Source organism: Schistocerca piceifrons, chromosome 5 (assembly GCF_021461385.2).
Source record: "Schistocerca piceifrons isolate TAMUIC-IGC-003096 chromosome 5, iqSchPice1.1, whole genome shotgun sequence".
Taxonomy (NCBI): domain Eukaryota; kingdom Metazoa; phylum Arthropoda; class Insecta; order Orthoptera; family Acrididae; genus Schistocerca; species Schistocerca piceifrons.
In genome coordinates this window covers 351238122-351382300 of record NC_060142.1, presented here as the reverse complement: position 1 = coordinate 351382300, position 144179 = coordinate 351238122, and positions in this window count along the sequence as shown.

Sequence of the window (144179 nt, the reverse complement as noted above, 5' to 3'; positions counted from 1 at the left end):
AGTCTTCCCTGCAATTCTGCCTGAAACGCTGCAGGAGGGTCAGCATTGTGTCCCTGATCAAATAACTGGCAAGGAAAAAGTTTTTACTGCTGGAGTCACTCCGCAGAGTCTCCACCGACAAAGTAAGACTGGGGCAAACACGTTTCCTAGTACACTTTGAACCAATATCTAGTCACAGTCAGTTGATTTCGGTAATTGTGAAGATTGGCGTGCAAGTTTGCTGCCATGTTACTTGCAAAATGTGATGGAATTCACTAACTTAAAGTCACATTTTCAGGAAACTCACAGCTGGTCGTATCTTAAGATGTGCAGTACTTCGGAGATCGTTGTAACAATACGCCCTCACGTCCAGTTCTGCAAGTCGATCGATGCTTCTGTCGTAAGCAGAGCACTCATGAGCTCGCGCCCTCGTTGTCGCTCTTATGGCTCAGCAACAGATTATTTGTTTCCTTCCGATTAGATTACTTTCTCGATACATCCAGTAAATTTTCCGTATCGGCTGGAACGAACTCCCATTGTCATTTTCTTATGTGTTTTTCTGAAGAATAGCTTCTTTGAGCCAGTAGTAGTCCAGCATAGTGGATTCATGGCCACTCTCATGTTTTAAAGGTTGCTATACTATTTTCAGCGTGTTTGAGATTAATATGCTGACTTTGAATACAGTTGCAGTACATCTGTTATTCTTCAGTAGCCTTCCACCTGTGCCTATGAAACACAAACAACCGAGTTTAAATGAAAGTTTGGCCATTTGGCAGTACTGATTGTTTATTGCATTGTACAATCACGTTTTTGGCCAATTCCAAGTACTACAATGTTAAGCACGATCAGACTTCTGTAAACGAAGTCATCATCGAAATATAGTAAACTTGGTTATGTAATGCAGATTTCGCAGCATACGAATCAAAACGCATTCACAAATTGTATGGCTTACGTTTGCAGGCACCATTTTCTAAAGCAGTTGAAACACCTGCTGCAAACTGCGAGCTCCATACTGAACTGCCAAAGTGCAGTTTTTTTTATTTTTTCTTATTTACTTTTTAGGTAGGCCAACTTGACTGAAAGAATGGAGGAAGGAGTGACAAGTTGCAGCTAACCTCGCAATCATGATAGAAATCAATTATCACATTCCCATTCTATTGGAAGTTATCCTATTTAATAATCGTACGGACCTTTTATTTTGTTAATATCGTCACGAGTGGTGATCCAGCAACACAATGAATTTCTCCAGCGTTTCAGCCAGCCAGTGTGGCCGAGCGGTTCTAGGTGCTTCAGTCTGGAACCGCGCGACCGCTACGGTCGCAGGTTCGAATCCTGCCTCGGGCATGGATGTGTGTGATGTCCTTAGGTTAGTTAGGTTTAAGTAGTTCTAAGTTCTAGGGGACTGATGACCTCAGATGTTAAGTCCCATAGTGATTAGAGCCATTTGAACCATTTTTGAACCAGTTCGTAAGATAATGGAAAAAGAAAAGATTTCTTGGAAGTATCACGATCAGATACTTGTGCAGAAACTGCTTGCTGCTTGCTAGCTTTTGTAAAAGAATAATATCCTCTTCCCCTAAAACTGAAGCGGGAAGGCTTCCTGACTTTGCTTACTTTGAGTATATTATCTCATATAATTTCATATTTTGGCCACAGGGAGCAGTCAGGAAGAATATTCTCAGCCCAAAAAAGGGCGGTCAGGAGGATCTACGGTGTCAGTTGGCGAACTTCGTGTAGGTCGTTGTTTAGGTGACTCTGAAATCTGACTGTGGCATCCCTGCACATATACTCCATTATGGATTTGTTCTTGGGAATACTGACGCATTCAGACGAAACTCACTTTGACACCCTAAGATACAAGGGATATGTGCCTACTGTAAATAGCATAATATTGTTTTCCTTCCGCATTCCAATGACTCCATCCTCCCCTCTGCTGCTCTTTTTTTGGTCTGTTCATCATACCCAGCAATTATTTTGTCCATATAGCACAGTAGGCTATGCCAGTACTCACTTGCGTACCATTTTTGGTCTGTACATTCTGATGCTTTCAATATTTGAACAGAAAACAATGTAAGATTTATTTGTTCATAGCTTGCTTGCGTTCTTCATTACGCTTGTATTTATGTATAAATATATAGTTATAAAAGGTCATAGGTCTCTGGAAAAACAGTCTTTGTACAGCTATAAACAGTCTATTTAGTCCTGAGTTGTCTTATGTTGGCCTAGAAAGCAGGAAGCCGGCTCAAAAGGAACGATAAAGTAATTACAGTCTAAAACAATGGCGCACCACGAGGGAATTATCCAAATGGGATAGAAATCGGTAGATATCTGGGGCGTATACAGACACGTTTTCGCTGGTGATCGGGGTGCAGGTCGAAGCAGCACTCATCGCTGAAGACAGTCAATGAGATTCCAGGCCGAAGAAATGTCTGGGGACGCCCCAAACAGCGATGGGATACCAACCTTATTGTCGCCCGCCTTAAGGCCCGACGAACACGACTGATGGTCTGGGGTGCCATTTCATTTCACAGTAGGACCCTGTGGTAGCCAGGGTCATACCGCTATGACAGCGTTACAGCACAGCGGTATGTCGATGATATTTTACATCCCATTATGTTGTCCTTAGTGGCAAGCCATCCTGGGCCTACGTTTCACGATGATAATACGCGCTCGCACACGGAAAGAATTTCTACTGCTTGTCTTCATGCTTCCCAACCACTACCTTGGCCAGAAAGATCGCCGAATATCTCCCCAACTGAGAACGTTTGGAACATTCTGGAGAGGTTCCTCCAACCAGCTCGGTTTTTGACGATCTAACGCGCCAATTAGACAGAATTTGGCACTGTATCACTCTGGAGGACAACCAATGACCCTGTCAAACAATGCGAAGCCAAATGTCAGCTTGCTTAAGGACCAGAGGTAGACCAACGCTTTATCGACTGACTCAGTTTGTGGAACTCTTTCACTTGAATGGATCATTCAATTTTCCTGAATTTGTAATCATTTGTTTATCTGTACCTGTATATCACTCCACCCAACTGCCGTTCCATTCAAATAATTCCTTCGTGGTGCACCATTTCCTATTGTTTTATATTTTTATTTCGTAGAGAGGATTAGAGTGCAACATTAATAATGTGGGTTTCAGTTTTTCATATTTCTATGTCCAGCAAGTACCGACGGAATATTTCATGAATGTTAGTGAAACTTACTTGTTGTTCGCGAAAAAGAACAGTATACGTTCACTACATTGTACGAGAGATCCTAGTAGCGGGGGGGTGGTTACGCTATAACTTGACGTTCGTATAGTCTCGCGATGATATTTGTGGGGCAGCTAATGGCTGACTCACGTAGTGTGATATCTGTTTTCACCCCCAGAAGTTAACTGGAAATAGTGAGGGAAATGTTAGAGTACGTTTTACGACAAACAGTTACAGTAAGAGACCGGTCCGCGTCCTTGGCAGCCGCCGCCTTTCCGCGTTAGCGCGCACGAGTCGACTCGCGCAGAAATCCCGGCTGCGGCGTGAGAACTGAGTGGGGCTGCTGCAGCTGCAGCGAGCGCGCGCGGTCGGCCGCCGCTTGGGAAACGGCACGACTGGCGGCGGATTAATCACCGCGGCGCGTCGGCGTGTGCAGGTCGCGTTCCGGCAAGGAAAACGAACGAAATCGCACGAAAATTCACCGTAAAGCACTTGGAGTGCGGCGCGGCGGCGGCCGCGGCATTTAAGATGCGCATCGGCTCGGAAACGGGCAGGCGCTATCTGGGCGCGCCGTGCCGCCGCCCCTGGCCGGCCCAGACCGGCGTGTTCTTTAACTCTGCTGCGTAATCGCAATAGGATCTGGTACAGAGCGAGCCGCGCAGTTCATCCGAGGGCCGCGTCCAAATGAGGCGTGCTGAAAGTGTATTTGTTCTCCGCGAGGCGCGATCGCCGGCGCGATAGCCGCGCTATTAACTAAAACGGTGTAAATAAAATACCGATCTGAAGCGTTGGCGTCGGCGGCGGCGGCGGCACTCGGCGCGGCCCGCCTCCCTTTGCCGCCCGTTCCCCCTCCCATGCCCCCCCCCCCCTCCCGTCCGTCCTCCAACCTCCTCGCACCCTGCAGACCGACTCGCCTCTCCGCGCTGCGTTCGCCGGAGTCGTTTTTTGGTTCGGTATCGCGCTGAACCCATAAACAGAATCGGCGCGACTAATCTGATGGCCGACGCTGTAGAATCCAAGCAGAACTAACCGAAAGCCAACGTGAGGAGGTTCCGGTACAGTCTCTGCGGCGAGCGGCAGGCCTGCGGCGCCGTCCTTACCGCCAGCCGGCCGCCTGATCGGAGGTCGCCTGCGGTGGTGACTTCTGGCGCTCCGGTATGTCATTCGCAAGTGCTCCCCCACATCTCCTAAGCTTCTGAAAAACCTAAATTTTGGAATCGTGATGCATCTCAACATTCGCAATTTTCTACAAATAATAAGTTGCATCGAGATTGCAAATTTATTTTGTCTCTAATGGTGGTGACCGGTTTCGGTCATTGTATCTACATACACAGTTACATGACGTCTCTGCACTTCACTCTCACAGAATCACTTTCACTGTAATCCCCTCCACCATCGAATGGCACGTGGAAAAACGTGCGAGCTCTGATTTCTCTTATATTATCATGTCGGTCGTTTGTCGATATGTAGGTGGGTGTCAACAAAGTATTTTCACATTCTAAGGAGAAAGTTGGAGACGAAATGTCTTGAAATTATCTGGCCTCAATCGGAAAACGCCTTTGTCTTAATGATTGCCACCCCAACTTGTCTCGCGATAATGCAAAGCGAACTTATTTGAACTTTTTCAGTTTCCTTCTCATTCGTATCTGTTACTGAAACCGTTACTGGGTAGAAATACTCCAGAAGAAACGAACAAGTATGACGTAGGCAATCGCTTTAGCTGATTTGTTGCATTTTCTGAGTGTTCTACATACGGTGCGTGGCGGAGGGTACCTCGTACCACAACTAGCATCTTCTCTCCCTGTTCCACTCCCAAACAGAACGAGGGAAAAATGACTGCCTATATGCCTCTGTACGAGCCCTAATCTCTCTTATCTTATCTTTGTGGTCTTTCCGAGAAATGAAAGTTGGCGGCAGTAAAATTGTACTGCAGTCAGCCTCAAATGCTGGTTCTCTAAATTTCCTCAGTAGTGATTCACGAAAAGAACGCCTCCTTTCCTCTAGAGACTCCCACCCGAAGCATTTCCGGAACACTCGCGTGATGATCAGACCTACCACTAACAAATCTAGCAGCCCGCCTCTGAATTGCTTCTATGTCCTCCCTCAATCGAACCTGATAGGGATCCCAAACGCTCGAGCAGTACTCAAGAATAGGTCGTATTTATTTCTCCTAGCCCTGTTAAACGTGTCCAGATAACTTCACAATCACACTCTACTTCGACCTCAGTAGACACTATTTTTTTGTCAACTGCAATGAAGACACCACTCCTACGGTGTCTAATCTGTCTTTCCGATACACATTTCAACCCTCACTAAATATTTCAGAACTTCCTATCTCAGGATTCAGCCAGGTCTCAGTCCCGAGAATAATTTGCGCGCCACACGCTTCATGGAGGGCAGTAAATTCAGGAACTTTATTCCGAACACTCTGAAAATTTACTGCTAATATCTTGATAGCTGAAGTGTCTTTACACTGAGCGCGTCCTGATTTCCCTGCCAGCACGTCGATTCGTGAGTCTTGATACGCAGTCTTTGGTTCGCTTTCCCCGCAACATTTCTTCGCGACGGTTCCAGTTTAAGATGCTTATAATTGTAATTCATAGTTATTTAATTGAATCGACATTCTTTAGCTTTTTGCTGTTTATCCTGTATCCCAAATTTAACGTATATTTATTTTTATTTCTCATGTGAAGAACCTCATGCATTTTATTATTCCAGGTCAGTTGCCACTTTTCGCATACTACAGATGACTTGTCTAAATCATTTTATAATTCCATTTGATCTTCTGACGAGTTTACTAGATAATATACGGCAGCAGCATCTGCAAAGAATCTGAGAGGGCTACTCATATCATCCTCTAAATCTTTTATATAAACTGAGAACTCGAGTGGACACACAACATTTCCTTGGAAAACATCAGATATCATTTCTGTTGCACCCCATGACTTCCCATAAGTTATAGTCATCCTTAGATCAAGGCTCTGAAGTAGATAATATTAGAATGGGTCATATACTTAGCAAAATTTAACCTGTAACAGGATTAGTATCTTTATCGACCCATTGTTTGTGTGTGAATGACACGATTCCCTGGAGCCATTAATATATTTTCTTGTAACATGCTAAATATTTTTAGGCAGTTTGAATGAAGCAGGCAGTCTGTGACAGCACGTGGACTGGTTGTGGCTTGACGACGCAACATCAGAACGTCGCATGCTCTGGGCGGGGTACGTGGCTGCACTGGTCATCTACAACAGCACGGGTTGACTTGCGTCTCCTGGCGACCGGCGTCCCGGCTAACACAGTCGTTAGTTATCAGGAAGGAACTTCTGTTCTAGTTGCCATGCAACTACGGAACAACAGAATGTTTCGGTTAAGATGCACGACAGACGACAGTATTTCAATAGGCTGGCAATTGCTTTCGGCCCTTTTTGAATCGTTTTTTAAATGCAGATACAAAAACAGTACACTTTGAGTACCATTTTGTTAGGCTTACGTAAACAATTAGAGGTTTTTATTTTTACACACAAATAATGCAAAAGCTATTTGTGATTTTAATCATACTATTAAGGATCACGTGAGAAACGGTGGGAGGAGATTCATTTTTATGACTCCTTGCCTTTGTAAGCTAGTTACCAGTCTGTGACACCTTTTGGTATCACGCAGCGGCACTAGACACTGCTCCCTCTCGTCACTTGGGTAAGCCATCGATTTATATCTTAACTAACGTTTCTTGTATGTTAAAATTTAAGGTTGCTAAGTGTATATTATACATAACGCACTGTCATATATTTCAGACGATGGTCTGAAGATGGTGGTAATGAGCGAAGCCGATTACCAAAACTAGATAGAAAATAAATTTACGATCGTAGCTATTTCTTTTGTTTCTAAATAATTCCTTATTTTCAACCGGTTTCGATCTTCACATCATCTTCAGATATCTTAAAATTATTCGGAACAGTTAACACAGCAGTATTAAAACTGCAGAGTCAGAAGTCATCCTGTGTCACTGCCAGTATATGGAGTGACCCCAAACGAAATGGTGGACACCGATTGTAATAGTAGATGAGGATTAACAGTATTGCTACGTTTTGCCATTGAGTACATAATATATTTTACTGTTGACTGCATTGACGCGGGACGATCTTTCTGTTACTTGACCCCGGGATTTTAATATCGACGCGTAAACTGTTCGAAATAATCGTAGGATGCGTGAAGATAGGGATTGGTTGTAAATAAAGTGTCGTTTATCAGCAACTCTTAGCGGTTGGAATGCGACTTTTTCCTGACTCCGTTGTGAGGTGTTCTCCATTGCTACGTTACCCTGAGTAATAATCCATAGACTGAAAATGGACAAGGACCTGAGCAGACTTGTTTATAGTGGTCGAGAACAAAAATTTAGTCAGCGCATTCCCCCAATCACATCTCAGTTATGCTACCGTACTTTGGAGTATTCAACAAAGCTTCCTTTACGTCTTCACCGGTAGTGTGGCTGCAGTTCGTGCTGAGATGTGCCCAATTCAAGTAACACCAACGTACATAGTTACAGATAACAAAAGGCATTCTTAATAGTAAATAACATTCTCCAGTGTAAGATGGAATAGGATTTTCGTAAATGAGATCATAACGAGGATAAATTATGCAGTCATGTGAGTAATTAGGAGTACCTACAGCAACCAAGTAGGAGTAATTAAAATAAAGATAGAAATTGCCATGGTAAGAAGGTTTCAGTGCAAGGTACCACTTCGTTGCTACTACTGTTAAAGTTATAGTTCGATGAACCATTTCCGACACTGAGAACAACATTCTAATACACTATAATCAAAGACGAACAGAGGTACAACGAAAACTATAGGTGAATAGATATCATTGAAAAGATTCGCTTAACTTCTGTTACCTATGTTTGTAAGCTAAGAGTAACTTTCTAATCGAAGAGTCTTTGTACCACACATCTTGGGTATGTTTGAAAGGGGAGGGAATTGTAGGCGCAAACAAAGATTAGAATTTTTGAAGCAGGTAAAGGTGGATGTGCTGCGTAATAGGTCTGCTAAAGTGAAAAGAACAGTGCGCGATCATGTATCAGAGCTGGAATATTTAAAAGTAGCAGTAGTGAAACAATTCCCCTGTGAAGGAAGAAAATTATAAAATATAGTCGAAGTAAGAATGACATCAAAAGCAAACCGGAACAGCAAGGAAAGCTTTGTTCAACGACAGAGTTGTACGTATCCGGATCCCGCTCCAGCTACTGCCGGGTCCGGGTGCTGACGAGTCCTCTCCATTTAGCTCGGTCATACCACCACTTTTCTTCCTCGACTTGCTGCTAGGTCATACCTCTCCTTTCCACAGATATTCTCACTACCGTTTTCCACCGTGTTCTTGGGCGCCCTCTAAGTCTTTTTCCATCCATCTTTAGTTCTTCCATAATTTTGGGAAGTCTCTGCCCACGCATCCTCTTAACATGACCATACCATCTTAATCTCTTATTTTCGATTTCTTCTTCCATACTTTCTTGTTTAAGGTCCTTTCTAATGTCCCAGGGTTACGGGTGAACACCTTAACGGCAGCGACAGCGGAGAAGAAAGACTTTGGAACGGTGAAGCTGGTAGAGAAGGCAACGCTTCTTTCTGGGGATTAAATGAGAAGGAAACCATTGCCATGTGGTGGAGGAGAAATTCCAAAGGCTAAGGGAGACAACCCCAACAGAAAATTCTTTCTTGCGTTAGGCCTAGCAAGCCAGTAGGAAAGTCTTCATATGTCGCTTTCAAAACACAGACGAGCCGCGGAACGAAAGAGCTGTGATAGAATAAAATAATTAAGGAAAATGTAGTAGGCAATTTCACAAAATTGTGAGTCTGGAGCACAGCATTGCGCTGAATGAAGAGTGCACTGTATGAAAATAACGGGAGAAGAAAGGGAAGTATTTAAAATCTACGAATGCAGAAATGTGTTAAATATTTACTGGATGGATAAAGAACGAAAGTAATGTTCACTGTTAAAAACATGCGAGGAAAGAAGACGTGTGGCCCACCATGCTAAAGAGGGGCAGTTCTGGACAATCCATACTAAAGTATCCAGGAGAAGTTATTTTCTCGGTGGACAGAGAGCTATTGGGGGACGGAGGGGGAGGGAATTGTAGACACTTGGAGTGCGACCAGAAGAGACAAGATGAATTCAAAAAAATTCTGACTTTGACATGTCACTTGTGACGTTCTCAAATTATGTGCCCTGCTATTGAATTCTCACGAATATAAGTAAACTGCAAGTGAGCCTCTTACCTACTGACCGGAGAATCGCAGCATGTAGGACTATGGTAGCCTATAGAAACTGCATTGTTTTCTTTCATTCTGGGTTTTACCGGGTGGCAAGTCGCAGCATCCCTGCTTTCAGTGCTAGTTAGCATTGGTCCCTGGCACATTGCAGATTAATAGCGAAACAAAATGACTTGAAGAGATGTTTAACTGCTGAGTACATGTCAGTGAATGAAATCATGGCCGCATATATTCAGAACTCGTTTACTCAGCGAACTTACTAAACACGGGCAATTCATCAATGTAGATCGTTACAAAACAAGCATTCACCACCAAAACACATTGTTCTAGATCTGTTATGTTGAATATGACGCTAAAAACGTCCTGCAGCTCCCTGCGCTTTACAAGCATTTCGGTTTTATGCCCGTTCGATGACTTGCATGTTGATTTCATTGCTTATTTATTCAACTATCTTCTGCTTCTCCACACGAGACTGAGTACGGAATCTGCTTGCAAAATTTTTGTTTGTGAGTATATGTTTTGTTTTACAAGGTTTTCCTGCTTCATTATAATATAACAATGAGTTCCTTTACGTACCTCAGTCCTACTGACATTCGTAGCTGTCGCTACTTCTTGCCATAGGAGAAACATGCTGCAGGACGCTGTGTCTTTTGCTGATGATCGATCGTGAGGGCGGCGATTTTACTTGTATTTCTCTTGAGACTGGCGCTACAGATGTCCCAAAAGATACGAGAAAGTGACTCAGGTTCAACTTGGTCAAGGTTATAAACATGAATCAACCTCTGTTTGACCGCAGAACTTAACATTATCCTCGCCGGCCGTTGTGGCCGAGCGGTTCTAGACGCTTCAGTCCGGAACCGCGTTGCTGCTACGGTGGCAGGTTCGAATCCTGCCTCGGGCATGGATGTGTGTGCTGTGCTTAGGTTAGTTAGGCTTAAGTAGTTCTAAGTCTAGGGGACTGCTGACCTGAGATGTTAAGTCCCAGAGTGGTCAGAGCCATTTGAACGATAACATTATCCTCGCCAGAGAGGCGTCATTATTTTCTAAAACTGCAGTTCCGTGTTTGGTCAATAAGATACAATACACACCATACCTGGACGTCATCGTTATCATATGCTACGTACTCTCCTTTTCTTGTTTTTTACATTCAATATGGATTTATTCCTCGTGGCTGACTGGGTAAAAAACAGACTGCAAATTCAAAGGTTCGGGGTTCAAACTTTAGTTCTTCTGAGAATTTTTGTTACTCGTCGCTTAAGCCATCAACACAAATGTATCGAGAAAGACCAACAACAAGCTGTTACATGATAAGCGTGCTGCGTAGGCAAGCCTGGGTGCGTCAGCACTTGGGATCTGGATAGTCACAACTACCATGAGCATTTCTGCTGATGTCTCTCTTTGCTCGAGAACTCTGAGAATAATGGTCAAATGAGCACCGAACTGTCAATACCAATTTCTGCCTTAATGAGATTTTCACTTCGCTGCTGAGTGAAAACCTCATTCGGGAACATTCCCCAGGCTGTCGCCAAGCCATGTTTCCGCAATATCTTTCTTTCCAGAGTGCTAGAGCACTTGCCCGTGAAAGGCAAAGGTCCCGGGTTCGAGTCTCGGTCCGGCACACAGTTTTAATCTGCCAGGAAGTTTCAATTTCTGCCTTTATTATGAAGCGTTGTTGTTCGGTGATTTATGTTAAATTCAAGCTTTAAACAGAAAATGAAATTTCTTAAGGGTATGTAATAAAATTCTTGCTGTGTGTCTGATCGTGATTTACACTGAAAATTTTGCAAGATCGCTACTATCGCAGGCATTCAAGTAGTTCACCTTTATGCGGACTATATGCAGCAGTAACCGAAATATAGGTTTTCACAATACATCTCGACTTGGCACACACGCAAAATTTACTGAATATGTTTCCAACGAAAAGTCTAGCGGCTATACTGCAGCATACAGTTTCTGAGATCGTTCATATGAGCGTTCGGTGAAGTAATTAGTTATATGCGAATTTAGACTTTCTCGGTGAATCTCGATGATGAAGTCTTCTCGGATTATCAGCCGAGTCAAGGCGTCGTTCTGTGTGAAGCGTTTCAACAAGTTTCCTACTTGTCATCATCGCCTGAAGATGATAAGTAGGAAACTTGTTGAAACGCTGCCACCGGACGACACCTTGACTCGGCTGATAACCCGAGAAGATTTCTCATCATCAAGTAATTAGTTAATTTACATTTCATTTCGGAAAATGATTTTACTTGCGTTTGTTTCCGACGACAGACAACCGCGCATTGAGACGTAATACTAGCTCAGCGAGGGAAGACTTGGCTTTTAGCGGATTTAACGCCGTACGCATAAGACTTCGTGGATTAGGGGCTCACTTTTCCAAACTTAATCTTTCACTCTGAAACCGTGTGGCGCCGTTTTGAACCTTCGTACGATATTCAAACTGTAAGTCAGACCTGGAATCGAACTCGGAACATCGTCTTCCACGGGCACTTCTCTTAACGACTAGGCACGCTTTCCTTTTCCTATATATATTGCACTAGGTATCTGATGGGTTGGTTTTTCCGTTATACGCGTTTAGTCGGTTGCCAAGGAGATTCATAATACTCAATGCTGTGGCTAACACTGTTAGGCAACACACAAGTGTAGCATCGCAAAGAATGAAGCCGGATCCGCTGATAAACTTTTATTTGATAACCAGTAGCGCAAGATGTCGCGTAATTTAACTCGCACTTCTCAGTAGGAGCACGTGCATTACGACGTCAGACATAGCACGTACGAAATCAAGAAACTTTTAAATATGTCCATAAAATATTCTTGCTGTATTCGTGTTTTGAGAATATCACCAAGTTTCTTGAAGCTACAGATCTGCAAAAAGACGTAACAGTTTATTTGAAGAATCATTGAAGAGGGTGTTAATCTTTGCCCATCCCTCGAAATCAGTTTTCGATCATTTCAAGTGCGAAATTTTTCGAATGGTTAATGGGAACTAATGAAAATAAGCTGATGGAACCAAAATGAACAACAGTGACTCACGTTGTGAGGTCTTGCTTATTTCAGACACATTCACATTCTGTCATAGAACCATAACCAATTTCAGCCTACAAGGGCTATCTTCAGATGCTATTGGTCATGGACGACATTCGTTGAGCAAAATGTTCGTTCATGCATGGTCAAACTCACATTGTCTGTGGCTCATGAGCCGATAAAACCAAAATGAACTACAGTGAATCACGTTGTCACTGCCTGATGTGCTGATCAAATTTGAATGAAGAATGGTGCTTGGTTCGACAAGAAAAAAATCAGGTAGCTCGGCCTTGTGGCGCCACCGGTTTCATTATCCGACCACTTAAAAAAAAATTTAAAAAAAATTTTAAAAAATGTTCAAATGTGTGTGAAATCTTATGGGACTTAACTGCTAAGGTCATCAGTCCCTAAGCTTACACATTACTTAACCTAAATTATTCTAAGGACAAACACACACACCCATGCCCGAGGGAGGACTCGAACCTCTAGCCGCACAGTCCATGACTGCAGCGCCCAAGACCGCTCGGCGAATCCCGCGAGCCCGACCACTCATCAGAAATCGTAACCACAAATCGCTTCATATTTTACGAGAGCTGCCTGTACAACAAGTTGAAGGAAAGCAGAGATGAGAAAAGAAAATGTAGGAACGAAGATTTTTAATCGAATACTCGACGATTCACTCTTCATGTGAAGTAGAATTGTACGAGAGTAACTCTGTGAGAACGTATCCCTAGTTTCTGTTACGCGCAACGAGGTACTGCGATAGACTTATGTTCACTGGAGAAATATCGGAATGTCTTAAATATTTGAAAACCTGCAGTTCTGGATCACTGCACGGAGCCTCTGTTGATATTGAGCAAGTTATATCCAAGGTCCACGAAAGAAAAGTTTATGATGCGGCAATACAGAATTATGTTGCTGTGATGAGAGATATTTTCAAGCTTTAATCATTGCTCTTGCGTTGTTGTTGACTGGCTAACAGATAACTGAGAAAATTTATTTTCTAACTGCAATCAACATGGAAGTTTTGACACAACAAAATGAGGAGTCGGCTAAAGTAGATTCTACAGCACCGATAATTTACCGTTAAGGTGCTAAATCCTGTACGTAGGTCACTTGTTTAAACTGAACCAGGTCAGGTAATTTCTTTCTGAAATAAGAATTTGCTCATTATCTTGTACCAGGGTGCCAGACTTTGCCCATACTCCATATCATCTAGTTAGCGGACCTTCCTCTCTTTTTCTTCGTTGCATCTGTGTAAGTTTTTACTTGTATGTGGTTATTACTTTATTTCTCGCCTTTTCCTTGTGATTTTGTTTTGGTCAAGCGAAATACTTGCTTTGTTTAATAGTTCCAAGCACCACTGTCTTTCTCATAGCAACAGAGAATCATCTGTAAATAGAACGTTTACAAATTCTTCGTTTCCGCTGTTACATATGTTCTGAACGACTGAGTTCTTCAGTAATCCGTCAAAATATAGAACAGACTTTGGAGGCGATAAAAAAATACCCTTGCCTTACACTTTTCTATTACCTACATTTCTCTACATACATTTCCGCAACTTTTCTTAGTAGGCCAAACATCTCGTTTCATTTTTCATTGTGCTATGAAAGTATCCCATGTTTTTCTAATTCTTCGGTTTATTAATAAGGATAATGTAGAATTTCTTCACAGATTAAATCTAAACCTTTTTTAAAGCCATATGGTTTGTAATAGTCAGATTTTATTATTAATACAGTTGTTCGTGCTAATTGCATTTGTCAGATGGAAAGATGTCGATGTAAAGGTTCAAGTTTCTAATGTAGTCCGTGTTATTTCCACTCTGTGAAATTTTGCCGGCAGTATTGATCGATATGGTCAGAAGCTGGTATGCTCCCGTCATTGCTAGATATATATCAGTAGCAGAGTTACGTAACTGCGAACGGGGACTGCCTTCCCAAGCAGAAAATTGTTCGTCCGTCTTTTGGTAACGTTAAGCTCCTTGTGATCCGGTAGATGATTGAATAACATCCAAAGGCAGTTTATTTTCAAGCCTTTTCTATCTATTTACAAATAACTTCGTGGATTTCATAGTCTCTTTGACCAACTGAGCGTATTAATTTTCAGCTATAACGAGGGCTTGCGTGTTATTTAAGTTAATCAACTGTTTAGACACCCCCTGACCTTAACGCTGTTAATGAGTGTTCAGTATTGGAAAATTTCATAGAGGATTCCTGTCTGTACAGCCTTTTCTGCTAATTTTGTTTGGTCCAGTCGAGGTGGAGCAGGAATTCATTCATGCCTTTTTGTCGGCTTTCCTACCGGTGATCTGCTGCAACGAGTTCAGACAGGTGCAGGTAATGGACCAACGTAACCGCGCAATCGCAGTATAACTACATCTACATGGATACTCTGCAAATCACATTTAAGTGCCTAGCAGAGGGTTCATCGGAAACCTTCACAATAATTCTCTATTATTCCAATCTCGTACAGCACGCAGAAAAAAGAACATCTATATCTTTACGTGCGAGCTTTGATTTCCCTTATTCTATTATGATCATCATTTCTTCCTGTGTAGGTCAGCCTCGACAAAATATTTACGCATTTGGAGGAGAAAATTGATGATTGGAATATCGTGAGAAAATTCTGCCGCAACGAAAAACGCCTTCGTTTTAATGATGTTCACCCCAAAACCTGTATCATTTCTGTGACACTCCTATTTCGCTATAATACAAAACGTCCTGCCCTTCTTCGAACTTTCTCGATGTACTCCATCAATCTTATCTGGTAAGGATCCCACACCGCGCAGCAGTATTCTAAAAGAGGACGGGCAAACGCAGTGCACGCAGTCTCTTTAGTAGATCTATTAAGTTTTGTTTTAGACCAAGATGCCCCATTTATATTCAACCAGGTGCCCCTCAAAAACTTTGGTAATACGAAAAAGGAGAAATTATGATGACAGCCACATAAAGGAATAATATTATTAATATCCACATTGAAGACTGAATAACAGTAATAATAATAATAATAATAATGAACTATCACGATTGTTAAGATGTGCTTAGATTGTAGTCTGCAGCAGAAATCCACAAAAATACAAGAGATGAGGGAAGAAAGAAATGTTGTAAAATGGGCTTATTGCCTCGAAAGATAAGGCAAAAGGGAAAAAAGAGGGGTTACTAATCCTTGCAACAGTGAAGAAAATATTGAATTATTCTGTGTAATGATACCAGGAAGTGCCTCGCTCTTTCTTAAATGTTTCGTGGTACTGAATCAAACGTAAATCTGCGGATGGCAGATTCAAAGGCGGGTAGCAGCAATGACGAGGGGGTTCAATGAACGTTTCTGTTTCCTGGAGCCGGCCGAAGTGGCCGAGCTGTTCTAGGCGCTTCAGTCTGGAACCGCGCGACCGCTACGCTCGCAGGTTCGAATCCTGACTCGGGCATGGATGTGTGTGATGTTCTTAGGTTAGTTAGGTTTAAGTAGTTTTAAGTTCTAGGGGATTGATAACCTCAGATGTTAAGTCCCATAGTGCTTAGAGCCATTTTTTTTGTTTCCTGGACAATTGTGACGAACGTACCTGGTATATTGCATATTGTGTTACATTTATGATGAAACTGCAAGTATTTCATTTATGTGACGAGATACTGAGGGCGTTGCAAGATGAGGAACTGTTTGAGGAAGAGCCCATTGATTGTCTACACATATTCGGCCTCCAGTCCCCGTCCTTATCCCTCTCCTCCTTTTCTTTCCTTCTACAATTAAGCTTGTGTTCCTTCTCTCATGGCCTCGACGTCGCCAAGATGCCTATGTCTAGCCTTCATTCCTTCTAAACTTGTTTGCTGTTCCTTATAACCTCCAGTTTATCAAAATATGGAAAGAAAAGAGATTGGAGTTGAGCATCCCGCTGCCGTCGAGGTCTTGAGAAATAGACTAATAGTTTGATGGACAACGCAGTGGTATAGGCGCAGTGGTCTAGGTTGTGCTGTTTACAGCGTTTGTAAATTATCGAGTGGGTAACATTTTAAGCTCCGTCAGGGCGATTCGCGGGACTCTGGTCTCGTCTGTAGGAGGAAGTCTTTCACAGAACCGAGCATGGTCTGGCAGTCGACTTGAGTCGTCAATAAGCGTAATAACTTGCGCATAATCTGCTTCGAATAGTGTTGGTTAACACCATTGGTGGTACATCACTGTAATTTGTAACAATTTTATAATGGCTAGGAGTAACCTCCGTGCCGACGTACTCATAGACCAGAGCATCACATAAAAGCAGCTGCCAAGAAAGCGATGACAGGCTGAGATACGTTGGAAAAATCCTCAGGAAATGTGATTCAGTCACGAAGGAAATTGCTTGTGAAACATTCACTCTACCGATTCCCGAGTACTGGTCGTCGTTCTGGGACCATTACAAGATAGGATTAAAATAGAAGGCGAGAAACTCCAATGAACGACGTCTCGTTTCGCCAAGAGTTCCGCTTAGTAAGCGCGGGAGCATTACGGAGATGCTCATCAAAGTCCAGAAACTGCAGCTACAAGACACTATGGAGAAGTTGCCTGTTAAAATTTCAGATGCGTGCGTTCCAGGAAGAGTGAGCTAACAAACGTCTCGCGACGAGGAAATCAGAATCATACGGACACTTGGTCACAGTCGTCCTTCCCAAACAACACCAACTAAGGGAACGGTGTACCATTACCGCTGAGTGTAATCAGATTCAACTGGTAACCTCCCCCCACCCACCACCCCTTCCCTACACTTCTTGTACGCCAACTCCGACCATCAAAATTAATTATTAATCTTTATAATGGAAAACTCTTTTCTTTGAACACTTTAATTTTTATATTCACGGAAGATTTATTTACAATGTGATGACACAATTCTCAGTGCATCATGAGTGTTACCTAAAAGAAAGCTTCTCACACTGACTTTGCCGACTTGTAACTAATCACCATTTCTCTCTCTACCAACAATTGTTTCATCCACACTTTGCGCTCCATTTAAAACCAAACAACTTAAAATATCTGTACAATAACTATGTCACGTATCTGTACACCATTTGATCGTGGAACTCCTTAAGCAGAAGGCATTTTGATGAGATATCTAAGCATTTATAGGTCTCAATTTCACTGTTATAGGTGCACGGTACAAAGTATGTGCGTAGAGAATGTATTATGTGAGAAGATGATGTCCACACATTTGTCAAAGTGCAGCCCCACTGCATTATATCACATGTTACAGTTAGTAGTATTTAACTTTTATAATCAGCATTACAGTCTTCTGAAGTAGCGATAATAGTAATGAGCTATTAAAAATAATTTAGTTTCATGACTGAAATAAAGTTGAACCCTTTTGTTTTTACCCCTGAGAAAATTACGTTTTTCCCCTAAGGAGGTAAACACTCCCACGTTGGGAACAGCTGTTCTACCCACACCGTAAAGTGGCTTCTGGAGCATGGATGTAGATGTAAGTGGAGGGGGAAGAGAATCGGCAGCCGACTTTTTCAAGCATGGTCCCAATATTTATTGAAGCCACACAGGAAACTAAGGGAGACGAAAAGCAGAATGACCGGACTGGTGACTGAACCCTGTTCCTCTCGAAGAGCGATGTCTTTGAACACTTTAACGCCTAGCTAAATTTATTGGTACACATGCGGCAGAACGCTGCACCTAAAAACGGGATTTTCCTGCTGCTCAAAATTGGGTTCTGTTAGCAATAGAAAGGTAAGATTAAGTGTTTTGGATAGCGTTTCCGCTAGGGATCATCTGTATACCAATCGGAAGGGCCATCTTACTGTAACTATCCTACAGTACAACTCAAAGTTTGAATATTTCACTCTTCCTCCAGCTTAGGCAAATGGGTTGGTTCTTTTTGCATTAGATGTAATATTCGGTGTGCCTTAAGCTTCTTATGGAGGCACCATTTAACTCAAGGGTGTTCCTATGAAAATCCGAAAAACATCGTTTTTAGGAACCAAATCCTAGCCACGTATTCCAAGACGGATACGCACTGAAAATGGCTGTAATTTTTACGATATATTCACAAGATTGCGATCAAGGGCAATCTTGAAAATCTTCTTGATATCTTTATCCTTTACCGAGATATAGTGGTTCAAAATTGTACTCGTAAAATACGCACTTAAAAACCGGTGCAAAGCGAAAACGTAGTTTCTAAAGTGACGTATCAGAGAGAGATGTGCTGTAAAATGTCACCGTTATCATCAGAAGGGTTCTGGGAGCCCCATTTGTAATTCTGCAGCACATGCAAAATTTTTGTGCAGTTACATTCCGGTCTGAGGAGTAAAATTACTTTTGCGTGTTCCAGTTTCACGTAGCTAAACTATCAAAATTACAATGACCCATGAAGTTCTTTTCATATGAGTGACATGCACTGCGATATCAGGGAAAAGAAGGGAACCAGTGGAAAAACGCTCCTATCAGAGTACGATAAGGGCTTAAGTGCTACTGTGTCAAAAGACTCTGACTGAAAAATTGGGAATCAGCTCCCTCATTCTGTCTTCCTCTGTACCTTTAAAACTTTTCCCAAATATTCTCATATTCACCTTTTTGATGGTGTGAGAGAAGGAGACAGTGTCAGTGAGAAAGAGACAGAAAAGTAATAAATACTGCAACATTGTACACAGTGGGTGTGTTATAGAAAGAGCAAAGAGACAATGGTACTGTGTGAGTGAAAGAGAGGGACACAGTGGCTGCGGAACTTTGTTGACAGTAACAGAACAGTGCCAGGAAAAGAGTGATGGAGACTGTGCTTGTGGGAGATGAATAAAGACAAAGAAAGATGGAAATGGTGAGAGTTGTTGTAATGAGAGACAGAGTCTATTACAATGACAACGAGGAAGACAGAGCTAGTGTCAGTGAGAAGACACTTCAGCAGTGGAAAGGAATAATGAGATAGTAGCAATAAGTGAGAGCAAGAGGGAGACAGGGACCTTGAGAGGAAATAGTAGTAGTGGTAGTAGTTGTAGTAGGACAGGAGACTGTGGTTGTGAGACAGGAGAAGCTGGGAGAGCGACACGAAAATATAATGAGAATGAGTTGGGCTGAATGAGTGAGTGACAACGGGCAAACGTAAGTGGTGGATACGAACGACTTACAGCGATGTACTAGTGGGCGTGACTGAGTTACAGTTAGGTGAGCTTGTGTGAGTGAATTGTGAGTTGCATGTTAAACAGAGCGCGAATGTGTTCGCACGCCAAAATTTTTGGGAAAATTTTTTAAAGTCGCTGAGGAAGAGTAGAATAATGCAGGTACCCTACTTTCAGAGTCTTTTAAACAGGACCATATTAGCCTCTATTGTGCTCCGATAATAGCATTTTTTCACTGGCGTACACTACGTGAGAAAAAGTGAAGCACCAAGAAGGAGAGGAGAAAATGCACATGAAACTTCACTTGTAATGTTATTTGAGTGGTTTCAACATCGATTCAGGTTTAGGAAGAACTTGGCAATATGATCCCGTTTATCAGTACGGCCTAGATGCATACACTGATACATTTGGGAAGCGTGTCACAAGGCCATTGTATACGCTCCTGAGATAAGTTGGCCCATATTTTTCGTAACTGGTTCTTGATGTCCTGCATACTGGCAGTGGGATGCAGTTGAAGTCCGAGCTAGTCTCAGCACATGCTCTGTTGGGAACAGGTCTGTGGGTCTTGCTGGCCACGGGATTACCTCAGTATCACGCAGACACTTACTATAGACATGTGCGATGTTTTGACGATTGTTGTCCTGCTGAAAAATGCCACCACGATACTATGGCATGGGAGTTAACGCATGAGGACGCAACATGTCAGTGATTTGCCGTTGTGCCATTAGAGTTCCCTCAGTCACTACCAGCGGTGACTTGAAATCGTACCCGATGGCTCCCCGGTAGTAACACCGATATACCTCTCCAAACACTGGAAGAATGGAACCTTTCGACAGGTCGCCACTATATTCGATGACGCTGTTTATACGGGGTACTGCAGGACATGATTTATCATTGAATACAATATGGTGCGATTCAACATCAGCCCATGCTTCCCGGTCAAGGCGCGACTCCAAATCCAACCATTTGTGTTGTGGTGTTAACCTCAGCCTGCGCATGGGACGGCAATTCCCTAGCGCAGCTCCTGTTAGTCTCCAACCAATGCTGTGCGATGACACAGAATGTTGCAGTAACTCCATTATTTGGTCTCGGATGGCAGGAGCAGGTGTGGAGGAGTTACGATGTGCTTGATTCACAATATGAGGTTGTAAGATGTGGTGTACCAGAGACTTGGCGACGTGAATGCTCGCTCCCACGTCCCGATGCAGTCCGACACCAGACTTCTGACGGATCCGTTTGTTCCACAAATTTGGGAATTGTACGAATAGACCAGCCAGCCGAATGGAGGTCCATAATGAGGACTCTTGAAAAGTGTATCAGGTACTGATATTGCTGTCTCACACGAATATGCAGCAACTGAATATCCTACACAGCGATGACTCATCATACGACACTGTACACGCCACTTACAAATGGTGATCAGCTGCCCCTACTTATGAGTTTTATGCAGCTCTCATCACCTTCAAATACCACGTGCAAAATTTTCATGTTCTCTCGCTCGGTACAGGCGAACTATTAGTCCTACAGAATTTCTGTAGGAAATTTAATGTAGTTGAATTTTGTACTGGGATATGTTTCCGCCAGAGGCCATAGTTTTTGAAGTATTCAAATACATATTCAAGAAATATTCAACAGATTCAAAAATGGCCTTCAAACACGCTTTTATTGAATAACTCAAAAACCATGTTCTCCAGCAAAAACGTATCCCAGTACAAAATTTAACTAAATTTAATTTCTCGCAAAGAGCTCGTGTTCGTTTTCTTCTGTAGAGCCAATAGTTTGTGCATAGCGAGCAAGAGAAAACGAAAATATCGTACGTGGTTTTGAAGGTGTTGCAGGTTGCATAAAACCTGTAAACACTTCCATGCTTGGTAATAACGCTGAACACTAGCAACAATAATCGACTCTACCTGTGACAGAGAATTGCAGCTCTTATCATTTACATACCCGCCAGTGGTGTGTAAGTGCAGAAAGTTACCTTAGTATCAGATCATGTCTTCTGCGTGCTTCACTTACTTGCCAGACAGTGTACATGTTACGAACCAACGGGGTGACCGATGTGAAGCGACGAGTAGAGAGGTGAGGGAGGAGAGAGCAGAGTGAGTGCTGCCAGCGGCTGGTGGTCCTCTGGATGAGGAGCGGCGCGCTGACCGTGGTGCGCTGGCGCCAGCACGTCCGCCGCCTTGGCGCCGCCAGGAAATGAAGGCCGGGCTATCAGCAGGCCGGCTGCGCTGCTCGCATGCCGATGAGACGGTAACGAGTGCCGGCTGCCGCCTGCCGCCGGCCCGTGGACACCGCATTAACGATCTGCCGTCGCGGCGAAGGATGGCCGTATGCTGGTGCGGCCGCAGCAGCATTTGCAGACGTCGTGCGCTGGACAGGGTGTCTACGAACATCTCTTCACTCAGTTGCACAAAAGTTCACGATAGTCACGCACATGCGCAGATCGAAGATGCTACGGGGCAAGGCATGCGCCACAAGCTGGCTTGCAGAGTAAAGATGCAGGTGTGAGGTTTAGCGTGTTCCATTACATAGATTACATCTTGCAAACAGTAGGTTCAAGTGAACAGCTAGATACCGTTCTCTTCGTTTTCTGAAAGACTTTCGAGAATACATCAAGTCGAGAGCACTAAGATACAACCATACAGAATGTCTTCTTGAATATGTGTTTGCCTCGAGGAATATTTGTCTAAGGAACCAAGTATCACTACAAGCTCAAGAAAAGTTGACGCCTCAACGAAGCATAATAGAACACTAATATTTTGATATGGAAAAATGGTTTCTCAGATAGCGTCAGCAGCACGATAAGATTGATCTCTGTCGATGCTACTGGGTACAGTAAAGTATAGTCCTTCGATGATCGTAAGGAACTGCGGGAAGACTAGGACAAGACTTCAACTTGGTAGATGCTCTCTTTGAATGTGGATAAATATCAGCCAATGCCTATAACAAACAGGAAAAGCAGTATATTATCTGAGTAAAAGATTAATGGTGAACATCTTGAATTCAGCAAGTCGTGTGAATATAAGGGAGAGTAAAAAATGAGATAGATGTTAGAATGTAAGTAAACTTTTCATTTCTAAAGTAATCTCCATAACTTTTAATACATTTACCCCTACGTGACACAAGTCAGTCAACGCCTTCAAGGAAAACTGTTTACATTGCCAACGGAACCATGACTGTACCCCAGCGTGCACCTCTTCATCTGAAGCAAATCGGCGGCCACGAATGTCTTTCTTCAGGTCCCCAAAAATGTGGAACTGTCGTGGGAGAGGTCAGGACGGTATGGATGATGTGAAACGGCTTCCCCGCGAAACTTCTGGAGCGTAGCCGCGTGGGGGGTAGCCGCACGGTATAAGGACACCTTGCCACGATTCGCGTGGCTTCCCCCGTCGGAGATTCGAGTCCTCCCTCTGGCATGGGTGTGTGTGTTGTCCTTAGCGTAAGTTAGTTTAAGTTAGATTAAGTAGTGTGTAAGCCTAGGGACCGATGACCTCAGAAGTTTTGTCCCATAGGAACTGACCACGAATTTCAAAATTTCTGCAGCGTAGTCGAAACGACAGGCACGTAAAGTGTTGATGAACCTTTTTCTTTGACTGGAAGGGACCGCTGCTCATTGAGCATCTGAAACGCGGCGTGACAATTAACGCACAGGGGACGAGGTTGTTTACAAAAATTTAATAGCACCATCAAGTCAGGAATGTTGATGGACGGCATCATTCTGTTGCAGGGTAATAATGCCCGTCCACATATTGACAAGGTGGCTTCGAATAATCTGTAGAAGTTTCGCTGGGATGCCCTTACACATTCTTCATACCGTTCCGATCGTCCCTAAACGGTTTCCATATTTTTGAAGGTCTAAAGAAAGACATTTGTGGGTGTCGCTTTGGAGGTGCCGGCCTGGGTACAGTCATGGTTCCGTAGCCATTCGCGAACATTTTTCCATGAAGGCACTGACCATCTTTCACAATGGGATAAATGTAGTAACAGTTATGGTGATTACTTTTGAAACAATAAACAGTTCACTTACTTTTTTTTCATGTATCGTTTTCAGTTGACTGTCCCTTATATTCAGGTGTAATACTAAGAAGCGGTATGAAGTGAGACGATAACGTAAAATCAGTCTTAGGGAAGGGTAATGAAAGGCTTAATGTGCTGGAAGGATTCTGGTGAAATGCAGTGCACCTGTGAATTAAATCGGATTCTGTGGTACTGTTCCAGCGCTTTAAGTTGTTATTAGATGGACACGTGAAACGGCGTCGAAAGTCTGATCGCGTAGCTACCGAAGCGCCCTGCACTGTACAATATCTTTCCGGATATGTAAATGCAGATGACCTCAGACACTTACCGGACAACCCTGGTTCAGATTTTCAGAGGCTTCCTTAGATTCGTGGGCTATTCGGATAGTAACGTCCGATCGGTCGCGAAAAGGAAACCATAGAGAAAATAAAAAATGTTTTACTTGCTACGGTTAGCTACCCCTTAAAGCTACTTGTCCACATAGTCGCCGCTCTGACTGAGACATTTGCCATAGCATCGTACCAGCTTTCCAACACCCTCGTCATAGAAGGCTTTCAACCAATTTTCTACACTGATCTGCAGCTTGTTGTCTGTGCCAGAATGTTGTCTTCATAGCCAGCTTTTCATGTGAACAGACTTGACAATCAGAGGGAGCCAAGTTTGACCTACTGTAGGGCGGGCGATCAAACACTTCCCGTCGAAAATGCTACAGGATCGTCGTCATTTCCCCTACAATGTGCGGCCGAGCACGGTCAAGAAAATGAAAATGCGTGACAGTTACGTTGCGTGGGCTGCATGAAATCGGGCGAAATCTCTCACAGGCGCTCATACTTGGCAGGAAACACTATTGTTTGAGGCAGCTTTACATGCTCACTGTGCTCTGAGAAACGAAAAGAGCGACGTGACGGCATCGACGGGAAAACTGTCCAACACATCTATGCAAACTTTCATAGGATTTTCACTGTTGTTCTCATTTAGTGACCGAGCCGATTTTGCCGACCGAATAGCCCTCGTAATTTTTTACTAATGAACATACGGTTTATTGGAAATGCGGAAGACAACCGTGTCAACACGTCCACCCGTCTTCCAGGTAAAGGAGTTCCGGTATCCATAGTATTTAACTGACCAGCTCATCTTGCAGAGAAGACTTCTCACAGCACACGACAGTGTGTGGCCAAAGGCAGCCAATCTGGCCAATTTATCTGCGTGGGTATCGCCAGAGGATCGGAGAGCTCGGCGTTCCAGCGGACGCCACGTCGCCGTCCCTGGCGTGAGTCAGTGGCGAGACGGCACATGAGCTCACGCGGGCACGTTTCGCGTGAATCATATCTGCGCGCGCCTGCGAGGACAAAAGGCAAGTCGAGTCAGCGATAAGATCTGCGGCAGACATGCGGCGAGCGCAGGCGGCGGCGGCGGCGGCGGCGGCGGCGGCCGGCGGGCCACACCGCGAGCAGAGGCGAGGTGCGCAGCGCAGCGCAGCGCCGCCCCGATCGCCCGCCGGCCACGCGCTCCTCTCCCTCCGCTAGCGCCCTCCTCTGCCTCGTCTTGCCCGTGCAGTTCCGAGTGCTCACGGTCCACCCACTATCGCATATATTCTGCCTGCCGCACACTGCGTGTGACCTGAAGCTTCTGGAACGAAGCAGGCAAGAAAAACGAAAATTATTACAAACAGAGCACGGAATAAATTAATAAGGCCGAAGGAAGTGGCTGTGGTCTGTTTGTGTAATTATCTCAGCTCTCCACTGCAGCGAAATTGCCGAGCAGAGTGATTTGGATCCTGCTGATCCAGAATAAGAGTTCCCTCTCTTTCGAAAGCATTCGTGATCCAATCGAAAAAGAGTGCCGCAGACACAGCTACGTAGTGTCTGTAGTGAAACCGAAATATGTATACGGTTCCCCACACTTTTGAGCAGCCCTCTTAGACAATATGCAGATAATACTGTCATTTACGGTCCAGTAAAGTCAACAGAAGGTCACAACGAATACCAAAAATTATGCATAAAAAATATCTGCTTGGTGCAAATAGTCGTAACTGGCACTAAGGAATAGAAACACGAGGTCCATCAGAAAAATTTAAAAGTTGTTGATTCAGTTACATACCTGGGGGGAGGTGAGGGGGACAACTGCTTTAAGCGAGTGATCCGTCGGTTCCTGATAAAATATTTCATGTATTATATATGAGAAAACACATGACATTGGTTTAATATTCCACATTTTTAGAATGGAAAAACACACGACGCTGTTATAGATATAACAGTTACGGACAACTTAAACTGGGAACGCCATACAGAAAATGTTATAAGAAAGGCAAATTAGAGACGGCTTTTTCTGTCGGAACACTTTGAGCATACAATAGATCTATTGGCTGGCCCATTACACATGACCGTCTTCCTCTGAAGTACTGACGCGCAGTAATTGATTCTTAGCAAGTAGGACTGACAGAGGACTGCGAGAAAGTTCAAGGGGCAGCTCGTTTTGTGTTGAAGTCAGATACGGGAGAGAGTTCCACGGATATGTTAAGCGAGTCGGGGTGGCAACGATTAAAACAAAGGCGTTTTTCGTTTCTGCGCGATATCTTCACGAAATTTCAGTCACCAGTTTCTCCTTCCAGTGTTAAAAATTTTGTTGATTTCCAGCTTCAGAGGGAGAAATAAAGTATGGGAAATCACAGCAGCACGGAAAGATTTAGATATTTATATTTCCCACGTGGTATTCGAGAGTAGAACGGGCGAGAAATAGCCTGAAATTGGTTCTACAAACTCTCGGCTAAATAATTAAGCGTGAATTGCACACTAGTCATGTACATGCAGATGTTGTCGCAATACGCCGGCAGATCTGAGTAAACACTCTTGACGGAAGTCGTGGCCTTTCGCCTTGGTTAATTATCGCTCCAGTGAAATAAGGGTTTCCTTGGAATTTTAGCTTCCTTAAATATACACAGGCCAAGTATTTACCACACCGTAACGAAATCGAAAGATGGTCGAATGTCTGTAACCAAAATTTGTTAAATTGTAGTATCAAAATAACATAAAAAATCCTTTCCGCAAATCCAGTCTTCTGCAGCCAACATTGAAGAACCGAATCGGTATCCAATCCTAACCAAGACTATTCTCGGCGATGTTCGCAAATTTGGTTTCCGTTGCAGAGCAGCTGCATGTAAGACAAACATCTCATCGACACACGCTCGATTTAATATTACGTTGGTACGACTCGATGCTATTAGACCACAAAAATCGTAAGACGTTCCGTATTCCGTAAATCACGGAGTACCATTCAATATTTCATGAGAAAAGCACGCGTTGACAAAAAATAGCGACCTGCTCCTGCTGTTCCTTGATAAAATTAGCAGGTTGAGGACACAGTGCTTTTATTCTCGTTGAGTGGACCGGAGACCATTGTTGCCAGCTGATGATGCCTCGGCTTGTGGTTACCAGAACATGCACACAGATTTCCTGCTGGCTTCTAAGAACATAGTGCTTGTCTCGATGGAAGAGCACTCGTTCGTCTACTCCGAACACGTAAAGTGTGCGTAATTCGATGAGACATCAGTGTCAAGTGTTGTGCGTCAGAAGAAAAGAGCTAGAGAGAACAGACACTCGGCGGAAGAGAAATATTAAAAACAAACTTTGATATTTATTTTAATTCTCCTCACTAGGATAAAAAATAATAAGACGCCCTGAGTGAGATGCATCGCAAATAGTTCCAAAATTATACGTTCTTTTACCAGAATCTCACTGCACTTGATCGGACTACTTCGCACATTTTTCAGCTGAGAACTTGTACAACAACAAATATATCGATTATAGGTTTTCATTGTCGGAACACAGACATAGCTTCGACTAAACGCTAAGTCTACACCAGGTTACAAACAGCCACGGTGATACATTCACTCAACGAAGGTCTGTGTGAAGACTGCTCTGCCATCCTATGCGGTAATGTCCCTCACTCGATCCATAATAAGCTTACGGGACTGGAGACCGTCATAAACGAATAGTACGGAATACACTGGTATTATCGCTACTGTGCATGCGCTACTGTACAGGCCCACACTGTGCGAAATTGGACCTCAAATCGTACACGACAGGCTATATTCGGAGACGGATGAGGGTAGCGTTGTCCTCTTGGAGTAACTATAAGTAGGTATGCCACTGTTGGTTTCACCACACAAAGCTTATTTTCCATCGCTTCTAACCGGTCTTCTTCCCGTGGATGCAGGACCTAACTCAAAAGTGAGATGCCGGCCGCTGTGGCCGTGCGGTTCTAGGCGCTTCAGTCTGGAACCGCGTGACCGCTACGGTCGCAGGTTCGAATCCTGTCTTGGGCATCGATGTGTGTGATGTCCTTAGCTTAGTTAGGTTTAAGTAGTTCTAAGTTCTAGGGGACTGATGACCACAGATGTTAAGTCCCATAGTGGTCAGAGCCATTTGAACCATTTTTTTTTTTTTTTTTTCAAAAGTGAGATGGGCTTCAGTATAGGGGCAGCACATATTTTCATCTGTTGGAATATTATGTTATAGAATATACACAACTACGTAACTTAAGTTTTATTCTGAAAATTGCCCCTATACTATTTTCTACCATACTCTTTCCCAAAAGAAACCTGCTAGTCCAAAAAAGGAGCACACAAGACAGGAAACTTAGGGTGAAGGTAGTGTCACTTTAAGGTCTTCATCTGTGCACAGATAACTCAGTTAGCAGATTTATTTTATTTTTAACATCGGCAGCCTTCTGACTTGTTTGCCACTGGCCGCCACGATTTGGTCTCGTAAGACTCTCTCTTCAGCTGAGCTGTACTCACGATCAGCATCCTCACTTATTTGTTGGTTGTATTCCAATCTCTTCTGCCCCTACAGGTTTTTCTTTATACAGCTCTCTCTAGTAACGTGTAAGATATTCCCTTTTGTCCTAACATATAAAATCTGGTCTAAAGTATCCGGGCACCTATTAGTGACATTTACACGAAGTGTGTCCATCCTTAGTCTTGCACTCTGCTGGGAACTCTTTCAGTAAGGCGTGTGTACGTCTGTGGGGAATGGCAACCCACTCTTCCTCAGGAGGTGAAACCAGAGAAAGTAGTGATGTTGGATGCTGAGATCTGGACAAAAGTACATCTTATAACTCATCCCTAAGACGTTCCATTGTGTTAAGGTCGGGACTCTAGGCAAACAGTTCTTTTCAGGAATGTAACTGTCCATAAACAATTGCGTCGCAGGTGCTGCTTTGTGATGGGATGCTTTGTCATGCTGACACAAACCATCATCGACTACTGTACGCAGTACACAATGTTGTGTGAGTTCGTACCCTTTCGATTTAGCGTTTTATTAAGTGCAGTAAGGGGACCAGACTATACCAACAAAAACACTTCCATCCTCCGTACTTCACTTTGGCACTACACATGATAACAATTTTAAGTTCGCCAAGCAATCTCCAAACCCAAACCGTTCCATCGGATTTTGACGTGGTACAACGTAACTCGTCACTCGAAATCACTTGTTTCTGGTCATCCAGTGTCCAGCGACGTCACTCTTTACACGATCTCAAACGAAGGTTAGCGTAACTTCAAAAGAATGTGGCTTATGAGGAGCTGCCCGATTATTGTATCTCTTTTTTTTTTAAACTTCCTAAGCACAGTCATTGTTCTAGATCGACTGTTAGCAACAATTCACTCTGATTTCATGCAATTTTTTAAATCACCTTCCGCAATGGCCGGTGGTAAAACAAAAAAATACGTATGCCTAATTACTTTGAGTTGCACAAAAAAATGGTTCAAATGGCTCTGAGCACTATGGGACTTAACATCTATGGTCATCAGCCCCCTAGAACTTAGAACTACTTAAACCTAACTAACCTTAGGACATCACACAACACCCAGTCATCACGAGGCAGAGAAAATCCCTGACCCCGCCGGGAGTCGATGAGTTGCACAGTCTGTGACGAAAAGAAAGAACAGAATTCCGCTGAGCATGGGAGTCATCAGGCGCCACGGCTTTGCTACGCACAGAGGGTTCGCCTGATACTGCAGCGTGATTTTCTGCGGCGCCAGTGACCTCAGTGGCCCACGGATCCGGCGTCTGGAAGCAGAGGCCCATCCTTCACGCAGACGGCCGCAAGGCACGCCTCCTGTCTAACACTGCCTGGTTAGAAGTGCGCTCTTGTTCCACCGATGACCCTTTCTTCGGCGGTCGGCTTCAGGTAATCTCCAGCGCTGGCTCCTGCCACGTTACCAACTCAATTGGTCTTGTACGCACGCTTCTGATACAAGAACTACAGAAGGATTTATCTGTGTTAAATTTTTAGTTAAGGTCTATTTTGCACAAGGCCTGTCACTGACATTATCTTGTGTAAAGTTTGCATATTCTTAACGCAATCACTTCTATGACGCAAACCAGTTTCGGCCCACAATGGACATCTTTAGATGCATGGGCGGCACTTGGCGAACAAATGCTCACGAGCTGTGAAACATCCATTATATCTGTCTTCTTTGCCGAGTTCAGGCATCGCTCTCACTTCCTGACCGAAGAAGCGGCCATGGTACAAAAGTCATCCGATACGGGAGTAAGAGCTACGTTCGCATAATGTGCGTCATGCTGTTCCTTTCTTACCTCCCTCTGTCGCGTCATGGGTACAGTAGTTAGTTATTACTAATTTAAAAGTTGCTATTGAGCTGCAGTCATTAATCGTTGTGATACAGGCGGTGGTTGAGCTTGTAGTGGAGCCCCGCTCTTTTCCTCGTAATGGGGACGGGTGCTGGCCCCCTCGGGGCTTCCTAAGTGGAGGATTCTTAAGTCTTACTAGAAAATATTACATACAAGCTTCTTCTTCTTCTTCTTCTATTGGCACTTCATTCCGGGGTGGGACTTGGCCTCCTCGATAATTTTCTGCCATTCCTCTTTGTACTTTGCCGTGGACTCGGGCAGCGTCCTCTCCAACCTCGTCGCTCCATCTCAACCTAGGTCGTCCTCTTGCTCTTTTTCCTCCAGGTTCACTGCAGCAGGCTTTCCTTGCGGGATCTGTCTCATCGAGTCGCATTACAAGTCCAGCCCATCACCGTCTACCCAGTTTTATGAACTTGACCATTTCATCCTTCTTATAGCAGTCATAAAATTCATCACTCCTTCGCCTTCTCCAGGTCCCATTTTCATATACAGGTCCAAAAATCCTCCTCAATATACTTCTTTCATGTGATCTCAGTTTGTTTTCACCCTGCTTTGTAATGGTCCATGTTTCTGAGCCATAAGTAAGTACTGGGGTGTATTAGTGTTTTGTACAGTCGGTACTTAGTCCCTCGTGATAGAAGCTTGGAATTAAAATGTCGTAACATTCCAAAGTAGAATCGGTTAGAAGCACTAATGTGAGTCATAATATCAGTAAAGGTGGTGCCACTTGCTTCTATTTTTGAGCCCAGATAGGTTAAACATTCCACTCGCTCAAATGTCATTTCATCAAGGGTTATTGTGGGCTGTAAGGGTTGGTTAGTGCCATTATACATATACTTCGTCTTTTCCTTCATTAATTCTCAGGCCCATCTTCTCTGCACTCAGTTTCAGAGCTGAAAATGCATTTTGTAGATCTCTAAGTGTTCTGCTCATTAAATCAAAGTCATCTGCATATCCCAGCAACTGTACAGACTTATAGTAGATAGCACCTCTTGTCTGAATACCCGATTTGCATACCACTTTTTCAATTGGCAGGTTGAAAAGTAGGCAGGAAAGCTCATCTCCTTGCCTTGGCCCAGTTCCAGTGGGAAAGTCAGGCGATAGCCTACACTGCACTCGTACGGTACTCCGTGGGTACTTAAGGGTGACCTCTATTAAACGCACCAATTTTCCAGGCACTCGAAATTCCCGCATATCCTCATAAAGTTTGGCCCGGTTTATTGTGTCATATTCAGATTTTAAGTCAATGAATTCACTATTCTTTTCTACTATTCGTCGGAGAATAAATATCTCGTTCACAGTTGACTTTCCTGGACATACAAGCTAATCAACGTATACAAATTTGTTTCATAATTATAACAGCTGGTTAATGTTAGTGGTCTGTTTTTATATTCTAGTTAACATACCAGTAGGTAACTGTAGATGAATAAAAACAAGATGATGTAACGTCACTGGCTGTTTTCAAAAATAAGTTAAAAATATATAACATTGCGTCGTTATGACATGTCCAGCTGTGTTGCGACGAATCAAAATATCCACATCACTATAGAGGTACAATGTAGCTCTGGGAATGTAACGATATAAACTGCCGAAAGAACTGAAATGACCTCAAGGTCAAGGTCGTCTTATTGACAAGCGACGTGACAGGTAGTGCGTCGCTGTTAGAGTATACGATAACAGATTCAGACCGAATGAAAGACACATGTCACAGTAAAGGGTGCCCAAACAGTCGCGTCAGTACACAGTGCAACCCCGTCGGGCCTGTATTCCCGCATCCAAACAATCGTTAAGGTTCCTGATGAAATTCTGCGATAGAATGGCGATAAATAGTCCCAAGTATCTTGCCTTTTATTGCAATTCAGCAGAGGTTCTTGCAGAACAGAAAAAAGTTCCCGCGTTTTTCACCATAAACGGCAAGTTGCGTCGCAGCAGCCGTGTGTTGACGTGCGTTGTCCTGCTGGAAAAGAACACCACCTTCCAATCGAAAAAATGGCAGCAACACGGAGATAATATTCTGTGCAATATAGTGGGCATTGTTTACTTTACCATGAAGAAACTTCAGATGTCATCGCGATTTGTAACTGATGCCCCCCCCCCCCCCCCATATCATGAAGTCTGCATTAGGACCTGTGTGTCTTTGGCGAATGCACTCTGGAATAGGCAGCTCACCAGGTCTACGCCATGCACGTGTACGTCCGTCAGTCACATATAGACAGAACTCACTCTTAAAATAGCTTCAGATCCATTAGGCCGTCTCATTAAGCAACCGTATGTAGAATACCTGAATAAAAAACTGTCTTGGGTGCAATTTATCTTTTAATTAACAACGCGTTTCGCCTTCGTGGTGCATAATCTAAGGATGCCGCACGAAGGCGAAACGCGTTATTAATAAAAGAATAAATTGCAGCCAATACTGTTTTAATTCAAAAGGAACTCACCGTCATCATTGAAGACAATAGACAGTCATTTAACTTTCCAGTTAACTCTTTCACGACACCAGAGTACCCGTGCTTGGCGGTGTCGTGCTGTCAGTGGTAGCCTGGCCAGACGATGCCAACGGCCCGTCCTGAAACGGCAGGTGCAACGCGTGCCCAGCCGTCGTCCCGCGACGATCTTCGGTCGGCCACCGATGCTCGCACGATGCGTCGATCTTGACGTGCGTCTATACTTCGCAGACGTCCAGAATCTGGTCGACTTTGTACGAATGTTCCACAGCCCACTGTTGAATCCAGCGACTCATCGCCGATACACTGTGCTCAACATGTGCAGCACTCCGTCGATGCGTCCATCCAGATTCCCACAGGGACCCAGTGTGATCCCATTCAAATGGCTGAAGTTGTTCAACAGGAATATGCATTCGTTGGTCGAGTATGCCTGTACCCTAGAATGAATGTTCGAAACATCGTTCACCTGTAAACTCGGCACATTCACTGGCTGCAGAGTAGACACAGAGGGTGGACATCTGATGGCCGGTAGCCGTGACAAATAAATCACTGACGCTACAGCCCCTCATTGTATACCATGATACCACTTAACATAGTCATTGAGGGCTTTCATCGTTTTCCGGTAGTGTACGTTCGAGTCCCGATCCATCGTGGTTTCCTTCAACACGCGCGGCTGCAGAGTGGCATCTGTCGCCGCACGTGAAGAGCCCGGAGACGGCGGCGGCGCGGATCGCCGGTGGCGGGTGGTGCCCGTGACGGCGGCCGACCGGCCCCTCCCTGCCCCGCACGCCCCCACGCCCCCGCGCACGGCCCACCTGACGGGACAATCGTGCAGGCGGCAGCGGCAGCGGCAGTAGTTTATGGGCCGGCTACTTGCGTATCGCGCGCATCACTCACTCCATCTGGGCGCACCGTAGGAAGCGATAAATTGCGCCGCCGCTCTGCGCCGCGCTGCGCTGCGGATCGACGACGATTAGCTCCGAAATTTATTCCGCGATAAATCACGCCGCTTCACTTGGCATCGAAACACATTTCACTAAAAGTGACAGCGGGGCGACTTCTGTCGCTCGCGCTCTCAGTGGCCGTCCTGGCTCGCAGATGGCGGCGATAAATTTATGAAGCAGTGAATCAGCGGGACGAATAAACAAGAATGGCTGCCGCTCGCTAGCCGGACAAAGCGCGCGGCCCGCGAACCGGAGCCTGTTGCTGCCCCGGCCTGCGCTGCCTGCTCTGCTAGCGCCGCACCTCCCTGCCGAACCCCAGAGACGACACTCGGAGTTACCACTAGTTAGCTCTTTGTCCACAAAGGGAAACACGCCGAGTGACGTGGTACAGTGACATCGTATCTGGTAATTTAACACCATTTGCAGTTCCTCACTGTCATAGAAGGAGCTTCACCCGTAAGGACAAGGCGGATTGCCATCATTGTCCGCAGGTAGATAGATGGTACCATACATACGAAATTTTTACTCTTTCAGCCTTGAAGAACGAACATCTACCGCGCTACATAGTCACAAAACGTACTTGGTAGTATGGTGCCGGCCGGAGTGGCCGTGCGGTTCTAAGCGCTGCAGTCTCGAGCCGGCCGACCGCTTCGGTCGCAGGTTCGAATCCTGCCTCGGGCATGGATGTGTGTGTGATGTCCTTAGGTTAGTTAGGTTTCATTAGTTCCAAGTTCCCGGTGGATGATGACCTCAGAATTTAAGTCGCATAGCGCTCATAGCCATTTGAACCATTTTTGGTAGTATGGTGTCAGACCCCAATGACAATGAATACAAGGGACCAGACGCCGCGGCATGGAGTTGTACAGGTCTCGGATTTAGTGCTGTGATACTTCATCCTATGACGGTTGCACCTAAGCAGGCAGATCCCACAGACTGGTGGGTGGAAGCCGAGTATGGATGCCACGCTCCAAGGCAACCCACAATTTGAGACCGGGCGATGCGTCTGGCCGTGGCAGAGTATTCACAGCTGCAACACTAACTCTGGAGGTAGCAGCGGTATGAAGACGAAAGTCCTGTAGTATAGGGCACGGACGTGGGCGTTCACGATCAGTAGAGCTACCAGTCGGAGAACCTCATCCATGTACCGTGCGTGCGGCTGTCACGGATCCCTTTAGAAACACTAACGGTGTAACGCTCTCACACCATCACACGAGGCTGAGGGGACGCGTGGTGGAGACTACAAAATTGCTCTTCGTGGCGCACGCCAGTGCGTCTCCAGACACAGACCCGGTGATCGTCACCCTTAAGGCAGAAGCGGTACTCGTTACAAAAGACGACAAGTTGCCAGTTTGCTGGGCCCCGTGTCCGTCGTTGCACCAGACTCCAGGCGAGTGGGCAGTGGAGCTGTGTGGATCTGAGTGGTAGGCGTCGTAACGCCCGGCGTGCGGCGAGTCTTGCGTCACTCAACCGCCTGTCAATGGTACCAACACTTACAGCACGCTGCATAGGACAGCGCACTGAATGGCCCCTATCTTTGCCGCTGGGCCTGCTCGCCCGTAACGGACAATCCGTCTCTGCTGCCCCCTGCGTTGCATGTCGGCCATCCAGATCCTACATGTTGTGCATGCGTGCCTTCCTGCATCCAGTACCACTGACAGTGGCCAATGGCCGTGTCCTTACGACCGGCGTGGCGCGCAGTATAACGGTAGGACCATTCACTCCCTCGTAGCCCCACGATGCGACCCCTTCTGAACTAGTCGAGTTGGCCAGCTTGCTGTCTAACATGTCGCCTCGGCATAGTGTACGTTCAGGTGACGATCGAGGGCGCTCTCCGCTGTCGCACTGGTCCGTATGGCTGTTTGTGGCCCTCTTGTGTCAACCGATGGGCATAACGTCAAGTCCCGACCCACGCTCCCCAAGTGCGCGGCCGAACGTGCAAAAGTAATTACAGACAATTTGCAGTGAATTGGTCGGTTTCTTCTGGGTACAGCACTCTTTATGATAATGACTATAGTAGGAGAGCGTGGACTACAGAAGAAGAATGAAAGGGGCACAATTTAATCATTGCTAACACCTGGTTTAAAAATCCCGAAAGAAGGTTTTATTACACATGAAAGACCTCGAGACGCTGGAAGGGTTCAGATAGACTACGTAATGGTAACATAGAGATTCCGAAACTAGATTATAAACTGCAGAACGTTTCCAGGGGTAGATGTGGACTCCGACCATCACTTATTGTTTGATGAATTGCATTGTAAACTGAGCAAAGTCCATAAAGGTAGCAAACGAAGGAGATGGGATCTGGATAAGTTGAAAAACAAGTGGTTGTTGAGAGTTTTAAGGTACACAGTAGAGGAAGAATGGGTAGCTACGAGAGAAGAAGTAGTGCAGGCAGCAGAGGATCAAGTGGACAGAAAGACAAGATCCAGCATAAATCCTTGGATAACGAACGAGATTTTTCTTCTAAAAGGAAATGAAGTAGACAAAATGGAATAAAAAAAGAGTAAAAATGAGATTAACAGGAAGTACAAACTGTCAAAGCAGGTATAGCTAGATAAGAAATGGAGGGCTGTAGAAGCTTGTTAGACTACGATAATGATCGAAGCAGCGCATACAAATATTGAAGACGTGTTTGGAGAAAAGAGATGCAGGTGTACGCATATTAAGAGCTTAGATGACAGGTCTGAGCAGGAGTCTGTCGATAGTTGAAATCTGAGTCATTCTGTGTGTTCTTGCAAATGACAGAGACCCGTGGCTCGAATCTCGGTCTCGCATTTTTAACTTGTCACATAAATCTGACGCAGGATATGCTAAGAACAGAGTACAAAATTAGTTCTCACTTTATTGTATCTTGAGACGTAATGCCAAATGAAGTACAGGCAGCGATAATCCTACAATTAATACTTCATTACACATACGTAGACCAAATCTCACCAATACAATATATTAATGGAGGCGACTAGTTAAATTCGAAATATGTCACAGCATGCATGTGTATGTCGGTACAATTTAGACTGTTAATTAATAATCTTTCAGTCCTGTGGGTACGCTGTGCCCCGCACTTTCGCTTTACGAAGACAACCAGCACATCACCTGGACAAGTATAAATTGACACTCACCCCGTTCTCTTCTCTAATTCTGCTAAATTATTTTGATTTAAGCTTCTCGTTTTATGGCAGCTAAAGCATTTATCGTCTCTAGTCATCTTCCTTGGACGACTGCATTCAAGGCTATCTAAATGGCTGGTTGCATTGTGTCGGCTACTGTCGCCTGTCTACTGCACATGCGTTGTTCTCAGAACCAGAACTGTTGTCATTGAGATTAATTTTTTTGTGAAAAAACAGGAAATGCAACTTTAGTGAAGATGAGACAGTGGTGTTTCAGTCTGTCAGGAAATCACTGCTGCTCAGTTCACATTTTCTATGACTGCACGGACGCCTGTGGGGCTTTCGGCCTTCGCTGTCTTTCTTTTTCGTTGGGTGTCTGTCGCAAATGCGCTGTACTATCATTTTGTTTAGAGGCTAGAAGATTTCGTGAGAAAGCTCAAACGTTTTCTCACAGAGAGGAGACAAGGCTGTCAGCAGTGCGAAAATTGGCACTGAACAATTTGACAGATGCTGTCCACAAATGAAAAGAATGCCACGATCGATAGGCAAAACCAGTACAGCTCTAAGTTTATTACAAATATCACTCACAAATTCACACCGCGTTTTCAGGTTAAATTTTACCAGAGAAAAGTGGATCCAGAGCACTCTTCTTTAAACATTTAATCCATTAAAAGCAGAATGGTAGTACGTGAGCCTGTGTAACCGAAAGTGACAGGATCATTTTCTTCTGCCTGATTAAGTCTTTACTATTTCGTACTACTATAAAAATAATTACTTCGATTAACACAAGCCAGTACAGCGTTAAAACGTAAAAAAGGAGTTCGCGAACATGTGCCTAGTGTTGAAAAATACTGTACTCTATCTATAGTGCGCGTCTCTATTACTCAGCAACCTAAAATTGAATTCCAAAAAGGCAGTATTTTCCCACTGCGTTCACAGTGCAGAGGTCAATTTGGTCAATTTGGTATTAGTCTACGGCTAATCTTTGGTCGACTCGTTTCTAAAAGATCTTCTCCATTCCAGATTGTCACCGGCTAACAGTCAGCCTACGTTATAGCGCTAACGGCATAGGCTATCATTATTATTGTTAACCACTAGGGAAAATTTAGAATTATTGACTTTGTGTCATATTTCAACGGACCACCGCTAGTATGCGCGCTGATGCCAGAGAAGGATGAATCAGGTGTACTTTAGTACTATTATAGATTCTACTCGTCTCTGAAATGCGAGAAAAACATAAATTTAAACTTATTAAAAGATATCTACTATACACCATGAGCTGCACTGGAAATGTTTTATTTGCCAAAACCGGTTTTGGGGTTTATAACCCATCATCAGTGGCGTCTAATACAGAGGAACAAACAATGCATGTGCATCATTTCTACAAAATAACTGTACATTTATATCAGTAATATAAAGGTACTTACATTATGTACTTCTATAGCAATAATATACTTGTCGGTTAATAAGACAGCATCTTAAATATATCCTATAACATAGTTTGTTATGTATATTATTGCTGTCAAATTTCAGGCAGCGACAATTTTGATAATGTTTTACATAACTATCATGTAGAGTAAACATGGAACTGACAGGTCAAGAAGTCTAATTCACCTGTCTTCTGTTATTTCTAAGAACATATTTATATATATCTAACACACGCATTCATATAAATACGTAATTTACAATTTTTGACAGTTGGAATGTGAAGGTAGAATAAACAAAACGAATACGATTGCAAAGTAATCCAACATAGCACGTCAAATTAGACAATTTTTACGCACATGACGTAGACTCCGAAGTAAAATTATTCACTTAAAACACTGTTGAAATTTTGTATAGAAGTACATCATATTCTGTAGCTCTGCTTGTTCATAAAATTATAAATTTAAACTGTTCTAAATTAAAATAATGTATGTAATATCTCTTGAACCCACATGGTGACTCAAAACAACTAAATTTCCACATGACCATCGAGGTGTAATGAAGAGAAACAAAGTTTTGAAGGAGTTTTATGGCTGTGAAACTGCAATACAGTTAGTAACGACAGGCGTGGCTGATGGATACGTATGAAACTTACATTAATTTATACAAGTATGTTTCGCGCTTCTGTAGAAATCATCTGCAGTATTCGTATTTTAACTTTGTATTTACTACCTCAAAACCGAAGATGTCTTGAAAGACAACCGTTAGCCTTTTTTGGGTCAAATAGTTAACTACAGAAAATTTGTAAAAGCGCAGAAGGAGAATTAAATAAAAAACCACTGGTCAGTGTGAACGTTCATCATCACTCGTAAGCACTTCAACTTTTGTGAACGAGACTGTAGCCTGTCTGCTCTGTTTACAAGATACTTACATGCCAGTAAGTACTTTCTGGTACAAAAGACTAATCCTACTAGTTTATCGTCTCCATCTGCAATTTCATGACCGTCAGTTAATTTCAACAGAAGTAAGTTTTATTCAAGTTGTATTGGAAGTATGTGAAAATCAACAAAGTGAAAAATTATATTGTGCGTGATTTCAAAATTTTTTATTGTCTCAAATAATGATAATTTTACATTTATGTAGTGGTATATTGCAGTGAATCCTAACATACTACACAGTAAATAAAAGAAGGGGAAACAGAGAGAATGAAGATTCCGCTACTGGATGAAATGTTCAGGCGCAGTAGCAATGATAAGTTAACTTTTAAAATAAAATTTATTGTGAAGTATTTACGTTCAATGTTATTAAACACGTGCAATTATTTCACGTGCTAAAGTATGGAGAAATGAATCAGCTTTGGCCTCTCATAGGAATCATCCAACCATTCGCCTTGAATAGTTTACACGATAGTTAATCCAGAACGGTGGAACTTTCACTTGCGACCCAGTCCTGCGGAAAGTGAATCCCGTGTTTTAAACTCGCGCTCGGTATATCTTCTCAGATACGCAAGACTTTCTGGTAGTTAAAACTAGCACCTGAAACGAGAACATAAATTCAATGGTGGGTGCTTGGGCGTTCAGGCGACACCGTAAATGTGAAGCAGATTCAGTTGGGTAATTTACGTTGTAAATAGTGATACTCTTTAAGTGAAGGAGAGTCAAGAGCGCCACCAACTTGAAACTCGGCATGCCATCCGAATTTACGATCTGATGTGTGGCTGACAGTTTGCAACAGTATCCCGTGCCAGGAAGTTCTCTCAGGCTACAGCCGTTGACTGCTTGCGTGCATTCTGTAGTGAAAGTAAAATTTATATTGCCATAATACACATCCTAGCACTAAGCCACAAACATTTAGCTCACTGGCAAAAATTTATGGCTGTGATCAACGATAACTTTTCCTGCAGTTTACAACTTTCTGCCTCAATATTCGCAAGGATTACGAGATGAAATACAGTGCACGCATCACCCAGTTTCGGCTTCCTTACAGCTGTCGTATTTCTCCTGTAATACTGCGTAACTTTTTGTGAGTTCATATGAGCGGGAAAGAAGATACCACATATTGACTGAGGTCCGCACAGAAGAACCGCTTCATATATGGGAAACAATAACTTCTTGTCCACTGGTGGCTACCAACTGACTAACGACGCCCGACCTCTGGGACGTCTTTTTGATCGGCTCACCCATGGTAATCCAGTCACATTTCTCTGTGACTTCTTTTAGCTCTTCTGTGGTTTCGCTTCTGTTTTAATCCCACGTATAGCACCTTTCACGCTTCTCCGTTGTATTAAGGCCTGTGAGATGTGATTGTGTGGATCAAAGCGAGTAAAGTTGGAGTGGGTGAATGAGTGTCATTTCATAGGTTTCCTCCTCACTGTGTGATAACAGTTTTAGTAATTTTATCCACACACACACACACACACACACACACACACACACACACACACACACACACACACACACACCTGGAACGCCTTTATGCACTGATCAGCCAGAACATTATGCCCGCCTACCTAATAGCCGACAAGTCCACGTTTGGCAGGGATAACACCGGCGACGCGCCATAGGATGAAAGCAGTGAGGCCTTGGCATGTCGCTGGAGGGAGGTGGAACCACCTCTGCACACACAAGCCACCTAATTCCCGTAAACTTCCGGGAGAAGGACGGCGAGCTCTGACGCGACGATCAATCTCATTCCAGATGTGCTCGATCGGGTTCAGATCTGGCGAGTTGAGGGCCAGTACGTCAGTTGGAACTCGGCACTGTGTTCCTCGATCCTCTCCATCACACTGCTGACATTGTGACATGGCTCATTATCACGTTGAAAAAATCCACTTACTTCGGAAAACATGACCGTCAAGAAGGGTGTACGTGGTCTGCAACCAGTGTACGATACGCTTTGGTCGTCATGGTGCCTTGCATGTGCTCCACTGAACCCACTGATACCCATGTGAACGTTCCCCATAGCATAGCGGAGCCGCCGCCAGCTTGTACCCGACCTGTAGTACAGGTGTCAAGCAGCTGTTCCCCTTGAAGACGACGTATGATGAAGAAGGTACTGGGATTCATCAGATCATGCAACGCTCTGGCACTGAGCCAACGTTCGGTGGCGATGGTCACGTGCCCACTTCAGTCGTAGCTGCTGATGTCGTGCTTTTAACATTGGCACATGCATGGGTCGTCGGCTGCAGAGACCCATCGTTAGGAGTGTTCGGAGCATTGTGTATTCAGACACACTTGCACTCAGCCCAGCATTAAAATCTGATGTTAGTTTCGCCACAGTTCGCCACCTGTCCTGTTTTACCAGTCTGCCCAGCCTACGACGTCTGACATCTGTAATGAGCGGTGTCCGCCAAACCTCACGACACCTGGACGCGGTTTCACCACGTGTTGAAGACACTCGAACACCCGACAAGTCACGCAGTTTCCGAATTGCTCCTGCCGAACTCCCGGGCCATCACAACCTGCCCTCGGTAAAACTCAGATAGATCGCGCGCCTTCCCCATTCTGCACACGGACAGCATGCTTACTGACAGTGCTACATGTACCGTGCGTGTGTCCGACTAGCAATCATTCCTCGCCAGGTGACGCTGCTATCGCTATATCGATTGTAAGTCGGCTGCCATAATCTTTTGGCAGATCAGTGTATATGCCACCACTTGAAAAGATATGTAACAGCCACATCCGATAAAAAAATTAGTCACCGCCATGGAATATGGCTCTCGAGCTTTGACAATGCGGTGCCGGCCGCCGTCCGTTCGGTCGCACTTTCAAATCCCTGCGCCGCCATTTACGACGCCGCGTGTCCTACAGCCGCCACCGCCGCACGAGAGCACTGCCACGAACGATTACGCCTCTACCAATAGCATGCAACAAGCATCATCTCTCCGGAGCACCAGCGGCGAGTGTATTTAAGTTGTCACATTCAAGCACTCGCCCATTTTGTGGGCGCACCAGTTGAATAACATTTACAGACTTTCGTAGTGGCCGAGGCTCGACATCCACTGAGTAGATAATGTATTGAAGAGTGACAGATTTATAAATCTTTTCTATCTGTACATATTTCTACATTCAAATCTACTATTAGCAACTGACGCTACTACTTCAGCAAGACAGATATGTATTATTTTTATTATTTGATATAGATGTAGAATAAATTAAGGTCTGAATTTCCTGTCCATAAACGGCATCTGTTCCTCGCTCCTGTATACACTAAAGAACCACATAGCGTGAGAACGTCAGGTATCACATAACCAGACGAAGCCACTCACTGGACTAGATACACTATGTGATCTAAAGTATCCGGACACCTGGCTGAAAATGACTTACAAGTTCATGGCGCTCTCCATCGGTAATTCTGGGATTCAGTATGGTGTTGGCCCACCCTTAGCCTTGATGACAGCTCCAACTCTCGTAGGCATACGTACAGTCAGGTGCGGGAAGGTTTCTTGGGGAATGGCAGTCCATTCTTCATGGAGTGCTGCAATGAGGAGAGGTATCGATGTCGGTCGGTGAGGCCTGAAACAAATTCGGCGTTCCAAAACATCCTAAAGGTGTTCTATAGGGTTCAGGTCAGGACTTTGTGCAGACCAGTCCCTTACAGGGATGTTACTGTCGTGTAATCACTACGCCACAGGCCGTGCGCTGTGAACAGGTGCTCGATCGTGTTGAAAGATGCAACCGCCATCCCCGAATCGCTCTTCAACAGTGGGAAGCAAGAACCTGCTTAAAACATCAATGTAGGCCTGTGCTGTGATAATGCCACGCTAAACAACAAGGTGTGCAAGCCCCTCCATGAAAAACACGACCACACCATAACACAACCGCCTTCGAATTTTACTGTTGGTACTACACATGCTGGCAGACGACGTTCACTAGCCATTCGCCATACCCACACCCTGCCATCGGATAGCCACATTGTGTACCGTGATTCATCACTCCACACAATGTTTTTTCACTGCTCAGTAGTCCAATGTTTACGCTTCTTACACCAACCGAAGCGTCGTTTGTCATTTACCGGCCTGATGTGTGGCTTACGAGCAGCCGCTCGAGCATGAAATCCAAGTTTTCTCACCTCCAGCCCAACTGTCATAGTACTTGCAATGGAATCTGATGCAGTCTGGATAGATGTCTGCCTATTACACATTAAGACCCTCTCCAACGTCGGCTATCTCTCTCAGCCAACAGACGAGGTCGGCCTGTACGCTTTTGTGCTGTACGTGTCCCTTCACGTTCCCACTTCACTATCGCATCGGGAACATTGAACCTAGAGATGTTTATGACTGTGGAAATCTCGCGCACAGACGTGCGACACAAGCGACACCCAATCACCTGATCACGTTCGAAGTCCGTGAGTTCCGCGGAGCGCCCCATTCTGCTCTCTCACGATGTCTAAAGACTTCTGACGTAGCTGATATGGACTACCTGGCAGTAGGTGGCAGCACAATGCACCTTCTATGAAAAACATATGTTATTGTAGGTGTCCGGATACTTTTGATCACATAGTGTATCATAGAGGTATGAAGTTGCGGGAATGTCAGTTGCTTGTTTCACCCATGATTCCAAACAGTCCCACACATTTTCTACGGGATTACGAGCGTTTCATCTGGCGGGCCAGTCGAAATGCCATAGGATGCTAGAGTTTTTGTCCAACCGCGAACATACGTGTGCAGCCCTATGAAGACAGCTATAGTCGTCTTGGAAAATGGATGATCCGCGTCATACTAGTGGTGAAGAGGAGGAATAAAATCCAACGCTTCATCACTGATATCGTTGAAATAAACATCCTTTTACATGTTCGCAGTAACATAAATGATTGGATTCAAATCACGGTACGAATCTTCCCAGAATCACCAGCTGATTGAGCTCCACCTCGACACACAGCGTTTTAAACACTTCATTGGAGTGTCAGTGCAGAAGATGCCTTGCATCGCGGGGAAATGAGGCATTTTCGCGACTCCTCGGATCACCCGACATGGATCCAGTATACTACTCTCCGGTTTCTGTGTTGTTTGGTCCATTAGGGGACGTGCATTTTCATGCACCACTGTGAGTAATTACATTTTGTGAGGTACTGCGAATGTCCATTGTATGCAGTTGTGTTCGCTACGTTCGCTCAGAAATGGATGAATTGGACATGCATTCGCCGACAACAGACATTCCTACCTGGTTTGAAAAATTGTCTTTGGCAAGTCGTAATAGCCATCTATGGTCTCTGTCGGGTGGCGTCCTTTTACGACCATTGTTATTCCGTCATGTTACATACTTGTGGATGGTACATTATTCACGATGTGGTGATAGGCACATTCAAACCTAATAGCTCCTCCCTGCCTTTCTGTGAACGTCTCCACGACGACGGACTTTACTGCGCCGATATCATACGATCGACTAGCATGTACACACTATACCGTCGTCATGATTCACGTCAGCGATGGAGGGTCACATGACTACTTGGGACCATTTCTGCGCCACTTACAGCGCTTTGAAGCACCAGTGCGCTCTTTTAAGGGAGTAACTAACATTTTGGCAGCTGAGCCTAGAAATGTTGCACCAGCGTAAATAGATCCTTCCTTGTTATTACAAAAAAGTGCCTTGGAACACTGTAAAAACTCCAGCAAACTACTCACGGTGCATTCTTCACGGTTTCCTCCATTATTTTCGAAGGAGAATTGTGTTTGCAAATTCGTTGCCGATACACCAACCGTTTTGGTATTAAAAATTCCGCAGCTATAGTGATGATGCTAGATCCCATCTCGACGTTTTAGTTATATACAAGAGTGAGCGTTTGAGATTGGGACTGCAACCCGAAATCTAGTGCGAGAAAAATCGATTACAATGATGACGATGTGTTGCGCCCATATGGCAGGCCCATCACTTCGTAGCCACGTATGCCACATTTATCTCTTAGTTGTGAATTAACTGCTACCTTCTTCTACTTCTGGTAATCTTTCCAGTTACCATTCAGTAGGGTGCATCCTTTATTGTCCAGTCTCTTCGCATTCAGTGTCCCAGCCAATTAATTTTCCTCTTCTTGTTTCTAGTATTTGCTTGTCTTTACTGTGTCAACCTTTGTAACAAAACCTCATTCCTTATTTTATGTATCCATTTCATACCTTCACTTCTCCACCAGTTCCACACCACAAAAGCCTCCAAGCGTTTCTCCTCACCCCGCCACAGTGTCCATGTTTCGGCACCGTAAAGGGGAACAAGCCATACAAAACTCTTCTCTAATCTTCTTCATTGTAAGCGTAAGCTTCCGCAGTCGTTGTCACTGTCAGCAAAATTCTTCAGGGTATGTGACTGCATTGTCAGTATTTAAAATTCTCCAAGATTTCGCTCGCAATTGCGAATGGCATTCCTCGATACATTGTACCGACTGCTGAATGAGATAAAATTAAGTTCTTATATACTAGGGGAACAAACGTACGAAAACAGTTTATTCCACTAGCGTATAACAACTTAAGTTTTTCTTATTCGGCAGTCAGCACATTATTCTGAGGAAGGCCTTTAGCAACCATGGACGAAACATTGCAGAGTTTTATCTATTGACAATGTGGTCACGTACCCTGAATAATTTTATTTATCGTTCTCCTTCATTGTTTTTTTTATGGAATACGGAAGAGACTTCTCCTTCTGTAAAACATTTCTTTTACAATAGCTACTGTTCTTTTTATTTCTTGTTTATATATTATGTTACTACTAATTGTGGATGCTAAGTAACTGAAATTGTCAACTTTGTTTTGATGAGTGATTATTTACGGCTTCTAAAAATTTTCGTAAAATCATGGTTTGCACAGAACTACATTATCAGTTTATTAAACATGCAGTTTCCGTGAAAAATGGACTTTCCTCAGGCATAATGTGACATCGTTGATCAGACACACAATAAATCGTAACTATTAACAAGCATCATACCATACACCAAAACATTAAATCCAAGCATAATATTGGAGTAAATACACCACTGATTAGGTAATGTGGCGAAGTCTTGACATGTGCTATGGTTCTTCAGTACTATACTGCCTTTACTGAGTTGGCTTATGGCATGATGTTTGTGAACAGTTATGATCTGTCGTGCATCTGTTTAACGATGTCACATTGTACTAGGGCATGGTTCGTTTCTGACCGAAACTTTATTGTTGATGAGAGAACTATGTAGCTGTGTGCAAAGCATGATTTTTCAAAAAGTTATCAACTAGTTCCAGGGACTCATCGCAAATTTTTTCCTTTTGTCTTCCCTGGTTGCCTTGTAAAGATAATTGCCTTAGTGTGAAATATAAATAAACAAAATGAAAAAAATATACGTGTGGAACTTCCATTTCTAAAATAAATACTTGCAGTACATCTTTAAGAATCCCATCATTCTCGGGTTTGGGGAAAATCCTCTGCACGAGTCAAAAGCGGAATATGTTCAGATCTTGCGATGTTCGGAAAGATTTTCGAAAAATGCGGTGTATGTCAGTCTCACAGACTGAAGCGGTCTCTCGGATGCAGTATATTTCTAGCCAGACAAATCGCCACTACAGGAAATGGATGGCGGTTATCGCTGAAACGACCTGTTTTCGGTATATCGCTTTTTTCTTTCAATGCTAGTTTAACCCGACCGTTTTAGTCGCTCAGTATACTAGGTTCCGAAAATAACCGATTTTCTGTTTTTTATTTCTGTAATTATCTGTAATAAACTTAGAAATCAAACAAAGACTGAAAAACTGAGACTCGTTAAAATATTAAATTAAATAGACAAGGAAAAGAAAACTTAGTCCCTCCACTGTTCGCGCGAAAAGTGATAAGTGACTGAATACTACAAATAATGACCGGTATTCACTTACTGATGCTAATTATTTGAAACAGCCTAAAAGTTATGTTGTGATGGAGGATCATACCACAATTTGGGCATTGCGAATCATTGCTAAAGGGTGAAAACTGAGGTTGAAGAACTCTTATTTTTCGTGTTAATTTATTGATTTTCAAGGGCTACAAGCATTAAAGGCATTTTGCATAGATACAGGCAGCAGGTCACTACTTTCTGTCTTTATTGTAAACTATAAAAGAATTGACGAGTTTTAGAGAATCTCCTTACATGACGCCGAAAATCTGTTGTGGCTACTCCCGTTTCTAATCTCTTTAAGTAAATGGAGCATTGGCGCACTTTCTAAAATACTTCCTGATCATGGATGTTACCATTCTGTAACACAACTGATATCCTGCAACAATAGCGCGAAACTACCGTACATACCAGATGGGGCAAGTCTTACACACTGCACCATGATAACAGGTACATTATTGTCTCAGCAATTCTGCGTCAATTTTTATTCCATGTGTTTGTTGCTCGTTTCTGTCAGTATTCTTATTACAATAGCAATGATGGTTTTTCCCAGTTTCAGTAGTAACAGAATATTTCAAATCAATGGAAATTTTACGAATAAAACTCATTGTTTTTGTTAGAAACCAAAACTTTTAGCACTGATCTATTACTAATCGATATTTTTATTTTTTTACCGTTATTAGTAAAAAATAAAAATGACCTGTTACGACGAGAACAATAAAATACCGAAAAAAGTCGGTTATTCAGAACTAAAATACCAGTATCGGTTTTAACTGTAGTGGTATTTTCAAACTCTGATACAATGTTCAGTTGGGGATGTTTCTCCGACAGGATTGTTTAAACGTTCTGTTTTTCCCTTCCTTAGTACAGGCCTGGGAGCGATAGGCTATACAGGGTGAAAAGTATTTAAACCGACAAACTCTGGGAGTTTGTAGGGGACATCAAAACAAATATTTTTCCCTAATGCCATTTTTTCCTATGAGAAGCATTTAAACCGGTAGAGGAAGATTACTCTGGCGGCGAATTAATTAAACCAACAAACACTTTTCCATTTTTTTATGACCAAGAGACAACACATTAACACAACCCAATTTCAGTTACAGTAGATTTTGAAAAATGCCTCCATTGACATGTAAACAAAGGTTACCTGTCGGATCATGTTCTATCTGACACGGGCAAAAACCCCACGAGTATCCTGAATTGTTACTGCTGCTGCTACTATCCGGGCAACCAGATCCTCTTCTGATGCTACGGAGTCGCATAAACAAGGTCGCGCATCTCTCCCCACACAAAAAAGTCCAGAGGGGACATATCTGAGGATCCAGCAGGCCATGGTACAGGACCACCTCTGCCAATCCACGTTTCTGGGAACCGTCGGTCCAGGAATCGACGCACTCGACGACTGAAATGTGCCGGCGCCCCGTCATGTTGGAACCACATGCGTTGTCTTGCAGGGAGCGGGACGTCTTCCAGTAATTCTGACAACGCTCTGGGGAGAATATTGTAATAGTGCCTACCATTTAATGGCCTAGATGGCAGATACGGCCCAATTAAACAGTCCCCAACGACACCGACCCACACATTAACGAAGAACCGCACTTGAGGAGCGCTAGTAACTATGGCATGTGGGTTATCCTCACTCCAAACATGCGAATTGTGCATGTTGAAGACTCCATCACGCCCGAACGTTGCTTCGTCGGTAAACAACACAGAGGATGGAAATGTAGGATGCATTTCACACTGTTGCAGGTACCACTGTGAAAACTGTGCTCTGGGTGGTTAATCAACTGGTTCCAGGCTGTGGACACGCTGTAAGTGAAATGGACGTAACTATTGCTCTCGAAGGACTGTTCTTACATTCGTCTGATTCGTCCCCATGTTACGTGCAATTGCACGAGTGCTAATTGAAGGATCCCCGGGATATGGCGATTAGGATATTGTTGTTGATAAACCCGCTGTACAGCTCGTCCGTTGTGGTGCGCTACGTAGTACGCACCAACCATATCAGTGTACTCATTTCAGGTGTATCACTCCATTAATAAAGAGAGGCAATGCACTACTACACTGGTGGGCAGCAGTTGCCTACAACTGAAGAGGGTAATACGCCCTCTAACAACTGAAGATCGTAATACGACCTCTGACAACTGAAGAGCGTAATACGGCCTCCACTGGTTTAAATAATCCTCATAGGAAAAAATGACATTAAGGAAAAATATTTGTTTTGATGTCCCCTACTACCTCCCAGAGTTTCTCGGTTTGAATACTTTTCACCCTGTACAGGGTGTACAAACCCGAAAGAGAACTAGATTCTCCACGTGCCTCTTTTCTGATCCTTTCTTTCGTGTCATGTATTCTTCAGCATTCGAAATTACGGGCTCCGTGCCGAGGCATTCGAGTCCGTGTGGCGAGGCGACCAGATGCGCCGGCGCGCGATTAGGCGCGAGAGGTGCGAAGGGAAGCCCCCACCGTCCCCCGGCTGGGCCGCTATCGCCGCCCCTGGACGCCCCCGTCGCCAGAATTGATTTCTTATAATAGAACTCGGGGCCCCTTCCGCCGACGGCGCCTTATCGCGCACTCGCAGATTGAATATATTTCATATGTTTTCACATAGAAAGGCAAAGAAGAAAAAGCGACGCGCCGCGGGCTATCGGCTGGGCCAGGCGTCGGCCGGGCAGTTGTGGGGAGGGGGGGGGGGAGGGGGAGGGGGGAGGAATGGATGGGGTGGGGGTGGGGGGGGGGGTGCCTTATCGGTCGCCGGCGCCCGCAGCCCGCCTGAAAAATCTGCGGGAAATCAAGTGTAAGGCGGCGAGGCGGCAGCGGGCGCTATCTTTCTGGAACACCAAACATTCTCGCCGTGTCACTCAGCCGCGCCTCCAAATATGAAATACGTCGGCGCTGCCACCGCACCGCAGCGCCGCCACGGCTGCGGTGCTCGCTAACTCACTGCATAACGTGGCAGAACCCTGTCCATTGGTTCGTAGGTGAATCAAAAATAATATACCCATCTGATCTGAGGTTTTTTAGGCGTGACTGATTAATGGTATGTTTTCCGGAGTTAAGCCGATTTTTTCTGCACAATATTTCGACGATCGACACTCTCGTGTTCTTCAGTCGCTGAGATCTGTGTAATCACGCGTACTCGCTGCCTGAAATCGAACCAGACTGTGTAGTGGTTTTGATGTCACGCCGCTTTTTACGCTGCCTGCCAAAAAAATTGAAGCATCACGAAGACATGGTGGGATGTCATTGTAACTTCGTACACGTAGACATTGTCGGCAGGTGTGTAAATGATTAGAGTTGCAATTCTCTGTTACAGTTAGGATGGCCATCAGAGTGCAAGAGTGTTGACCGTTTTTAGTGTTGTTACCTGGCCTGGTACGATATACGTGGGGCGTGAACAGCGTCAGATGTTAGTTGATAGCAGTGAAGAACACGGAGATGCCGCGTAAGCGTATGAGACGGTGTTCTCAGTACCTGACAGAGGTTGAAAGGGCTCTCATCTTGGGTTTCCATTTGGACGGCTGGCTGAGTCCCTCATTATTCAAATTTGTGAGGCTTTCAGATGTTTCAGTGGCTGGATGTTAGAGCCGCATGGGAAGCTTGAGGGCAGGCATACTCTTCGTCGGCAGAGCGGTTCTAGGCGCTACAGTCTGGAACCGCGCAACCGCCACGGTCGCAGGTTCGAATCCTGCCTCGGGCATGGATGTGTGTGATGTCATTAGGTTAGTTGTGTTTAAGTAGCTCTACGTCTAGGGGACTGATGACCCCAGATGTTAGGTCGCATAGTGCTCAGAGCGCTTTGAACGATGTACTCATCGTCAGGTTCCAGTTCGCTATGTTTGACGGGCACAAGGAAGTACCACCCTATCGTGCACCAACCACAACCTTCACACCAACGTCCGGAATTTGAAAACAAGTCTTTCACTCTCTGAAACATTCAGTCTCATGCTGCACCATTGTTCAGAGGCTAGTAGCAGCCGGACTAGCCAATTATACCTTTTTATCCATCTTTTTAGAGATGGTTATGGAACTCGGCTGTTCGATAGAGAATGTCAAATTAAATACCTTCCAGCCGTCAAGTTTCCAACCTTATTTTATTTGGCAAACAGTTCCAGCCTTTTACTACGCCATATGCAGGCCCCTGACCGACCTGTAGGACGAATCTCCCTCGGTTGCGATCAAAACAGAGGCCAGCAATACTAGCATTAGTAGATTTTTGCTTTGATCACTTCAACCATCACCTGCTGACTGAAAACGATATTTCAGGTCGTTGGTTGTATGTTAAGTGACAACCCTAAAACGTAATCCTTAAACATCTACTACAACCAACATCCATGGTAATCTGATTTAGTTTTATGTGTCTACAATTTTCCTTTCTTCTATTTGTTGTCCAATTAACGAGTCATTTCTTTTCGTATGAGCTGTCTAAAGACTTCTCTATCCCTGTAATATTTCTACTACATAGCTTTTCGTACTTAAACAAAGTAGGACACTCAGTTTCAGATGGATGACAGCGAATCGATGGTTCGTTTCTAGCTCAAGGTTTTCTCGCAGAAATATTTCGAATATCGAGCGACAGGTTTGTGCGATTGCTCGTGTGTCCGGTTGCACTTGATTCTCTCACAGCTGCAGCCTGGTGAATTTGCGCATTCCCATGTTGATGAGACCTCAGTTTGTCTTTTGTGCTGAAATGCGTTACGAGGTGCCGCTATGGGATAACAGTAGTTTGTTGATTCTGCACACACCTGATGCGATTATACTGTGTTAATTGCTTCTGAAGTATTTGGGCAGATTGCTGTTTGATGTTGATTATATCGTTACAAAGGCAGGTGAGATAACCGAGCGAGGTGGCGCAGTGGTTAGCACACTGGACTCGCATTCGGGAGGACGACGGTTCAATCCCGTCTCCGGCCATCCTGATTTAGGTTTTCCGTGATTTCCCTAAATCGCTTCAGGCAAATGCCGGGATTGTTCCTTTGAAAGGGCACGGCCGATTTCCTTCCCCATCCTTCCCTCACCCGAGCTTGCGCTCCGTCTCTAATGACCTCGTTGTCGACGGGACGTTAAACACTAATCTCCTCCTCCTCCTCCTCCTCCTCCTGGTGAGATAACATTCCAGGCACTGGACCCGAATTCAAAGGAACGGTATTTAAATTCCCGTCCGGACATCCTTATTTAAATTTTCCGTGGTTTTCTTCAATATTATGAGTCGAGTAACGAGTTGGTTACTTCATAGCCGAGTTAGTTCCCCCTACTCTTCGACCTGAGGAATCTCTGGGCCTCTAATGGCTTCGCAGTTGACGGAATATCAAGTCTTTTCTTCCCTGTCTTTGATTTTAAATGGTGTCCTGGAGTGCTTTGTAACTCAACAGGTCCTGTCGGCTTCTGATCTGATATGGGATAGTAAAATGCATAGTATGGGTGAACTGCACAGGACGATGTGTGTGTCGAACAGCGAGGGAAATTAGTTGCCGGATTACGCACTACGTGAGCGCTCCTCCAGGCCGTTTATCGAGTACTGGACCCAAATCTATGAAGAATTTTTTAACCTTCGTGAAATTCTTTTAAGAGGTAAGAAAAGGAGTAATTTATTACACTGTATCCAAGGGGCACTGCGACCTCCCGCAGTACAGCCGTGTCTGCGGGGTTGCCTGCTTTTCCAATGAACTGGGCTCGTGGACGAAGGGGCATTGCCGGGAGGGGGGCGGGGGAGGGGGGGGGCGCCCGAACTTACGACAGCGAGTAGTCTGCGAATTTTATACGAGTGTCACCGAGAGATCTACACTGGTCTATACGAGTCTTCTTTCTGGACGACGCCCTGCAAGCCAGTGTTTCGTGGTGGCCGTTCTGATTTTGCTTTCACTAATATTGTAGTGCAAGCTCGTCAAGTTCGGCTTACTGTTGCTACTGTTCGGCATTACGTTCATTGGATATTAGACTGAAAAATTTCTCCCCTTGTGATATAGTTCCATACCGAACGTTTATTATCACGGAAGCTGATATTTCAGGATTTTTTTTTTTTGTTTTGTTTTGTAAGTTGGGAGACCTATGTGTGTGCCTACTCGTCATATACTCGTCATATGTGTAAATTGGCTAAAGATGACACTGTATTTGTTTTTATCGGGGTCGTGGAATGAATACAGAATTTAAGTTAGTTGGTGATATAACTGTCTATAATAGTGTTTGAGGTCTGTATCATCAGCGCCTCACAAATTGACTTAGATGCTGAGATTAGTAAATTACTTTGTGTAAGATTTTGTATCTATGTGATCATTAATAGACTTCTGTGTTTTACGTTGATACTCTTCATGAATTAGAACTGTATTTAGCGTACTGGTAGTAAATGAGGTGACTCTGGTTCACATCCATCATTCAGTTGTGTAACCACATCGATAACCTAAGACCAAAACGTAGAGTGCGATACAGCACTTGGTGACGATGGTCATAGCACATTACTAATTAGCGTCAAAGTATTTCAGCACTACAGCACTGAGAAGGAAATAAAAGCTGTCGACGCTTGATGGACGGAGGGGAAAGACTGTAAACACCGGTAGTCATATAACGGGTGGGGCCAATTTCAGCGCTGCGTATACTCCAATTACCTCGTCCCTCACATGGAGAGAGCCCCGCGGGACACGTCGCCAAATGCCGAAATTACTGACTCGTCGCGCCGTCACAATACGCCACATTTTTCGCTAGATCGGAAACGAATTAATACTTCGGACCGTATCTGCTACGCTTTCAAAAGACAAAAAAAAAGAGGAAAAAGAGGAAATGGAAACAAAATGATGGGGAGAGCGGGAGAGAGGGAATTGGGTAGTCAGATGATTTATTCCAGTGAATGGGTCGCGCTGTTCGAAACAAATTAAATTCGGATCCGGGGGGCGGTAATCTGTCGTCGCGCGGTTTCGCGTGGCGCGAGCGCCGGGCGGCCATCAGATGGCCCCTGCGACTATCTGCCGCCGACATCCGCGCACCCGTTTTTTCCTTGCCGCTCTGATTGTTTCCTCATAATGCGCACTTATCTGCTCCTGGCGCGCCGCGCCGCGGCGTGGCGGTGAACCGTATTAAATATGCGCCCGCCGGCCGCCGATCTGTCCGCCCGTCGCGTTATCGCTCACTGCCACGCGCGCGTTTTTGTGTATCCCGATCTGCACACAAAAGGACAGAAAAGGCCCCAACAAAAAGCACGCCATGTAGCCTACGTCCGCTGCGCTAGCCGCGGCTGCCGCCCGCGCTACCAGCCCGACGCAGTGTCGGCGTTTAGTCGCCGTCTGTTTGCACCCTTTTGCGGCCCCTGATTGCCCCAACTGGTTTCGCCGGAGCTTGGTTAGCGGTCAGGGTGGCACAGACGAGTCGGTAGCCTCGAATCCCTGCCGAGTAGTGACTATGAAGTGAGAACTGAAAAATTGTGCTGTTGCGGAACTCGAAACCAAATTTCTGCATATTGCGAGCGGTCTTCTTTACCATTAGGCTAAACACGCCTCCATGCCATAACTTCCTTGGTCACATTTCACGATGATTTTCGAACAGTGTTGCTAGAGTGTGGCTGGAGATGTGCGTGTAGCTCGATACGAATCTAGCACAGTAAAATTTTAAAAAGAAATCCACTTTAGCAGTCGTGGATACTTCCTTCTTCTCCTCCTCATTTCTCCTGGCCTTATCTCGTGTCCCAGGAGTGTCACGTTAATTATTGGATTTGGAAATGTTAGTGGTGCCCTATTTATGTGCCTCGAGTGTTATTCCATGTGAAAGTATGAAAATGTGCTGGAAATATTTGCGAATCGTGCAAATAAGGCAGGATATGCGTACCTAGTCGAATGTGGGAAACCGCCTAAAAATCACATCCAGGCTGGCCAGAGCACCGACCCTCGTCGTTAATCCGCCGGGTGTGACTCCCCGAACCAGGAAGCGGCGCGCTTGTGCGCGCGTCGACCCGGGTCAGTTCAGAAGTCGACAGTTTTGTCATCAAACAGTATAAGTACGTGTCTCTTCGCTTCCCTTCTATACCGGTTGTCACGCAGACCATGATTTAGTTCCATTCAATGTTCTGTTCCAGACACACCCTTCCAGAAATTGTACGCTGCATCTTATGTTCTCGTTACTTTGTCCCCATCATGCCTTAATTTGTTTCCTTCACTTCGTCCATTTTATAGTCCCCAATTTAGATGTTAAGTTCGTCTGCTTAACTTTCGTCTTTCTCTTGTTTACTCCTATTCTCTGTGCTCTGTGGGTTGTTCATTCCATTAAACTCGTCCTGTATCCTAGCAGGAAATAACAGGCACCAAGAGGGAGATAGCTAGAGATGGGTAGATAGATAGGGAGAGAGAGAGAGAGAGAGAGAGAGAGAGAGAGAGAGAGAGAGAGACAGAGACAGAGACAGAGACAGAGAAGGAGAGACTCTTATATGAACACCATCACTTCACTGAAAGTGGGTGATCACGTCAGCTTCAGACACATCACCATTCTCTTTGCAGAAGATTCCAGAAACATCGGTAATTGCAAATAAGTTACTTCCTACCAATAGTTAAGTTGATTTTCTGCTTCCATCCACCAGAGACACTAACAAAGTTTCCAGACACCGATGTTTTTGAACTTTCTGCAACAAGTACGTTGATAATTCCCGATGTAAATGTAATCACCAGTAGTCATAGCGGGGCCTGAAGATTGTCTAATGTAACATAGAAACTGCTTGCGTTGTATAAAAACATTAAATACAGCTAACGATGTTATCGTTACTGCACATAAGGTAGAATGACAGTTGTACCAAAGAATCCACCACAAGATGGATGTGTACAGGGAAGGAGAGAAGGTAGGAGAGGGGACAGGGAGAAACACTGAGGAGAAGTGAGAGAGGAGGAGGAGATGATAGAGAGAGAATACTGCTAGCAAACTTGTCGGATATCCACCCCATCCTGAAGTGGACATTTGCCCAACTGCGGCAATAAGCGCTTAATGCGCGAGGCGAGGACTGTGATAACAGGTGAATGGTGGACTCTCGATTTCCTTGGAGCGCGTGCGAGAGGCGATGGCGCGTGAGCGGCCATGGCCCGCAGTGACAAGGCTGGCCGGCCAGCGGACAGGTTTATTCGTTGCGAAGACAGCAGAGCTGGGCACCAGAGCTGAGCGGGGCGGAGCGCGGCGCCGCATTAGCGATATTGAGCGTCACGACGCGGGCGACATAACTTAGCGGCGCGGCTATCTGGCGGCCCGGCCGGCGTAATGGCGTGAGAAGGGCGCGATATCGGCCGCGGGCGGACGCGCCTGCCCAGACCAGACCAGACCAGCCCAGCACAGCACAGCCCGTCCGTTCGATTCGCCGCGCCGCGCCGCCCAGAAAAACGAATCCCGGTTAGCATTACCCGTTTCTGATACACTGCGTCTGGGCGCGCGATAAGATTCCCGAAATGGGAGGAATATCGCCGGCCGTCGGCGCGCGCGTTCCCTGCTGACGATGAAAGGCGAGGGTGGTGGCGGAGCGGGGATGGCTGGCTGTAGCTGCGCCTCCACTGTCAGAAAGAAGATAAGAGCGCCGCGCAGCGCCGCTACCTGCCGCGCGCGCCCGCCTCTCTCTTCACTGCCGGCTGCGGCGTCAGCAGGCGCGAGGGCCGCTGCAGCACCTGCCCAGGCGCTGTTGTGTAACCCCAGAGCACTTAGGGGGTGCACAGAAATGTGGAATCACCACAAACACAACGCGTTACCAGGCTTAACACTGCGTAGGAAGACTGTTTGCAAGCAAAACAGCTTCCATCCGCCAGGTTCTGTTTGAGCCTCAAGGGAATCTAACACCATTCTTCCTGCAAAATAGGAGCAAGGTCAGGTAACGATGATGGACGTCAATAGCGGTTACGCACCATTCTCTCTAAAATCGACCACAAAGGCTCAATAATACTGAGGTCTGGTGACTGTGGTGGCCAGCAGAGATGCTACAATGCATCCTCATGCTCACAAAACGACTCTTCGATAATATGGACTATGTGTACAGGTGGCCTGTCGTCTTGGAATATAGCGTCACCATTGGACAAGAACCATTGTACCACAGAATGGACCAGATCAGTTAAAATGGTCACATAATCCTTGGCTGCAATGCGATCTTGCTGAGTAACTATGGGACCCATGGAACAACACGATATGGCAGCCCAGATCACTACCAAACCCCTACCACGTTTCACTCTTGGGACGTAAACTAGGCCAGAAGTTGGAAACAGTGTGACACTAGACTTTCGAAACCAAATGACTTACTTCCATTGTGTCTATTCCAGGTTTTGAATGCTTTGGCACTACGGTTTTCTGTTACAGGAATTTGCATCATTGATGAGTGGTTTAAAATTCGAGCTAGACATGCAATTCCCAGTTTATGGTACTCCCTTTGCGTTGTTGTGGCGCTGACATATTTCGCGAGTGCGACATTCAGTTCTCCAGTGAGTTTATCTGCCACCGTCTTCCAAATTTTCTTCACAATCCTCTTCAAAGACCGCCTGTCGCGTTCACTCATTTGTCTACAGTGTGGCTCAGCGGATTACGTTTTTCATCTTTCCCTGTATGCGATAAGAATCTTAAATATGGTGCCTCTAAAAACATCATACACTTTGGGTAACTTCGTTATGGAAGCACACACCGTACGAGAACCAAGAATTTGTCTAGGATTGAATTCCCTTACATCGGACACAATGCACTCCCAAGTACACAGAGCACCACGAGTGGCAGTTGCAACATATAGAGGACATTTCACAGCCGCTGTTCGTGGTCAAATACTACACTTCAATCTGCAGGCTTGGCTAGCATATGCATTTATGTTCGATCAAGCATTTCTCGCGTTCTTTTCATATCTTTGCCCAACTGCAATATATGAAGTGTTTCGCTAGACAATACAACTGCTCCAATAAATTTCGAGAGACCAAGCGAGGTGGGACAGTGATTAGCACACTGGACTCGCATTCGGGAGGACGACGGTTCAATCCCGCGTCCGGCCATCCTGTTTTATGTTTTCCGTGATTTCCCTAAATCGCTCCAGGCAAATGCCGGGATGGTTCCTTTGAAAGGGTACGGCCAACGTGATTCACCGACCTCCCCTAATCCAATGAGACCGATGACCTTGCTGTTTGGTCTCTTTCCCCAAACAACCCAATCCAACCCAAATTTCGAGAGTGCAGTTCCATAAACTCTGTTTATTCTTCTTCAAATAATTCGAACGTATATCTTGCAGCCACGTTTAGAATGAACCGAGATATTGAAGCTACAGCACGCTGCAGTTGTCTTTCCATAGTTTCAAACCATAGGAACACAAGCGCCAGGGACGCTGATCGGCGACAAAGAGAATGCATAAATTGAATCAGCTACTACGCGATCGATCCATGGTGGGATATTGATGTGTCATTGTTGGACGCACTTTAGCCATGCTTTTGCGCGTTTATTACAGAATGCGCAGCATTCCATGTCTTCTAACTAAATTCTTCGCCAAACAAATTTAAAGTGCTTCCTTTACCATCGATTAGCAAAAAAGATGAAGTCAGCTATAGAATTTCGACATTTTCGTATCCATAAAGTGTAGCGTACGGTAGCTTCAGTCTGTCGACCCATTCTGATGATGGCCGGAAGGTATAAAGCGGAAATATTAGAAGAAGAAGAAAAAGATACCGAATTTATGCATCTGCACTCCAGAAATTTAATAATTTAATGGATCAGTTATTACGCTACGAAAACATCAAGTTGTCCACAATGCAGTTGCTGTAATTAAGTGAGACCGAGTTAATAATGTACCCGTCTTTGTCTTACGAGTGATGTTTTGTCATGAGCTAAAAGTCTGACAAATGGTTCAAATGGCTCTGAGCACTATGGGACTTAACATCTGAGGTCATCAGTCCTCTAGAACTTAGAACTACTTAAACCCAACTAACCTAAGGACATCACACAGATCCATGCCCGAGGCAGGATTCGAACCTGCGACCGTAGCGGTAACGCGGTTCCAGACTGAAGCTCTTGGAACCGCTCGGCCACACCGGCCGGCAAAAGTCTGACAACAATTAAAGCATTGACAGTATCTTTATTATTCGACAGTACTCCTTGTACAATGAATACTTCATCTGCATTCATTCAGTGCTGCATGCGAAGATCCGTGTTTCAACTAGCAAACCACTGACATACTCTGCAAACCACCTTATTATCTGAGGAGATGGGTATATCGTGTTGCACAGTCACTTGTCCACTGTCTTCCAGTGGTAAACTGCGTGGGAAGAACAATTGTTGACAAACTTTTTATGAGCTCGAAACACTATAATTTTACTGATGAATTTTACTTGCGAAATCAGGTGAGTAGCATCTTCGTTTCAAAGAAGGGAATGGAAAAGATGAGGCCCGGTGCCGGCACGTAGCTTGATGAATACCAAGGTGGCCAAAGAGCTTAACGTCCACATCCTACGGTAGGACTATCACGAACAGTATCACATGCCCTCACTTCATGATATACTGCGGAGAGATTTTGAATTTAATGCAATACGTCGTCGCAAAGACTGTTGATCAGGAGCTTTACATCATCACCTCTGCTCCCCTTACCGGCGAAATACTCGCAGTGACATTTTCCCACCACCCAGATTCTGACCGGCTTACATCCGAGCCGAGCACCACCGCACAGGCGTGCATCAGCTACCTCGGCTACGGAATCTGTAACAATAGAGTCCTACATTATTATAGAATATTTGATTACGTGATCAATAATTGTACTTTCATGGCCTTTTCATGAGAAATTTACGTAGAAGGAAGCAATGAACTGGTCGATTCTTCCAGATACGGCACTGTTGGGATTTCAGAAAGAAACCACACCGTAATGTACAACTCCTCTCTCTTAGCTTCTGCCACTGAAATTGAGCTTCTCCATCATGCTTTCGTATTTACTAAGTGAAACACTTACGAAACGCGCTTGCTTCTCTGTGTGTCTTCTCCATTTCCTTTTTCAGTCCTGCTTGGTATCGGTCCGAGGTCGAAGAGCAATAGTAAAGTATCCCCTTCATGGTTAACTTACACTTTCTTAGAACTCTGTTTTCGGCTGAAATTTCTAATTGCCACATCTTCAATTGCACAGTTAGGAAGGAAAAAGCGACAACGTTTTCGCCTTATCACATAATCTTATTTGTTTTGGAACGTTTTAAAACCGAATCTTGCCGGTAGAATAATTTTTGAAATACAATATGTCAGGGAAAGGCTGTTAAGTTTTCACGTAGTTGCAAGTGGTCACAATGTTAACAGTATCGCAGGAAATTCAGCATAATAGCCCATTTATCCGCATTGCCATTGGAACACTGACTGAAGCCCTCTTTTTTTGGGACAGGAGCTGGAATCACGCTGCGCTGGATGTCGTGCTCCAGCGATTCCTCAGCTGTTGTATTTTGCAGACACTATCACTGCTTTTTCAGTCGGGTTTGCCTTTTTCTTCTATTTGCCAACAGTAATCGAAACGGAGCTAAAAGCAAATCATTCGCGATAGTTTATAAAGACATTTATGTACTTGCACTGCGAAGTAACAACGCGCAATACTTTTAATTGCAACATGGCTGTGCCTACTTTCGTTAACTTTCAGATCATCAGTTTCCTATGTCGACTACTAAAAATAATTCTGCAGTTTCTGCAGCGTAGACACATACTATATTTTCTGGCAAGGTCAACCATGATCGTGGTAGGTTTGCTGAGGTTACGTCCGAGAGATACATAACCTTCGTCATTGTTACAAGTGGAACGCTGCTTTACGCTACTTTAGTACAAATTTCCTTTGCGAGATCACGATTTTGTCAGCTGTGAACATGGAAGTGTCTTCTGATGAATGAACCACGAATGGTATTGATGACTTTCTATTTGGGCAGGTGCTCTCTACTATTACAGTGTTTTAAGAACCATTATCCGTCAAAGCCCCAGTATTCTTGAAAGAATTTTTAACACGTTGAATCCTTTTTTATCCAGACTTGCGGCAGGAAAAGGCTAAAACTATTTTTAAGCTCTGAGAACGAAGTATTAGCCACACTATTTCAACAACTCGACATGTATTCTTCCATGTTTCGGTCTAGCAGACACACTACGCTTCTGTAGATGTTATCAGTCTAATGCGTAGGTGACGGCGTGACTGTTAGACGCCGGCTAGCCCAGTTGTTTTGTAATAGGAATCTTTAAGCTCCTTTACCAGCACTGATGCATAATGCGATGTGTGAATGCACGTTCTACGTGTATAAACCAAACTACTGTTTCTACCCTCACGTTTCAGTTCATTATAAAAACATATTCACTCGGTTACTTTTCTATTGCAGTACCTTTTAAAACGGAACTAGATTGCAAAAATAAACCATCTGATGGTTTATTGACACCCCTATACCCACTTAAACTGCCAACCTGTATGACAAAATCTGTAATATTTCTAGGTAGTAAAACAGCTATAACGTGTCGAGAAAGATTGGCAGCCTGTTAGTGAGTGATTACACATGGCGGTACCCACTTGTGATGTAGCGCACTGAGTGCACAGACCGAGATAAGGGGCTGTAAACTTCCGCGAGCATATCGCGCACGAGAAAGCGGGCTGCAACGGAAGAATGATTAGCTTATCTGCTGGCGATGAGCCTCAGTCTGCCGATTACGACAGCTGCGGGTGGTCTACGCGGATACTGGCCACCTAGCTTTCCTCCTCGTTTCAAAACGTACCCCGCTTTTCTTCTGTTCTGGCACCATTCAGTCAGATTTCTGTAATTTAACTTGCCTACTTCACAGTGTAACCATTTTCTCCCTCAGCGGAGAACCACATACTGACTTCAATTTATGTACACACATCATATGCAATTATCTCGTTTCACGGGAGTGCGGAGGCCCTTTTATGAATCTCTTAACCCTCAGCTACGGATGGCTTTTGGTTTATCAGGGACACACTTAGGCTGCTTCAACTTGTAATTTTGTCATGTGTAACTAGTGAATAAAGGAGAGCTGTTCACGGGAAACATATCCATTCTCAACTAGTGGCATACACAAATGTTAATCATTCTTTCATTGTGACCGTGGAAGAATGGAGCACGAGCGGCAGCAGTGAATCTCCGCGTGAGCAGGTGCTCTTGATGAGTTGGTGGATCACTTACCAGTCAACCATTTACCGTTTTATCACGCTGCATATGCGCCTCTGGTTACGTAATGTCAGAACACAAAAGATATATAATAAGTAAAATTTTATATAATCCAACCGACGCGTGTCCTGTCTCAGGAGTAGCATAAATGTCGTTTTTAGGGTTCACAAGAATAAGATAAAGACATTTGAGTATCTTTTACATTCATGATTCTTTGCACACTATCTACGACAATTGATTTCCACTCAGGATTATTATTTTGATTTCTCCTTATATGTTACAATGTTGTGGCTCGCTGACTTTAGTAGATTACACACTGACGGAAAAAAATCGCAACAGCAAGGAGTTATGCGACATAAACGAAAGTTGCTAGGCGTGTTCCTACATCTGAAAGATGTGTTTTTTCAAATTTCGCAGCGCTCGCATAGGGATTCGAATCAGTTTGCATTAAAAACGCACTGTAACGCTTGTGAGCGTTAGTTACCTTTGAGATTGTGCGTTGCGAGTTAATGTTAGTCAAGAATGTCTTTAAGGCGACAAGATGACATTATGAACACTTCACTGAGTTCGAACGAGATTGTGTAATAGGGCTACTAAGGGCAGGATGTTCCTTCTGCGATATTGCAGAAAAAACTGGCAGGAATGTAGCGACTGTACATGACTGGTGGAAGATATGGTTCCGAGAATGTTCGGTCGTGAGAACGCCAGGCTGTGGGCGTCCAGGCACCACTACGGGGAGGGAAGACCATTGTGTTCGGCGTACAGCTCTGGCGCATCGTACGGCATCTCCAGCAGCAATGTGAGCAGTACTTGGCACTGCAGTGACACGACAAACTGTTACAAGTCGGACAGCTTCGAGCCAGATGCCTTGTAGCGTGCGTTCCACTGACCCCAAACCACCGCCATTTGCGACTTCAGTGGTGTCAAGCAAGAGCTCATTGGAGGGCAGGGTGGAGGTCTGTTGTATTTTCTGAAGAAGGCTGGTTCTGCCTCATTTCCAGTGATGGCCGTCCAGTTGAGGGCCTGCATCCAATCTGCCTGTGTGCTAGACACACTGGAACTACACCTGTACTTATGGTCTCGGATGCGATTTCATATGATAGAGGAGCACTCGCATTGTTATGCCACGCGCCCTGACTGCAAATTTGTACGTTAATCTGGTGATTCGACCCGTTGTGCTGCCATTCTTGAACAGCATTCCAGGGGGGTTTTCGAACAGGATAACGCTCGCCTACATACCGATGTCGTAATTCAACGAGCGTCGGCCTGTTACCTTGTCCTGTTGGCTCACCATACCTGTCTCCAGTCGAGCACATACAGGGCATCTACTCCAGCGTCATCCACAAACAGATTAACCGTCCCTTTACTAACCAACTAAGGGCAACAGGCGTGGAACTCCATCCTACAAAATGACGTCCGGCACTTGTACAACACAATGCATGCACGTTTACATGTTTGCGTTCAACGTTCTGACGGTTACATCGGTTATTAATGTACCAGTATTTCACATTTGCAATGACTTACCTGGCGCTTATATTAATCTACAATCTTGCACTGTTAATCGCTGAAATACGAGGGTTATTCGGAAAGTAAGGAACGATCGGTCGCGAAATCGAAAACACAGTCAAAATCCGATGAAGTATTGCACAGGTGTGTTGGGCAGTATCTCTAGTATCCCCGTCGATCGCGTTACGTCGTTCCTTTTAATTCTGAACACTCAGGGAGCACATAAAGATACCTAGAACAATAGTGTCTTCCGCCAAGTACGAGGGCCTGGTGAGAAATTTCGCCTGAAGCTATGCAGCCAACATTACATAACTCTCGTGCGTAGGCCAGCGTAGAGAATTGGCGGAAAGCACTGCTGGCTGCCTTCTGTAACGAGGGTATTGGAAAGTTGGTACAACGCCACAGTAAACGTCTGGGTCGGACCGGCGACTATGGAGATAAGTAGCTGGAAGTTGTAGCTAACTGTTGCAAATAAAACAGTTTTGATTTTCACTGTAGTTTTCATTTCGCGACCTATCGTTCCTTGCTTTCCGAATAGTCCTCGCATGTTGCCTAGCCAAATGAATTCCCGAAATTTCATCTCTCTACATTATTATTTCTTTGGTGTTACGATTTTTTTACCGTCGGTGTATCGTTCGAGCATTCGGAATTACCTTTCCATCAAGGCCACGGGCGATATCCTGCTCCCGTTCTTACCGAAATGACTTACAGTATCGTTTCCACTGACACGACCGTGAAGATAATTTCCTCCTTTTATTTTCATTTTAGGCTACTTAACTTCGTTTACGTTATGTATTTGTGCTTCGATGTGTTAAGAAATGTAGAAAAATTTCTCTAATTGTTTGTCAGCCATTCCAGTTGTACCATTGTCATCAAATGTGCTATTGGATGATAATTCGTATCCCGGCGCAAACAAAGGGCAGATTTTTATCTTTCCCTCCTTGATGGTTTAGGAATACATGATAATACAAACCGCTGTTGTCCGAGTATTGTGCCATCTAGCTGGAAACAAACAATATCTTTTGTAATTTGGCACTCGCTGGTTACCCGAATAGCGCTATTCCTCAGCGGTCCGAGGAAAAATGGCTAAGAATCATATAAGAGATACACAGGTCGGCTATCATTCTCTTCGGTACTTACAAAGTTACGGTGAAATACTACTCATGCATCAATTATTTTTCATTTTGAGTGCGTTCTTCATCACAATCTATGGTAGATCGAATTATCAGAATACCCATACAAAGAAGTTAAATGAAGACCCTAAATTACAGGGAACATACAGTATAAATAAACAGAAGCTTAAATCGACTTTAAGAGAGTAAGACGTTGAAAAGTCTGAATGAAAAAACTCTACAACTAATGCGACATATAATGTGAATGTCCAGCATGCATGCAATACATCATGAACAGCTTAATGTGGAGAGATACGCAGAGGGGAGGTTCATCAATCACCAGATGACGGTAGCGAATGCTACTCACCGCCAGCAAAAATGTAGATAACAGACCACTTGAAATAAAATGGAAAATGACTCCCAGAAATGAAGAACTGAAGGGAATCGTATATAAAGATGTACCAAAAGTGTAGACACCAGATAATCATCGAAGAATATTACAACCTGTCAAAGAAGAACTACTTAATAAGGACCAGAGAGGCAATTCTAAACATTGCGGTTGATAATGGAAGCAAGACTAAAGAAAAATCAAGACACGTTCATATGATTTGTCGACCTGGGAAAAGCTTTCGACAATATCGAATGGTGCAAGATGTTCGAAATTCTAAGAAAAATAGGGGTAAGATATAGGGAGGGACGGGTACTATACTATGTGTGCAAGAGCCAAAAGGGAATAATAAGGGTGGACGACCAAGAACGAAGCGCTCGGATTAAAAAGGGTGTAAGACAGGGAAGTAGTCTTCCGTCCCTATTATTCAATCTGTACATCGAAGAAGCAATTATGAAAATAAAAGAAAGGTTCAGGAGTAGAGTTAAAATTCAAGGTGAAAAGATCAGTAATACGATTCGTTGATGACATTGCTATACTAAGTGAAAGTGAAGAATAATTGCCGGCCGAAGTGGCCGTGCGGTTCTAGACGCTGCAGTCTGGAACCGCGAGACCGCTACGGTCGCAGGTTCGAATCCTGCCTCGGGCATGGGTGTGTGTGATGTCCTTAGGTTAGTTAGGTTTAACTAGTTCTAAGTTCTAGGGGACTAATGACCTCAGAAGTTGAGTCCCATAGTGCTCAGAGCCATTTGAACCATTTGAAGAATAATTACTTGATCTGAATGGTATATAGAATAAGGACTGAGGGTAAACCAAAGAAAGACGAAAGTAATGAGAAGTAGCAGAAATGAAACCAACGAGAAACTTATCAGGATTGATTGTTGAGTTGAGTTGATTTGAGGAGGAGACCAAACAGTGAGGTCATCGGTCTCATCGGATTAGTGAAGGATGAGGAAAGAAGTCGACGGTGCCCTTTCAATGGAACCATCCCAGCATTTGCCTGAAGCGATTTAGGGAAATCACGGAAAACCTAAATGAGGATGACTGGACGCGGGATTGAACCGTCGTCTTACCGAGTGCGAGTCCAGTGTGCTAACCACTGCGCCACCTCACTCCGTATCAGGATCGATGGTCACGAAGTAGATTAAGTTAAAGAATTCTACCACCTAGGCACCAAAGTAAACAATGATGGACGGAGCGCATCAAAGGCAGACTAGCCCTGGCAAAAAGGGCATTACTGTCCAAGAGAAGTCTAACAGTATCAAGCATAGGTCTTAATTTGAAAAAGAAATTTCTGAGAATGTACGTTTGGAGCACAGCATTGTGAGGCAGTGAAAGATGGACTGTGGGTAAACCGGTACAGAAGAGACTCGAAGCATTTGAGATGTGGTGCTTCAGGAGAATGTTAAACATTTGGTGGATTGATAAGGTAAGGAATGAGCAGGTTCTGCGCAGAACCGGAGAGTGAAAAAATATGTGGAAAACACTGACAAGGAGAAGGGAGAGGATGATACGAGATTTGTTAAGATATCAGGGAATGTCTTCCACAGTACTAGAGGGAGCAGTAGGGCAAAAACTGTAGAGGAAGTCAGAAATTGGAATACATCCAGCAAATAATTGAGGACGTAGGTTGCAAGTGCTACTCTGAGGTGAAGAAGTTGGCACAGGAGAGGAATCGTGTCGGGCCGCATCAAACCAGACAGAAGACTGATGACACAAAAAAGGGCACCTCTATATCTATTGGTGATAAATTCTCTGTAACACTGTTTACCACATGCTCATGTCTATGGGGACGCCTCATATCGATACGTGGAATTGCTGTTTTGCAATTACTCGATTTTTAACTGTGTTACTGATTGGGGACAATGTATTTTACTGCCATTAGGCAGTTTTTTTTTGATTATCTTATTTGACAATTACTTTGTGTCTTTGATTTTGGGTCACAGTTGTATCTGTAGAAAGTTAAAAGGAAGAATTTCTGTTTGTGGGTTAATGTTAAGAAGCAGATGAAACTTCGTGTCGAATCTGCTATGAGCTAAACAGATTCATAGGGAAATACACCAACCCAATAATGTTTAGTGTAGTAAATTCATGAGAAATAAACTTTTATAAATAATGTGCCACACAATTAGTGAGGAACTGTGTTATACGTGTCTGAATTATGAATGGTTGACGAGATTTTTTTTACTGATTTAAAGACTTTAGAGATAAATATGATGAGACGAAGCCAGAGACTGCGAAGGCTGGAATGCAAGGACAACACAGCTATTAGCGGATGAATGAATCTATTCTATCAATAAATTAAATAAGCTGCTGGAGTGAGGCATAGGTTTCATTGCACAATGATACCGAAATTTGTTTCAGTGGTTTTAGCTTTGGAACCGATGATGTCAGTAGCTGAAACACTTAAATTGAATCATGTAATAAATAAAAAAATTATAAACGATCTACACAGCATTACTTATAAAAGAATCTCCCTTAAGTTAGTTTTGATGGAATAGGAAGGACATGACTGATACTGACATGCAAAAAAGAATGGAATTCGGAAGATATCAATTAAAAATATGGAGCAACTTTCACATGGAAGACGACAGCATGGAAACTGACGAGGATGCAGAGAACACCTGTAAAAGAAGATATAGTCAGACATTTCTGTCGTTCTGGATGCGGAAAAGTCAGCTCGTAGGGGAAGAAAAGTGCTGACAAAAGGAATACTGTTGCAAATATAACCGACCAAACTAAAATTATGAGCGCGGATGTAGAGCAAGTAGTGTGCCGCAAAACGATCAGTGCCGTCGCTTCTGCACCCAGGCGTCCTCTTGCGGACCGTCCGCCGCCAGTGCTCTGCGCTGCGAAATGCGCGGAAAAAACGGAGCGGCCGCTAACCGGGCCGTCCCACCGGCCCACTTCCTCGCGGACCGAGTTTCCATTTCCTGCGAGAGAGCAGCGTCTGAAATAACGCGCGCAGATTACGCGTCCAATTGTTATCTGCTGCCATGGCGACCGTGCCAGCTGGCGTACCCGCGCAGCTGCAACATGCCGGGCTGTCCTCGAGTTTAAGCTGTGCCTTGCCTGGGTTAGCTGAGCCTGTGTCACTAATGTGCTTCACAGCGCACGTTGTTTGAGACGCAAATGAGCTGAATTCATCCACCCTATATTTAATATGGTACATCTACATACATGCGTAGAGGAGGGCACCTTATTGCGGTGTCATTCATTCCCTTTCCTGCTCCACTCGCAAAAGGAGCGAGCGAAAAACGACTGTCTATATGCTTCTATACGAGCCCTTACTTCGCTCATCGTATCTTATGGGTCCTCACGCTAGATGTATGTTGGGGGCCGTTAGGATATAGTTCTGCAATTTGTCGAAAATGCCATTTCCCTAAAGCTTCTTCGATGGAGTTTAGCTGAAAGAACGTCCCAGGGCTTCACACTGTAGTTCACTTAGCATTTCCGCAATACTCACGTGTAGATCGAAGCCACCGGTAACAGGTTTAAGAGTACGCCTCGGAATTGCTTCGATGTCATTCTTTCAATCGACCTGGTGGAGATTTCAAAACTCGAGCAGTACTCAATAACAGGCCGCACAAATGCTCTCTATGCGGTCTTCTGTATATATGAGCTACCCAAAATTCTTCTAATAAACCGAAGTCAACCATTCGCCTTACTCACAACAGTCTTCATGTGCTCATTGCACTTCGTGTCATTTTGCAGCGCTATGCCCAGATATTTGACCGAAGTGACTGTGTCAAGCCGTTCATCACAAATACTTTATTCTAACATGCTATTCTCTTTTTTCTTGAATTAATTTACATTACTGGGTGTATCTCAAGCACTAGACAATGCTTAGTAACAAGGAACATAAAGATGTCGACATAGGAGTTATGACACAGCCAGCTACGGCTACTGCCCATTTGCGAGTAGTGAAGTGTTACGTAATTAAAATTATATAATAATGAAGAATTCGTGATCCAAATATTTCACTGCATATTGTTTATTATTGGAAACGAACACAAGGTTTAAGCCACCAATTATAGCCATCTTGGAATCGAACACGCAGCACTAACGACCTAGAGATAACGGGGCCATGTATAACAGCGCATAACATCAGTATCACGAGAATGTTAGTGCTGCGCGCTCGATACGAAGATAGCTGCACTGGACCGCTGAAACCAGTCAGACTCTCCGACTACTTTGAAGCTGTTGTAGGTTAATAAACAATATACAGCGTGAACCAGAACTCCGCCGACAACATTTCGGAGGCTGTTGTATTTTGGTATAAGGAACCCATAATTAATGACGCTCGTTGGAGAATAATTGAATTTCGTTTGACTTCTCACCCCTAATTTATCTTTGTATCTGTATTGCAATGAAAATATATACACAACAGTGTAAATGTATCCTCTATGTATACTGTTTGGAAGCAAACACGTTCTATTTAGTCACAGATGTTGGTGTTTGCAACAGAAATGTCCGCTATACTTTTCGCCCTCAAGCTTGCATTCCGTGCTGCTTTGTTCTACCTCGGGTTTGTTTCTCCGATAGTGTTACTTTGTACGTTAACAGTGATGCACAGCAGTGTGGATAGAGTTACTCATGACGAGTTGGCCAACATGAACCTCGTCTATGGTTCACTGGATGCAGTGAAATAGAGGCACAACGACTATATCCTGAGCTATTCCCACAGCGACGGTAACCATATCACACTACTTTTGTATTTGTCTGATGGTTGTTGCATTACTCTGTGTCCTGTGGTGTACGTTTTGGTGACTGGATATTAAGGATTTCTACTCGGAAGGTATGTTGCAGAAACAAATGTAGTTGGGGTAACAAAGCCAATAAATCGCAATTACATTATTACTCTGTGAGGAGCCACCCGCAGACCACTGGCCCCTTGTACGAAAATACTAAGAAAATATCCCCGAACAACCTCCTAAATTTTTTCGGCAGAGTATGGGCTCATCTCGTAAAAAATCTTTTTCGTACGTTTCAACTGCCCCTTGAAAGTATAGGAACTACCTCTGATTCTTCGCGGAGGTGTTCTTAAGACACGATGGCGCTCCTCCACATTATATTGAGCGAGCCTGAGTATATCTTATTGCGTACCACGCTGGCCACTGAGAGACTGAGATGGAATAAACCCTTGGACTCCATGCTCGCCTGATTTAAACCCATAGGACTTGAGTGCGGTTTGACAAGACGACGTTTAAACAGCGCATGCCAGTGAAGAAATATCTCTTTCTGGGCGAGTTGCATAAACATATGGGGCGATACAGATTTTGGCATGTTTATTAGCGCGTTTTCGAAATACACTGAGACGGCGAGCGGAGTCTGTGTGTCCCCTGTTTATTTTCAGTACTTTGCATTAGGTGTTCCGCACCGTTCTTGAAATGCAGAGGATGACAAGTATAATAATTATTTGCCTCAATTAATACGCTGCTTGTGAAATTCTCTCAACTCAAAGATTAAGCAGCTCGAGCTCACAACTATGTCCAGTTGTCTTCTTACTCTTACGTGATGAATCCGACCCTTCAGTATTGTCACATTCTTTTACAAGCCTACACCCTGTGAAGGTACTATACTAGTATACTGTCTTTGATGAGTGATCGTGTGGCACTGCGTTCGTGTTCTTATGCACGAAATCAAGAGTGAAAATAGTGAGACTGGTGACTGCCCGTATGCTTCTGCTGTCCAGAAGCCCGAAAGGATCCCGGTCGCAGACGACAGCCAACATTGCATCCAGAGCCGTCGCTTTGTAGGAAGACACGTCTTGGAAACAGACGTCGCTGACCTACGGCTGTGCCGTCCATCGCGAGCGGGAGTTACCCAGTTCGAATCCCGGTGTCGGAAGAAACCACCACATCACTACTTTTTGGGCGACAAGGAGATGCGCTGAATAGCAGACCCTGCGACAGTGTCCTAGAGTCAATTCAAAACCTTTCCGCAGTGTCTCTTTCAGTGACAGTATATGACTGCTACTGGTGATCCTTCCGCCGGTGGGGACGTTTAGCTTGGCGACCTCCTCGATGCTATTCGACAAGAGTGGACTGTGTTCCGGCATCGGGTTACTCCCTCTACCTTCCCCATTCGCCATCAACAACATAGACGTGAGACTACAGTTTCCACACACCTTTTACGGTAACTTACAAGAGACAGTTATACTTACAAATCAACTATCACACTTCACAAAGGAAAAACGCCATTCTGCGCGAAGGAATGAAAAAGTTTCCAGTTAGATGATTGAACCTACCCCTCATGGTCATCCAAACAACACTGCTATACCATTTTTTCTTTTTATTAGAGGCATTTAAAATGCACCTTTGCAGCAACCAAAAAATTCGTGTTTATTTTACACTGCACGTTACGATTTATTCATTTAAAACAACATTAGTCATCTGAAATGAAACATATTTGCAATTTTTGCCTGCTTTTTCGGTTTAAAATCAGTTAGTTGCGAAAAATGCTAATGTGTGAGTCATACTTAAAGCATGTTTCACTGCTTTCTGCTTAAATTGGAAGGTCTTCTGGTTACACATTATCCATGCGTTTCTGAGTTTGGAGCTGATGCTTTTGGGCTAATTTAACTTTGACTTGCAGCACTACAAGTTCATTGATTTGAAATACGACAAAATATTTTTCCACTAGAGTTTATCTGCATTATCCTGGTTAAATGTGTGTCTGTGTATTTTCTGTTTGCGGTGTTCCCAACTTATCCATTGGTGTTTGTTTTAAATTTTAAAAAAATATTTTCGTCAGTGGTTTTCCGTATGTGTCATGTCATTTTATTAAGTCCATTTGTGTTTACACAAATAAGTAAGTGTGATAAAGACGTAGTGTGGGAGTTCAAGATCTAAACTGAATGTAGGTGGGGTCTGGGGACTAAAGATGAGTGCGTGGTAGTCAAATTTAATGCAGAGTTGGGGAAGGGAGAGTGAGTTACTAATGAAATGAGTGGGGGAGAAGGTGGTCATTAAGCAGCAGTTTATTGTGTGTTATGGTTTTGTGCATGAAGTAGTTCTCTTGAAAAGGGAGAATACGTGTCTTGTTACGGACGTTGATACTGCTCATATCTTTTTGTATTGTGGCTGACCTAAGATATGCCAGCTTAATGTAATCTGTAAATTTTAAGTGCTTTTCATTATGTTTTAGTGCCCTGATGTGTCCCATATACGTTGTGTCGAAGGTTCTCCCAGTCATCCCGATATATATTTTGTCACAGTCCTTGAAATTGGGCTGGTAGATACCAAACTGCTAGAATTCATTTGATTTTGGCATTAACTTTTGAGTATGTCCTGACTGAATTCGTTTTGTATACGACGGTTACACCTTGACTTTTAAAAAACCGGGTGATCAAAAAGTCAGTATAAATTTGAATACTTAATAAACCACGGAATAATGTAGATAGAGAGGTAAAAATTGACACACATGCTTAGAATGACATGGGGTTTTATTAGAACAAAAAAAAAAAAACAAAGTTCACAAAATGTCCGACAGATGCGCGTCGGTTGGTGATGATCGTGTGCTCAGCAGCCACTTTCGTCATGCTTGGCCTCCCAGGTCCCCAGACTTCAGTTCGTGCGATTATTGGCTTTGGGGTTACCTGAAGTCGCAAGTGTATTGTGATCGACCGACATCTCTAGGGATGCTGAAAGACAACATCCGACGCCAATGCCTCACCATAACTCCGGACATGCTTTACAGTGCTGTTCACAACATTATTCCTCGACTACAGCTATTCTTGAGGAATGATGGTGGACATATTGAGCATTTCCTGTAAAGAACATCATCTTTGCTATGTCTTACTTTGTTATGCTCATTATTATTGCTATTCTGATCAGATGAAGCGCCACCTGTCGATATTTTTTGAACTTGTGTGTGTTTTTTTTTTGTTCTAATAAAACCCCATGTCATTCCAAGCATGTGTGTCAATGTATACCTCTCTATGAACATTATTCCGTGATTTATTCAGTTTTCAAATTTATACTGACTTTTTGATCACCCGGTATATTGTCTATTTTGTATGTGAGTTTATTATGGTAGGTCATGTAAATAAGTATCTTGTGACTGAGCTGGTTGTTCATTGTTTCCGTCATTCATATATATATTCCCAGTGTGTCTGTACGTTTCTTTTTACTCCATAGTGTAACATCTGCCTATTATATCTGTGCATCTGTAACAAATTTTTTCCTTTGCCACCTACTGTATTCTAGGTCTTCATTTGTGTAGCCATAGTGTCCGTAGTTGCTTTATAATTCATGCGGGTATTTTTGATCCGTCGTTGCAACTACAAAAATGCGTGATTTTTTCACCAGACGCGTTTCGCTTTATTGAGGTAAAGCATCATCAGTGGTGGTGATTTTTTGGCTGATTTCTAGATTACATCGTGGAATGCCGTCTGCTGGCACATCGTTCTTTTTCTGTTTTAGATGCTGGTAATTTTCATCTACTTTTTAGATGTTTTGCAGCACTACGCTTTTCTCACAACATACTGTTTGCACACCACTTTATACAGTTTGTTTCCGTACTTCAAGAATGTGTTGCATTATCTATGCAATTTCAAGATGAGTGGCTTTCCAGATCCACCAACATAAATCCACGTGACTTCTGGTTGTGGGGATATCTGATAGATCGTCTGTATCAGCGATGTATCGGGACCATTCCTGGTCTGAGGAATAACATAGGACGATATATCATTCTGATTACACCGGATGTGGTGCTGCGAGCAACAGTCGAACATGTCTGTAACGGATTCGGCAAGTGCTGAGTTGGGAGGCCTCACTGAACACATGTTATAACTTGTGACCATTTCCTAATTCACGTGCCAGAAACACGGTTATTACGTGTTTGATCGTTCTTCCCCCCCCCCTCCCCGCCCCCCCTTTTCCTACACCCACTCTGCATTCTGACTAATGGAATAAAGTGGAATTATTATTTTTTCCTGCATATTTCGCTAGCGCACGGATACATGAACATACCTATGACGTTTCAGCATCCTGCGATGTATACAGCCCGCACAGCAACACTGGAACCCCCATCAGTTTATAATTAAACGTAGTTAAAGCTTCAGAGCTAGAAAAATGCAAATTATTCCCTTCTCGTTGGTCAGTACTGGATATCGTGCGAGGACAGTATACTTTCGACTATCATCCCTGCCAACAGGAACACCCCACTTTGGCCCGTCACAGTAGGACACTGGAGCAGAATGACACGGTTGAAAATCACGTGTTGCGTCTTACTAGAGGCTCGCTACTGGCCACATTTCGGCAGCGCGGCTAACGCCCCGCGTCAGTGCGGCCTCGCGGACGTTTAACGCAAGAGGGAGCGGTGAGTGGCAGTCATAGGCAGGCAGGCAGGCGGCAGTGCGCCGCGCCTGACGGCTGTCACCGGCCGGCCGCGCCGGTCAGTGATCGACGACCGCTAATAAGGACGCTAATGAGCTGCGCCGGCCGGTTTTATTTCCGCTGTCCGCGGCCCCGCTTTGAAGCCGCGGCGCCGGCCCAGATGAATCTGGCGACGTTTGTCTCTGAGGCGGCCCATTAGGCCCAGGCCGGACCGCGCTCCGGACGCGGCGCGCCCGTCCGCCCCCTTATCGCGGCGAGGGCAGCAGTCAGTCGCCACCCCGCCGCCGCCCTTCTGCGGCCAGACGTGATCGCAGATCGCCGCGCCAGCTCACTTTCGTGCAGAAATGTGCCTTTTGTGTTCCCCGCAATTTTTAATACTGGCTTGTAGCAGTTTGCCTGAAGGGCTCATCGACTGGTCGGTGGACTGCTGTTGTCGAATTTTTATGTTTCCACTTACTTTCCGTTAATAACTCGGGTATGGCGCAGAAGACCGGCCTGCCTAAATTTCGACATTGCCGGTCTTTCTCTCTAAAATGTGTAAGAAACAGTTTTGTATTGCAACAATATGGGATTAAAACCAGTTGTATTTTCTGGCAGAGCCATCGTTTCAGATACCGGTTCTGATCATATCCAACGGCCATTCTTACATCCAAAACTAAACATTAAAACTGCTACGTAATTTGACATATCTTAAAAAAATACTTTCGTTACAGTTTTGAGAAATGATGAGTAAATAAAGTTCTCATATGAACACGCTGAACAGAAGGAGTATGCATGGTCGCAAAAAAAGAAAAAACAAAAAGCCTGATCTTAAATACTTCACAGAACAGAACCGTGTTTCTCTTGCACTTTATGGTCTAGACAAAATGCCTATTTCCAAACAATTACCCTTACTACACCAGGTTTGCTTTGAGTTGTTTAGCAGTTTTGCATTCCATGTGCCCATCTTAAATGTTCGTTTACTGTCAAGTCTCTTGTCCTTTATTGCCTAGTACGTCGTCTTTTAAATCTGCCTGTTTTTTCTTTTTTCTTTCTTTTCCTGTATGGGACTTTTACGAGCAATTGTGGGTTCCCCTTATCAGAGCTGACACCTTCAACCCTCATGAGCTGGCCGATTTTTCTTCGACGTTTCCTTCCTCCGGATGAGATACCTCCTCCACAGCTTCAGAGACTCACCTACCATAAGTTTAACCCCCTTCCTAGACAAGGTAGGGTTGCCTTTTCTGCCATCTTTGCCCTATCAGAGACCCTGTCTTCCGCCGTTCCTGTCTTCCAGATTCAAATTGTTCAAATGGCTCTGAGCACTATGCGACTTAACTTCTGAGGTCATCAGTCGCCTAGAACTTAGAACTAATTAAACCTAACTAACCTAAGGACATCACACACATGCCCGAGGCAGGATTCGAACCTGCGACCGTAGCGGTCGCTCGGCTCCAGACTGTAGCGCCTAGAACCGCACGGCCACTCCGGTCGGCTGTCTTCCAGATCTTCGTCGTAACCCTGACAAGGGCCTTACGAGTATTATCACCGACAGCCACGTGAACCGCCGTTTTCATCAAGATGTTACTCGTCAGCCTCCTCTTTTCTCAGTCGGGCCTGGGTTATAACATTGCTGGTTTATAACAAGATCCAAAAATAACATGAAAAACCATTCACTGTCATCATCTGCTACTCCATAAAAACAAAAAAAGTGTGATATACATATAAGGGGCGATGAAAAAGTTTCAGTTAGAAGGCCACACTACCCCTTGCCTCGGTTGGTGCTTATACAAGATGTCCCTTCTAAGTGTCGTCAGACGCATTTTTTCTAGTGTTTCGGCAGATGTTAGCAACTTAGTTTTTGTATGTATAGCGGAAGTCAGTCCAAACAGTTACTGCTCTTCACTCCTTTCAAGCGACGCACAGTGCCAACGGTAAGAATGGTTTGTTTCGCACTGAAAAAAAAAAGAAAGAATTCTACGTGCCTATCCGTTTTGAGCGCATCCTGATTGGTGTAGTCCGATATTTGTTTTAGCGAATCCAGCAACGTCTCAGTTGCACATGCAGCAATGTTGCCGCTGCTCGGTACTGGTTATATTCCCAGTTTTACTGTCCTCGTTAATATATATCGATGAAAAAATAACGCACCAGGCTAATCTGGACCGTCATATCGACTGGGCACGTAACATTTCGCCTTAACAATGATTTTGTTTCTAACGCTTTCCGACGACGCATTCGGACGACACTAGGCGACGCTTGAAAGAGGTAGTGAGCAGTATTTGTTCGGGATGATCCCAGCTACACAATGTAAAAACGAAGTTGCAAATATCTGCCGAAACACCAGACAAAATGCGCCTGAAAAGTCTTAGGAGGGAGACCCTGTCGTACTGGAGTCGCGCCGTGTTGTATATACTCTGCAGCAAAACCCTCAAACGGAAATTTTTTGATCACCGCCTTATACGAGGGTTGTCCAGAAAGTAAGTTCGTATGGGTCGCTAAATGGAAACCACAGTGAAAATCAGAATCATTTTATTTGCAAGAGTTGGCTACACTTTCCAGATACTTCTCTACATAGTCGCCGCTCCGACTTAGACAATAGTCGGAGCGTTATACCAAGTTTCCAACACCATCGTCATAGAATGCAGCCGCCTGTGTTTTCCGATAATTCTCTACGCTGGTCTATAGCGCGTAGCCTGCGCCCAAGTGTTGTCTTCGTATCCAGCGTTTCATGTGAACAGAGATGTCACTCAGGACGAGCCAATTAGGGCTGTCTTGTGGGCGATCGAACACTTTCCACCGAAAAGGCTGCAGGAGCGTCCTCACTGCCTCTGCAGAGCTCGGCTGAGAATTGCCATGAAGAAGGTGGGCTTCATTCATTAAGGCGAAGCCTCTCAGCGGGCCCTCCTGTTTGGCGGGAGACATCGTTGTTCTAGGCCCCTTTACTCCCTCACAGTGCGCTCACAACTGAAAAGTGCGTCTAGATGCGATCGACGGTCATACTAGAGACACTACCCAATACATCTGTGCAAAGCTTCATCGGGTTTTCACTGTGGTGTCCATTACGCGACCGATTGGAACTTACTTTCTGGACAACTCTCGTACATTACGTAGCGTGTAGTAAACCGTTTGGTTAAAATAAGAAAAACAGCCAGACAGGGCACTCAGCTGGCCGAAGAATCAAGGGGAGAAATCTTTTTTACCGCTCCAAGCAGAAATACCTCACCGGTAATTGAGTTGCTGGCACATTCATTCAGGTTAAAGAGACGCCACCCCTTTACTGTTGTTAGCCCAAGACAGGAATAATATGCACGAATAAGGCGCTAGTGAAAGACATTATTTTGACTAACTGACAATCGGAGAAATTAATCGTTACGCCAGATAACACAGGAATAGTTTCTCAGAGAAACTTCCTTGAAGTGTGCGTTTATGTATTTTAGCGTGGAAAAAATACGGCTTCACAGAACAACAGCAATATCTATGAACAAATTATCCAATTGATGAGATGAAGAACACGAGATAGCGAAACAGGTATACAGACACGCAAACGCAAAACTTGACAGAACGCCAGGGGAGATATCTTAGTGTGGGACGTAGGAGCAATGTTTCTCGGAAGGCACTGTGCTGCTAGGCCTGATGGAAGGCATTTGATGGGAGATTGTGTGACACTTGGCATGTGTGCATAGGCGTGATGGTCAGTGAAAATGGTGCCTGGAAGACATGTGGGCCGGTTTGAACCGGCCGCCGCTCTAGCACTCGGTTATCGCTGCTCGCGGTGGTTACGCCTCTGCAGTGCGCAGCAGTCATATCGCTCCGGTACACCATCATCGCCTGATAACAACAGGCACTTCAGCACTTCAGAGAACGCCAACCAGTGCTCCGTTTGTCTCACAGTAGCAGCAGCTAATACCAAGGGGAAACGATTCGCAGAGTTTCCATTAATATAATGGGCGTCTCATCGTTTTGTGATATGTAATTAAAGTTAACTAGCCTTGACCACATACACTGAGGTGACAAAAGCCACGGGACAGCGATACGAACCCATTCAGATGGCGGTAGTATCACGTACACAAAGTATAAAATGGCAGTGCGTTGGCCCAGTTGTCATTTGCACTCAGGCGATTCATGTGAAAAGGTTTCGACGTGATTACGGCCGCATGTCGCGAATTAACATACTTCGAAGCTGGAATGGTAGTTTGAGCTAGACGCACTAAACACTCTATTTCGGAAATCGTTAGGGAATTTAGTATTCCGAGGCCCACAGTCTCAAGAGTGTACCGAGAATACGAAATTTCAGGCAGTATCTCTCCCCACGGACAACGCAGTGGCCGACGGCCATCACTTAAAGACCGAGAGCAGCACCTTTTGTGTAGAGTTGTCAGTGCCAACAGACAATCAACACTGCGTTCAACAACCGCAGAACTCAATGTGGGACGTAGACGAACGTATCCGTTAGGACCGTGTGGCAAAAGTTGGCGTTAATGGACTATAGCAGCAGAATGCCGATCTGAGTGTCTGAGTGCCTTTGATAACACCATGACATTTACTGCAGCGCCTCGCTAGGGCTCATGACCATATCGATTGGACCCTAGACGCCAGCAAAACCGTGGCCTGGTCAGATGAGTCCCGATTCCATTTGGTAAAAGCTGACGGTACGGCTCGCGAGTGACGCGCACTCTGTCGGAGCCATGGGCCCAAGTTATAAACAAGCCACTGTGAAAGCTAGTGGTGGCCCCATAATGGTGTGGGCTGTGTTGTTTACGTCCTCTGGACGTTTGACTACTTGGAGATCATCTGCAGACTTTCATAGACGTCAAGTTATCAAACAATGCGCATGTCACCGGTCCACAATTGTTTGCGATTGGTTTGAAGAACATTCCGGACAATTCGAGCCAATGATTTGCCACCCAGATCGCCCTACATGAATCCCTTCGAACATTTGTGGGTCATACTGGAAAGGTCAGTTCGTATATTGAATCCTGCACTGGCAGTCCTTTCGCAGTTATGGACGACTGTAGAGAAAGCGTGGCTCAATATTTCTGCAGGGGACTTCTAACGACTTGTTGAGCCTATACTACGTCGAGTTCCTGGATACGCCGGACAGAAGGAGGTCCGACACCATATGAGAAACATTCCGTGACTCTTTGCATCTCAATGTACACAACATTTTATAGGTGTAAAAGAATTGTAATGTACTCTGTTAATATTCCTGCAGATGGTGCGCATAATCATTTTCCTTTTTAAATTAAATGCAAATGCTACATCCAAGAACAAATTAAGAAAGCGGTGAATTTTAATTAGCTTCAGACAGGATGGAAGGTTTATTTTTGCCACAGTACTTCCTTTTTATTACATACACTGCCTGACAAAAAAACAAAAAAAAAAAAACAAAAAAAATATGAGACACTCAGAAGACATGGTCGTGTATCAATGTGACTTCGTGCATGTATGTATCATCGGCGGACAAGTACATAATTTAGAGATGTAGTTCTCTGTAACAGGTAGATAGCCAACAGAGTGCATTAGTATAGTTATATTGTTACCAGGTCTAATAGAGTATATTAGGTGTATGAACAGCGTCAGATGTTGAGTGACCACTATGAAGGATACAGAGATGCCGCTTATTCCTCATAAACAGTCTTACTAGAGCCTGGTAGTCTCAAATTGGTTTTATTGTGGGTCTCATTTTGGCCGGCTGGTTGAAGCGTGTAACACCCACATTTATGAGGTATTCAGATGTGTCAGTGAGCCGATGTTGGACTCCTTCTATTCCATGAACGAATTTCTGTTTCACAACTGGTTAAGAAAAATAAATAAATAAATAAATAAGTTTGTACGTTTAAATGTAGTTACATGTGTAGAACTAAAAATTTCAGTGATATTAATATTAGCTCTATTCATGTGCGTGTATATATCTTGTAATCTGACTTGTTCCACATCACATCGATAAAATAATTGTAAAAGTGATCTACGGAACATGACATAACTAAACTAAACGGGTACGTACGGGCAGACATACTCGTCATCAAGGTACGGTCGAGCACATTTGACGACCACAAGGGAGCAACGCCGACTTGTGCACGAGGCACACCGTAACTCCTCCACATGCGCGCCTGCCATCCGACAACAAGTAATTGACTCCCTGCAACATTCTATGTTACCCCGCACCACTTGTCGGAAAGAATTATCGTCCCATGCGTGAGCTGCTATTAATACTACGACCCCACTATGTCTAGAATTGTGCCGTGACCAGGAATCATGGATTGCTGATGAATGGAGTCGCTTTGTGTTCAGTGATGTCGAGCTTCTGTACTCCCCGATGAGTTTGACGGCGCACCAGAGACAGGCCTTATTATTTCAGTGTTTTGGAGAGGCACACCGGTGATGCTCCAGGTGTCGTGGGGTGGGGAGCCGTCATTATGACATCACGTCACGACTGGCAGCGATTGAAGAAAGTCTAACGCCACAATGGAACGTCAGGGACATAGTGCGCCCTCGTGTGTTATGCGACAGTACCGTGGTGCCATTTTTAAAACGACAATTCTGGTTCACACATATCAGTGTCTCCATGAACTGTCATGGTAATGTTGAAGTACTCCTCTGGCCAGCAAGGTCCCCAGATCTTTCGCCAGTAGAATGTGAAAGAACCAGCTTGGACGTAAACTCCGTACGAGAGTCAATATCCAGGATATCAAGGACCACTTCCAAGAGTTGTGGACGAATTTCCCTCAGTAGAGGATGTAACGGTTTTACGATACCCTTCCCAGCCGAATAACTGCATGCATGCAAGACCTGTAGGTGCAACGTTATACTTGGGCGTGCTCATAGAGCCAAGTTCTTTGTAAATCTGTTCCGATATTCCAATCACTGAAATAAATCACATACGCTTTCAGATCGTAAAATTTCATTTCGTATTCTTCACCCTTTCTCTGTGTTTCACTTTTTTCGTCAGACATGTACATTCCTACAGCTGGTGCACACCATCCCTTTATTTTTAAGAAAACTGCAAATGTCACTTTCAAATAATTTTAATTTATAATTACTAAAGTAATTAATTTTAATTAGCTTCACATCATGGGGTGTTTAACTAAAAAGAATCATTACAAACCTTATAGATGCTGAGAGGGGAAGGGAGGGTTATTCTTCCCTCAGTACTTCCTACTGGATAGTAAGACATACACTGAAACGCCAAAGAAACTGGCATAGGCTTGCGTATTCAAACACAGAGCTATGTAAACGGTCAGAATACAGTGCTGCTATCGGCAACTGCTATATAAGACAAGTGTCTGGCGCAGTTGATAGATCGGTTACTGCTGCTACAATGGCAGGTTATCAAGATTTAAGTGAGTTTGAACATGTGTTATAGTCTGGCGCACGAGCGACGGAACACAGCATCTCCGAGGTATCGATAATGTGGGGATTTTCCCGTACGACTGACCATTTCACGGGTGTACTGTGAGTATCAGGAATCCGTTAAAACATCTAATCATCGACATCGCTGCAGCTACAAAAAGATCTTGCAAGAAAGGGACAGACGACGACTGAAGAGATTTGTTCATCGTGACAGAAGTACAACCCTTCCGCAAATTGATGGAGATTTCAATGTTAGGCCGTCAAAAAGTGTCAGCGTTCAAACCATTCAACGAAACATCATCGATATGGGCTCTCGGTGCCGAAGGCCCACTCGTGTATCGTTGATGACTTCTCGACACAAAGCTTTATGCCTCGCCTGGGCCGGTCGACACCGACATTGGACTGTTGATGACTGGAAACATGTTGTCTGGTCGGACAAGCGTCGTTTAAAATTGTATCGATTGGATGGACGTGTGTTGGTATCGAGACAACCTCATGAATCCATGTGCCCTACATGTCAGCAGCAAACTGTTTAGGCTGGTGGAGACGCTGTAATGGTGTGGCGCGTGAGCAGTTGGAGTGATATGGGACCCCTGATACTTCTAGATATGACTTTTACAGATGACACGTACTTAAACATCCGATACGATAACATGCACCGATTCATGTCAATTGTGCATTCGGACGGACTTGGTAAATTGCAGCAGGACAATGCGACACCCCAAACGTCCAGAATTGCTACAGAGTGGCTTCTGGAACACTCTTCTGAGCTTAAACACTTAAGCCACCAAACTCCCCAGACATAAATATTATTGAGTATATCTGGGATGTCTTGCAACGTGCTGTTCTGAAGAGATCTCCACCCTTCGTACTCTTACGGATTTATGGACAGCCCTGCAGGATTCATGGTGTCAATTCCCTCTAACACTACTTCAGACATTAGTCGAGTCCATGTTACGTCGTGCTGCGGCACTTCTGCGTGCTCGCTGTGGTCCTAGACGATATTAGGCAGGTGTACCAGTTTCTTTGGCTCTGCAGTATATATGTACCAACACTGACTGAAACTGCACCCTACGTTCGAAGGTGATACGTTTTTCTGCAAGGTCAGTTATATATGGATTTACTAGCTATTTCCAGTCATTTGTTCGTAAGAAGTGCAGCAATATGGATCTTTGCGTTGAGCACGAAAATGCAGGGCCTCATTGCTCTCGAAATACTTTACATGGGATCGATACTCTTTGGTTTTAGTTCTGTTGAAACTATCGAGGTGAAAGATGCATAGCCGGCCCTTGTCGCCGAGCGGTTCTAGGTGCTTCAGTCCGGAACCGCGCTACTGCTCCGGTCGCAGGTTCGAATCCTGCCTCAGGCATGGATGTGTGTGTTGTCCTTCGGTTGGTTAGGTTTAAGTACTTCTAAGTCTAGGGAACTCTAGGATCCATCTGAACCATTTGAAAGATGCACACCTAGGACCAGGCCTGAGCTGACTTCGTGAGTCAGACGTGGAACAAGGCTCCCCACTGTTCCTGGTCTTCAAGGGACTGCGCTTCGCGATCCCTTAATGCCTCTATGTCAGCCAAATGAAGTCCTGTACGTGTGTCCTGAATGCGTTGTTCGTCAGTGTCGTTACCACGCAAGGTAGTCTTCGCAAAACGGCACATCTGCTGCAAGGGAATAGTTGCTAAAACTGTTATTGATTACGCATACAACCAAGCAGCTACTAAATCTTTTTGCGTATTGAGCGACCCTCCTTTAAATTCGGCACGATAGGTGTGCTACAGACAGCAGCAGTGTTAACGTCACACACGGCAGAGCCGGACCGGGACAATGACAGGTGTTGCACCGGGCGTGCGGCCGTCAGCGTCAGCGCGTCCCAATAAAGCCGCGACGCGGCGGGGCGATATCGCGGCTGACACGCCGCCACTGGCCGCCGCAAAAAATTAATCCGCGCGCGTAATGGCCGGCCCGCTGACCGCTGCCGGCCGCGCTTATCGCCTGTCGCGCCGCGCCAAATTAACACCCCGCCGCGCACCCCTAAGATTAAACAATTTTCTGACAATAATTTTTGCGCGCTCCGGTGGGGGTTAGCTGCTGACGTACGGTTCGACAGCGGTACACTGCAGCCACGGCGAGACCAAATAAGCGTTGCTGGGATCGAGAAGCTCTGCAGTCGGAAGTCAGTCATTCAGCTGTACATTGTACCGGACAGCATGAATACCTCGTATCCGTAGCTTGTCTTTTTAAGTTGTACCTGGTGCACTGACGTCGTCTTTTGATTTCCCTTTGCACTATGCACTGATCTGACAAAACTTACGGGATATCTGGTAATATACTGTCGAACCTCCTTTTGCCCGGCGCAGTGCAGCAACTCGATATGGAACAACAAGTCGTTGGAAGTCCCTTGCAGAAATATTCGTATTGAGCCGTGCTGCTAGTACAGCCGTCCGTAATTGCGAAACTCTTACCGGTGCAGGATTTTGTGCACGAACTGACCTCTCGATTGCGTCCCATAAATGTTCGATGGGATTCGTGTCGGACGATCTGAGTTGCCAAATCATTCGCTTGAACTGTCCAGAAAGTTCTTCAAACCAATCACGAAAGCGGTGATATGGCGCATTATCATCCACTAAAATTCCATCGTTTTTTGGGAACATGATGTCCATGAATGGCTTGAAATGGTCTACAAGTAGTCGAACATAACTACTTCCTGTGAATGATCAGTTCAGTTGGACCACAGGACCCAGTCCATTCCATGTAAACACAGCCCACACTATTATTGAGTCACCACCAGCCTGCACAGTGCCTTGTAGACAACTTGGTCTTAGTGGAGTCTGCACCCCACTCCAACTCTACTATAGCTCTCAGCAACTGAAATCGGGACTCATTTGACCAGGTCACGATTTTCCAGTCGTCTAGGTCTCAATATGGTCACGAGCCCAGGAGAGGCGCTGCAGGCGATGTCGTCTTGTTAGCAAAGGTACTCGCGTCAGTCGTCTGCTGCCTTGGCACATGAACACCACATCCCCCGCACTGTCCTAACGGAATCGTAGTGATCAATTTTCTACACGCTTGTTTCGTTCCTGTGTTTAGCTGAGCTAGTTGGATCGGCGTGAGCGAGCAAACTTGATAGTGAAAGAATATTATTACAAAGCTGGTATGTCCTCGAAAAATCGTTACCAGCACAAGAAGTCCGTATGGCAGTCTGTAGCCGAATGCAGCAGCGAGCAGCCAGATTCAGTAACGCGTCACGAGGACAATGTCTGCACTCTTCCTTCGGTGAAGGAAATGTCAGTGCAGTTCCCGGCCACTGCTTACAAAGATGTTCTGGCCTCTAGGTGATTGGACCAGGTGAGCTGCCGTAACCATAACCTTTTCGAGTTGATAATGTCGATACCTTCCGTGGCAGAAGCGATGTCGCTATCCGGGGGAGACGCAATAACCATCTACAGGTTTAACTCAGCCAAATATTCCGTTTCGGATTAAAATTCACTTTACCAACTGATAAATAAAACACATAACGATTTGTAATTATTGTCGTTGTCGTGTTCATCTGTCTTAAAGACTGGTTTGATGTAGTTCTCTTTGCTGATATATCCTGCACAAATTTTTTCATAACTACTGCACCCTAAACCAATTGAACCTTCTTACTGTAAGCAGACTTTGGTCTCCCTCTAGAAGTTTACCCTCCACAATTTTCTTCGTATCAGATTGTCTATTCCTTGATACCTCAGAATCTGCTGTCAAGCTACCCCTTTTTTTGAGCAAGTTAAAAACATTTTCTCTCCAATAAGATTCACTACCTCTTCATTAGTTACTCGATCTAAGCATCTTCCGCAACGCCACATTTCAAAATCTCATTTTCTGTTCGTGACTGACCTGTTTACCGTTCACGTTTGACTTCCATATAAGATTACACATGAGAGAATTACTTTCAGAAAAGGTTTGCTAACATTTATATTCGATGGTAATACATTTCTCTTTTCGGGAAAGCTTTGGTTAGTGTTGCTAGTCTGCATTTTTACCGCGTCTATCGTCAGTTATTTCGCTGCCCAAGAAAAGCACGCCCAGGTGTTTTAGTGTCTCATTTCTTGGTCTAGTTCTCTTAATATGGCTTGATTTTCTTCGATTACACTTCATCACCCTTGTTTTTACTTTTGATGATTTTCATCTCATGATCTCTTTCGAAGACACTGTTCCATTCAACTGATGTTTAAGTTCTTTGCCACCTCAAACAGAATTACAGTGACATCGCCAAACCAGTTCATTCTTTCTCCTTGAACTTCACTTTTTTTTTTAAGGTCTCCTTTGTTTCCTTCACTGCTTGTCCTCTGTACATACCGAAAAGCGTCGGAAGGAAGGAAGAAAAATTAGGTTTAACGTCCCGTCGCCATCGAAAGCTTTAGAGCTGGAAAACAATGTGGAGGATAGATTATTTACTATACGTTATGTAGTCTGCGATATCCTGCAAATATACAAATATGGATGCATTTTATGTGTGCTAGCATAATTGTTTAACGCTGAAGCAATTTCAACCTAGTGCACATAACAATTACTAAAGACGAGGTATATTTTTAACATCATAGCATTATGGGTTCATTGGGGATGGAATGGAAGTGACGTGAAACTATAGGCGTAGCTCTATACGCCAGGAACCATTTCTGTAAATGCTGGTACCCATATCACTTACCATTCGAAAAATGCCCCGTGGGAAGAGGACTCTATGCAACTGTAGCGACAAAGTGATGCAGAGTAGGGGAGGACATGGAGAACCAATCGAAAACGACCGAAATTTTTGTCGAATCCACAGTCTTTGCCGTTGCTACGATGGCTGGTGACGGTGTGAATGACATTTAAGTCCACGTTTAATCTAAAATAACTCTATAGCATCTACTGAAAAAACTAAACATGAATAGAAGCCTGTAGAAGTTTATAGGATGAATTAAGAATGAAATAAATTGTTTTACTTAGCCTCCATTTATTGAGAAACCATTCTTCTTCCTTTACATGCAGGTACTAACATCGGTAATGAGAAGTGGAAGATGACACTGTGTTTTTTTCAGTTGCTCAATTTAACGAGGGAAATAATGTGTTCCTTCTGTTCTGAAATCGATTTTAAGCTTATATTTCTACTACCCCACGTTGAATCATTCTGCCAAGTAGCACCTATATAAACTCTGAGACAGAAAAAACAGACGCACCACGAATGAATTATCCGAAAGGAGCGCATATCAGTACATTTGATGTAAATGTACATGCAAACAATGATTACATTTACAGAAAAATTGGATGGTTAATTAAAGAGAAAGAGCTTCACAAATTGAGCAAGTCAATAACGCTTTCGTTCACCTCTGGCCGTTATGCCAGCAGTTATTCGGCTTGGAATTGATTGACAGGGTTGTTGTGTGTCCTCCTGAAGGATATCGTGCCAAATTTTGTGGAACTGGTGTGTTATATCGTCAAAATTCCTGGCCGCTTGGAGGCGCTGCACATAATGCTCCAAAGACAATTGGGGAGAGATCCGGCGACGTTGCTGCCCAAGGTAGGGTTCGGAAGGCACGGAGACAAGCAGTAGACACACCCGCCGTGGGGCGGACATTATCTTGCTGAAATATAAGTCCAGGATGGCTTTCCATGAAGGGAAAAAACGTGGAATAGAATATTGTCAACGTACCACTGTGCTGTAAGGGTGCGGCGGATGACAGCCAAAGGGGTGCACTCTAGGGAGGGGAATGGCACCCCAAACCATCACGCCTGGATGTTTAGCCGTAAGGCGGGCGAGAGTCAGTTTGGTATCCCACGTTTGTCCGTGGTGTCTCCAGTCACGTATTCGGCCTAGAATTTAATTGACTGGAGTAGAAATGTCTTCAGCGACGAGTCCCGCTTGGAAATAAGCCTCAATGACCAGCAAAGACGTGTCTGAAGCTTGATAGCAGCTTATCGTCCGCCATATGGTCCGACAGCCGGAATGATGGTTTGGGATGCTATTTATTTTCGTAGCAGGACCCCTTTGGTTGTCATCCGCGGCACTCTTACAGCACAGCGGTACACTGACGATATTCTACTCCCCTTTTTGTTGCCCTGCATGGCAAGCCATCCTGGGCTTACTTTTCAGGAATATAATATCCGCCCGCACACGGCGAGAGTTTCTGCTGCTTGTTTTCATGCTCGCCAAACACTGCCTTCGGCAGCAAGACTGTCGGATCTTTCTCCAGATGAGAACATTTGAGGTCACTCCAACCAGCTCGAGATTTTAGCGATCTAACGCGCCAATTGGTCAAAATTTGCCACGATATCCCTCAGGAGGACATCCAGCAACGCTACCAATCGAAGCCAAGCCGGATAACGGTTTGCATAAGGGCCAAAGGTGGACCAACACGTTATTGACTTGCTCAGTTTGTGAAGCTCTTTCTCTTGAATCAATCATTCAATTTTTTCTGAAATTTTAATCATCAGTTTGTCTTTACATGGAAATCACATCTACCGATTTCCGTTGCTTTCGGTTACTTTCTCCGTGGTGCATCTTTTTTTGTCTTAGAGTGTTATAACAAATTAAACATTTCCGCGTGAGTATTGCTGGGAGCAACTGTAAAAGACTCTTTCCTACTTCACCACTCCCAGCGTTTCCCGTGAGGAGTGTCAAGTTGATTGCCTGTGCTGTCATTGACTGTTATCGTGCGCTCTGAAGATATGAACTCTCCTTCTCTCTCTCTCTCTCTCTCTCTCGCTCCCTCCCTCCCTCCCTCCCACCCTCCCTCTCCCTCCCTCCCTCCCTCACTTCATCCCTCTCTCGCTCCCTCCCTCCGTCTCTCTCTCTCTCTCTCTCTCTCTCTCTCTCTCTCTCTCTCACACACACACACACACATATATATATATATATATATATATATATATATATATATATATATATATATATACAATTAGACGCTAACCACATATATTTTCTTTCACAGATGGTGGACGCCAATACAGTAGAAACAAAGGTAATGAATTTATAAAAACAGCTGCTTTCAATTTTCGTTATCATACATTGCCGCAGTCTGCATCCTAAGCAGCGTGGTTAGTTTTCGGCAGTATGGAATTGTCAGCCAAGTACGACGGCCGGAGAATATGTGTTTCGCGCGTGCTCTAGAATTGCCTTGGAGGAGCTGACCTGCTTTGCATTCGGTTTCCTTACTGGTACTGACTAGCACGCTCACTCATACACCATAATGCTGCCCTGCGAGTGAACACGATTATCTAATCTCAGTCAGAATGCAACAAGGCGATATCTGTCGAAGATAAAAATTTATTGATGACTTTGTACGTACAACAGAAGAAGTTTGAAAAAGAGATTGGTAACCGTGACCAAGACCTCGAAAAGGCAAGTGGGTTTTTGAAATCACAATGGAATGTGTTGGGGTGATAGCGCCAGACTGTAGACAGGCATGGTGAGTATGATTTTTGATTCGCATCTTGCACGAGTAAGAGAATAATTTTTCTTAAGACGCTCGCTTCAAGGCTACAAACGGGCATTAATGATATTTGAACATTGGTAGGACACGGATTTGGGGAAGTGGAACGCACTGGAGGTTTACTGTATGTCAATAGAAACTTTTAAAAACATTTATTTGACAAGAACCGAACATTGCTGCACAGTTGTAGCGTTTTGTATCGTATTACTCAGTTCTTAGCAAAAAGATTAATTCTTGAAATATTGTCTACATAAGAAATTTCTATTTTTAGTTTTATTTAGAACACCAGTTAATAAAAATTAAGACTTCATAAAATGAAAAATTGGTATGCTATTAACTGTCTAACTAGACTTTTACAAATCACATTGACCTTTGAACAACAACGCTATAAACACAGTTGTTTTACATTAAGGCAGGGAATTTATAAAAACTCTCTTGTGATTAGAATCGTATATACTCATTTAAAAACCATGTAAAGTATACATTCAGCAGTTAACTTAAATCTGATAATTAAAAACAGTTTGCTTCTTGAGCACTACCTACCTCTTTGACCGGTCTGGTTCTCAAAATATCATACAACGTTTTTCATTTTCTCTCTGAGTTTACATGGAGAAGGCAGCAAAATTGAACGTAGTTTATCAGATTACCAGTCATGGGCTACATTAGGGCGAGAGGCCTACTTCCTCGACACTCAGATTCCACCTGTCTTGAAGATAACTCTAACACACTTTTAATCACGTTCGCAAAACGTCACTTCACTGGTTGTTAAATCTGCTGATTCCCCAGATTCGCATGCTGTCTGTCTTAGCAGTTAGTCGAACAGCTGCACGTTCATCTTCCTTGCTGATGCCTTGCCAGTCCATGCTCGGTGATATAGAATAATCGAGCAGCAACTACTAATGTGTGTGTGTGAATTCCTAAGGGGCCAAACTGCTGAGGTCATTGGTCCGTAGACTTATACACTACTTAAACTAACTTATGCTAAGAACAAAACACACACCCATGCCCGAGGGAGGACTCGAAAATCCGTAACATGGCGCCTCAAACCACGCGGCTACTCCGCGCGGCGAGCAGCGCCACCTGATACATCTTCCGTCCCCGCGCTGCCATCTTCGCCATCTGCTGCCGCGTCCATCGTTCTGCTTGCTGCGTGTGTCAGTGCCCAGCCGTAACCTGCTGCCCGGCTCAGCACGCCCGCTCTTGGTGACCACAGTTACTTGCAAACAGCCACACCACGCTCGTGTTCGCCGCTCTGTTCGCAACTCCGCTCTCCAACTCAGCTTCCTCTGCTCCTTCTCTACAACACTCAGATATCGACAGTGTAGGAAAAGATAGATTGCTACTTACCGTAAAGAAGACACGTCAAGTTGCAGAGAGGCACGATTAAATGACACTCACATGTAGCTTTCGGTCACAGCCTTCGTCAGTAAAGAGAGGGAGATTCACACCCGCGCGCGCGCACATCACACACACACACACACACACACACACACACGCACACACACACACAAACACTCACACACCACAGCCAACTCCAACGTCTCCGGCTCGAGATGTGTGAATGTTGGGTGTGTGTGTCTCTCTTTACTGACGAAGGCTGCGACCGAAACCAATATGTGAGTGTTTTTTAATCGTGCCTGTCGCCAACTTGACATTTCTTCTTTACTGTAAGTAGCAATCTTTCTTTTCCTACATTGTTGATATTCCTACTTGGAATTTCCATTATTTGACACGCATATATCGATGATGTAGACAGCTGCTTAGTTTGTGTCTCTGGAAAACAGCCAAAAACTATAGCTCGATCCCGATCTAGCAACGTCAATACTTCGATGCGGCTGAATATTCTTCAGATAGAAACACAGCAAAAGAGAGGAAGTATTTAACTGAAAAGAAAACTTTCTAGTACCCACACTGCTGCAATTTTTCTAAAAGGAAAATTAGACGCAAAAAGTGACAGGTATGGGAACTTCTTCCAGCAAGGCAGTGAAAGAAAGCCTTTTGTTTCTCAGAAAGTTAGATAGCCAAAAGGCTACAAAAATCAAAGAGCGCAGCCAAAAGTTGTAAGTGGAACAGAGCTTATAAATTCTACGCTGTAGCGCCCACAGCACCGAGCGACGAGACGCACTTTGTAATTATGTTTGGAACTGACAAGCCTTCTATGATTTGTCTGTGATTCATACATGTGCAGTTTAGCTTCAGCATTCCGTTCGGCAATCTAACGTTTCTCTCTCTTTGGCTTTCTTACTTCTTGGCTTAATATTTACTTTGCACAGATTCGTTTCTGCGCTCAAAGTCCGGATGAACTTGAGACGGCGGTCCGGACTGTTGGCAGCAGTGGAGCGCACGGCGGCAGGTGTTGTGACTGTGGGCTGACTGGTCCGATGAGATCGGAGCGGCTCTCGTTTCCTGCGGATGGATCTGTGAAGGAACGTTGAGAGCAGAGGCGGTTAAAAGAGCCCAGCCGGATAAGAGGGCGGCCAGATCCGGATCTGTGCCGGAGTAGCAGGAGCGGCAGCGGCAGCTATCTGGTGGGCCGGCGCGCCCGCACTATCTCATCTCGTTTGTACACGTCCGGCGCGCAGATAGGCCAATGTCGGGCCGAGGGCATCGCGGCCGGCCCATCTCCCGATTAGGCCCTCCCACTGTCCTCGCCGGCTGCTATAAATATCCGCGCAGCGCCTCGGCAAACAGCCTCGCGCCCTCACCTCCACGAACGAGCGTCTCGTCGCTTTCCTCCTAGAGTCACCGGCGCTAAACGAACGCATTACTCTCATTATGGCAATTGCTACGATAGGTCTATGTGCAATTGAATAAAATCAGTTTTATCGTGTCATACATGTTTCACCTTTATTATTTGAAAACAGTTACCATTGATCTGAATTATATACATTGAAGCGCCAAAGAAACTAGTGTAGACATGCGTATTCAAATACAGAGATACGTAAACAGGAAGAATACGGCGCTGCGGTTGGAAACACCTATGTAAGACAATAAGTGTAAGGCGCAATTGTTAGATCGGTTACTGCTGCTACAATAGCAATTAAGTGAGTTTCAACGTGGTGTTATAGTCAGCGTATGAGCGATGGGATACAGCATCTTCGAGGCAGCGATGAAGTGGGGATTTTCCCGTACGACCATTTCACGAGTGTACCATGAATGTCAGGAATCGGGTAAAATGTCAAGTCTCCGATATCGCTACGGCCGGAAAAAGATCCTGAAAACACAGGACCGACGATGACTGGAGCGAATCGTTCAACGTGACAGAAACGCAACCCTTCCGCAAACTTATGCCGATTTCAATGCTGGGCCATCAACAAGTACCAGCTTGCGAAACATTCAACGAAACATCATCGAAATGGGCTTTCAGAGCCAAAGGCCTACTCGTGTACCCTTGATGACTCCGCAACACAAAGCTTTAACCCTCGCCTGGGCGCTTAGACACCGTCATTGGACTGTTGATGACTGGAAACATGTTGCCTCTTCGGAAGAGTCTCGTTTCAAATTCTATTGAGCGGAACGGGTATGGTGACAGCCTCATGAATCCGTGGATCCTGCATGTCAGCAGGGGACTGTTCAAGCTGGTGGAGGCTCTGTAATGGTGTGCGGCGTGTGCAGCTGGAGTGAAATTGGACCCCTGATACGTGTAGGTACAACTCTGACAGGTGACACGTACGTAAGCATCCTGTCTGATCACCTGCATCCATTCATGTCCATTGTGCTTTGCAAAGGACCTGGGCAGTTCCAGCAATGCAATGTGACACCCTACACGTCCAGAATTGCTACAGAGTGGCGCCAGGAATACTCTGCTGAGTTTAAACACTTCCACTGGCCACCAAACTACGCACGCATGAACATTATTGAGCATAACTGGGATGCAAAATTTTGGAAATTTGTAGTAAGGTTCTAGGGGACCAAACTGTTGAGTTCGTCAGTCCCTAGGCTTACATACTAATTAAACTAACTTACGCTAAAGACAACACACACACCCATGCCTGAGGGAGGACTCGATCCTCCGACGGGGGGAGCCGCGCAAACCGTGACAAGGGGCCCACAGACCCCTTGGCTACTGGCATGCCTTGCAACGTGCTGTTCAGAAGAGATTTCCACCCCCTCTTGCTCTTACGGATTTACGGACAGCCCTGCAGGATTCATGGTGTCAGTTCCCTCCAGCGCCACTTCAGATATTAATCGAGTTCATGCCACGTCGTGTTGTGGCACCTCTGCGTGCTCGCGTGCTCCCTACAATTTCTTTGGGTCTTGTGTGTGTGTATGTATAAGAAGCAGAAACTTCCGAAAGAGGTACACAGAGCATACGAGAGCTCTAAAGAGTCACATCACACATTCAGCTTTCGCAGAACATCTAATGAACAAAAACCATAGCCCCACTCATATCGAAAACGATCTCCACATTCTGAAAAACAGCAGCAGCTGTACCGACAACTAATAATAGAATATAATTACTTGGCAACAACACACTCTTTACCGCTCTGAGAGAACTGACCAAGGACACAGAACAGAAAGCAAACACACGTTGAAGAACCACCTCCCCATCATACACAGAGACATAAATAAGGAACAGAAGTCGTCGCAATTCCCGCTACAGTGCCTGGCGGAGCGTCCATTGTACTAACATTATCGGTTTTCTTTCCTATTCCGTTCTCGTACCAAGCGCGGGAAATATGACCGCTGTATTTCTCTGCACGCGCCCTAATCTCTCTTATAGTCAAGGTCACAACGCAAATATACAATGTTTTCAGCATAATGGTTGCGCAGGCTTCTTCGAATTCGGGTTCCTTAAATTTATCAAACAGGGTTTCATGAGAACTACGCCGGCTTTCTTACAAGGATTCCCGTTTAAGATCTCCGAGCATTGCCTGTGACACTTTCACATGCGCTGTACTGACAAGTCTTCGGTCTGGAATCTTACTGACTGAAGCAGAATTGTCTTCAGTGATGAGTCCTGTTTCGAAATAAGCCCCGATGTCTAGCGAATACCTGTCCAGAGACCCTGGACAATGGTAGGATACCAAATGATTGTCACATGGCATACGGTCCGACAATGAGGAGTGATGGTATGGGTTGCCATTTCATTTGATAACAGGGGCCCTTTGGTTGTCGTCCGTGGCACCTTACAGCACGGCGGTACGTCGGCTATGTTCTACGCCGCATTTTGTTGCTCTTCATAGCAAACCAACCTGGGCTTACGTATCAGCAAAATAATGCCCGCCCGCACACGGCGAGAGTTTCTACTGCTTGTCCTCATGATTGCCAAACCCTAACTCGGCCAGCAAGGTCGCCGGATCTCTCCCCGATTGAGAACGTCGGGGCATTATGGGCAGGGCCCTCCAACCAGATAGCGCGCCAATCGGACAGAATTTGGCACAATATCCCTCAAGGGAACCTCCAACAAATCTAGTGATCAATGGTAAGCCGAATAACTGCTTTCATAAGGGCCAGAGGTGGATCAAGGCGTTATTGACTTGCTCAATTTGTGAAGGTTTTTATATTGAATAAATCATCCAATTTTTGTGCAATTGTAATCATTTGTTAGTCTATTCAGGTACATCACATCTACCGATTTCCGTCTCATTCGGATAATAATCATTGCTGCTGAGCAGCCAAGTGGGCTACAAGTTGGAAACGTTTTCGTAGTAGTGTTTGGATGCCTGTGTTGCAGAAGGTACGAACTGAAACGACCCTCACCGCCTTCTTATGCACCGGGGAACGACAGTACCTAGAAACGAGATGGTCGAGTAGCGACGGCAGGGCGCAGTCCCGACCGTCAAAGAGTCTGTTAACACCATTTCTGAATAATGAAAAAAATGACAAAACTAATGTCGTTAACTGAGTTGACCATTGCATCCACTTAACCGCCAGGCAAAGGTTGCTATGATGATGTTTTGGATTGTAACAGAACTTGGTAGAAGGTGGTAATGCGTAAATAATATTCTCAGAATACACGAAGATTTTGTGACTGAATTTGAGCTATCCAGACTTGTAGTCTGGCCTTAATCGAAATGATTACCTTTTGCTATGTATATTTTATGAAGTTCAGCTTTGAATAGTTTTACTTAGATCAGTTGGTAGAGGTTTACGGAAAATACGAATAATTATACATTGGAAACGCTGGAATCTCCCTGAGCGTTAAAAGTTTTATCATTTGTGAGCAGTCACGACTTTTAACTTTAAATCCGACGCAGTTAGATGAGAAAATTTCTGTCAGGGCCACAAAAACTATTTATCATTGTGCATTCTCGGTGGATTTATCTCAGGCGCCTTCAGCTGGCGCTTGCACCTAGATCGGGTTTTAGAATCTCTGCTCGTCAAGGTTCAGGGGGCTAGAAAATTGTAAGGTCTTGCTAACACAGGTTATAATTTTCACGTTCCGGCATGCAGACCGCCACACTTTTTCTTCTTTTCCATCTCCCTTGGCTTTTCCCGTTTTCTTTACGGTGTCTGCATTGTTATACAGGCCGCGACATTCTTAGTAGCAGCTGGTGGCAGGTTGTCCTTTCTGATGATACCACTCTCCCCAATGCGGAATTTGTGTACCGAATACGTGTACGTCTAGAGTAAACCTCACATTCAAGTGTGAGAAAGTTTTCTAGATGTTTGCGTAGCGTTTGTCTCAGGCGGGCGTGGCCACCTGGTCGGTATTGACGTAGTTGGATACGGGAAAAAACGGAGGTCAGTCATACTGTTCTGTAATTCTGCGTATCCGATCTTTGACCCTTTCTGTAAACAGGAGTGACTGCCATATATAAATGATTGTGTTAGTACATCGTATCTAATAGTTGCGAAATCTGTTGCTCGGCACTGTTTCACCTGCCCTGTGCATACAGTGACCTTGAAGAAAATCGCCTGCACATCGGGACCTCCGCGGCTGTTCTAAACGTCGTTTAGCGACGCTGCGGAGAGAGCGCGGACGTGTTTTGGCCTCAGAGCGGCCGGTGTGTGGCTGGCTTCTGACCGGTGGCGGCGGCGGCGGCGCGGCCGAGCTGTGGCGCGCCGGCTGCCGGCTACTGGCTGCGCCGGGCCCTCCAATTCATTACGCTAATAACAAGGCAGCGGCGTGTTTTATAGCGGCCGGCGCGTGTTTAGGCGAGTAATTACACGCGGCCGCGCGCGCCGGCACTTGTTATGCTAATGCCCGCCGCTGTGCTGCCCGGCTGCCGCCATTGACAGTCGTGGCGGCCGCTTGTCCGCCGACACTCTGCATTTACATCGTCGTCCCGCAAATCACGCCCCACCGACATCTTACGGCCGCCGCCGGCTCTTTGCTCTGTCCCGTACGTCATTATCATGTTAGTAGTGCTCCTCTCCGATGCTATCAGTGGCCTAGGCCGCGCCCCCACCCTCGAGCCGGTAGGTGCTCCGTGACTCAGCCGTAATCACTCACCTGCAAGAAGCCCATTTCAGACGTGCGCTGTTAGATCGCAGCACAAGAATTTCCCTCTCTCACATAAATTGGTTGTAGACAAAATTGTCACTTCTTTTTATTCTGATGGTACACTCTTCGCTTTCGGCCTCACTGAATTAATTCTTTTATTCGTTAAGCAAGGCCGGGATTTGAACCGAGGTCTCATTCTTACTAGGCAGATGTACCAGCCACTACACCACTCTGGCATCATGGCGAACAAAGCTGCAGGGACTACTCTAGTCCATTGTCCTCCCTAACACAAACCTCAGCGAACATCCCAGACCACCTTAATTTTCCCTTCTTAAATCGTCAGTATTGCCGAGGCTCTTCGATACCGAAATAGCACACAACCTTTGTACATAATGGGGAAATGGTGCCTATACCTCAGGTATAGGTGATCTATTGATCTGATGGGATAAGACATTTGAATGTCAACTTTATCTTCGATAAGGATTGCAGCTGAGGCAATGAATTAAACTTTGTTCCAAGGCTGTGACTTGAACGAGCCCCAGGAATATGTAATTCCATCTTTCAGTGGCATTTATTGTTTCTGAAATAAGCTCTAGGAATTTCAATACATCTTCAGTATCAGTTTTCACATCATCACAGCAAATGTTCTTAGAAGCGCAAACATTTACAGTGCCCAGCAATATCAGGTGATTCGCCAGCATCGTCGGCGAAAGCACCAACATGAGCTGTTTGCTCATCATGACATCAGCTGTTTGTTCGTCATGTACTCATATCCGATTCGTAATAATCTGAATATGTACATATTTTAGCACGTTCACTGCCACGAGACCACCGGCAGGCGGAGCAAAGCCTTATACCTGACGCCGTGCGCACTCTTTCGACCACAAGCTCCACTCGGTTTTGTACAGTATATCTTTGGCTGGCGTGTTTACCCGCCAGGGTAGCCGAGAGCGCTAATGCGTTGCTTCCTAGATTCGGGTAGGCTCGCCGGCCCCATATCGAATCTGCCCAACGACGAGGGCCGGAATGTTGGCCAGCCTGGATATGGTTTTAGGCGGTTTCACACATCCCGCTATGTGAATACCGGGCTGGTTCCCACGTTCTGCCTCAGTTACACGACTCACAGACATTTGCAAACATTTGCACTGTTTCATGGCTTACGCTCGACGCAGACTGCTGGGGTACATTACTTACGTCCCGAGGGGTTCGGGATGGCGGCAGGAAGGGCATCCCACCACCCTCTGCAACTAACACTGCCAAATCCGTTATAACAAGGCCGACCCCGCGTCGAAGCGGGACAAGGCCCAAAGGAAGTAAGAAAGGAAATCTTTCGATGGCGTGTGTGTAATACAATCACAGCCTCACGTGGCACGTTAATGAAACATATACTGAGGATGAACGTGGCCTCTAAATGGTACCTTGATTTGGTGAAGTATTGTGAGTTTAACATTGGTCGTCGTTGTGGATTCTTACAGTTCTGTAGGTTTGTTGCCGTCAGTTGTCATTACCATTACCAACACAATGATTGCCGTCCTACCCGTCAGCGCATCATCTTCGTCAGAAAACGCCGATAATGCTCACTCTGTCATGTAGCGGCCCCGCCGCCGAGTGCAAGTCGTTCTATGCGATGCCATTTAGGCGACTTGCGAGTCAGCGGTGATAAAACGACGATGAGGACAAGGCAAAGCCCAGACCCTGGGTGGAGAAAAATCTCCGACCCAGCCGGGAATCCAGCACAGGGCCATTCAGTTAGCAATTTGCCTCGCTGACTCCGCAACTTGAGAGGCGAACGGCCGTAAGACTCGCTCGTCGACATCAAAATGTGTTTCTTCCAACATCTTCAGTAATTCTTCATCAGTAAGACCTGCACTTTTTCCACGTTTACAATGCCGTGCAGTGCCGTTGGTTGACGGTACGGGACTCATTTGAGTTAAAAATATTAATGCTCTTATTCTACAGGGTGATTCATCTGTCCTTATGTATGAGTTTTATCCAACCTACAACGCCTTCAAAACAACGCCATAGATTTTCATATTCTCTGGATTTTTACGGGCGAGCTATTGGTCCTACTTATAATAATAACAGGACCATTTTGTAGGAAATTTACTGTAGTAAATTTTGAATTGCGATACGTTTTGGCTGGAGGCGACTGTTTTCAAGTCAGTTTCATATGTGTTTCCTGAATAATTCGAAAACTGTGACCCCCAGCCAAAACGTATTCGTCTACATTTAGTTTACTACAAAAAGGCCCTTTTCACTTCTACTGTAGCACTAACGGTTGCACTTAGCGAGTGAGAGAATGTGAAAATCTTGTGCTTGTTTTTTGAGGGCACTGCGGATTGCATAAACCCCATAGGAGGGGGCAGCTCGATCACCCAAGTGTCATAAACAAAATCCCACTGTCCATACCAAAATATGAATTTATAATGGATGTAGAGTAACATTCAGTCTCCACGATAAATAGTAGTAAATACTCTTTTTAAGAGAAAATTACAAGAACCAAAATTCAAAACATTGCTCAACAGATTATACCTGATTTGGTCTGCACCGGCTGCAGTTGAATAAAAAAATACAAATTAATGCAGAGTATTGCACAATATACTGTACTGTAGTAAACAGAGTGGAATGTATGGCCGCCGGCAGACACACAGTGTCAGGTGTGAGACTGCTTCGTCTGTCGGTGGTCTCGTGGCAGGAACGCGTCAGAGCTGTTGTGTCTGTATGTTAGAGAGGAACACCTAGGTAGCTGTTACCGACGTCGGTGTTGGGAGAACGGTGTGATAATAAACAAAAAAGCGAAACTTCGAAGAAGTGTCGCATTGGACTGTCTCCGTATGGTCTAGCTTGTTTATATTTAACATTTTTAGTATACTCGTATCTCTCTCTCTCTCTCTCTCTCTCTCTCTCTCTCATATGGGGTGATGTGGCGCTGTGGCAAGACACTGTCCTTTTATTTGGGAGGAAGGCGGTCAAAATCCAACGATATTTAGACTTTCAGTGGATTGCCTACATTGCTTAGAGGGGATGCCAGGCTGGATTCATCCTGAGGTCTAGGCTAATTTCCTTCCCATCCTACTTCAGTCCGAGATTGGGATCCGTGTCTAATGACCTCGTCGTCGATGGGACGTTAGACAGTAATCTTTGTGACCTCTTTCTGTCACCTTACCGGACGGAGTACTCGATGGTTTCCCCAATTCTTTTTTAATTTTTCTGCAGACCTTTGCTAATCTATTACGTGGAAATGTAAACAGGTCGTTGCTCAGACAAGAAACCAAAAACGAAATATATACTTCAGGCATAATGCACCCGCCAGTGAGTAATACCGTAAACACGAAATCGAAAATAACATTACTCGGTTGCAGCAGTCATCCTGCAGCACTGTCGTGTGACGGCTTTCCCCACTTCTTTATCTACCGTGGCAGTACAAACAACCGCCGGTAGTACAATGTGCGAAATTTCACACATAGGCTTACGATTTCCTCCCACCTCCTACTCCTTTTTCCCCCAGCCCTCCCCGACCGTTTATATATTTGATAAATACGCTGCATTATAAAATTGAAGGGTCCTTTCTCGCCACTGCGACAAAGAAGTCTGAAATTTGGCTCAAAGGTGCCTACAACCTCCTTTGTAGCGATGCAAAAGCGGGGAGGTTTCCAATGTCACCCTCTGGCCTCAGTGATGCAAGATGTAGGCACATGCGAATAAAGGCCAGAGTTCAGACGTTCGTGTGGTTAATGATGTCACATTGGCAACAAATTTCTCAACAATTCTACCTTCTCCCCCCCCCCCCCCCCCGTCTCCTTATCCACAACTCACCCCTTCTCTTAATGGCCGTGCTATAGAAGATAGAAGTTCAACGCTCAGATCTGAAATCATATCATTTTCTTATGACTGCCCGAGGAAAACAATTTAGACACACCGCTGTTCAGGACCGACACAGAATGGCCTCAGGAGGTGACATAGAGGGCGTCAATCAAACGGCCCATCCTTAGGGCATTCATTTACACACATTACGCGGTTGAAAATAACAGTCTTGCAACGCGATGTGGCGATTGCAACAGAACGACGCTCTTGACAACCTTTGACACTGCTAACACCCCCCCCCCCCCTTCCCCCAAGCGGCTCAACCTTCTCTGAGGACAATGTGGGGCTGCAAACCCATTGAGCATGGTCTGACTCCTTCTGGAGCATAGTGCAACCACGATTTTTGCTCCGGTGAACACTGCAGAACCACTGTGAACCATTCAGAACTATTTGATGCCACCAGAATGTGATCCAAAGCAGCAAGGAGGATATGCTTTTTCACTCACACTCCTCCATCCATTGGTGCTCTCCTGTGGCATGACATTGACACATGCGCGAATAAAAAGGTGAAAGATCCCTTTACGATCTCTTAGTTTGGCAACACCCTCGATGCCACTCGTGCACCTTTGTTGAGCATTTTAAAAATGTATCTGCACAGAGACAACACTTGACCGATTCCTAGGCACTTGCAGGCAGGCAACCTTTTCCACACCCCTCACATTCTCCTTGCCCACAAGCAGGCATTACAACAGCAGCGTAGCGCCACGTAGCTGAAGGGTGCACTGTAGTAGATTCAGTGCATGTTGCGTTGGTTTCTTCACCCTATGTTTTGATCGTGTAGTGTATCTTTTTCCTATTCTGGAACATGGAAACACCTGCTAATTCTGGTTGCGTTACACTCCAAAGGGTTCAGATCTTGTTCAGTGGGGTTGCAGCCACACAGTGTCCATAGAGAAGGGTTGAATCACCTGGACATTGTCAGCAGTGTCAAAGGTTGTCAAGAACGTCGTTCTGCTGCAGATCATGCTGCAACACTGTCATTTTCAACTGCGAAATGTGCGTAAGAATGCTGTTTTCGCGACCCTTTTTGCTAAGATTATGGTGAGCTGCAATTTCTAATGGTCAAATTCCCTGTTGTGTCGGAGGACGGATGGTGGGAGCAGGGGGACCACTGATTAATTGTTAATTTTTGTGAAGAAAGTCCTGTTTACACCACATTTTTTATTGTTTTCACGTCAACCAACGGAACCGCATCTGCTGACATAACTACGCAGAGTAGAAAATAGCGTAGCACGGCAATATTCTTCGTTCCCCGCCACACCCAGAGCCGAGCGTCTGCAAGATTACGGACGGTGAGATTTCAACAGCGCCGTAACTCGTCTGGTGGCGGAGCGGCGTGCCGAAATGTGTTCGTAAAAGTGGGAGCTGCGCCTCGGCGAACGGCGGGAGGCGGCCAATCTCTGCAGGCGCTACCGCGTTAACGGCGGCGGGCGAGCAGGTAGCACCTGAAGCTGCCGCCGTTAAGCGCATTACGATGTAGCCGCCGAAACGCCAGCCGGCCGGCCGGCCCGTGCATCACCCGGGCGGCGCACTAAATAATTCCTCGGCGATGGCCGCGCGCCCGCTCGCGCCCGCCGTATATCGCGACCCGGCTGCTCCTAAATCAGTCATCCGGCAAGGCGCGCCAGATACCATCTGCTCGGCTCGCCAGCGCCGCATAACCCGCGGACCGCCTCGCCCCGCCCCGCCACGCCCTCCCTGCAGACACCTGCGACGCGACGCGACGCGACGCGCCCTCTCCGCTCCTGCCGACCGGTTCGTAGGAGGCGCAGCGGTGTCACAAGTGGCTCTGCCCAGCTGCTGCCGCAGGTGGCTAGGCCGTCTGCCATTTACCGACCAGTAACCACATTTATGAACTGGGACAGTATTAGACATATGAGGTGTGCGAGAAAAGAATTCAGACTGGTATATTATCTACCAAAGTTTTACTTTTTTTCCAAACAACAACAGTGTCCCCTTCAAAGCAGTTCCCTTAGGCAGCTAGACAGCGGCGGACCCGTTCCCAGTGTTGGCTGCCAATTACCGACCAGTAACCACATATATGAACTGGGACACTATTAGACATATGAGGTGTGCGAGAAAAGAATTCAGACTGGTATTTTATCTACCAAAGTTTTACTTTCTTTCCAAACAACAACAGTGTCCCCTTCAAAGCAGTTCCCTTAGGCAGCTAGACAGCGGCGGACTCGTTCCCAGTGTTGGCAGCAGCGCTGAAAGGCTTCAACTGGTAGGGTCTTTAACATGTCGGCCACGTTCCTTTCAGTGTTCTCCAGAGTCCCAAAATGACGACCTTTTAATATATTCCCAACGTCTGAAAAAGAAAAAAGTCACAAGCACTTAGGTCAGGTGAATAAGGGGTGCCGTAGAACAGCAGGAACACATTTTGAGGTCAAAATTTCTGGTCGTGTGAGATGGGGCGTCGTCACGATGCAGCATCCACTTGTTTGCAACGTCCGTTTTCACTCGATTCATCCTTCTCCTGCGCCTTTCAGGGACATCTTGGTAAAACACTTGGTTGACAGTTTGTTATGGAGGAACAAATTCGGTGTGATTTGACAAGAGCACGCACACGTTCGACTTTTTCGTCAGTTTTTGGAGCTGAACATCTCCATGAGGGAGATTCATCTTCAACGTGTTCTCGGCCTTCCAAAAGTGATTTTTGCCAATGAAAAACTTGTGCTCTTGGTAACTAATGCTCCCCATAGGCCTGATCAATTTGTCATAGGTCACACTTGCGAATTTCCTAAGTTTAACACAAAACTTGCTGACATAACGTTGCTCTAAATTCAACTTTTCCATCTTTGTAACACATAACTAAAAACACAACGTAATTGATGGCGCTCTCAAACGTCACGTGATGGCCGTATGGAGCTGATATTCGGACTGTGGATCAACACACCGGTCTACCCAAGTAGAACAACACAGCTCTGCCAGATCGCTCGCGACGTTGTCAATCTCGTTACTTTTCTCAGACACCTCGTATAAACTTCAATCGAATACACTGACAAAAATGCAGATTGTTACACCGTGAACCACCAGCCCGATATTTAGCAGACCGTGTGGAGATGTTGTGCACAAGAGGGATCGGACTGGTTCAAAATGTCTATGAGCTCTACGGGACTTAACTTCTGAGGTCATCAGTCCCCTAGAACTTAGAACTACTTAGACCTAACTAACCTAAGGACATCACACACATCCATGCCCGAGGCAGGATTCGAACCTGCGACCGTAGCGGTATCGCGGTTCCAGACTGTACCGCCTAGAACCGCTAGGCCACTCCGTCCGGCGGACTGGTTCAGGACAGAGAGAAAGAGAGGGGGCGGGGGTACTAGGGTAGAGTACTTTCCTCATTACTTTTGATTGCTCTTATGGATGTTATTATGGAAGAAATCAAGGAAACAGGAAATGGAGAACTCAAAGTGTTGCTGATAAGGTAGCTACTTGGAGACAAACAGAACTAGGGGTACAACGAAGATAAGGTAAATGGAACTCGGAGTTTAAAGAGTACGCATTGACAGTAAGCAAGAGCAAAACTGCAGCAATTATTATCAGCAGGACACTCCCCGGGACAACCTGATGCTATATACAGAGAAAATCGAAAGTGTGGAAGCTTTCAACTACATGTGTAGTACAATATCAAGGAATGGAACTGCCATACGAGAAGTCATAATAGAGTAACAAAGGGATCTAATTTTTTTCGTCGAGTGCAGAACTTTGTTTAAGACGAGGGACTTCCTGTGAGAGCCAAACAGACGATGTTTAAGACGTATCTCGTGCCGAATGACATACAGCTTGGAGCGCTGTGTAATTCACCAGCCAGATCTGAGCAAGTTACAAGCGTGCGTAATGAAGTTTTTGCCGATAACCCATGCAGAAGACTAGGAAAGATAAAAGTGGTAATGAATACATTAGAGGAGAGATGCATGTGGATCTGTCAGTGACTGAGAAACTGAGTACTGCACGGCTCAAGTGTTTCGAAAATGTGAAGAGGATGAGGGATAGCCGCCTGCTAGAACAATACTTGTCTAGAAATGTGCAGGGGGAGGACCAATACGACGACACAGAAAAAGATGGCTGGATCAGATTAAGGAGGATCTGAAGACTAGAGGAGAAAACTGGGAAACAACATCAATCAGAAGTATATCAATATAGAGAAAAATTGAAGCAAGTTGTTCATAAACACCCCACCCGGCTTGCTGGAAGGATACGAAGATGATGATAATGAAGTGGAGATGTTCATCACATTAACCTTTCATTCTATTCGGAATTGATTTCCATCACCAATATTAGTATGACGTATGAGTACTACATGCACAATACGCTCTTGCATTCGTTGTGGCATGGAAGCAAATAGCCTTATGTCGTCTGGACGAATTTCTTGCATGCCTGAAACATTTGCCGCGTCAGTTCAAAAGACTGCTGGGTGGAGGTTGGTATGAAAGTATCTCAGACGTGATCTATTGGCAATAGGTTAGAGGACAGAGCAGGCCAGTCAGGGAGCTGTGAGATCCTCAAGACGATGATGGTATGAAATGTGTGTGTGGGGGGGGGGGGGGGGGGTTCTGACGGAATACGCTATATGATACCCTGCTCACGAAGGGTATGTATAACAATAGGGTTTACCATTCTTGCCACATGCTGAAGACCGTTCAGTCTCCCTTGAACTGTTACCAAATCGATCCTGTTCACATATTCAATAGCTACTCCACACGATGATTCAGGAGTTTTAGATATATGGGTCACGAGAATCGCTACTTTCTGTCGCCTTTCACCAAGGCGTCTACAGACACGCCGGCAGAAGCAAGACTCATCGCTGATGATCACAGAATGCCACAACACTTGGTCCTGGTTCTACACCATGTAAGCGTATGTCTTTGGCAAATGACACATGGCAACTCGAGGTCTCAACCCATCTTCCAGCAATCTGTTAGCGATGGTTCATGATGACACTCTGCCTGTAAACTCAGCTCCTATATCTGCTGTTTTCAGCCGGTTACTCCTCGGAGCCAGTCTAACAATCGTACGATCCTCTCTCGGTGTAGTCATTCTGGAGGTACCCGTGTGTACTCTTCTTGTCACACTGTTGTCCTCAGTCCATCTCGCTACCACTTCTTGCACTACTGCCAACTGCCAGTATCGTGCTCCCACGTTCCTCAATGTTTCTCAAAATCCGCAAGATGAAGATAAGTTTTTGCGCATGTCCTTTGTCCCTTTGTATTCTCCACTCTAATGCTTTTAGGCAGGATGTTTTAATGTGTCGCAGAGTGGCTAGCTTTTCCTTTTATTCTCGTGGTCGGCCAGCCGCGATCATCTGCTCTCTTATTTTTATCCCTTCTACCTGTTTCTTGCTTCTCTGTGTGGTTTTCTTTTCTTGTCTTGTCTATTGTACTGTTGGTTGTCCTCCTGTCGTTCTTCTGGTTCTTCGTTTCTCCTGTTATTGTGCTGTAAGTCTCCTTTGTTTTCTTCTTCTCCTTGTGAAATGATTTTACCGGGAACAAAGGACCGATGACCTCGCAGTTTGGTCCCTTCCTCCCCTCCCCCTTTTTTTAAACTAACCAACCAACTAACCAACCGTTCCTCCGTGATTAATCCTTAGAATATCCGCCTGGCCACTGCCGATGCAGCCAACTACGATACCCTTCACTTTATTTGGCACGGCGGTGCGGTGGACTGAGTACGAAGCAACGTATGGGGCTCAGAACAAACATTTCGACAGAAGGCAGACGGCATGAAGTGTTTATGGAGCAATGGTGGGTGACTGAGCTCCTAGCAGTGAATGAATCAATATATGCAGGAATAGTGGACCAGTCGTACTCACAACAAAACACGTGAACGCATCCTGCTGTCACTCCACGATTGCAATGTTTTTCTGTCTGTAACTGACTGTTTCCGTTCTCCATTCGTGGAGTTGCAACCTAAAGATTTTCCCTGACACCATGGTTGCAGAAATCTCGTCATTTTTGTAGAAAGCTGTCAGCTGTCGCGCCTTGCGAGAAGTGTTTTGGGCCATTATACCTGATTTAAATCATAGAAGATATGTTTTGTGGTGTATTTAAGGCTCGTAATTTCTAAATGCATCATTTACCTGTCTGCCGTTGACCACCGCAATCTGCCGCAGGCTATCTTAGTCGGAAAGAGCGCATCGCCTCCCGGAGCCGACCCGCTCTGCGGGCTGCGACTGACCTATGTCCGTCATGGTGCCGATCTTTATTGTTCGCAAATTGAGGCGGACGTCAGAAAGGAGAGTCAGAGCTATCAAGATTTCTCCCTTTTCAGGATTCCGCTCTTCCTGCCGGAAAAACAACTTGACGGCCTTGTTTACGATCGGCATAAATATCTGCCGCCGGCCTCACCGAAGAATGCGCCGGCCCGCCTCTGCCGGGATCGGCCGATAGCGTAGCCCGCCAGCCGCCAGCCGACCGCTCGGCCTCGAATCTTTACGACGGTGTTACTCGCCTCTGGGGGGGCCGTGATGGAGCCGGTGGCAGGGCGCACACTGGGTTTTTGCGCCGCCTCCTTATGTACTGTTAAGAGAAGCTTGCAAAATACTGTGCGGGGAACAAAGTTAACGCTAAAATACGACTACGTAAAAAATATCGCAAAACCAAAAAGTAATTGACGTAGAATAATGAAATTTTCCCAATCCATTTGTTGGGTAACATAGTTTAATGATTAACATTGCAGGATCACAAGTTAATGCAAGCACGAAATACGCCATTGTAAATGCGAAATGCTGGTACATCAATAACCAGTGTAACCGGCAGCATGTTGAATGCAATCATGCAAACGTGCATGCACTGTGTTGTATACGTGCCGGATGTCAGTTTGTGGGTTGGAGTTCCATGCTACTGTCTTGGTTGGACGACACAGGGACGCTTAACGCTGTTTGTGAATGACGCTGGAGTAATCGTCCAATGACGTCCTGAATGTGCTCGATTGGAGACAGATCTGGTGAACGAGCAGGATAAGGTAACAGTTCGACACTCTGCAGAGCATGATGGGTTACAACATCGGTATGAGGGCGAGCTTTATCTTGTTGGAAAGCAACCCCTGTAATGCTGTTCAAGAATGGCAGCACAACAAGTCGAATCACCAGATTGACGTACAAATTTGCAGTCAGGGTGCGTGGGATAACCACGAGAGTGCTCCTGCTGTCATGCGAAATCGCACCCCAGACCCTAACTCCAGGTGTAGATCCAGTGTCTCTAGCATGCAGACAGGTCGGTAACAGGCCCTCACCTGCGCTTCTTCTAACCAACACGCAACCATCACTCGCACAGAGGTCGAACCAGCTTTCATCAGAAAACGCAACAGACCTCCACTCTGCTCTCCAATGAGCTCTCGCTTGACACTACTGAAGTCGAAGTGGCGGTGGATTGGGGCCAGTAGAATGCATGCTACATGGCATCTGGCTCGTTGTTGTCATTGAAGTAACCGATTTGTAACAGTTCTTTGTGTGACCGGGGTGCCAACTGCCGCTCAGATTGCTGTTGCAGATGCAGCATAATGCATCAGAGCCATACGCCAAACGCGATGGTCTTCCCTCTCGCTAGTGTCACGTGGTCGTCCGGAGCCCGATCTTCCTGCTACCGCAGAATCTCATGACCACCGCTGCCAGCAATCATGTGCAGTGGCTATGTTCCTGTTATTTCTTTCTACAGTATCGCAGAAGAAACACCCAGATATTACACGACCTTGTTCAAACATCGTGAGGTGTTGATCATGGCGTCTTTGTCGCCTTAAAGGGCATTCTTGACTAACATCAAATCACCACATCCAATCTCGAAGGTGACTAATGCTCACAGCCGTTACAGTGTGTATCTAAAGGTAATCCAATTTGCATATTCATAGAGGGGCTACTAGCGCCACTATCGTGCGACTGGTGCGAAATTTGAACAGAAGCCATATATCTGACGTAGTAACACGCCTACCAGCTTTCGCTTATGTTGCACAGCACGGCTCCTTCTTGATGTTGCGATTTCTTTTTTTCCTCACTTTAGTTTGTCACATTGAATATAGAAAACATTGAGACCATTTGTCGATTAGATACTAATGAATTTGTCGTAACTGGTTGCTGGTCACTTGTTAAGACATTCTTTTCGCTTTTTCCAACATAGTGAATTTATATGAGGCGTCCAGAACTACATTTCCACAGAGTTTTAGTCCGCAGCTCGTGGTCTAGTGGCTAGCGTTGCTGCCTCTGCATCACGGGGTCCCGGGTTCGATTCCCGGCCGGGTAGGGGATATTCTATTCCCGGGGACTGGATGTTTGTGTTGTCCTCATCATTTCATCATCATCATCATCATCATTACTATTCGTGACAGTAGCTAGACTGGATTGCGTGAAAACTGGACTGTGAAAAAATTGAGGCCTTGTATGGGCTCTGATGACCGCGCAGTTGAGCGCCCTACAAACTAAACATCATCATCAAATAGAGTGTTACACTTCATTCGATCTGTAATCTCAATGAAAGCGTGTCACAGCTGTCGGTTTGAATATGAAACACTGTTTTCGTTCAAAATAATTATTACGTATTAATACTTCGAGATAATCGATGTCTTTACGTATGGAGCACACTCTCCTACCTAGAAATTTGGAAATCGGGCGAGACTTTGCTAGAGACACAATCCATCAAGTGACATAGTTTTCATTTTTACAACTATTTATATTAACCATCTTTTGAAATATGAGATTTACTGTGATTTCCTTTTATTCACGCGAGTTTACATTTACACTAACAGTCCACGCCATGGTGCATTCTTTTATTAATTTCTGGACATATTTACTACCTAATATAAATAAATTCAGTTTATATACAAATAAACATAACTTGTGGTGTTGTAGAATATTTTGTTGTCAATCATATAGTATTTTTAATATTTCGCGGTTACAGAGATACAGAATAAGGAGCTGTCGATAACAGAGAAAGAAGTACCCTGCCATACCCGCCAGAGAGTGCGCCTAGGAGTTAGATCAAGTCCTACGCTCTGCCAGCAGGTTCCTACTTTATAATATTACATTTACTACCGAACCAAAAGTCTGGCCCAGCCTCTAAAATGATCTCGTACAGTCAGAAGGTCTCTGAAATGTAGTAAAAATGATTTAGGAAGGTCACGGAAACTGTACGTCTGAAATACCGGACGGAGATCTTAACAGTTCTCCTTCAGAATGCGAGTAGACTTTCTCAACTACTGAACTACCACACTCTGCAGCAATTTGTGTTTGTAAGTAAATAATTGTTTTGCTATACCATAATTTTACGTTGCCGGCACTGAATTAATTTTAATCCATCATTTCGTCCCAGCTCTTTATAACACTCTCCTGGAAACTGTACACACCAAGTAACTAACTTCAAAGCATCACTAAAAATGTGATCTTTATTCAAAATTATTCTGACGTAAAAAAATAAATATAAAAAACAGGTAAAAGTATCTGCGTATGGAACATTCGTTAATAATGAAACAAGATAATACCGGAGACAATGGAAGGGCAGCAGGAAAAGGCACAGAAATGGGTATAAGAATAAGATACTATAACAGATATACAGGGTGATTCAAAAAGAATACCACAACTTTAAAAATGTGTATTTAATGAAAGAAACATAATATAACCTTCTGTTATACATCATTACAAAGAGTATTTAAAAAGTTTTTTTTTTCACTCAAAAACAAGTTCAGAGATGTTCAATATGGCCCCCTCCAGACACACGAGCAATATCAACCCGATACTCCAACTCGTTCCACACTCTCTGTAGCATATCAGGCGTACCAGTTTGGATAGCTGCTGTTATTTCTCGTTTCAAATCATCAATGGTGGCTGGGAAAGGTGGCCGAAACACCATATCCTTAACATACCCCCATAAGAAAAAATCGCAGGGGGTAAGATCAGGGCTTCTTGGAGGCCAGTGATGAAGTGCTCTGTCACGGGCTGCCTGGCGGCCGATCCATCGCCTCGGGTAGTTGACGTTCAGGTAGTTACGGACAGATAAGTGCCAATGTGGTGGCGCTCCATCCTGCTGAAATATGAATTGTTGTGCTTCTTGTTCGAGCTGAGGGAACAGCCAATTCTCTAACATCTCCAGATACTGTAGTCCAGTTACAGTAGCACCTTCGAAGAAAAAGGGACCAAAAACTTTATTGGCTGAAATGGCACAGAAAACGTTCACCTTAGGCGAGTCACGTTCATACTGAGTTGTTTCCCGCGGATTCTCAGTGCCCCATATACAGACATTGTGACGGTTGACTTTCCCGTTAGTGTGGAAAGTTGCTTCATCACTAAACACAATCTTTGAAACGAAAGATTCATCTGTTTCCATTTGAGCAAGAATAAAATCACAGAAATCGATTCTTTTAATCTTATCAGCTGCAGACAGTGCTTGAACCAATTTCAGACGATAAGGTTTCATAACTAACCTTTTTCGTAGGACTCTCCATACAGTTGATTGTGGAATTTGCAGCTCTCTGCTAGCTCTGCGAGTCGATTTTCCTGGGCTGCGAACAAATGCTTGCTGGATGCGTGCTACATTTTCATCACTCGTTCTCGGCCGTCCAGAACTTTTCCCCTTGCACAAACACCCATTCTCTGTAAACTGTTTATACCAACGTTTAATACACCACCTATCAGGAGGTTTAACACCATACTTCGTTCGAAATGTACGCTGAACAACTGTCGTCGATTCATTTCTGCCGTACTCAATAACACAAAAAGCTTTCTGTTGAGCAGTCGCCATCTTAGCATCAACTGACGCTGACGCCTAGTCAACAGCGCCTCAAGCGAACAAATGTACAACTAAATGAAACTTTGTAGCTCCCTTAATTCGCCGACAGATAGTGCTTAGCTCTGCCTTTTGTCGTTGCAGAGTTTTAAATTCCTAAAGTTGTGGTATTCTTTTTGAATCACCCTGTATATTAATAACGACAATGTACCACCCTCCGATGCGTTTCTGTAGTCACCTATTCTGGCACAAATGCGTACATGTTGTTTTCCATATTCACTTCTCACATGTTTGATTCAGGACCAGGATAACTCTTCCACTTCGTCTTCTGCGACTGAATTCACACTTGATCTGTAAATGACGCTCCGTCGGCGGGATTTTGAACACTAGCCTCCGTCTCTCTTCTTAAAAATGAGACGGTCAGTATAAAAGCGAACGTCACGTCAATATCTACTGATTAAATCGCGTGCTTGGTATTTATTCTTCCCCCAGCTCTAAGATCATTTGGCGGCAAAACGAAACGAAGGTGCAAAACGCAAAGGTAATGGAAGAAGTTTGGGCATCCAAGGAGACATTCTGAAATCTGTACAAAGTGTTCTCATGTTAGAAACATTCGGTTTTCTAACATCATAACATTTTCAAGTGTAGCTACGCCAATATACTGCAAAACAAATGATCGTTTTGGAACCACTTGAAGAGCAGTGTGACTTGTGTATGTGATTTTAAGAGAGGAAAACCGCACAGGAAGTGAAATATTAGGTATTCTGTATTCAGTGTGTCCTAAGTGGACGAAGAGCTACATCTGCCTCCTTTCGAGGCGCAGAACATTGCAGTGCCACTCTCATAACAGACATAGACTTGCCTTAATAGACCTCCATAGCAGGGATTTTCGTGTCCAGTAAATTGGAACAGATGAAGAAATAGGAAACCTTGTGACACTTGCCAGTTCTTGAGCACGTTTGCTTGAGCTTGTTTTAGGAACTGACGGTCAAATCATAGGAAGATGGTCTATTAAGGACGTGAACCCTGCAACTTTCCAGGCGGACATACAGTGACTCTGCGTGATTAACTGCGAGATGCATTCCATCTCCACCACTGTTTGGACATAGTTTAGACAGCCCGTGACTGAGGCTACTTTGAGGGTTAATTTTCTTTTGAGTCGCGCATTGCTTTGTACAGTTGTTAGTTTTCCAAACAAGCTAGTAGTCAACCTGACAACGTCCACGAAAGGGTCACCCAGAAACTTACAATGTCCATAACGTTTGTTGCCGTACGTCATAATTCAGCAATGCCACACACACGTAATATTGTTGGTCTATCTCCTATGATCCTACAAGCAAATGGATGGTATCAGTTTCTCGTAGATCATTTTGGATGACATGTTCTTTGTAAATTCTGTGAAATACCATTGCTACCGGTTCAGAAAAATGGCAGTGAACGAGTTAATGCTCAGTTTTAAATAAGGATGAAAGATGATCCTCAGTGGTAACTGGTAGTGTGGGTTTTACTAGTATCCCGTGACACCGTTAGCTGCTAGCTAGTGTTAATAAAGAAATAGAACGTTTAATAAAAGGAAGCACTGGGTCACGAATCTTGAACTGACATTTTTCGCAGTGTTGATGACTCGTCAAAAACAACGGTGAGAATATTCTATCAAAGATGGTAAGCCAGGATTTGCATCTACCCCTAATTTACTCAGAACTGGTGCGAAAAATTTTAATAATTCTTTCAGTTAGGCAACGAACTTGCATAGAGCACACAGCAGTAATTCACCTGCTAATCTTCACGCGCTTCATGTGATTGGGGTCATTTGGTCATATTATTACTACTAACCTAACGCTCCAATGAAAGACATCGTATGTTGGAAGACTGTCAAAACACACGACTCGATGCACTTACATTCAAAAGTGTCCACACACCCCTATGTAATGCAGTATTGACCAATAGATGAGCAGTGTAGAAGGACGCTCGGTGCATTGTGTTGTCAGTAGAGGAGCAGTAACAACAGAATAGGTCAATCAAGAAATCTCAGTGGTTTCAAGCATGGACTAGTCATTGGATGTCAGTTGAGTAACCCATCCACCAGGGACATTTCCATCCTTCTACAACTGTCTAAGTCGACGTTGGCGGTATACGGTGGCGGAGCAGCTCCTCATAAGCCAAACGTATCTGCAGTCAGCGCTAAGGGACGCTTGATGATGATGATTGGTTTGTGGGGCGCTCAGCTGCGCGGTTGTCAGCGCCCGTACAAATTCCCAACCTTTGCTCAGTCCAGTCTCGGCACTTTCATGGATGAAGATGAAATGATGAGAACAACACAAACACCTGGAGTCATCTCTAGGCAGGTGAAAATCCCTGACTTCACCGGGAATCGGTAGGAGTTGTGATTACGTTGTGGTCTAGTTATTCCGCTTAAGAAGATCCTAAATGTGGAAGAATATGAACAAATTTTAAAGCGCTGTGTACTTCATTCCATGAAGGAACATTTCGGAGACGATGGTCGTATAAGTGTGACAATGCATTCTAGAATGAGATTTTCACTCTGCAGCGGAGTGTTCGCTGATATGAAACTTCCTGGCAGATTAAAACTGTGTGCCCGACCGAGACTCGAACTCGGGACCTTTGCCTTTCGCAGGCAATTGCTCTACCATCTGAGCTACCGAAGTACGACTCACGCCCGGTACTCACAGCTTTACTTCTTCCAGTACCTCGTCTCCTACCTTCCAAACTTTACAGAAGCTCTCCTGCGAACCTTGCAGAACTAGCACTCCTGAAAGAAAGGATATTGCGGAGACATGGCTTAGCCACAGCCTGGGGGATGTTTCCAGAATGAAATTTTCACTCTGTAGCGGAGTGTGCGCTGATATGAAACTTCCTGGCAGATTAAAACTGTGTGCCCGACCGAGACTCCAACTCGCGACCTTTGCCTTTCGCGGGCAATTGCTCTACCATCTGAGCTACCGAAGCACGACTCACGGCCGGTACTCACAGCTTTACTTCTGCCAGTACCTCGTCTCCTACCTTCTAAACTTTACAGAAGCTCTCCTGTGAACCTTGCAGAACAGACGAGGTACTGACAGAATTAAAGCTGTGAGTACCGGGCGTGAGTCGTGCTTCGGTAGCTCAGATGGTAGAGCAATTGCCCGCGAAAGGCAAAGGTCGCGAGTTCGAGTCTCGGTCGGGCACACAGTTTTAATCTGCCAGGAAGTTTCACAATGCATTCTGCCATAAAATACCATCTATGAAGCAATTACATTGGTGAAATGGACTGCCCTTCCCAAAGTCCCAGCCTGAACCCAATGGAACACCTCTGTGATGAGTTAGGACGTAGACTTCGCTCCATAACCCGGCATCTCTCACGGTCTCGATGTCGACGAACCCAACTCTGATCTGCTTCCTTTATTTTTTGGGAAGCCTTTGCATCAACTTCTAGCCTTGGTTATTCTCTTAAGTAATTTATCATTCCTTACCAGACCTGTGCAGTGTCCCCAGTAGAATTCGAGCCCCGATATTAATTTCCAGTCAAAGGTGTCCGGAGAATCTTGATTAGGTAGTGCATAACCTGTTTAAAAAGAATCTACTACTGATCAGCGAGTGAGATTGTGTATACTGACTTGGAAATTGACCTACCGTGAATGGAGGTGTGCTCCGCTTTAAGACTTTGCTAGTCATTGTGGCCGTCGTTCACTTCAAAGTCACTGACTGTGTCTTGAAGTAACCTTCCATCTGGATACTAAACAAGCTCTGCAGTAAATAATAATTGTGAAGCATATAGTACGAGCAGACTACACGCACGGCTGTCCAGACTCGGGCTGTTCCCGTTGACAGCTGCTACCGTGTCCACAGCTGGAGACCCACCAGCCGTGACGCTGAGCCGCTGTCCAGCATCTGTCGAGCGCAGAAGGTAGACGCGTGTCGCGCCGCAGACACCGTCGCCGGCGGCGCTGCCGTGACCTCTGGCCCGCGCCACGCCCACCTGTTGCGGTGTACTCGAGACGCGAAGCGGTCGCGTCGCTACACGTTCCCCAGACAGGGAGAAGCCTTCCTAGCTGGTCCGCCAAACATTATCTCACCTGGTGTTCTGCTCCTCGAGAACAGAATCTAGGATCGCTTGCTTCTGAAATATTTCCGTTCTCTTACACGAACTTAGTTTCGTCCACCTTTTCTTTTATTTGCTGTTTCATTTGTTTTCTTTTTACTGCTTGTACTATTTAGCTAATGTGCTCCTTCTCGTCATTTTACCATACCTACTACATTATGCGTTCCCATTAATCTCTTTTACATACTGCAGTCTTTCTCTGACACTGATGATTTGCCACTTACTGCTCTTTCCACGGGCGAGAAACCATGCTTCATCAGATGATCCTCTTGTCTCTCTTTTTCTGTAGTGCTAATAGACTTGACGCGGTAGTAGCTGCTTGTATATTGGAGCTGCTGGAATCAAATCAGCTATCCAAAATTACGTTTCTCCTCATTCCTTAAATTGCATCAGACCAATGCCTGGATAAGTCTCTAAATAGGCCACAGCCACTCCCTATCCAATCCTCCAATTGAGCTTCTAGTTCATCTCTCACGGTCTCGATGTCGACGAACCCAACTCTGATCTGCTTCCTTTATTTTTTGGGAAGCCTTTGCATCAACTTCTAGCCTTGGTTATTCTCTTAAGTAATTTATCATTCCTTACCAGACCTGTGCACATAATTTTTAGCATCTGCGTGGAACAATAAATTTCAAGTTCCCGTAATTTCTTCTTTTCTGGTTTTCCCATGTGTTTCACCTCAATATATTACTGTGGTCAGGACTTACCGGCCGGCCGCTGTGGACGAGCTGTTCTAGGCGCTACAGTCTGGAACCGCGCGACTGCTACGGTCACAGGTTCGAATCCTGTCTCGGGCATGGATGTGTGTGATGTCCTTAGGTTAGTTAGGTTTAAATAGTTCTAAGTTCTAGGGGACTGATGACCTCAGATGTTGAGTCCCATAGTGCTCACAGCCATTGGAGCCTTATGAATGAAACCATCCATCAATGGAACAGCTGAAAACATGGTACCCGTGGTCGACCGCCCGCAGTCTCAATGGTGTGAGAATGTCACGTCTTTTTTATACGCCACACGTGAAGTGTTTATCATTCCCTACATGAAAGTACGATTGGAAAATATGCCACTAATTTTGTCCCCGCGAGACTCTGCAACTTGACAAGTCACTTAAGAAATTACTGAGTTATAATGATACCTATGTTTTTCAGTTATTAATAACTGATGCTGCTAGCATTTTACACGTTTCCACTAAAATACCGTAGACATTCCACAAAGAGAAGCCCCTTATTTTTCTTCGTCTTTGGATTTTATCATTATCTTACTACCTTACGACAATGACGTTATATCCGCAGCTTTATCTTGCTGTGCAGCTGTGAGAAAAGAAAAATAATAATGCTGACTATCATTATGTATTCCTGATGACGTAGCTTACGGAGTAAACTGTTATAAATTTCATAACAATTACTATTCATGCCACATAAACATCTACGTTATCTGAACAGGAAATCTACTTCAGAATTTTGTTTTCGTGAACTGAAGCGCTGCTTAGGTGTTGCGTTGGTTTGTGTTATAAGAGCATAACAGAGTTTTTATTTAACGTCGACGTCTGTTGCTATTTACTTCGTCTATTTGTACAAAACTGTCGGGTTGTTTGTGTGATACAATCTAAACAGCCTGAACTGAGTAAATAAAGAACTGACTGAGCTCCGCGGAAAATAAATGTTCAGGGGCGACAGAGTTATTTACATAACGTCCCATCGTGCACCGGCAGATCGATGCGATGATTCTGGCGTTTAGCGTAGCCCGTTAGTGCAGGCGGAATATTACAGCCTTGCTTTCTTCACGACGCGCATTTCACGTTTTGCTTTTTTATTCTATCGTTTTCTTGTGATCTTATCTTAAAGTACGGAGATTTACGGAGTTTATTGTAAAGCAGTCTTTCTCTCTAGCGGAGACTACGTTCAGGACTACAAGTTGTCTGCGAACGGCAACTTTGACGCTATACCGCCCATGTCGGCTACTCTCGCAGCAGTTTACATGCGTCTCTTCGTAAAATGACGTCATTGTGTGCTACCTAATTTTACTCAAAGGCTATTATGGCGTTTGTGATGAATGCGGAATGCTTTCTGGACTGCCAGTGCGGAAATCAGTTACATTATTCTGTAATTTCATTAAATTATTTGACTCCGCCATACTATTACACAATTTGTTTTCATTAATAGCGGTAACTTGTAGCAGTTTGGTCATTCTTGCTCATCATATCGGAATATTTCTCACCCGGCTATGCCTCTTCGCATTTTTCAGTATTAAACCTGTTATGATGACGACGAACGAGTCGTCGCCAATGTTGACTGGTCTCCAATGCTAAATAGAAACATATAAATCACGACAGGTTTGTCAGTAACGTCGATAAAGTGCCGGCTGCATGGTAGGTATCTGCAGCGACTAAAATAATTTGAAGTCGTTGGTAAAAAATAATATATATTGTACTTAACTGGTTGTACAGGATTCTTCTTCGCTGCACACGTATACTTACAAACAGATAGCTATTGAGGCCTCACTTAAGCCATACGTTACTAAGCGCCTTGTTAGAGGCTGCTTCCTATCAGCTGAAGGCTATGCTACTTTACTACTTGACGTCCCAAGCAAGAGTGTACGAGAGCTCGCTAGAAACTTGATACAAGCCGCGGAGCGGCGCTGGTCGCGACTCGCGGGTCCAACGATATTAATACGGACCGCGGTCGATAACTGCAACCGCTAACAAGTGTGGTATCGAACGTTGATACCACAAAACCATTATGTCGTAGATTATTGGGCAACTCATTTCAGTACCTATGATTGTATAAATAACTTGTTAAATTTTTCTGTACTACTAAGCAATGTGCCTCATTGGATTACGACACGAAGCATCTAAAGCATTTGTCGGTGCACTTGTGTTAATTCTGTATGAAAATCCAAACTTTCGACAATGATCACGATTATCTTCACCAGGAAAGCAACCAACTGTAGAGAAATTAATGGAAACACAAAAATGTAACCGAGGTAGCAGTGTCTTCTGTGACCAGAACTAGAGATTACGTTGGTGACAACGATCAAATGTTATTCGTGAGAACTTGGCGGGCTGCTGTAGATCCTCGTTCTTTTCAGCAGAAGAACCCAGGAGCCTTGGAGCGGAGCGTAAGAAATGCCAACTGGGATGTTGAGGAGGGTCTTCCAGGTCCAGCATTCGCCTGATGACCGACGGAATTCTCTCAAAATCAAAGGTCGGATTTGGGAATTGGAGCTATTTCTTTAAATTCATTTCTGTTCTGCGTTCGTATGATTATATGTATGTCTAACTGCGTTCGTTTCAGTCGAATAATCTAGCAGGCCCGGAGTGGTGCATAAGGAATGTCAATTTCGTTGCTTTGGAGGAGCTTTCAATTGCGGTATTCGCCTGATGACCGATGAAAGCCTCTCAGAAACAAAGGTCAGGGTTACTGTCATAAAATCGAATTTTTATAGAGAATTAACGCTGCAGGTGCCTGAGAACAGTTTATCCTACAAATACATCGCGAAAACCTTCGTGTTTATAATAAGGACTGCAGTTTATAGTACTTTGGTGAGCTATACTTCATCGAAAGAACAGACCTCTAATCAGTTGTTATTTTTCTGTACTTTTCTGTTGTTTTTAAACTTCAGTAACGCTTTTTGCTACACTTTTCTCAGCTATTCTCTATGACGAATATTAATTTGAAATTCCTGTGTCAGAGTTCATGCAGGCTTCCGTTTCGGGCAATCCAGATTTTTTTCTGTTGTGAAATTCACACAAAGAATCAAAATTTGAGGCTGAAATCAACATTTACAAGGACGAAAACCTATTCTAGTTATTCTAAGGCGCTTGACCAAAGGAGTAGAGGCTCAACTTAAAATGTGAAATCATTTCTGTTCTCTTGGAATTGGGCAGTCCTCTTTTCATGTCTGATCGGCAGAAATGCTAATTATGAAAATTAAATAAGGATACTGAAATTATTGATACATGAGTGAGAACAGGATCACGAAATCTGATGCGTATGTATATCCGTAACGGATCGTACAGCTTCGTCCACAGGGCTGGTTCGATGATGAAACTGTCCACGTCGATGGGACACTCACATCTTTGAGACCTTTAACAGGCTGAGAGAGATATTATATTTATTATATTCAGTAATTTCCTAGAGAACTAATGGTAAACAGAAAACCCAAATGTTTCATTCCAGTAGCTTGGCTGTCAGCAAAGTGAGGCCCTTGTTACATGACCAGCCAGCCTAAGCTACGATTTCGACAAATTTTGGGCATTCCAGTGTTGTCACCTCGCCAGCGTCCATGGCATTGGCATGGTATTTAACACAGAGATCTACATCATTCGTTCTAATTACTGTTCCATACACGATAAGCGATGATGAGAAATGGGATCATGGACATCTCTTAATACAAGCCTAAGAGCCTTGCATTGATCTACGACAAACAACAAATGTTCTGTTCGCTCAACAGATTGTTTCCAAGATATCTGCCTCCTTCTGTCTATGATTCCAACAGCGGGTCCTCCGTGAAAACATCTGGCATATCGTTTACTGCATTTCAGTGAATAATATCAATATGACTAATATCAGTGTGTGATTTATAAATTAATAATAAAGCATGCTAACTATGAACTTTATGTGGTAGCGAGGACCAGTTCAATATGATATAAAATAACTGGGCGTTCAGATAGGAGAATAAAAATACGTATTTTGGGGTCAATGTTCTATTTGATCGTAACAATAAATTAAACAATTTATTACAAAGGTACAGCGAAGTATTGAATATTGGCCATGACCTCATACACAATCACGTGCAACCCGTCCAGGAGGATTAAACGAAATTGTGTACCTAAATGGTTATACACAAAAAGTATTAAGTAGTCTTTGTTGTAGTGGATTGTGAAGATTTTCATGAGTGTTTGCTTCCAAGAAGTAAGTATCCTACAAACATCATCTTTGTATTTCGTGTTATATATTACGTGCTTTTATTTCTTTGGAGATATGTTTCGTGCGTTACTCAGATTCTTGGGTATAATTCTCTTTTTATTTAGCATTTCATCTCGTATTTGTATGTAGTTTGATTAAAGTGTGAGGAAAGGTGCATGGGCGTGCATGCTCACGTGCACGTTATTTTTAACTATCGATTTCAGTATATTGGTAAGGGACTCTTTTTATTTCGTAAACCGTTGAAGACAATGGAACGGAGTTTCCGACAAATAATAGCACGGAGAGGAGAAACAAGTTTTCAAAAATGGTTCAAATGGCTCTGAGCACTATGGGACTTAACATCTATGGTCATCAGTCCCCTAGAACTTAGAACTACTTAAACCTAACTAACCTAAGGACAGCACACAACACCCAGCCATCACGAGGCAGAGAAAATCCCTGACCCCGCCGGGAATCGAACCCGGGAACCCGGGCGCGGGAAGCGAGAATGCTACCGCACGACCACGAGATGCGGGCCGAAACAAGTTTTGTTCGATGTTCAATCCACTTAATGTTTTCATCAACCGAGCTACTAAAGCAAGTAGGTTTTTCTTTTTTAAAAAAAGAAAAAAATAGCGAAGGAAGATATACTTTTGAAAGGCATTCTAAAGCTTTGAAGAGGCGAGTACAGTGATACAACAATCGTTAATGATGTCGTTAAAACGTCTTGCAAAGCATCCGTCAAATGTTCGAAAACGGAAAACAAGAAGGCCGGAATCTGATACTTCAGTGTAAGCACGCTCAGCTTGGGCTCTCCACAAGGCTCCATTGTTGTATCAGATCTTTCGATTATTTACTTGTTTCCACAAAACTTGAGCATGAATACGTTCACACATCTGAAATGGTTTTCCTAGACCTTTTCCGACATGCTATAAGTTAGCATGCAGTTCCATTTACGATAATAGTAGCTGAACTCGTATATTTGCCGTGGTGTGGCGCAGAAAACTAATGTAGCGATAAGTAGCTGGCGGTTGTGTGTGCGTAAACCCTTAGCAACATTTAAACATATTTATTATTAATCATTTCAACAGCTCTGAATACATGCACAAGATGAAACAAGCAAGATATTTGGTTTTTAATTTAACAATATACAAAAACTTAATATCCAACAAAAAATAGTACATGATAAAATAATGTGTCCTTTTAGATTTCTTCGAATTTAAAATAAAGTAGACACGGAATAGTATACAACAAATGGTTCAAATGGCTCTGAGCACTATGGGACTCAACTGCTGTGGTCATAAGTCCCCTAGAACGTAGAACTACTTAAACCTAACTAACCTAAGGACAGCACACAACACCCAGCCATCACGAGGCAGAGAAAATCCCGGACCCCGCCGGGAATCGAACCCGGGAACCCGGACGTGGGAAGCGAGAACGCTACCACACGACCACGAGATGCGGGCAATATACAACAAATAATAACACAACATCAAAAGGAACAAGAGACACACAATAACCAGTCTTGTCCCAGAATACAAATTCCTAAAATATAGTCAACCGAAAACCGATACCCTGACTAAGACGAAACAAATGATCAGCAAGAGAATGAAATAAAAGTAACAGAACACACAAACACGGGTTAACATCTCCTGGCCACAGTAAATCAGAACAGCAAGACGACGACAGTCAACAGAAAGGATAGATCAAAATTTCACTTGGTTCACGGTGGTGGACTGTGAATTGGGAGATCTGCGTTCAAATCTCACTTGTACCCTGTTTTTTTCCACAAAATTATGAACTGTCCATCCAGTTATTGACATGTCTGTACGCTCTACTGAAATTTGTGTCTGTGTCGTTGTGTGAAGTCCGTTTGCAACAGCGAAGTGTAAGGGAGAAACCTCCAGACGAACGTACATCCTGTTTGTTCTGCACAAGTGCCATGTGTTATGACTCTTGCTTCCGTTCTGGAAGCTTACTCTTTTTAATTCCTTGTTAGAAACATAGTTCACACACGTTTATTTGTTGTTTTCATTTCTCTGAGAGGTCTATGCGATATCCCGCCGGCTCTCACTATTCACCCCCTTTACTTTCGACGGTAACACATTCTCCTATTATGTAACCAATGTATAGTACGACAACTGCCAAGACTACAGAAGAAGAACAGACACACAATAACCGGACGGGACGTTTATAATTTTGTGAAAAAACAGTGGCATGAGGGTGATTTGAACACAGATCTCTCGCTTTGCAGTCCAGCAGCGAGACCACTCAACCGCGACGTCGCGGTTCCTCCCATTCGCTCGATGTTACGCATCTTGAGCTTGGACCGTTCACTTTCTTTTGCTTCTTTTTTCACAGTTTAGTACGCTTGCTTCCTGTTTTCATGCTTGATTCGTCTTCAGTGGTTGACTGGCTGTTCAGTGGGCCATTTTACCACTAAATCTGAAGTGGGTGCGACGGGGAGTTTCCCTTGTGAGCACAAAGAGTCATCCGCCAGTGTCCACAGTTCCCTGACGCTCGCTGCAAGTTGAAGCTGCTTCCTTCACTCAGTCTCGTCTTCTTTAGCTTCCGGTCCTAATACAACTGTGGCCTCCCCACAACTCCGAGGCGCCCACGCTATTCCTCAATCAACATCCTGAACTGGCCGCACCGGAACATAAACAAGACTGGGTGGTGCACCATGTGTGGTCTGGCACTGCACATAAAGTCTCGTATGCCACTCCTGCCCACGACCCCTGGGCGCAGGCTCCATGTTGGTCTTCTCAGTAGAGTGCTGTACAACAGAAAGCTCTCGCTACGACGGCACACCACCCGATGCCTCGTCTCGCCATTTTGAGCGGCTATTTTCACTGTTGCAGGCGCTCTGTTGTGGAAGAAGCCAACAGCCAAATGAGGCGGAAATTCGACTGTGCCATGAATCATTAATTCACGGTACGGTATGAAGTAAGTCACAGTTTAAATCTTAATAGCAAGGGCTCGTCTATCTGTCAATACTAGGCAGAGAAAACCTCGTAACTCCATTGTGTTAGACTTACAGGTGAAGCAAAAACGCTTTCTTGAAATACACTCCTGGAAATTGAAATAAGAACACCGTGAATTCATTGTCCCAGGAAGGGGAAACTTTATTGACACATTCCTGGGGTCAGATACATCACATGATCACACTGACAGAACCACAGGCACATAGACACAGGCAACAGAGCATGCACAATGTCGGTACTAGTACAGTGTATATCCACCTTTCGCAGCAATGCAGGCTGCTATTCTCCCATGGAGACGATCGTAGAGATGCTGGATGTAGTCCTGTGGAACGGCTTGCCATGCCATTTCCACCTGGCGCCTCAGTTGGACCAGCGTTCGTGCTGGACGTGCAGACCGCGTGAGACGACGCTTCATCCAGTCCCAAACATGCTCAATGGGGGACAGATCCGGAGATCTTGCTGGCCAGGGTAGTTGACTTACACCTTCTAGAGCACGTTGGGTGGCACGGGATACATGCGTACGTGCATTGTCCTGTTGGAACAGCAAGTTCCCTTGCCGGTCTAGGAATGGTAGAACGATGGGTTCGATGACGGTTTGGATGTACCGTGCACTACTCAGTGTCCCCTCGACGATCACCAGTGGTGTACGGCCAGTGTAGGAGATCGCTCCCCACACCATGATGCCGGGTGTTGGCCCTGTGTGCCTCGGTCGTATGCAGTCCTGATTGTGGCGCTCACCTGCACGGCGCCAAACACGCATACGACCATCATTGGCACCAAGGCAGAAGCGACTCTCATCGCTGAAGACGACACGTCTCCATTCGTCCCTCCATTCACGCCTGTCGCGACACCACTGGAGGCGGGCTGCACGATGTTGGGGCGTGAGCGGAAGACGGCCTAACGGTGTGCGGGACCGTAGCCCAGCTTCATGGAGACGGTTGCGAATGGTCCTCGCCGATACCCCAGGAGCAACAGTGTCCCTAATTTGCTGGGAAGTGGCGGTGCGGTCCCCTACGGCACTGCGTAGGATCCTACGATCTTGGCGTGCATCCGTGCGTCGCTGCGGTCCGGTCCCAGGTCGACGGGCACGTGCACCTTCCGCCGACCACTGGCGACAACATCGATGTACTGTGGAGACCTCACGCCCCACGTGTTGAGCAATTCGGCGGTACGTCCACCCGGCCTCCCGCATGCCCACTATATGCCCTCGCTCAAAGTCCGTCAACTGCACATACGGTTCACGTTCACGCTGTCGCGGCATGCTACCAGTGTTAAAGACTGCGATGGAGCTCCGTATGCCACGGCAAACTGGCTGACACTGACGGCGGCGGTGCACAAATGCTGCGCAGCTAGCACCATTCGACGGCCAACACCGTGGTTCCTGGTGTGTCCGCTGTGCCGTGCGTGTGATCATTGCTTGTACAGCCCTCTCGCAGTGTCCGGAGCAAGTATGGTGGGTCTGACACACCGGTGTCAATGTGTTCTTTTTTCCATTTCCAGGAGTGTATAATGTAAAGTGATACAGAAAGTTTCTAACTGTGTAACTTTATTCTTGAAGCATAGGTATTGACGGAGATCCATGCTCTTACAAATCTCTCTTTGATTATAGAATAGTTAGTTACTGGAATTACGAGTTTTCACAGACAGATAGAGCTACGAGAATATCATTGCCTAGCATCGCTATCCATCTTCTATCTTGAATACTTTTTGAGAAGTTTGAACTCCAACAATTACAAGTACACCAAGTGTCTTCACAGTTACGAATGTGAACAACCATAAGCTGTACAAGGGAATGACGACAGTGAAAATTTGTGACGTATTGGAACTCTGTCTGTGTACGACTCACGACCACACGTAGATCTCAAAAAGTTGTCATTCTTATACTCGTACACACCTTAGGTAATTTCTTCACAGAGGGGGGCATTTTAATTGAAAGTCGAGGCGGATAAATACCATACTGCAGTGCCCGTGTTGTTAAGAACATTGCTACGTTCAATAATGGTTTAAATGACTCTGACCACTGTGGGACTTAACATCTGAGGTCATCAGTCCCCTAGAACTTAGAACTATTTAAACTTAACTAACCTAAGGCATCACACACGTCCATGCCCGAGGCAGGATTCGTACCGGCGACCGTAGTGGTCGCGCGGTTCCAAACTGAAGCGCCTAGAACCGCTCTGCCACTGCGTCCGGCTGCTATGTTCCTTCGGGCATGTATGCATGTATGTATTCTTAACAACACGGACACTCCAATGTCACATCGAACAATAACAAGCATTGTGTCATTGCATCTATCTTTAAAGGAGGTCTCGAATGGCGTTGAAAAGTATATAGTTCCATTAAAAATCGTACTTGATTCTCGCCTGATAGAAGACATAGATACGTTAAACGTGCAATAAAATTACGCACTCCACTGCATATTATTAGATCCCGAAAAACTCGTTTCGGTTTCTTGAGTGGTTCACGAAATAAAATGAATTTAAGTTTGAGAAGATTCACATGTTGGAAGGATGTTTAAGCGTCTCATATGGATTGGCCTCGTGCCACTGTAGCAGGAACTCAGATCTCTCAGTGGGTTGCTTGTTGGTCTACCGTTTGTAAATCGCCACAGTCAAATACTGAAACGTGGTAGGGACAAACGTTGTGCACCGTGGTCTTTGTTGCCATCAGAGAGACCGCCGTATGCTAATGACAACATTTCATCATTCATCTCGTGCTTTACCATCTTACACTATTCAAAATGCACGTCACAATGTTGACAACATCGCTGCCATCTGCGTAAGTAGGAGAGTTCACAGACAGAGTTAGGGCCCTCGTAGTGACAATGTGGAGAATCACGCCAGGACGACGCCCCGCGGCGGCTGAAATAAAAGCCGAAGGAAGGAGAGTCGGTTTCGGGGTTCGGCAGCACACAATTAACCGGCCAGCGGGAGATAGGCGAGGCCAGCCACCAGCCCCCAGCGCCTGGCGCCCGGCGGACAGCCGCGCTCCAAGATAACAACGGCCGCACTACTTGCGGCTATCGCGGGCCGTATATACCGCCGCACCTCGAATTGACACGGAGGCGCCGCACCGCCGACCACCCAATCCCCGGCGTGGCCGCTGCAGGGGGGCAAAAAGACCGGCAGCAGCGGCGGCGGCGGCGGCGGCGGCGGCACTGTGCTGTTTAAAATGCGGCCGCGATAAGGCGCGCTGTGAGGGTGCTCCGGCGCTGTCTGCCTTGTTTAGCCGCACTGACGGACGCTGCGCACCGTATCGGCCAACTAATTACGTCCACTCCGCCCGACCCTCGCTCCGATTTCGCACTGGGCGCTAAAGAAGATAGTATTGGGCCAACAGCTTCGGTCGATGCACATCCTAACTGATGCTGTTTCCTATCACCCATGCACGGAATTTTTCTCTGTGCGTCAAGGCGATCAATCTCTAAGCTTGTCGTACATAACGCGTCTTGCTTGGCGTGCCGCTATGCTCTGCAGTCACAAACAGATCGCAACATCTGTGCCGTCGGATATTCCCGTAAAAACTGCTTGTGGGTGCAGGGGTTCTACATCTAAATCTACGTGGATACTCTGCAAATCACATTTAAGTGCCTGGCAGAGGGTTCATCGAACCACCTTCACAATTCTCTGCTTTCCAATCTCGTATAGCGCGCGGGAAGAGTGAACACCTATATCTTTCCGTAGGAGCTCTAATTTCCCTTATTTTATCTTGATGATCGTTCCTCCCTATGTAAGTTGCTGTCAAAAAAATATTTTCACATTCAGAGGAGAAAGTTGGTGATTGAAATTTCGTGAGAAGATTCCGTCGCAACGAAAGACCCTTTCTTTTAATGATGTCCATCCCAAATCCTGTATCATTTCTGTGACACTCTCTCCCATATTTCGCGCTAATACAAAACGTGCTGCCTTTCTTTGAACTTTTTCGATGTACTCCGTCAGTCCTAGCTGGTAAGGATCCCACACCGCGCAACAGTATTCTAAAAGAGGACGGATAAGCGTGGTGTAGGCAGTCTCCTTAGTAGGTCTGCTACATTTTCTAAGTGTCCTGCCAATAAAACGCAGTCTTTGGTTAGCCTTCCCCACAACATTTTCTATGTGTTCCTTCCAATTTAAATTGTTCGTAATTGTAATACCTAGGTATTTAGTTGAATTTACGGCTTTTAGATTACACTGATTTATCGTGTAACAGAAGTTTGACGCGTCCCTCTAGCACTCATGTGGATGACCTCACACTTTTCGTTATTTAATGTCAACTGCCACTTTTCACACCATTCCGATATTTCTTCTAAATCGTTTTGCAGTTTGTTTTGATCTTCTGAAGACTTTATTAGTCGATAAACGACAGCGTCATCAGCAAACAACCGTAGACGGCTTCTCAGATTGTCTCCCAAATCGTTTATATAGATAAGGAACAGTAAAGGGCCTATAACACTACCTTGGGGAACGCCAGAAATCACTTCTGTTTTACCCGATGAATAAAAATTTGGCAACACCACTAGAAATGCATGCTTGAACATAAATGCAGATACTATCCAAGCCTACGGGTTGTATTTGAGCAGGATTCGCACCTGTGCAATGTCCTCAGCACACTGCAAATATCTGTCGTAATGAAACAGTGTTCTGTTTAGTGGTGAGTGCATTATATCGGAGCCAAGTGTTGCTGTTTCAAGAGACGTCATATCGAAGATTTGTACCGTATACAGGGAAAGCGCCAAACCATCATCCGCTAAGTCACAAAGTATAAAACATCGTATTACGAACCATCCCGCGAACGCTACGTGCAATGACGAGCGCTTGGACGGCCGCGCAAAGCCTGAAACAGAGGATGAGTCGAGAAGTAATTAAAGAATATGAAATCAGGTGACACATTCGGAACATTTTGTTGACGAACAAACCGTTGCTCCACCCATAATTTGCACTTCAGTTTTATTTTGAAGTATCTAAACATTCAAGAGCGAATTAAAGCACATAAACAATTTTAGAAACGGAAGAAACCTTGTAATAATAATTCCCTACATACAGAGGAACCGAAATCTGTGAATAGATTTCAACTGCCATCTTTTTGAGAGGAATTAATAAATTATGCAATATGGCGGTGGCCGTTAAAGAAATTTAGGTTCAAACGGAAGGTCTTCTTGGTCTTGAGGTGCGCACGAACACAGAAAAGCCTGCCGTCCCAGCAGCCGAGGCTGCGCCAGGTTAGGAAACCTCCGGTGCAAAAGGGATGCGGCAAGTTCTATGACCTAACAAGTGACAGCAAGCCGCTTGACCACGCAGCAAGTTGGCACCACAACTCTTCAGCCGTAGGCACAATGTGTGAGGTGGCGACCAGCTAATAAACCCCCATCTGCAACGTCCAACGTCTTCTTGGCAGGTCCACCAGCTGCCATCTCGTCCGCGTCAGCTCTTATAGTTACCAACGCTCCCCGATGCTATGGAAAATTTAACGACTCGTTACTTCGGCGCGGTCTAGTAGTTTGGTGATTGCGAATATTTCGCGATACTAATGGGGACCAGCAGCGCCATCCATGCGGTTAGGTCCACTGAAGTCTGCCACCTCCCTTTTGTTGCCAAAACCTAGTTGGCAATGGTTCAGTATTCCCCCTTCGACTTGTGTAGTTATAGGTGAATGTTATTTCTATATGTCGTTCTGTCAATGTGTCTACGTCAGTGGAGGCTGCCGTCGGTTAAGACAACGCAGTTCTGCACTAAATTTGTGGTAGTTTATAAATCTTTTACTTGTGTTGCGATTTCTACCACGTTTCGGCCCAGTTTCCATTCAAATCACTGACTCCCTGCAAGCAGCGTGTTAGTTCTTGCTTTCACACAGTCTGACACTGGGTAAAATAACAACGTGTGATCCTTGTGGCCTATCAGTATGTATCTCGTCTGCTAGCTGGGGCATGCTCTTTTCAGTCCGGCGCCTGGAATACGAAAACAGTGGCAGTCAGTTTAGGTGAGGTAACGCAAACGTGGACGAAAGTGTGTGTTGAGTGGTCGTGACAGACGGTCTTTGAAGAGGATTGTGACGAAAAATACTGGACGAAAGCTGAAAAAGTCACTGCAGAACTGAATGTCTTACACCCAAACCTTGTCATCACCAAAAGAACACGAAGAAAGCAGAGAATAGCAGGTAATCTGGAATTCCAGAACCATACATCAGTGATGCAAATGTCCGTAGCAGGAAAATGAGGGCCGAAGACATAAAAACTGGACTGTGGAGATATGGAAGAAAGTCATTTGGTCGGAAGAGTATTGTTTCCAGCTGTTTCCAACTTCAGACTAAGTTTACGTCCCAAAACAGTGAAAAATGGTGGGGATTGGGTGACGATTTGGGCAGCCATATCGTGGTGTTCCCCTGCCAGTTCGCTTTACTGCCGAGGGTTGTGTGCCCATTTTGGCTAATCAGGTCCATCCCGTGGTACAATGTTTGTTCGCCGACTGTGGTGGGCTCAAGACCGACAGGGCCACTGTTTACATATATGCAACGTGCAGTGCTGGCTTTCTGACCACGAGGATGACTTGTCGCATCTTCCCTGGCCACGGAAGTCGCCAGATCTCTATGTTATTGAACCTTAGAGGTCTATTTTGGAGAGAGGGTACATGATTGCTACCCACCTCCATCATCACTACCTGAACTTGACAATATTTTTCAGGAAGAATTGTGTAACAATACACTGAAAACCTTAAAGGAAACGTACGCTATTCTGAATGTCAATAGTTTTCCTGTATTATGTTTGTAGTGTTTCCGTGTACTGTCCACCCCTGTAGCTCGGCCGTTGCGTCCGATGGTGTCGTGAAAACTGCACAGTATTCCAGTGAGGTAGATGCTCGCTATCTTCAGGTGCAACTGTCGCATCTGGTGATGACGAGCAGCTGCCTCGATGGCAGATTGTTTCAGAGATTTTTATTTCCTGCTCAGTACAGAAAAGTGTTCTGTTGGGTAGAAAGCTCAATGTTCTGAATACTGTAGGTGCTTGTTGACACCGTAAGGCCTAAACATGATGACATGACAATCTTCCTGATTTTCCGCACAGTTACACGTCCATTTTTCTACCGTGAAACTAACAGCTGCCTCACACATGGGTGATCCCTGCTTCGTTTACGTTAACAGATGTTGCTTACGTAATCACCGAAAGCTGCCACAAAGTGACATGACGCCTCTTCTAACACACCACGTCGTTTGGACTCTTCACTTCGTTTTCTGACTCCTGTTTGTGTACGACAAATGGCACAGACAACGTTCGCTACAAATTGGTGGTGCTATCAACGTTTCTTTTAAAATATTTAGAAATATGCGACCCGCCTGTTTTCGCTCGTGTAGTGCAAAGTACTCACGGCTGGACTACTTGTCTCTCGCAGTAGTAATAAATCATGGGGGATACACAAACATTCCTCCTGAATCAAACTGTCTTTTGATGAATTCCGTATCGTAATACATGCAGTAGTTCATGAGAGTAGCCTTGACATACTGACAGACTAAAACTCGAGTCATTTTTATTTATAATGTGTATAGTTTACACAATGGAACACTATTACTTTGAGATATGTAGTAGGTTAACATGATTTAAGGGGTAGATCAGGGTAGAAATTTTTAATGTGATTTTTTTATTGAATTAAAATGTCAGAGAGTCTGTTTTTAAGATTCATTCAGATAAAGTGTCATAAATTATAAAATACGCTAAAACCTGGGCTTCCTGCATGGGAATCTGACGCATACGAGCGCTGAAATGCACTCGACGTAATACTATAATAGTTACCGACTGAATAGGGGTGCTGCTAGTTTCGGGTAGTATCAGAAGCGATTAGTATCAACTAAAATACTATTCTCAGTAAGATTTCCCTTCGTAACGTGATTCGTTTATGGTAAACTGTCTGAAACCACGTGATTTATCTTGTTATTTCGCTTGTTTTTTTATATGACGTAAAACATGATTGCATGAAAATGACAAACAAACGAATTTATACGGATAGAAAAGGTTCGAAAAGCAAACCTATTCGTGCAAAAACTCTTCGATTGTTAATCGGAATACAGTTAATCGACATAATTTCGTCAAAATGAGAGTGGTCCGACATCGGCGAAACAAAAGCTAACTGTACGGTGCTGGCATTGCCGATTAAAGGTTTGTTCAATTTCAGTACTAAAAAAAATGTTCGAACTTTAAACGCTTGTTTCTTCAAAACAACATCTTTCAAGTTGACGGGATCTATAGCACAAGAAACATACATGCATTTACATTATAACTTTTTGTAATTTCTGAGTCGGAGTCTTTTCTACTGTAATATGTACGATTTTTGCGATATATTTTAATTTCTTTTTTTGGTGCACGTTTTTACAACGACTTTTTTGTCGGAGAAACTGACTTTTATTTGACAGTGCCGCCATTGTATTAAAAAAATATTTTTTTTTAAATATCCGTACGTACTACTTTAGAGAATATCATGAGATTCAAAGCAGTTTTTTTTTTAAATTTTTGTTCTATGTTGTAAATTGTGGCATTCGGAGCTCCCACCAACGGCTCTCGCACACCGAGAAGGCCTTTTGTCAATGTCGTGCCGCGCGAGGTAGCCGCGCGGTCTAGGGCGCCTTGCACGGTCCGCCCGACTCCTCCCGTCGGAGGTCGGGCATGGGTGTATGTGTTGTCCTTAGTGTAAGTTAGTGTAAGTTAGATTCAGTAGTGCGTAAGCTTAGGGATCGATGACCTCAGCAGTATGGTCCCATAAGACCTTACCACAAATTTCCAAAATTTCAATGTCGTGTAGTGTTCTCTAGGTGCAAGTTTTGAAAAAAATCATGAATATCGGTTCCAAAATCGAGTGCCAGCCTGGTCTACACCCTTAAGATTATGAGTAATTAACGTACATTCTACAAATGATTGGTGTGTTTAAAATTTTACAGTATCCAATATTCGGCGATAGCTTGTAGTACTATTTCATTTGACTTCTCAGTGCTGAGGAAATATTCTACAGAAAATTTGACAAAATCTATTTTAGTAATTATTACATTAAATTTTAACGTGAAAGAGACGTATCGTGAATATGACACGATATATTTACATAAAAATGTTTCCATGATCGACCTCTACAATCTGTGTATGTAGAATGAGAATTATGACGTCCGACTTCAGCAGACGAAGCCTTAGGTTAGACGCGAGCCTGACATTATAACTTCAAAGTACTGAACTCGTTAAAGATGTTTGCAATGTATCCGCGGATGAAACGCTTTGAGACGTGGATAGTGTTTTTCCTATCCACGTAGACTTCTGCCTATCTAAAAAAAATCCTGTTAAAATTTAAACTGGTTTCGCAAGTAAAATTTCTATGATCCAGCTTCACCAATGGTTCCCGTTTTTGTAAACCCTCGTAGCCATTTTTGTAGAGGCCACATCACTACTGCTATGGAGGCCAAGTTTGTGATTTCGTGAAACGGCTTCTGGTACAATACACCGCTAAGGCAATTTCTCCCTGCCACTATTACACAGCTATGCCCCAGCGTCAGGTAACACGATAGGAGGACGGAGGGTCTACAAACCTCCAACAAATTAGCGACAAAGTCACACAAATGAGTTAAAAAGGTTTACTTATCTTTGTGACTTGTTTGATGATTAAAGTGTGCAACAAAAAAAGACCCTCAATGGCTAAGTATAAATGGCCGTAGGCAAACTTCACAGTAAAAAGCAAATGCAATTACAACTGACTGTTCAATTCTAAGAGTTCACTAAACGACGTTCCCTGTCAAAGTCAGCCCTGGACGATGATCTATAACCAAGTGCACTAGAGCTGTTCTGTCTTCCGATTACGCTTCTGTCCGTTGTCGTCCTGTCATTGGAGGATTGTACTCGAGGCAGTAGGCCGAGGCGAAGTCGATGTCTTCATCCTCAGCGCCGCTCGTGGTGCTGGTAGACCTCGCGCAAGTGGCGAGTCTCTATGGCACTGGCACCAGCTCGCACCTTTGAGCCTGTGGTGCTTTTGTCCTGGCTGTGTCTTTTTCGGACTACAGAACACCCGTCATAGTGTTAACATTCATTATCGATAACAGAGATGTAACAAATCATGAGTTTCTGGTGAAATACAGTACTACATTAAATTAAACGGAATCATTTACCCCGATGTTTTATCGCATTTCATAAATCAGTACGGCGCTGACACAGTGTGTCTCGTCTATATGTTTGCATACGGATAGAAAATTTCCGGTCGGTAGCGCCAGATGTGTTATTTATCAGGAAATAATGCGCCATATAGACACAAATTTAGGGGACTGCGCTTATCTGACGATGAGCCGGTGGCGACGGCGATAGCTGGCCGCGATCCGCCCACCACTGCAGCGCTCTGCGCTCTTTCCAGGACAGCCTCCTGTTCAGCCCAACATGCGCTGGAGGCTGCCGCAGCGCCGCTGCTCGCCATAACGGCTGATGTCGCACTTACAGTCTTACACACTCGCACTTCAGGAGCGGGCGCATTTGTCTATTTTTTTTTTTTTTTTTTTTTTTTTTTTTTTTTTTTTTAGTCCTGTAGCGTCGTACACCTTTTTCGTCTGTGCTTCAGAGTTTCCGTTTCGTTGAACCAAGTTTCTCTTACGGCCGCGGCCTGGATACTGCGGCGTGCTAGACAAATTTTAGGATGTGCTGCTCCAAAACTTAGTCGATACGTTTATTGGCGGATTCGGATTAATTCTGTGCATTGCTACACCTCACTTCGATCCGCGAGACAGGGTTTAAATTCTAGATATTCCAGAGTCAGTAACTAAAAAGCCAGTAGCTATCCAATTACTCTCAAGAAAGACTCCGAGTTCGGACCAGTGGAGTGGAATATGTACACCAACTAGCTCGTAGGAGCTTCTGCCAATAATCTGCACGGCAACAAAATAGGAATACAGTTCAACGTCAATGGGGAAAAACTCGTACAAAAACAGCACGCTCAAATATCCAAGGAAACAGATACAATTTGTTAGCCTCAATTACATCTCGCCGTGCCCGCCTCGTTGACTAAACATCTCCGTACAGCTAATTACTTGACTCCACAATCTGATCTGAGATCGCTGCCTACTGAGGGTGAGTGCATTCGCTAGACAGCAACACTAGCCTAGAAAACTGCTAATGACTCAGCCAGCGATTCCCGAAAATATACTTTCGGATTCTCTCAGTTCTCCGTGCTGCAGAAAATAATTGGTTGATTGCGAATGATCTACTTTCTACTTTATTCTAATTCAGACGTACATTACGGAAACACCCGCTCCGCTCCAGAGGGTACATGACTTTCTACAAGACTTGCGTCACATTCACAATCAATTTCACAAAACTCCAAAACGCTCCATAAAAACTGTCTCATCCTGTATCGGATTGCCACACGATATAGTGTGGTCTATCGCTCCAAATCACTTGTTTCCAGTCGTCGCCTGCCCAGTGGCGTCAGCACTTAACACCACGAAAAGACACGAGGGGCTTAATGAGCATTTGCTCGACTATTATACACACAGTAATTGTGCCAGCTCGACTGCAGGTAGCAGTTTGGAACTCATGAGTGATTCCATCCTCCAAATTCATGCAATTTTGAGAAGCCCCTCTTAGCAATACTACCTGAGTGCATGTGGTCCGCCTGGTCCTGGTTTAGCTGTTGCTGTTGCTTTGTGTTTCCACTTCACAGTCACAGCACCCACAGACGGCTCGGACGGCTTTAGAGGGGTTGAAATATCTCTGATGTATTCGTTACTCAGGTGACGTTCGATGACTAGCCCACGTTCGAAGTCACTGTACACTCCTAACCGGAGCATTTTGCAGTTAGCGCTCCTCTAGTGACAACACTGTGCTCCCCGCCTCCTTTTGTACTGGTGGGTCCGCTTCTTGTGACACCTAGTGGTTAGTTCCACTTTATAAAGGGTGTCCGGATAGTTTTGGTTAGACAGTGAAATTTTGTTTATATACTTATACATTATTATTTAAATTCACAGAATGTCTGTTGATTTCTTGCTGCCGGCCACCACAAACTTCGTCAAATCTTAAAAGTAGAATATTGGCATAAAAGTTTTTAAGCTAAAATGACTATTTTAATTTTATTTTTCACGCTCGATCTGTTCAGTTATTTGCCCCGTTGTCAACAGGCACATGTATTGGAACTTCTTTGCACTATACGTGCCTAAAAAAAAAAAAATTAGAAACAATTTCTACAAAGGCATGTGCGACCATTCCAACATCTATATTCTTATCTAAGGCTCCTTTCACGTGTGCCGATATACATATTATACGCACAGCTCACTATTAGATCCGCCGAAACAACAGCATGATGCATGTGCAGCAGCTGTTTCCCGGGAGAAGTATACTTAAAATTCACAAAAATTTGTCATTTATGTTGCAGCATGTTTCACTACTAATACTGATGTATGGTACGTCACTGTACATTTTTACACGCTGTCAAATTCTGTTAAAAGATCAATATCTTGATCCATTACATTATCGAGCGAAATTACATCATACGTGTATCGGGGGCCGAGCAGCCAAGTGTGACAGTACAGTACTACTTAAATTGTCCTTTCAATTTCTGGTGCTGCCGGATACAGTAGACATGAAAGGGAGATATGCCGCGGTCGTTGTTACACTGGAGACATATTTGGAAGAATGTGTGTCGTAATGTTCATTATTATTTAAGTTTTCATGGTTTCCTAAATGCAGTCAGTTCCACAAGAAAGTGTACGCCGTTATCTGTATGAAATAAAAGACACTGTTATTAACATATGTTTACATGAAAATACGTGCTTTATTAATTGTACAATTACCTAATAGTTAATCCAACTGCCGTCATTATCGATTACAGCTTGGCACCTTTTTTGCATGCTTTTCACGAGATTTGTTACATATTCTCTCGGCAACGATGTCCATATCGTCCTGATTTCATATGACAGCTGCTTCAAAGTATATATTGGCTTTCCCTTAAGCTTCATCTTAATATAGGACCAAACATTTCGATCGGATTTTCATCCAGAGACATTGTATGCCAATCCATCGTAGACACTCCATTGTCTTGTTTCCACGTTGTATAGAGACGGTTGCGATGTTTCGGACCATTATCCTCTTCAAGCACCTAGTTTGCCTCGTTCGAACTAAATAGCTTCTTAAAGGACCTCAGAAGGAATTTTTGATAAATATTTCGCATTTTTTCAGCGTTTCAACTGGCTGCAAACAAACCCTTTTAAACAAAACATTCAACTCTCACACTGTTTATCTCTACACTCTGCAAAAGCGCATTGACTACAGATTAGAGACCACTACCAGAGATGTCACTGCGAACTGTACATTTAAAATTATTGAGTACTCTTTCTCGTGGAACTGACTGTAAATGAAGACGATTTCAGAAATGCTTACTTTGATGGGAGCATGTCCACCCCCTTTCTCACGAACACGATATCAGCCAGGCAAAGTCGAGACACGTTCACAAATCAGATGTCTTTGACAATGCTGCTAAGTAGATGTCTACGTGGATAAGAAAATCCGCACCCCATCGGCAAGTTCGTTATACACGTCAGCGTTCCTTTTCGTGGATATTAAAATGTTGTAAACCAGTTCAGTATGCTGGAGCTTTTGACTGCAGGCGTGGCCTAGGTCTGGATTTTCGTCTGTTATAGTCGGATCTCGTAACGTACTTTTATCTAAGAACGTAGTATTTTAGAATAAAATAGACTATAACACTCTTGACACGTTCGATAAGTTAGAATTTTTGTGTAGCTGTTGAAATCGATTTTTTAATTTTCTGCGAAACATTTGCACAACGTTGGGATGTCAGATAAAGTTGCTTCCAGTTGTCATCACATATTGCAAACTGTCAGATTTTTGTCGTGCAGTTCGTTCAGCTAAAAAATAGCTCTGAGCACTATGGGACTCAACTGCTGTGGTCATCAGTCCCCTAGAACTTAGAACTACTTAAACCTAACTAACTTAAGGACATCACACACATCCATGCTCGAAGCAGGATTCGAACCTGCGACCGTAGCAGTCGCACGGTTCCCGACTGCGCGCCTAGAACTGCGAGACCACCGTGGCCGGCTTCGTTCAGCTAATTAACTTTAATTCGCCATAGTATTAAATCATGTTAACGTGCGACACTTCTCACTGTAAGAATTGCTGCAGAGTGTATTTGTATTTTAATTTAAGATAAATGTTGAGAGGTTCAGTAGTTGTGTACCGTACACTATTCATGTCGTATGTAAAATACAAACAGTGTCCTAGAATAGCCTTCACGTCTCTCTGTGGCGGCTTTCGGTAATAACGTGACAGCTGACAATACAAACGACGTAAGACAGCTGCTAAAAATAGTACGTTCGTGTAATTGTGCGGAAAAGCAGAAAGATGGGTAGTCTCCATTTTTAAGCAATGCTAAAGAACAAATGCTAGTGCATACCAGTTAGCATAGGAGCACTCCATCCAGCAGAACAATAACAATTTTTACAATCGATCGTTTGTAATCTAGAAGGACGAATATCGTAATATTGACACGACCCTTTAACTTTCGGTCACAAGGTGATATTACTGCGGATATCCACTTCGGGGTAGGCTTTTATCTGCAAAGTAGATATTACTGTGGGTATCCGCAAACCGCCATCGCCTCAATACGAGCGCACTGTCTGAACCAGCAGTGCCACATTCCCCTGTGGTTTCAGCCGAAAGCAACGGTTACAGCAAAACAACGAGTTCCGCTTGAAACAGTGAACACGTCAGTAATCTTGAGCCCCTGCTCCGCCGGGCCGCCGTATTAAGAGGAAACCGGTCGGCTAATCTCGGCGAAGAATGATGAGGTGGGACAGAAGCAAGCGGGCGGGCGGCGCTTCGCTACCGAGTTCCGCCGCCGACGCGCGCGATCGCTGACCCCGGCCGGAGCGGCGGGCAGGCTGCGGCGCTCGTGACGTCTCCGGCGTTGACGTCTCAACAGATCTACGATTTCCGACGCGTAACATTTCGATAATAAGTCCGGGCGAGAGCGCGGTGGCGTGACGGGTGGGCGGGAAGCGGGCAGATGGGAGAGGCGCGACAAGGCGCGCTGCCGGGGCCAGGTTCAAGGACCGGCGCGGCGCGGCGCGGCGACACGGGAATGCGGCCGGCCGTCAGCGCGTCGCCCTAATGAGGAGGCCCGGGACGGCCCGCAGTAGGCGATCGCATCTCGCTGCCCGCACCTGCCACCGCAGCGTCCCCCCCCCCCCCCCCTCACACCCCCCCCCACTCTGACGGCCACTTGTCGCGAGCCGGGCCACCTCGCGCTCTCCTGCACGATAACTAACGTCTCGGGGTCCTCCTTCCCGATTTTCCGGTACGTTACCGATAGAAAAGGTCCGTGACGGACGGGACGGACTCCCTCTTCAACCGACGTAATATTTCCACGTCACCATTGGGTGCTCTCACATCTTTGCATACGTAGGAGTATCTTCATGTTTTCGCAGCGTACTATTTGCCTGCGCGAATTCAGAAATCAGTTGTAAGTAGGCTGTTTACGTTTTTATATTGGTAACGCCACGTAGCGCTCTGTATGAAAATCACTGGCTGTGCTCTGTGTAGTCTGTGGCTGGTTGGCATTGTTGTCATATTCGCTATTGTAGTGTTGGGCAGCTGGATGTGAACAGCGCGTAGCGTTGCGCAGTTGGAGGTGAGCCGCCAGCAGTGGTGGATGTGGGAAGAGAGATGGCGGAGTTTTGAGAGTGGACGATCTGGACGTGTGTCCGTCAGAAAGAGTAAATTTGTAATACTGTATATCATGAACTGATATATATATATATATATATATATATATATATATATATATATATATATGGTGTTACAAAAAGGTACGGCCAAACTTTCAGGAAACATTCCTCACACACAAATAAAGAAAAGATGTTATGTGGACATGTGTCCGGAAACGCTTAATTTCCATGTTAGAGCTCATTTTAGTTTCGTCAGTATGTACTGTAGTTCCTCGATTCACCACCAGTTGGCCCAATTGAAGGAAGATAATGTTGACTTCGGTGTTTGTGTTGACATGCGACTCATTGCTCTACAGTACTATCATCAAGCACATCAGTACGTAGCATCAACTGGTTAGTGTTCATCACGAACGTGGTTTTGCAATCACTGCAATGTTTACAAATGCGGAGTTGGCAGATGCCCATTTGATATATGGATTAGCGCGGGGCAATAGCCGTGGCGCGGTACGTTTGTATCGAGACAGATTTCCAGAACGAAGGTTACCCGACAGGAAGAAGTTCGAAGCTATTGATCGGCGTCTTAGGGAGCACGGAACATTCCAGCCTATGACTCGCGACAGGGGAAGACCTAGAACGACGAAGACACCTGCAATGGACGAGGCAATTCTTCGTGCAGTTGACGATAACCCTAATGTCAGCGTCAGAGAAGTTGCTGCTGTACAAGGTAACGTTGACCACGTCACTGTATGGAGAGTGCTACAGGAGAACCAGTTGTTTCCGTACCACGTACAGCGTGTGCAGGCACTGTCAGCAGCTGATTGGCCTCCACGGGTACACTTCTGCGAATGGTTTATCCAAAAATGTGTCAATCCTCATTTCAGTGCAAATGTTCTCTTTACGGATGAGGCTTCATTCCAACGTGATCAAATTGTAAATTTTCACAACCAACATGTGTGGGCTGACGAGAATCCGCACGCAATTGTGCAATCAGGTCATCAACACAGATTTTCTGTGAACGTTTGGGCAGGCATTGTTGGTGATGTCTTGATTGGGCCCCATGTTCTTCCACCTACGTTCAATGGAGCACATTATCATGATTTCATACGGGATACTCTAATTGTGCTGTTAGAACATGTGCATTTACAAGTACGACACAACATGTGGTTCATGCACGATGGAGCTCCTGCACTTTTCAGTCGAAGTGTTCGTACGCTTATCAACAACAGATTCGGTGGCCGATGGATTGGTAGAGGCGGACCAATTCCATGGCCTCCACGCTCTCCTGACCTCAACCCTCTTGACTTTCATTTATGGGGGCATTTGAAAGCTCTTGTCTACGCAACCCCGATACGAAATGTAGAGACTCTTCGTGCTCGTATTGTGGACGGCTGTGATACAATACGCCATTCTCCAGGGCTGCATCAGCGCATCAGGGATTCCATGCGACGGAGGGTGGATGCATGTATCCTCGCTAACGGAGGACATTTTGAACATTTTCTGTAACAAAGTGTTTGAAGTCACGCTGGTACGTTCTCTTGCTGTGTTTTTCCATTCCATGATTAATGTGATTTGAACAGAAGTAATAAAATGAGCTCTAACCTGGAAAGTAAGCGTTTCCGGACACATGTCCACATAACATATTTTCTTTCTTTGTGTGTGAGGAATGTTTCCTGAAAGTTTGGCCGTACCTAAGGTAAATACATTGTTTGTTCTCTATCAATATCTTTCGTTTGCTAACTATGCCTATCAGTAGTTAGTGACTTCAGTAGTTAGAATCCTTTATTTAGCTGGCAGTATTGGCGCTCGCTGTATTGCAGTAGTTCGAGTAACGAAGATTTTTGTGAGGTAAGTGATTCATGAAAGGTATAGGGATTATTGAAAGTTGCGCTAAAAATATTGTGTTTCAGTTTAGTGTTGATCAGAATAAGTAAAGAGCGAAATGTCTGAGTACGTTCAGTTATGCTCAGGTGTTTGAAAATCAAATAACGTAAGGGGTTCATCAGCACAGTAATTCATAAATTTTTCTAAGGGGACGTTTCATACAGTTCAATCAGCTTTGTGGGGATGGGTACGGGAAAGCGTTGGAGGAGGAGGGCGTAGGAGTGTCTGTTATTGCTTGCTCCCCCTTCGCCTCTCCCCACCTTCTCCGCAAACATTAGTTTTTCTTGTGGCACTCACATACTTAACGTGTGACAGATCCCAATATCGTGTGTTCGCAAAGTCTCTCCGCAGAGGTGAGCCTAGAGTGTCTCGCCTTGCGGGGAGCGTAATGTTGGTGGCACGTGGTTCGTGAACCTGCAGTGGTAGGTAGCGGCTGTTGTGTTATTGTCTAGTTCTTGTGTGAGCTGAGTGTAGTGAGAATGCTTACTATTGCACAGAGTGCAGGAGGAAACTTTACGGAGCAAGTGAGGCGGCAATTTTGATTGCGTGTTCCTTCTTCGAGATCTCCACATCGCGACACTGAATGCAATTGAATTCGCAAATTCCAGACATCAGATGCAGTTCACGATGCACAACGAACTGATAGACCCACAATTTTAACAGAACGTAAGCTTCTCGGCATTTCGGACATCATGTTGCGAACTCCTACAAAAAAAGTGAGGACGTTACCTCGTGCGGCAGCACATACGGTCGTAACCATAGAACTGGGGATGTGGTCGTATAAAATTACTGCTGTGCAATAGTAACGCAATCGCCTACTGGACAATGCGAAACGAATAGTGTATTGTGAATGGTTCCAGCGAATTGTTAGTCGACATGGTGTTGGTGTTTTAGATCCTACCTTTTTTACTGAAGAGGCTTCGTTTCAACTACCTGGCTACATTAATTAACGAAAGTCACGAATATGGTCATCAGAAAATACATATGCTTTAAAAGAAATGCCATTGCACGAGGGGAAAATTAGAGTGCGGGTTGCAGTAACGCTCACAGGATCTGTCTTCGCCCGACTATACCCTATGGGGTATGGCTAAAACATTTGTGTATCAAAATAATCCGAAGATAATAGGTTAACTGAAAACAGGTCCGTAAATAAATGTAAACGTGTTGAGCTATGCCTTCAAGAAAGAGGAAAACATTTCCAGTACCTATTGTGATACCGGTGACTATAATGTATTTAATTGTAATTAACATAGTTAATTAATTTCATTGTTTTGACCGTAATAATATTGAACCCCATCTTCCAACATAACTGCAGCCACTAGCAGTGAATCCCAGCCCCTAGGTTACATAGCGATAAATGTATTGCCAACCTAACGCGGGCACCATGGCGAGACACGCGAAGCTCGCCGCTACGGAGAGACTTCGCAGATGCAGTGTGTTTTAATAACCAGGAGACTTGTGCGAAACTTTCGCGCTTTTATAGTTTCAAACAGTGACGGTACGAGGAATAAGCGTAGTAGTAGGGATATGGGTAGGTGTGGGCATCTCGCAGGTTTTTGAGCTGCAGCCACCCTTTAGGAGCAGTGGCTTCTCACTGATAGCTTCTGATGTTCTCTAAGTTGACATCGTAAACTTGTCAATTATTGTTCATGACAGTAGTATTTACATCACTCTGTTGCTGAAAAAAGTTAATAATTAATGAGTAAATACAAACACAAAAGTAAAGGAAGTAAACAGATGTAATTTACTACTCATGATAATGTTTGTCACTCATCACATGCTTGTAATTTCTAACTTTCGACCGTAATATTTACATTTATCTGTTGTTGAAGAGAAGTTTAATAAGAAACAAGGATATAAAATAAAGAAGTAAATAAATGCGAAGGGTATAGATTAGAACGTACTGTTCGTTACTTACCTAGTATATTACTAAAGCCACAGTAACCTCTGACTGTATTTTGAGATTTTAATTGCACTTCGTACTTTGTGTAAGAGCGTTAGGTCATAGTACAAATAACTACATCACAATGCAACGCAACAGTGACAAAAACGTTTCTCGTCTCGAAAAGTATATTCGTGTAGAAAATTCAACTTGTATCGCTGCGACCGGAGAAAGATCCTGCAAGAATGGGACCAACGACGACTGAAGAGAATCGTTCAATGTGACAGAAGCGCAACACTTCCGCAAATTGCAGCAGATTACAATGCTGGGCCGTCAACAAATGTCAGCATGCGAACCATTTAACGAAACATTATCGATATTGGCTCTCGGAGCCGAAGGCTTACTCTTGTACCCTTGATGACTGCGCAACACGAAGCTTTATGCCTCGCCTGGGCCCGTCAACACAACATTTGACTGTTGATGACTGGAAACATGTTGCGTGGCCGGACGAGTATCGTTTCAAATTGTATCGAGCGGGTGGACGTGTAGGGGTATGGAGATCAACATCATGACTCCATTGACCCTGCATGTCAGCAGGGGACTGTTCAAGCTGGTAGAGGGTCTGTAATGGTGTGGGGAGTATGCAGTTGGAGTGATACGGGACCCCTGATACGTCTAGATACGACTCTGACGTACACAAGGATCCTGTCTGATCATCTGCATCCATTCATGTCCATTGTTCATTCCGACGGACTTGGACAATGCCAGCAGGACAATGAGACACCCCACCCACCACAGAGTGGTTTCAGGAACATTCTTCCGCTGGCCACCAGATTCCCCAGACTTGAACATTATTGAGCATATCTAGGATGCCTTGCAACGTGCTGTCCAGATGAGCTCTTCACCCCCTTGTATTCTTAGGTTAGGTTAGGTTAGTGTTTAACGTCCCGTCGACAACGAGGTCATTAGAGACGGAGCGCAAGCTCGGGTTAGGGAAGGATTGGGAAGGAAATCGGCCGTGCCCTTTCAAAGGAACCATCCCGGCCCTTGTATTCTTACTGATTTATGGAGAGCCTTGCAGGATTCCTGGTGCCAGTTTCCTCCAGCAATACTTCAGGCATTAGTCGAGTCCATGCCACATCGCGTTGCGGTACTTCTGTGTGCTCTCGGGCGCCCTGCTCGATATTAGTCAGGTATACTAGTTTCTTGGGTTCTTCAGTATATACTTATATCAGGCAGAGGATACAACTGCAAGAACCATGCAAGGTACTGTAAAGGTGCAGAAAAAGTGTTCCCAAACCTACAAAGCACAACAGTTGCGCGGTCCCAGTCCCCAAGCTAATAACACTCTCATCACAGTAACATAGCGCAGCACGTATAGCGCAGCACGTATTAGTTCAAGCTGCATCAGTCAAGTAACCCTGCAAATACCATACGTAAACACAGGTGGATTCTGCTCTGCATAAACAGAAAACTAACGAAGGTACGCTGTCCTGCCGTAAAGCATACTTAAAAGAGTTCACATGATGTTTTCACACAGTGTCCGTTTGAACAGACTCAATCTTCATGCAGCCCCAAAAGCATATATCATCGGCAATATGGCCACCGGGCACAAGGTTGGCAGCCTGC